The sequence below is a fragment of the Equus asinus genome, chromosome 17, assembly GCF_041296235.1.
Source record: "Equus asinus isolate D_3611 breed Donkey chromosome 17, EquAss-T2T_v2, whole genome shotgun sequence".
NCBI lineage: Eukaryota > Metazoa > Chordata > Mammalia > Perissodactyla > Equidae > Equus > Equus asinus.
In genome coordinates, this window is record NC_091806.1 from 38,408,056 (window position 1) to 38,520,853 (window position 112,798).

At 47.8% G+C, this 112,798-nt stretch overlaps 3 protein-coding genes and 2 long non-coding RNA genes across 6 annotated transcripts; 4 read left to right on the top strand and 1 right to left on the bottom strand.

Moving 5' to 3' along the window:
• Positions 1-21,854: 21,854 nt before the first annotated feature.
• LOC139040794 (uncharacterized) lies at positions 21,855-29,659 on the bottom strand. The gene is made up of 4 exons (XR_011495109.1): positions 29,547-29,659; positions 25,150-25,252; positions 24,795-24,969; positions 21,855-22,379 (listed from the first exon to the last, which is right to left on the bottom strand). It is a non-coding gene; the product is annotated as an uncharacterized lncRNA (long non-coding RNA).
• LOC106844385 (membrane-spanning 4-domains subfamily A member 8-like) lies at positions 29,496-43,238 on the top strand. 2 transcript variants are annotated; one of them, XM_014861787.2, is made up of 7 exons: positions 29,496-29,782; positions 30,554-30,776; positions 32,679-32,801; positions 35,721-35,780; positions 37,275-37,412; positions 42,468-42,581; positions 42,767-43,238. In XM_014861787.2, exons 2-7 carry the CDS (start codon positions 30,558-30,560, stop codon positions 42,869-42,871), a joined length of 759 nt encoding a protein of 252 aa, XP_014717273.1. In that variant the 5' UTR covers positions 29,496-29,782; positions 30,554-30,557; the 3' UTR covers positions 42,872-43,238. The 2 variants fall into 2 exon arrangements, with proteins under 2 accessions (XP_014717273.1, XP_070344015.1); XM_070487914.1 differs by having other exon boundaries at positions 29,653-29,782; positions 30,557-30,776; positions 42,767-43,237.
• An 8,547-nt stretch (positions 43,239-51,785) lies between these two features.
• On the top strand, positions 51,786-52,625 carry MS4A18 (membrane spanning 4-domains A18). The gene is given in 5 exon segments (XM_070487459.1): positions 51,786-51,801; positions 51,869-52,050; positions 52,052-52,299; positions 52,302-52,371; positions 52,373-52,625. Coding segments are annotated over 5 exon segments (630 nt in total). The 3' UTR covers positions 52,487-52,625.
• Positions 52,626-55,170: 2,545 nt separating this feature from the next.
• On the top strand, positions 55,171-70,666 carry LOC106844358 (membrane-spanning 4-domains subfamily A member 15). The gene is given in 8 exon segments (XM_014861759.3): positions 55,171-55,309; positions 61,222-61,474; positions 64,105-64,227; positions 66,929-66,985; positions 68,961-69,053; positions 69,411-69,524; positions 70,554-70,646; positions 70,649-70,666. Coding segments are annotated over 7 exon segments (723 nt in total). The 5' UTR covers positions 55,171-55,309; positions 61,222-61,249.
• Positions 70,667-83,406: 12,740 nt separating this feature from the next.
• Positions 83,407-91,457, top strand: LOC139040795 (uncharacterized). Its single transcript, XR_011495110.1, has 3 exons — positions 83,407-83,744; positions 86,068-88,429; positions 89,295-91,457. It is a non-coding gene; the product is annotated as an uncharacterized lncRNA (long non-coding RNA).
• Positions 91,458-112,798: the final 21,341 nt, after the last annotated feature.

Consider the following 112,798-nt stretch of genomic DNA (forward strand, 5'->3'; position numbering starts at 1 on the left):
CCACTGAGAGGCTGTGTGATTAAGATGATCCAAATAAGTCTTACTGAGAAGGTGGCATTTGAGCAAATCTTGATGGAGAAAGTTAGCCATGCAGATATGAGAGGGAACAGCATTCCAAGCAAAGAGATCAGCCATTGGAAAAGCCATAAAGTGAGAGCCTGTGTGACATGTTCTGGCAAAGAGGCCAGTGTGGTGATGGCAGAGTAGCTCAGGAAAGAGTAGGAGATGAGGTCAGTGTGCTAAGGGGACCAGATCATGTAGGGCCCTTTAGACCAGCTTTTGCCCTAAGGAAAATAGGGAGAGACTGGAGTAGTCTGAGGAATGATACGATGAGGTGTGTGTTTTAAAAGGATCATTCTGGCTGAAATTCTCTGACAATCACCTGTAAGGGGGGCAAGGTTAGAAGCAGGAAGGCCAGTTACAGGGCTATTATTGTCAGCCAAGTGAAAGACAATGATGGTTTGCACCAGGGTAATGAAGCAGAGGGGATGATGAGCACTTGGATTGTGGATGTATTTGAAGGTATTGCCAACAGGGCTTCCTAATGGGCATAAAATGCAAGAGAAAGAGAGGAATCAGGGATTAAAATTTTAGAAGGGTTAAATTGGTAATCTCAGACTTGAAGATTATGTTTAAAGCAATCAGATTTGTCAAGGTCTCCAAAGGAGAGGGAATAGCAAAGAAGAAAGGAGAAAAAAGACCTGAGCCCTAGGGCACTCCAACATGAAGAATAGGAAGAAGAGGAAAAAATAATAATTTTTTTAGTTGAAAAGGTTTTGGTTCAACATCATGTCCTAAAGAGTACAATGTTATTTATGTTTATGTGTAAGTTTTCCAATTAAAGCAGAAAATGAATGTAGGGTATATGTCTTTTGCACTAAAATCTTTTAAATTATATTTTAAAAATAATATGCATTAGGTGGCCCCCTTAATTGGATGCAGATATTTGAGTTCCCCAACTTTTATTTTCTGAAAACATACCTATTTATTTTCATTTTAACCTGGAAAAGTCTTTAGCCGCCTAGGTAAATATTTACTGTCTTCTTTGATTCTGGTTTAAGTGTACAATTCAATGATTTTTAGTATTTTCACAGATATGTGCAACTATCTGACCACAGTCCATTTTAGACCATTTTCAATACCTCAAAAAGCAACCTTGTACCACTTAGCCCTCACCCCTCATACTACCACTCCCCATTCTCCCCAGCCCTAGGAAACCACTAATCTATTTTCTGTCTCTACACATTTGCCTATTCTGGACATTTCATAAAAAGAAATCATATAATATGTAACTTTTCATGAATGACTTCACTTAGCATAAGGTTTTCAAGGTCCATCCATGTTGTAGCATGTATCAGTACTTCATCCTTTCTATGACTAAATATTGTGCAGCTATACTACATTTTGCTTATCCATTCATCAAGTGCTGAACATTTGGGTTGACCCCACCTTTGGAGTGGAGTCGACTATTATGAATAGTGCTGCTGTAAACATTAGTGTATAATTTTTTATTTGAACATATGTTTTCAGTTCTTTGGGGTATATAACTAGGAGTGGAATTGCTGAGTCATGTGATAAGTCTGTTTAACCATTGGAGGAAATGACAGACTATTTTTCCAAAATGACTGTACCATTTTATGTTCCCACCAATAGTATGTGAGGGTTCCTATTTCTCCATATCCTCGTCAACACTTGTTATTATCTGACCTTTGACTGTAGCCATCCTAGTGCAATTGAATTGGCATTTCATTGTGGTGTGGATATGCAAATCCTTGATGACTAGTGATGGTTTTTCATAGCATCTTTTCATACGTTTATTGGCCATTTGTATTTCTTCTTTGGAGAAATGTCTATTCAAGTCCTTGGCCTGTTTTTTAATTGGTTATTTGCCTTTTTGTTATTCAGTTATAAGAGTTTTTAGATATTCTAGATACAGATTTTCAAGGATTTGCAAATATTTTCCCATTCTGTGGATTGTATTTTCACTTTCTTGATAGTGTCCTTTGAAGCATAGAAGTTTTAACTTTGTTAGAGTCCAACTTACCTATTTTTCTTTTGATGTTTTTGCTTTTGATGTCATATTTAAGAATCTATTGCCAAAACTGAGGACAAGAATATTTAGGCCTGTCTTCTTATAGGCATTTTATAGTTTTAGCTCTTATATTTAAGTCTTTGATCCATTTTGTTGATGGTATGATGTAAGGGCCCAATTTCATTTTTTTGCATGTTAATATCCAGTTGTGCCAGCATCATTTGTTGAAAAGACTACTCTTTCCCCCGCTGAATTGTCTTGGCTTCCTCATGAGTTTATTTCTGAACTTCGAATTTTATTCCATCAATCTGTATGTCTATCCTTATGCCAGTATCACAAAGCCTTGATTACTGTTGCTTTGTAATAAGTTTTGAAATCAGGAAATATGAGTCCTTCAATTTTGCTCTTCTTTTTCAAGATTTTTTTTTTTTTTTTTACTATTTGAGTCTCCTTTAACGCTGTGTGACTTTTAGGATCAGCTTGTCAATTTCTGTAAGAAAAAACAGCTGAGGTTTTGATAGGGATTGCACTGAACTGTCGGTCAATTTGGAGAGTATTGCCTTTGACGATATTAAGTATTCACATCCACATGAATGTGGATGTTTTTTAGTTTTCAAAGAACAAGTTTTACACTTCGTTTCTTAAATTGATTCCTAAATATTTTATTATTTTTGATGCTATTGTGAATGGAATTATTTTCTCAGTTTTATTTTCAGTTGGTTCATTTTAAGTATATAGAAATACAGTTGGTTTTTGTATATTGATCTTGTATCCTCTTATCTCGCTGAACTCATTTATTAGTTCTAAGAGTTTTTAGTATATTCCTTAGGATATTCTATTACAAAAACATGAATAGATGCCTTTTGTTACTTTTAATTGCCTAAGTGGCCTGGCTCAAACTTCTAATACAATGTTGAATAGAAATTGTGAGAGCAGACATTCTTGTCTTGTCCCTGATCTTAGGAGGAAAGCATCTGGTCTTTCACCAATAATTACATTAACTGTAGCTTTTTCATAGATGCCCTTATCAGGTTGAGGAAGATCTCATCTGTTCCTAGTTTGTTGGGTGTTTGCGTCATGAAGGGTCTTGGATTTTTGTCAAATGCTTTTTCTGCATCTATTGAGAAGATTATGTGGTTTTTTGTTTAGTATTTTACTGATATGGTGTATTACATTAATTGAGTCTTGGAAATTAAACTGACCTTGCATTCACAGAATAAATCCCATTTGATCATGATGTATAATTCTTTTTCTGTGTTGCTGGCTCAGGTTTGTTAGCACGTTATTGCAGACTTTTGCATCCATGTTCATAGGACATATTGGTTTGTAGATTTTTTGTTGTGATGCCTCAGTCTGGTTATGATGTCAGGGTAACACTGGCCTCATAGGATGAGTCAGGACATGGCCACTCCTTTTCTATTTTTGCAAGAGTTTGTGAAGAGTTGATGTGAATTCTTCTTCAAATGTTTGGTAGAAGTCCCCATTGAGATGACGTGGGACTGGCTTTTGCTTTAGGGAAGGTTTTTGATTATTAATTCAAATCTCTTAATTTATTATAGATCTATTCATATTTTCTGGTTCTTCTGGAGTCAGTTTCGATAGTTTGTGTGGTTTCTAGGAGTTTGTCCATTTCATGTAGATTATCTAATTTTTTGCTGTGTAATTGTTCATAGTCAACATTGTCAACAAACTTTCCTTTACTTCTTCAATAGTGGTTTACTCTAGTTCTCTGACTGTCTTTACAATGACTACTTTGAAATTTTTGTCTAGTAAATCTGACACGTGGTCACTCTCACAGAGGGTTTCTGTTGCCTGCTTTTTTTCTGGTGTATGGTTCAAACTTTCCTGTTTCTTTGCCTGTTTCACAAATTTTTTTGTTGGAAACTAGGCATTTTAGATAATATATTGTAGCAATTCTGGGTACTAGTGCTCCATCCGAGGGCTTGTTATTGTTATTTGCTTGATTTTTTTTTTTTGAGGAAGATTAACCCTGAGCTAACTACTGCCAGTCCTCCTCTTTTTGCTAAGGAAGCCTGGCCCTCAGCTAACATCCGTGCCCATCTTCCTCTACTTTATGTGTGGGACACCTACCACAGCATGGCATGCCAAGCAGTGCCATGTCCGCACCCGGGGTCCGAACCAGGGAACCCTGGGCCGCCGAAAAGTGGAACATGCAAACTTAACCGCTGTGCCACCTGGCCTGCCCCGCTTGATTTTTTTTTTTTTATGACTGGCTGAAATATTTTAGTGAAGTCTATTTCTCCCTCTCAGTGTTATGTTGCTCTTGGGCCCTGGGGGCCGTGGGTGGTCTGCAGCTTTGGGGATACCCATGGACACCCTAGGATGAGATTTATTTTGGAGGGGTGACTATAACCTCCTGTTAAGCTCCACTAATTTCCTGCTGATTCTGCTATTGTTTTCAACAATACCTGGGGCATAAATTGCTTCATAGATTAATCCAATCAAATTTGGACTCCTTTAAAGGAATAGTCCCCAAAATCAGTATTTGAGATTTGTTCTGACCCCAAGAGGGCTCCTTCTAGCTGTTTCCTTCCCCATCTCTCTGACAAACTAGCTCGCCTACCGTTAAGACTGTGTCCGAAATGAGTCTATCAATCCCTCCCAACTGCATTTCTCAACTTCTACCGTTTTCGAAAGTACCCTTAGGTCTAAACTTCTGCACACTCTGTTGCAAATGAAGCCATTTCCTTTGGGGAGATTGGAGCTCTCTGTTTTAAAGCCTACTTCTCCCCTGGACAAAATCTCTGAGCCAAGGCTCTGGTGCTGGGATGTGAGGGGACAGGGACAATGGAGTGCTTCTCTCTGAGTGACACCCCCACTTTAACAGCTGAGGGCTTGGTGAATGGAGGCAGCAGCCCCACATCTCCCCCAAATCAACTCTCATGATGTGGAGTCCCTTCCCCATAAGCCAGAGTAGGGGTGATCAGGGCCTGATACCTCACTGGCCCCACACCCAAGGTACAGTCTCCATCCCACAAGTGGAGGCTGGGCAGAAGAAAACAGCCCCCTCTCTCTTGGCTGCACTCACTGGGACTTAGCCTCAGCAACAGGTGGTGGGGAGCAGGATTCAAATTCTAAGAAGATGAACTGCCCCTCGAGAGGAGAGCACTTGATAGCACTTAACTGGGGATCCACGGGAAAAGACAGCCCTGTGTTCTTAGCTGCACCAACCTCGAGTGGTCTTGCTAAGCCTTGGTGGGGGGCGGCAGGCAAGAGGGTGCAGGTCTTGGTTCAGATACCACATACGCCTAGAGTTTTTATGAGTTTTAGTATATTTTCTTGACTAAATGTTTCTGCATTTGTTGTATACCCTTAGGATTATTTCTAGAGATTTTAAATGATTGGGGGTTTATTTAGTAATTTCACAAGTTTGGCTGGAGAATTGATCCATGGAGTGCCTCACACTCTCATGCTGGAAGTGCAACTCTTCAAAAGTAATAATGTTGTATATTTAATTCAAGTACTTATGGAATTTTTTGGAACATAAATGTCTTTCTATAGGTGGTCCTGGTTCATAAGCCTCTCTGACCTCATAAAAGGACATAGGGTAGGTGTGCAGAGGCATTAGAAGCGTGCATTTTCTGGAGCATACCATAACCTGGCTTTGTACCAAGGAAGAGTATTTCTAGCTGACACTCTGGCATTATAGCTCTACATATCCATAAAGATAAAATTGAAAATCCTTAGCACGGCATACTAGATTCTTCATAATCTGTCTCTTGACCCCTTCTCTAGCCATATTTTATCCTACAGTGCTCCACGTTCCAGCCACACCAAATGCCAGGTATTTTCCTGAAGATCTGCTTTCTTGTGCTTCTAAAATTTTCTTTCTTCCATAATATACTTTCTTAATTTTGCCCACCACTGTGAACTGAATCTGGCTATATCAAAGAAAGACAGGATCCACCGGGAAAATGCCAGGCTTATAGCATCCACTGGAGGTGAAAGACCAAGCCTAGAAAACAAATAGGATCTGAGGAAGTTTCCGAGAGCCAGAAACAGAAAGCACAGAGGTAAAATAGCTTCTTTGAGAAGGAGAATCTGGCCGGGTTCTTACTATCACTACACATGATAGCTTCCCTGTAGGACCCAAGACTCTCACTGTCCCCACTGCATAACATCACTGCTGCCTCTGCTGGGAATGAATGCCAATCTTTCATTCATCTTTAAGCTGCTTGCTCAAAATCCACAATCCTTAGGAGGAGTGTTTCACTGGCCATGTCCTGGCCCTGGCTCTTGGAGATTGAAGAGAGGGAAGACCTCATAGTTGAAGTTTGATAAACTTCTTTATACAGACTAAACCAATGAGGAGAGCCCCTAAAATAGGAAGGGGGCTGCCTGCTGGACAACCAAACATTCATACGTCCACTTAAGTCCTTTCCTTTGGCTGACCAGCACCAAATCACATCCTTCTTCTCATTATTAAAAAAAAAAATCCTCTTTAAAATGTAGCTATCCATCACACATACATGCAAAATACCTGCAGCTCCTTCTCAAAGGGCACAGCCTCCCTTCACACCTCATGCAATGCCCTCAAAGGCATTCAAAAGAGTTTGGATGCAGTCTTGAGGGAAGTTAGGAACTGTGGAAAGGTTTTAAGCAGTAAAGTGACCTTAGTGGAATAGGAAGGACACTGACAAATCCTAGACCTGAAACTTATCCATATCATGACACTTATCCAATTTTATTAAATGAACTTAAGTGTTTGTCATGTTTCCCCTATTAGATTGCATGATTATTGATTAGAAGCCTAAGCCTCTCCCTAGCACAAAGTTAGCATGTTGTAGGCACTGCATCATTATTTGTTGAATGAATAGATAACTACCGCATCTGAAAAAAAATTTTCATCCTATTGGGTTCCAGACACATTTGAGGCAGAGTCTTGCTATCAACCACAGTAAGATTCTAAAAAATCAGATTAAAAATTTCAACTTGAATGTTGTAGCCAGTATAGCAGACTGATTGCTTCATCAAAATCTATTTATGCTGCCTGTGACCAGTGTTTTTTGTTTATCTATTACAGTGTGTTTCTGGCATTGTTATGAATATCTTAAGTGCCTGCTTTGCTGCACTTGGTGCAGTTGCCTTAATCATTGCGTGTGCAAGTTTTCAGTCAGAAGAAGATTACACTTGGACACAGGTAAGTGCTAAGTTTAACAATACCTGGATCAAAATTTTAGATATAAATGAAAAAACTAGGGTGAATGATGTATGTTGCAGTGAGCAAGGTATGGAAAAGGACACCAAACTTGTCAACCATCTTTGACATAGAAAAAGAAAAACAAACTGTATTTCCTCCAAATCTTTGCCATGGGAATATTTTAAAAAATCAATTTTCTTCCAAAATGTAGAAACACTAGAAACCTCAGAGAAAGATCAAAATTATCATTATTTGAAGATAAAGTGATAAGATACCTAGAAAACCCCAAAGACTCACCTGAAAAACTACTGAAACAAGTAAAACAGTTTAGTAAAGTGACTGGATAAAAGAAAAGCTTACAAAAAATTAACGAATTTTCTTTACACTAGAAATAACCACTTAGATATCGAAGTGGGAAAAATAATGACTCAATCACAATAACAGCAAAACTATAAAAACATAATGAGAGGCATAAAAAAAAAGAACTGACTACTTTGAGAAACTATATTCTTGAATGCAGATTCACAATATCATAAAATTGCAAGATTCTGAAAATTAATACATAAATGTGATGCAATTCCATTTAGAATCTCAACAAAGTTTTGAGAGGGAATACAACAAAATTACTCTAAAATGCATAAGGATGGAAGAAAAATTGTGTAAAAATTGCCAAAAAAGTCTAGATGGGGGATGGCCAGACAACTTGCTGCATCAGATATTAAAACGTTATTAGGCTATTATGATAAAAATAGTATAGTATTTATACATTAAAAGAAAAATTGATCAAAGAACAGAATAGAGAGTTGAGTGATGAATCCAAGTATAGGCAGAAACATTATTCTATGGAAGATAACTTTACCAGCCAATATGGAAAAGATGAAACTTAAATAAATAGTATTAAATCAATGAGTAGATTAAATGAGTGAGCATAGAAACTTTAAAAAAATAGCCTTAGTACAGAATTAGTATAGAATTATATAGAATTATAGAATAGATCTTAATATAGAATTATAACTAAGTTATAAAAGCAAGAGAGAAAAACGAGAATAAAAGAGGAAAAAGAGACAGATTTCATATCTCAAGTATTTGCCTTTTTGATATAGTACAGACTGAGACAACAGTGGCTGAAAGAGTGAGGCCTCTGCCCCAGTGGGCTGAGACGGTAGGGCCACCACCCACATGAGCCTAAAAATCAGGGCCACCTCCTCAGCAGGCTCAGAGGACAGACCATTGAGCCACAGAGAATTATTCTCAGACCTTGAAATCTAAAGAAATTTACCCTGCTGGGTTTTGGACTTGCTTGGATTTCATGACCCCTTTTTCCTTTCTTATTTCTTCCTTTCGGAATGGGAGTATCTATCTTATGCCTGTCCCACCATTATATCTTAGAAGTAGATAACTCATTTTCTGGTTTCATAGGCCCACACATGGAAAGGAATTTTGCCCCAGGATAGACCACATTATGAGTCTCATCCATAACTGATTTAGATCATTTAGATGATGAGATTTGGGGCTTTTTGATTTAATGATATTTAGATCAGATTTTAGACTTAGAGTTCATGTTGGAATGGGTGAAAAGTTTTGGAGTTGTTGGGATCAGGTGAATATATTTTGTACATGGGAAAGACATGAATTTGGGGGGTTGGGGGCGGAGACAGACTGATACGGGTTGAACTGTATACCCCAAAATGATATGTTGAAGTCTTAACCCCCAGTACTTCAGAATGTGACGTTATTTGAGAACGGGGTCTTTGCAGATGTAATTAAGTTAAGATGAGGTCATACTGCAGTGGGGTGGACCGTTAATTCAATATAACTAGTGTTTTTATAAGAAGAGAGAAATTTGGACACAGACACAGAAGGAAGATGGCCATGTAAACATGGAGGCAGAGATTGGAGTTAAGCTTCTACAAGCCAAGGAGCACCTGGGCTACCAGAAGCAGGAAGAGGCAAGGAAGAATCGTCCCCTAGAGGCTTTGGAAGGAGCACTGTCTTGCCAATACATTCCTTTTGGACTTTTGCCCTCCAGAACTGTGAAACAATAAGTTTCAGTTGTGTTAAGCCACTCAGTTGTGATACTTTATTACAGAAGCCCAAGGAAAGTAGTCTAGGAGACCAATAAATAGCCATCCATTCTCCTCCTCTCATGTTCTGAACCAACTGAGATAAGACACAAGAATCAAGCAGATGTAGATAAAACTATCAGCTTTATTGTTGATTATTATAGTTGGAGAACAAGTTTTAACTCTTTGGACAAATGAGTTTGCTGATAGCTCCCTTCATGAATTAGACTCATGCACCTAGGTACAGGTAGACCACAGGCCCCCCTATGCTGGGGCCAGACAATTGTCAGATGCTGAGGAGAAGAACTTGTGGTCATAAAAACAAACCATTCTGAGAAAAGAGAGCCCTGAAGGATATGGGTTCCTTCTCTGGAAATCACCAATTACATAAATCTCTGCTTCTCACATGGGGAATTGTAAGTCAAGAGCATTGAGAAGCACCGGAAGCCATTCTTCACCTATTTCTAAGAGAGCGAAAGCTCCTACTTTGGGTCATGCTAGGAATGTAGAAAGAGAGAGAGAACAGTTCCCCCTAAGATGTGTAATAATGCTCATGATACATAAGTTAAAAGAAAATAAAACATGCAGATTATATGTGCACTGAATGGAAAAGCAAAAAACACAGATTATACTATCAGACTCACCAAAAGAGAGAGTATAAAGAGAGAAAAAAGAAAAAGTTCCAACAGCTCAGGGTACTATATATTCTCTCTCTACTTTTCAGTCTCATCATGTGTAAAATAGAAAAAAAATTATCCAATCTGTAGGATTGTTGCTAGAATTAAAGTGTTTGACATAAAGCATGAGATATACATATATATATATATACTTGATAAATTTAAAATATATTTTGTTGTTATGCAAAATAGCCAAAAATAATCATAGTTGTGTGAGACTGATATGATGAATGATATTTATGCTCTGTTTTCTAAATGTTGTTCTCCTATCATTTTTAAATGGTTAATTAACGTGAGAAATATTTCTTTTGTTTTGAACTCAGTTGGCTGGTACTATGCTTTTACACTATTTACTCTTCATTGCTGTCTCAGAACTGATCATTGCAAGTATAACTATCCACTGGATTGTGCAAGCATTGCAGTATCAAGAATACGGCGACGAGAGTGAGTAGTTTTGTTTCTGGCTGGCAGCTCAGGATAACACAGCTTCAGTTAAGACCCTCTCTGAGGGACTAAAGTTTAGCTGGAATTGGGGAACAGAAGTGTTGCTTCTAAACGAAGGTCAAGGGCAGCTGAAAATATGCTGACATATCTCTTGCTTGATACTGTGTAAAACTGAAGTTAACTTGTCAGGCAAAACTATGTGGGAGAATTGTCTTTTAGACTTGCATCTCCCAGGAGATTAATAGAGGAAATATACAGACTGAAGTGCTTTCACAGGTCATACCAGTAATTTGGGGACACTGAATGCTATAGACTGAAATTCAAATTTAGTTATGAAATGTAGGTTTCCAAAATTTGAGATCTTCAAATGCCTTCAGAAAACAAAGATTTTAGAGGACTGTAGAGGAAGAAGGCAATTCCTCTACGCTTTAGGTCCTTCTGGCTGGGCTACAAGTTAAATTGACATGACAGAATAATAGGAGAAAATCAAACAAAACTTTATAACATGTATACATGTAAGAAACCCAGGAAAACTGAGCAACTGGCTAAATGGCTGATGTCACCACGTTAAACACTATCTTCAGCTAAGGACAAAGGAGGATGTTGGGGGTAGGGGAGTCAGTTATGGGAGATTACCAGAAAAAGCACAGTAAACAAGAATAAGGTTATGATGCAGATTTAAGTACTTGCCTTCCACATTGATCAGAGTTACTAGAGATAAGGTCATCCCCCTCTTCCTGGTACAGAGAGGGAGATATCTTTACAAATGAAGATTTCCCTTACAAATGTAAATGTCTCTTATGAAAGGTAAATTCTGCTCAGTTTTCAGAGCTTTTCCCATGTCTGCAGTTTTTAAAAAAAAAATAACCAGCCCAAAATAATCCTCCTGCCAAAGAGACATCTTGAGGTGGCAAATTCTGATCCCCCACAGGATACTGAAGAGAGTACTTCTGGAATAGAATAATAAGGACCTCTAAAAATCCCTTCCTCCATAACATAAATGAGAACAGTGCAAAAGTTGTCAAAAGCAACGTTTTCATAACTCTAGAAATTGGTGAAAGACTTGCAGTGATCCAAGGAACACTTATTCGAGAAAAGTGGTTGAATCTTCGTAAGAACAGTGAGTTTTACAGTATTGTAACTTGCCCCATTCTTATCCCACTTGCCCCATCTGAAAAGCAGCCTTTAAATGCAATAACTTTGCAACCACAGTATCTGTGAAAAACACCAGCCTAACAACCACAAGAGGGGGAAAAATGGGATTGGAGTTCCGGAAAAAGCCCCATTTCCAGAAAATTGTTACTGATTTGTCCTGCAGCTCCCTGGAAATCCCCACTGGCAAGCCTCTTCGTAATTTGACCTCATTCAGAGCTCCATCACTGTGAGCAGCTTTTTCTCTGGGATGTTTGTCAGAACAATCAGTAGCATTTAACATCACACCTGCCTAAAACAAGGATAACAGTTGGGGAGAACAAGAGGCTGACCAAAAAACTTAAAAGAAAAAACTGGAGAGTAAGATGTCCATAGAGGACTTTGGAACTATGACAATACCTGGAAATAAGGAAGACCATGTGCACGTGCAGGGATGTGGACATGCCAAGAAAAGACCTGAGAATCCCCTAATTTCCCACCGCTGGCTGGCCTGAGGCTGTCTGCAGGCAGGAAGTGATGGCTAAAGCAGAGTTGCAACTTGTCTCCTAGAGCTTTGAAGACTTACCCCAAACACACACACACAGCTTCTCAGGAAAGACTGGGAAATTTATTCATTCAATATAGTTCAGGAAATCTATGTCCAATCATTTAATGACCACTAAGCTAACAGAGCAAAGACATCAATGTCCACACATGACAAATATGAAGACTTTACACAATTAGCTCAGGAAAGCCACTAAACAGAATAAGAAAAACAACAACAAAACCAACTCCTAGGAGGATCTGATTTTCCACATTGCACATTATATTATTTTAAATATGCAGATTTTAACAAAAGGACTTAGGAGATAAGCAAAGAAACAGAAAAGTATGGCCTAAACACAGGGAATAAAGCAATCAATAGAAATTGTATCTGAGGAAGCTTAGGTGTTGTACTTATTGAAAAAAAAACTTTGTCAGCTATTATAAGTATGCTCACAGAACTAAAGAAACCATGTCTAAAAAATCTAAAGGGAAGTGTGAAAGCAACATCTCACAAAAAAGAGAATATCAATAAAGACAAAGAAACTATTTAAAAGAATCAAATAGAAATTCTGGAGCAGACTTGGATTGGAAGAGTTAACATCGTTAAAATGTCCAGACTTCCTAAAGCAATTTATAGATTCAACGCAATCCCTATCAAAGTTCCAACAATATTTTTCACAGAAATAGAACAAAGAATCCTGAAATTTATATGGAACAACAAAAGACCCCAAATAGCCAAAGGATTCCTGAGAAAAAAGAACAAAGCTGGAGGTATCACACTCCCTGATTTCAAAATATACTACAAAGCCATAGTAATCAAAACAGCATGGTACTGGCACAAAAACAGACACACAGATCAATGGAACAGAATCGAGAGCCCAGAAGTAAACCCACACATTTATGGACAGCTAATATTCAATGAGGGAGCCAAGAGCATACGATGGAGAAAGGAGAGTCTCTTCAATAAATGGTGTTGGGAAAACTGGACAGCCACGTGCAGAAGAATGAAAGTAGACCATTCCCTTACACCATGCACAAAATCAACTCAATGGATTAAAGACTTGAATGTAAGACCCGAAACCATGAAACTTCTAGAAGAAAACATAGGCAGTGCGCTCTTTAACATCGGTCTTAGCAGCATATTTTCAAGTCCCATGTCTGACTGGGCAATGGAAACTAAAGAAACAATGAACAAATGGGACTACATCAAACTACAAAGCTTCTGCACAGCAAAGGAAACCATCAACAAAACGAAAAGACAACCTGACAATTGGGAGAAGATATTTGCAAACCATATATCACATAAGGGGTTAATATCCAAATTACACAAAGAACTCATACAGCTCAACAACAAAAAACCAACAATCCAATTAAAAAATGGGCAAAAGATCTGAACAGAGATTTCTCCAAAGAAGATATACAGATGGCCAATAGGCATATGAAAAGATGCTCAACATCATTGGCTATCAAGGAAATTCAAATCAAAACTACAATAAGTTATCACCTCACTCTGGTCAGAATGGCTATAATTAACAAGACAGGAAACAACAAATGTTGGAGAGGATGTAGAGAGATGGGAACCCTTGTACACTGCTTGTGGGAGTGCAAACTGGTGCAGCCACTATGGAAAGCAGTATGGAGTATCCTCAGAAAATTAAGAATAGATCTACCATATGCTCCAGCTATCCCACTGCTGGGTATTTATCCAAAGAACTTGAAAACGCAAAGGCATAAAGATACATGCACCCCTATGTTCATTGCAGCATTATACACAATAGCCAAGACTTGGAAGCAACCTAGATGCCCATCAAGGGACAAATGGATAAAGAAGGTGTGGTATTTATACACCATGGAATACTACTCAGCCATAAGAAATGATGAAATCCAGCCATTTGTGGCAACATGGAGGGAACTTGAGGGTATTATGCTGAATGAAATAAGTCAGAGGGAGAAAGTCAAATACCGTATGATCTCGCTCATAAGTAGAAAATAAAAACAGCGACAAACACATAGCAATGGAGAATGGATTGGTGGTTACCATGGGGGAAGCAGGGTAGGGCAAAAGGGGTGATTAAGCTCACATGTGAGGGGATGGACTATAATTAGTTTTTGGGTGGTGAGCATGATGTAATCTACACAGAATTCGAAATATATTACGATGTCCATCCGAAAGCTATATAATGTTGTAACCCAATGTTACTGCAATTAAAAAATAATAATAATAAAATTAAATTAAAATAAATAAATAAAAAGAATTTGAAAAAAAGAAATTCTGGAGCAGAAAAGTACACTAAGTAAAATGAAAAGTTAACTCAAGGGGCTCAATAGAATATTTGATCTGACAGAAAAAGTAATCCAGAAATTTAAAGATAGGTCAATTGAAATTATCTAGTTTGTGAAATAGAATGAAGACAAATGATGAAAAAAGGACAGAGCTTCAGATGACTTTGAAACAGCACCAATCACACCAAAGTGTGCATAATGAGAATCACATGAGGAGAGGGGAGAGAGAAAGGGAAAAGCAACACAAAGAGTTTTTGAAAATATATTGGATGGAAACTTCAAAAATTTATTGAAAAAACCTTCATCTATACATCCAAGCAGCTCAACAAACTCCAAATAGGATAAATTAAGACACCCAAACTTAGACACGTAATAAACAAAATGCCAAAGGAAAAATACAAAGAGAAAATCTTGAAATCAGCAAGAGACAAGGAATTCATCTTGTAGAAGGAATCTTCAATGAAATTGGCAGCTTATTTCTCAGCAGAAATGAAGCAGAAACTGACAGATTTGATACGAGAAACACAAAATTTAAAAAGTCGAATTTTGAAACTTCAATACCCCACGTTCAATAATTTATAGAATAACTTATGCAGAAGAAAAAAAAACATATAGGAGAATTGAACAACACTATTAACCAACTAGACCTAACAGACATCTGTAGAAGACTTCAGCCAACAACAGCTATAAAACAAATCTCAACAAATTTAAAAGGATGGAAATCACACAAAATATGCCTTCTGATCACATGGAATTAAATGACAAATCAATAAAAGAAGGAAATTTGAAAATATCACAAATATATGGAAATAAAACAACACATTCCTAAATTACCAAAAGGTCAAAGGAAAACTCAAAAGGAAAATTAGAAAACATCTTGAGATAAATGAAAACAAACACACAACATACCAAGACTTATTGGATGCATCTAGAGTAGTGCTTAGAGAGAAACTCATAGCTGTAAATACCATATTAAAAAGAAGAAGAAATGTCTCAAATCAAAAGCCTAACTTCCCATCTTAAGAAACTAGATGAGAGGAGAAAACTAAACCCAAAGTGAGAAGAAGAATAGAAATGATAAAGACTAGAGTGGGAAAAAATGAAATAAAAAAAAAACAGAGAAAAACAGTTAAACGAAAAGTTGATTCTTTTAAAAGAACCAGAAAAAAAGAAGACAAATCTTAAGCTACACTGACCAAGAAAAAAAGAGAGAAGACTTAAATTACTAAAATCATGAATGAGAAAGGGGACATTACCAACATCTTTACAGAAATAAAAAAGATTAAAAGGATATACTATGAATAGTAAAATGCCAACAAATTAGATAACTTACATGAAATGGACAAATTCCGAGAATCACATAAACTACTGAAACTGACTCAAGAATAATAAAAATCTGAATAGACTCATCACAAGCTGAGACTGAATTAAAAATTTAAAAAAAAAAAATCGGTAAAGAATAGCCCAGTCCCAGATGGCTATATTGTGAGTTCTACCAAACATTTAGAGAATTAACACTAATCTTTTGCAAATTCTCCAAAAAAATAGAAGAGGAAAGAATTCTTCCTACTTATTCTGTGAGGCTAATATTACACTGATATCAAAACCAGACGATGACATCACAACAAAAGAAAACTATAAATCAATATCCATTATGAATATAGATGTGTAAACCTCCAAAAAATTCTGGAAAATGGAATCTAGCAACATAAAAAAAATATTATACATCAGGACAGTTAGGATTTACCCTAGGAATTCAGAGTTGGTTTAACATATGAAAATCAATCAATGTAATACACCATTTTAATAAAATTAAAGACAAAATCACATGATCATCTCAATAGACATAGGAAAAGCATTTAACAAAATCTTATACACTTTCATGATAAAAACACTCAACAAACTAGGAATAGAAGTGAATTTACTCAAGCCAAAGAGGGGCATTTAGTTGTGGAAAAATCCACGATTAGCATCATACTTGATGGAGAGATACTGAATCCTTTTACTCTAAGATCTAGAATAAAATAAAAATATTTGCTCTTCTGCTTTCTATTCAACATTGTTCTGAAGGTTTTAGCCAGGTAAATTAGGCAATAAAAAGTATCCAGGTCAGTAAAACTAATTCTTTTTTGTAAGTGATATGATGTTATGTATGTAAAATGCTAAGACATCCACAAAAAAAATCTGTTAGAACTAATAAACGAGTCCAACAAGTTGGCAGAATACAAGATCAAAATACAAAAATCAGTTGTATTTCTATACACGGGAACACAATTATGATAACATCAAAAAGAATAAAATACGTACCTTATATTCAGAAATAAACTTAACAAAAGAAGTGCAAGGCTTCACCACAAACTAAAAACCATTATTGAAAGAAATTAAGGAAGATTTAAACAAATGGAAAGACATCCCATGTTCATGGACCAGAAGACTTAATATTAAGATGGTAAAATGCGCCAAACTAACCTGGAATTCAACACAATCCCTACCAAAATCTCAGCTGATTTTTTTACAAGCTTATCCTAATACTTATGTAAAAATGGAAGGGACACAAAATAGCCAAACCAATCTTAAAAAACAGGGAAACAAACCACTACACACATATTAGAAAAGCCAAAATCTGGGATGCTGACAACACCGAATGCTGATGAGGATGTGGAGCAACAGAAACTCTCATGTACTGCTGATGGGAATGCAAAATGGTACAATCACTTTGGAAGAAGACAGTTTTGACAGTTTCTTACCAAACTAAATATACTCTTGTCATACAATCTAGCAATCGTGCTCCTTGGTATTTACCCAAAGGAGTTGAAAATTTGTGTCCACAGAAAAACCTGCATATGGATGTTTATAGCAGCTTTATTCGTAATTGCCAAAAGTTGGAAGCAACTAAGATGCCCTTCAGTAGGTTAATGGATAAATAAACTGTGTTACATCCAGACAATGGACTATTATTCAGGGCTAAAAATAAATCAGCTATCAAGCCATGAAAAAGCATGGAGAAACCTTAAACGCATGTTCCTAAGTGAAAGATGCCAATTTGAACAGGATACATACTGTATGATTCCAAATGTGTGACATCTGAAGAAGGCAACGCTATGGAGACTTGTACTTTTTATGGAGTAGAAAGATCAGTGGTTTCCAAGGGGAGAGGGAGATAAATAAGCAGAGCATAGACAATTTTTAGGGCAATGAAAATACTCTGTATGATATTATATTGTTGGATATATGTCATTATACATTCGTCCAAACCCATAGAATGTACAACACCAAGAGTGAACCCTAAGGTAAACCATGGACTTTGGGTGATTATATATGCCAATGTCGGTTAATCCTTGGTAACAAATCTACCATTCTGGTGAGTGATGCAAATAATAGAGAGGCTATGCATATGTAGAGGCAAGGGGTATATGAGAAATCTCTGTTCCTTCCCTTTTTTGCAAACCTAAACCTGCTCCAAAAACAAATAGCCTTTTTTAAAAAAAAGGAAAATAAAGTTGGAGGATTCATGCTTTCCAATTTTAAAAGTTACTACAGAGCTACAGTAGTCAAGACGTTGTGGTACTGGCACAAGGAAAGATGTAAAAATCAGTGTGCTAAGATCAAGAGTCCAGAGATAAATCCTGAATAAATCTGAAAAGAAAATTACAAAAACAATTCCATGTATACTAGCATCAAAAAAGAATAAAATACTTAAGAATTAACCAAATAAGTGAAAGACTTGTACAATGAAAACTACAAAACATTGCTGCAAGAATTAACAAAGGTGTAAATAAATGGAAACATATCCCATGTTCATAATTGGAAGACAATATTGTAAAGATGTGAATACTGTCCAAAGCAATCTACAGATCCAGCGCTATCCCTACCAAAATCACAATGACTTTTGCGCAGAGATAGAAAAACTCATCCTAAAATTCATATGGAATTTCAGCGATCCCAAACAGCCAAAACAATCTTGAAAATAAAGAGCAAAGCTGGAGAACCCACACTTTCTGATTTCAAAACTTACTACAATGATACAGTAATCAAAATAGTGTAGCACTGGCATAAGGACAGACATATAGACCAATGGAATAGAATAGAGAGTCCAGAAATAAACCTTCACATATATGGTCAAGTGATTTTTGACAAAGGTGCCACCATTCAATGGGGAAAGGACAGTCTTTTCAAAAAATGGTGCTGGTAAAGGTGGATATTCTCATGCAAAAGAATGCAATTGGACTCTTACCTTACACTTATACAAAAATTAACTAAAAATGGATCAAAGACCTAAATGTAAGACCTGAAACAATCAAATTCTTAGAAGAAAACATAGGGCAAAACTTTCACGACATTGGATTTGGCAGCGATTTCTTGGATATGACACCAAAGGCAACAACAAAAGCAAAAATAGATAAATTAGACTTCATGAAAATTAAAAATTTTGTGCATCGCAAGACAATATCAACAGAGTAAAAAAAACCCACAGAATGGGAGAAATATTTGCAAATCATATATCTGATAAGGGATTAATATCCAGAATATATAAAAAACTTCTAAAACTCAACAAGAAAAAAACAAACAACCTGGGGCTGGCCTGGTGGCATAGAGATTAAGTTTGCATGTTCTACTTCGGTGGCCTGGGGTTCACTGGTTCAGATCCCAGGTGTGGACCTACATACTGCTCATCAAACCATGCTGTAGCAGGTGTCCTACATATAAAGTAGAGGAAGATGGGCACAAATATTAGCTCAGGGCCAATCTTCCTCATCAAAAAGAGGAGGAATAGAGAACAAAGAGAAGAGGATAAATTTGAAAGATATGTAGGGAGTTTACTAAGGTTTCATATATTAGTTTTACACTTGATGTTGCTAGATAACTAGGGTCTTAGTTTAACTAAAATTAGTTTCATAAACTGCTTCTCCTTTATTTCTAACTCCTATACTGCTCAGTTACTATTGAGCTTAGCTTTAAATATTGATCTGTATTTCACGCGATTACAAAACTGTTCAAAATGCTCATGTATTTTCCGTTTTTTCGTCTGTGCTAATACCATACAATATTCTGCTGGGAACTTAAAAACAAAACAAAAAAGCAAAAACACAAGAGTTTTACTCAGCAAAATAAATGATGCTGTTCCCATTAGGATGCCTTCTGCAATGACTCCCCAAAATCCCGTAGTTTGAGCCAGCTAGCTCTCCAGGCCATGGGTTGTCCAGATGTTTCTCTTTCTGACCTAGAACACAGAGTAGAGGACCCAAGAGGAAACGTGGAACCCACCAGAATCCAGTCAAAGGTTAAAGTCATTTTGTGAAGAATAATATTCTGGTTTAATATGGTTGTTGTAATTCATTGAAACTTCTGGTTTCCAATGGGCTGCAGGTCTGATGTGCCTTTGATTCTCCCCCAGGACAGAGTAGGAGCTATCTTCTCAGTACGGTTTCAACATTCATGTTCTAGGTTTATGTGATTGTCAGTTTGTTGTTGCTATTGTTTTGTCTTGTTTTGACTCAATAGCTCAAGACAAGGCTCTTATTTTGGGATATAATAATGATCAACTTGCTATCACTCAACTCACCTCAGGTTCCTCACTATCAGAATTCTCCATCTCTTCATAATTTGCAAAGAACCGGTGTGACTCTAGTCAAGAGCAAAAGATGAATCGTGAATTAGTGAAGAACTCCGTAATTTTTTTCAAGAGGCCTGATGGAGAATGCATTTTAATGAAGTCCTTTCTAGTACTCCTTTTTCCTACTTCTTCAATAAAGGATGCAATTTGATCACAAGTTGACTCTTCCTTTTTTAAAAGCCAATCCGAGTTGACGTGGATAAATATAGCTGGTCCGGGAGATATAGGAAAGTAAAGTTGAATTCCCACTTCATCTCAAGTTGGAGGATAGTGGCCTGAGTGAAAGGTCTCCTTCATCTGAAAGGAGGAGATACTCTGACTTTGGAAGCAGGCATAGTGTCTGGGTAGTAATAGCAAGACTCCTGATCGCTCTGTTTTTATTTCCTCATCTGTAAAACAGAAATAATAGTCCCTAGCCCACAGAGTAGATGCAAGGGTTAAATGACAAGACATCACTAAGAAGATTTAGAACAGCTCCTAACTTATGGTGATCTCCCAATAAATTATTATTCTTTACCACTTCTTAGCTCTTATCATTATATCTGTAGCATGATGATATAGGAGGCTAGATGGAATTTTTCCTATTTTTCAAGAATTGGTGACCAAAGTCCACCTCTGAAAGCAGGTGTTCTCAACATCCTAAGTCCGAAAAACCAATTGAGAGCTTACTGAGAGGTGCTGTTACGGGTCAAATTGCGTCCCCTAAAAAAGATATATGAGAGTCTTAAACCCCAGTACCTCAGAATGTGCCCTTATATGGAAATGGGATTTTTATAGAGGTAATAAAGATAAAATGAGATCCTTTGGGTGGGCCCTATTCTGATATGACTGGTGGTGTCCTTACTAAAAGGGGAAATTTAGGCACAGAAGCAGATGTACACACAGGGAAGCCTATGTGAAGACACATAAGGAGAACATTATGTGAAGACGGAGTAGTGGGGTGATACATCTACTATCTAAGGAATGCCAAAGATTGCTGGAAAATCACCAGAAGCTAGGAAGAGGCCAGAAAGGGATCCTGGTTGTTCTGGAGCAGTCTTGCCTAGGTCTCAAAGACTATCGGTGGGCAATGGGGTTCTATCTGTAGACACTCACAAACTTCACAGCGGCTTGTCCTCTCCCTCACCTTGAGAGAGTAGAACGATTCAAATGCCACACTCTCACCGTGGGATGAGAACCCTCTTCTACAGGTTTCAGAGGGAACCTGACCCTGTCAAAGCCTTGACTTTGGACTTCTGGCCTCCAGAACAGTGAAAAAATAAATTTCTGTCGTTCTAAGTCACCCAGTCACACCCAGTCACGCAGTTCTAAGTCACACCACCAGTGTGTGGTGCTTTGTTACAGCAGCTCTAGAAAATGAATGAAAGTGGCTTTTCATTATAATGAGCACCATCCTCCCCCCATTCCCTCGAGGGTGTTAGGTTTATGAAGGGAGGCTATCCTCGCACCTCAGCATCCCACAGTCAGGAATTTATGAGCATGTTATCGGTTGTCACTGTGAGTAGAGGAGGTGACGGGTCACTGAAAACATTCAGAGAATAGAGCCAGGGATGCTAGACTTTCTGCAATGTTCAGGGCAGTCCTAAATAATGAATTGTCTCTCATGAGTTTTGAATGTCCCACCAGACGTTCATCAAGAAGATAAACCTATTTATAGTTGTCTCATTCCAGAACTTAATGAATAATATTCAGTCTTTATTCCATATCCGTGTTTCCAGGAATGTAGCTGCCATAGACTTTGTTTTACTTGGGATTTCACCAAGAATGATTCACCATGCAAAATAATAGGAAAAAAGACAATGCTTCTGTGGCATTTAAATCACCAGCACAACACAAACATATCAGTCTACATTTGTAACTATCTCATGCAAACATGTAAAAGAAGAAATTTAAGACACCTTTAACATAAAATCAATTATTATTAAATTGGAATAAACACATGAAATACACAGAGCTCATTTCATGTCATTTTAAAAAACAGTAACAAAAATTGTGTTAAAAATGGTTCATATTATTGCCATCTGTGATGGTTAATTTTATGTGTCAACATGAGTGGACCACAGGATGCCCAGATGTCTGGTGAAACATTATTGCTGGGTGTGTCTGAGAGGGTGTTTCCAGAAGAGATTGGCACTTGAATTGGTGAACTGAGTAAAGCCGATGGCTGTCCCCAGTGTGAGTGGGCATCATCCAGTCCACTGAGGCTTGAATAAAACACAAAGGCAGAGGAAGGTTGAGTTTGCTCTCTGCCTGACTGATGGAGCTGGGACATCGTACCTCTGCCCTCGGCGCGCTGGTTCTCAGTTCTTCAGACAACTATCCCACCAGCTTTCCTGGGTCTTCAGCTGGCAGACAGCAGGTCTAGAGCTTATTAGCCTCCACAATCATGTGAGCTAATACTTCATAATCAATCTCTTTATACATATGCCTGAAATATACAGACATATTGTGTTTCTCCAGAGAACTCTGAGTAATACCTCATCCTATATGCATATTTTAATATTTCATAACACAAGATAAAATATCTCTATTGTGTCATTAGTATTGAAGTTATATATTTGGGGGTTTCCCTACTGTTTTTCAGTTTTACTCTGATGCTATCTCCAAGGGTCCACCATACAACTTCTGCAAAGCCTCTTTTATAACCATTTCTTCTTCCAATCCCTCCTTGATACCCCATTGCCTTTTGAAGATCATGGCACCCAAGATCACGTTAAGACCATCATATGAACGTGTGTCTCAACCTATGGTGGGATCTCTCATAGCACATACATTTTCTGGAATATTTTTCACTTCCCCATTCCATGTCATTAACACAGGGACTTAACACTGTATTTGCCCTGGTTAATTATAAAAATAGTCTTCAATTTCTGTGTTTCAAAATTCTGTAATTGGCCTTGCCCTGGTCTGCCTACATAGATTAACATTTTATCCTTCTTTCTCCTATCTTATACCAATAAGTCTGTTTTTTTATTACTTTATTCTGTTCTTTATTCTTACAGCAGTGATACTCACTTATGCCTACGTTCTTTCTTTGGTTTTTTTTTTGTTTGCATTTCTTGTACAGACTGCCTCTGATTTTCTTGCTTTCTTTAAATCCAACTTCTTATTATAAAAATGTACAGGCATCTAATTATTATATCTTCTAATACACTGAGGCCTGAAATTTTACACAATGAAATAGATACTTTATTATAAATATTTTTCTTTTTTTGCCCTTTTTTATTACAGTGAAAGCATTACCCTGGGCTAGAAGATAGCAGGACCGTCCTGGTTCTGCCACGAACTAGCTGGAGGTGGCAAGCAAGTCACTGCCTTCTCTGGGTATCGGTTACTTCATATGGAAAGCAAGAGGGCTAGACCAAATAATTTCTAGATTTTCTCCCAAATATTTCACTCAAAATCTAATATAGGCTAACACAATGGATACAGGAGTCCACTTTCTAATTTCATGCTATCCTTTTGACCTTTTTAGGATTGTTTTTTTAAGTTTTATGTACAGTGCTTGATCTTCTGTGGCCTTATCTAACCTCATTTTCTGACCAGTATTCCTAATACACAGTGCTGGTGAGCAGTCCTTGACTTTCAAAGAAGAGTTGTTCATCACATGGCTTATGCAGTGATTTTCCCCTCCGTAATGTAAACACAGCGTTTCCTGGCTATGAGGGAATCATTCCAGAAATGTCAGCTTATGAAGAATTCGATAAATATAGACAGAACTGTTAAGAGCCACAGAAGCATCTGGATTCCCCAGAGACCACTGAACACTTAGTTGAAGTTTCTTGTGTATATGTGCAAAGAAGGAATTGACCTACAGGAAGGAAAGCATTCTAAAGGAAGAACATCTTTGGGAATTAACAGGGCAAGAGGAAGCCCACTGTTGTTTTCAAGAATATGAAAAATTGAATTAGCTGTATAATAAGCAAATATTGAGATTTAATTTCATGTCATAAAACTGCATTCAATTAAAAAAAAAGAGTATGCTGCAGTCACTTGTATGTGTTTGTCTTCTTTTTTTATTCTCATTTTTATGACTAAAAATTGTTAGCCTGTTGTCAATTTGCAAACTTTTGTTCTTTATCTTATAAGAAGGCAGAGAACTGGAGGCCATGACAGTGTTCGACTGTCTCTTATTCTCATAAAAAAATAAAGTTTGGCAAAGAAAGTTCTTAAGCTTTTAAAAACTGAATCTTGTTTAAACTTTTTATTCCGTATGGTATTTACACATTATTTCATTGTACGATTTCCAAGTGTAATCTTTACTTTTATTATTCATTTAGTTATTTAATTTTTCACTTGGGAAGTTCCTTTTTCAAGTAGAAAATCATTATAAGATTCAGTCATCTGACAACTACGTTTTTAACCTATTTAATATATTTGTACAAATTACAGAGTGTAATTCACTATTTGGCTCTCTTTGTAAACAGTGACTACAGGGCCTATATTTTAGTTTTTTCCCAGCATGGAAAGGTTTTTGTATATAATTTCTTATTATTTTTCTTCTTAGGAGTTTTTGAAAGCCTTTACCTTATATTTGCATATAAGGGCTAAATAGTTTCTTGAAACCAATCAACATGGAGCTCTGCTCACTGTTTTGAGAGGCTTTGCAGCCTTTATTCTTTCATGCCCTCCAAGGATGGACTATGAATCCAGTTCAAGCGAAACCTTCTAAAGGAAAGGTTTCCTTCTTCATCCTTCATAAACCTATCTTAATCTTGAAGAACAGGCATCTTCTGCAACTGCATTGCTTCAGCATTAGAAATCCTTGTATTTATTTGGGGACAGGAGAATCTAGGCCTTTAAATGTGAAAATTCTAGAAATCTATAAACTTAACTGACTTACCTCTGTATACCTTGGTTCTCTTCAATGTTCTTTTCTTGGAAAATATGTAGGTCCTGTAGATATGATGGTTTGAATCAAAAAGACCAAAGTCTCTACTGGCATTCTAGCATCCTCATGGATTCCCCACTCTCCACTCTCAATTCACGAGAACTTTTATAAGAGGGAAAAGAATTTGCTGTAACAGTGAGAAACAATTTTTAATTATGGGATGAATTGGAGATTACATAAACTCCTTTCTATCCAAAGAGAAAGTAGAAAAAAATGTATCAAATGGATGGAAATGTGGATGGATCCACATGGATACAAATGGATCCAAATGTTTCAAATGGGAAAAAAATGATATTCATACACTTACCCTGAGCTTTACATGAGCCAGGCCTTCTCCAGGGGAAGACCGGTGGTAATGTATTTATTGGGAGTCCTGCGTTAATTTCCATGAGTAAGACTCCAAGTTCATCCTTTAAATAGAAAATAGAGTCATAGGTATCATGTTTTCCTCCATCTGGGGCAAGGTGGGGGAGAACAAAGAGGGAGACAAAAGGCCACTTTGGTAGGCATTGTGACCTTTGGTCAAGGAGCTTGCCAGCCCTTGGCAACACCCCAGGGAGGAAAGTGAAAGAATAAATAATTTGCCCTTTCGCTCCTCCAGTCTCCTAGTAGGGTCTCGTGTTGTTTGAAACCAATTGGAAGCCAGCCAGCAAGGGTCACTGTGGATGAAATCCATATAAAGATTAGTCCCCAGGGACGCAATAGAATGGAGAAGGATGGAGAGGAGATCTGGAGAGCCAGGTGAAAGAGCCAGCACAGCCCTTCTCTGCCCTGCTCACGCTCCCCTTTTCTGGTCACAATTTCAACAGTAGCTGAATTCCTCTATCTAAGGCCTCAGCTCATATTACACAGCTCATGTCCTTAGCTACAGCTCTTGCTGATACAGGAACATGGTTCCTGCCCCTTGCCCCTTAAGGCTGAGGGGAAATAACAGCTTCCATCTGTTATTGGTTACCAACTGTGTCAACATCCCTTTTGGTTCCCATGACCCTGCTCACATTTCTATAAATAATTCCTTCATTAATCTTCCTTCAATTAAGCACTTTAAGACTGCCTTCTGTTTTCTTCTGGGACCCCAAGTGATACCATAATGCAAAAAAGTATGCCTAAGCCATCAGCATGCCCAGAATGGGTGGGATCACTGTAAAGAGACTGAATCTTTTAGGGATACTCTGTTCTCTTTAGGTCAATAGATAAGGGGAAGATAATCCATTCACTACCTTTCCCTAAAAAGAGAACTTAGAGTAGCAATGAGTTCTCCACTCCTAAAAGTGTTTAGCACTGGCAGAAATGCCATAGAAGGGACATGGGCATCACTTGGGGGGTGGGGAAGGTTAAACTACACCAACAGCCTCCATAACCTATCTCAATCTTTAGAGTCTCACATGCTCTTACACTTGGCAGTTATTTCAGAAACTAAGTCAGTGGGTGTCGTATTTTGGGTTCCCCCAAAAGCAGATGCTGACATAACGATTTAGAGATTGTGAGAAAATGGAAAAGTGATACAGGAAGGGAGGAAAGCCAATAAAGTATGCATTAATGAATGGGGGTTCTGTTCCAGAGAATGAGGGCTCAATCTTTTTTTTTTTTTTTAAGGTTATGATAGTTAACAACCTTGTGAAATTACAGTTGTACATCACTATTAGTCATGTTGTAGGTACACCACTTCACCCATAGTGCCCTCCCTCCACTCCCCTTTCCCCTGGTAACTACCAATCAGTTCTCTTTGTCCATATGTTAACTACCACCTATGAGTGGAGTCATACAGAGTTCGTCTTTCTCTGTCTAGCTTGTTTCACTCAACATAATACCCTCAAGGTCTATCCATGTTGTTGTGAATGGGACCACTTTGTCCTTTTTTATGGCTGAGTAGTATTCCATTGTGTATATATATATATATATATAGCATATCTTCTTTATCCAATCATCAGTTGCTGGGCACTTAGGTTGGTTCCATGACTTGGCTATTGTGAATAATGCTGCAATGAACATAGGGGTGCATGGGACTTTTGGAATTGCTGATTTCAGGTTCTTAGGATAGATACCCAGAGGCTCAATCTTTATGAGGACTTTCTAAGAGACAGATGGAACACACTTCAGGATTATCCCTTGGGGTGTGAGCAGTAAAGAGCTAGAATAATTATCCAGGAATACCCACCTTTCATTTGTTAAGAAAAATTCCTGGAGTATTAACTTCCCAGCACTTTTGGTCTGCCCACACCCAACCATCCTTAGGAAGAGAGAGGCAAGAGTTATCTGTAGGCACAGAAACTAAAGATGACTTCCAGAGCAGGACAAGGCATTATGGATGGGGCAATCAACAGCATTTCTACAGTAGATTTGGACAACAATCTTCTCTCCTGTATGTCTCTTCCTTCTAGGAAGTTGATGTCATTTCTGAGAAATCAATAAAAACATGGACAAGTCTGTCCTCTACAATAGCTGCTTAAGGCTGGTCCCAAAAAGAACTCGGGCTTAGTCACCTACATGTCTCCATTCAAATGCCTCTTATTACTTCCCTCAATATAAGTTGATTCATGTCATTCATCTTTTCAAAAACTTGTCAAGCTGTTTTATGGAGGTATACAATTAACACTAAAGTTCATACGGAAAAAGAAACATGCAAGAATAGCCAGAAAAATAATGAAAACGAAAAACTGAGGAGAGGATAGCCCTATCAGACATTGAAACATACTAAAAAGCCTCCATAATTAAAACATTGTTGAATTAACACATAGGTAAATAAATAGACCAGTGGAATAGAAGAAAAAGATCAGAACTAGGCCCAAACACATATGGAAATTTAACATGTGACAAAAACGTCATTTCAAATCGCTGGAGTAAAGAGAGACAGTTTCACAAGTGGTGCTGGGACAACCAAATAGCCTTTTGGAAAAATATAAAATTAGATCCATATCTCATATCATACAGGAGAATAAACCCTAAATGTATTAGGAATCAAAATGTAAAAAGTAAAATCACATACTGCATTATTCAGTAAAACAAAATTAACAGTTTGGAGAAAGAAAGCATTGTGGTAGGAAAAATGTACCTTGACACCAAACACCTACTGTCAGAGGAGAAAATAAAGGCTATTTGGACTACCTACAAAATGGTTAAAAAAACAAACCATACAAGTACTAGAAGAAACTCCAGGTGAATTCCTATTTAATCTTAGTTTTAGGAAGTCTTTCTAACAATGACTCAAACTCCATGAGTAATTATCTTAGTCCATTTGGGGTGCCGTAACAAAAAGACCATAGACTAGGTGGTTTAAACAACAAACGTTTGTTTCCCACAGTTCTGGAGACTGAGAAGCCCAAGATTAAGGCATCTGCAGATTCAGGGTCTGGTGAGAACCCACTTCCTGGTTCATAGACAGATGTCTTCTCCTTGTGTCCTCACGTGGCAGAAGGGGCCAGAGAGCTCTCTGAGGTTATAAAGGTAGTAATCCTACTCATGACAGGAACAGGAAGTACTTACTAATCCAATTCATGACAGGAACAGGAAGTACCAATCCCTCTCATGACAGGAACAGGAAGTAATAATCCCACTCATGAGGGGTCCACTCTAATCACCTCCCAAAGGCCCCATCTCTAAATACCATCACATTGGAGATTAGGTTTCAACATGTGAATTGGGGGTGGGGGCCAGGGACACACAAACATTCAGTCTATAGCAGTGATAAAAGAAAAGATTGATAAATTTTACCACATAAATTTTTTTCAATTTGTATGATTTTAAAAACCACCATAAACAAAGTCAAAAGACACTTGTCAAATTTGGAGAAAAGATATCACAGATAAAAGGCTAATATTCCCAATATGTAAAGAACTCTTAAAAATTGAGAAACAAAGGTCCAGAAATCTGATAGAAAAACGAGTTAAAGACATGAGGTTTGCCTCCATCTATCTTTTCATCCTTATTGCTTTCAATGCCCTTCACCCACAAAATGCTTCAACCACCATTAGCCATACCCAAAATGTGTCCTACACCTTCTCTCCTCCATGCCTTTGCCCTCCTCCATACCCTCTGCCTGTAATAATGTTCTTTCTCTTGACATTTTACAAAGTTCTAGCCAACCTATCAGCTTCACTTCTTCATCCAGTGAGCATTCGTTGGTTGCCTATTATATGCCAGTAGGAATACAAAGGTGAATGTGTCATGGACCATTCCATCCAGAGACTCATTGCCTATTACAGCAGTTCTTGTACATTTTGCCTGTGCAGTCACGTGACGTACATCATGCTTACGTTGGCTGTGCACCTGTGGGCGTTTTCTGATTTTCTTTAGGCTCTGACTTACATAAAAATAGACTTGTAACATAGAGCATGACCCAATTTATATTTTTAAAAACTCACATACAAATAAAAATAATAGAAAGATTTTAAAAAATAGACTTAAGTTGATTGCAATTTTCATTTCACATGTTGGGACTCCCCTTTTCTCATGTAATTCACTGATTTCAAAACTCCACCATCTGTTTGAAGTCTTCCCTATTCTCTTCAAACCCAGTAAATCAGCTTCTCCTCTGTTCTCTTGCGGGGGACTCTTGTTTCTCTACTGTGGCATTTATGTAGTTCTGTCTTGCATTACAGCCACACACACTACACCTGAGTGCCCAGTTCATTCCCCGGTCTCCCCCAGAGCACCAAGCACAGCACTTTCACTTTCTTCTCCACACAGATATCATTAAACACTTACCCAACTGAATTGCATTTAATTGTCTCCTTGGCCAGAACAGGAAGTAAATATGGGTGGGGGAGCTGAGCTCTAAGCAACTGGTCTGCACCTAGGAGAAAAGTGGAGAGGACTTTGGATCTTTCTAAACATATCCAACTGAACTCAGTGCACTCAGTCTCTCGAGGGGAAAACAAGAGTTGCCTGCAGTAAAGCGTTGGGAACAGGATCAAGAGGAACTTAGCCACTGGCACAGCAAAGTGAGTATGCTTAAACGAATGGTTTCTATGGATAATAGAGGGATGGTTATAAGGTTTATCTGCCACATGAGATTTACAGTGAATCTGGGTGTGGGTTGGAGCACGTGGTAGGGTTTATTGTACCAGTTTTTTTGGCGTCTGATCCAAAAAAGACAGAGGAAAAGAAAAGAAAGGAAAGTTTTTAAACCAGACCAGAACTTACAAGTAGCCTAGAAAATTGAGCAGCATGAGACATCCAATTAATATACACTACACTGGCAACAGGGCTTCCTTGAGAAGAATGATCTCCATTGAACTAATACTTATATGACTGGGACGTTGGGGAATTCATATCCACTCTCCCAGCCTCAGTTTCCTTTTCGAGAAGTTGAAAGAATTGGACTCAACGTTCTCCGAGAGACTTTTCAGCTCTGAAATTTTGTAACCAGATAGTATTGCTATTGCAAAATACCACGTGAAGCACTATGAGAGACACAAACATGAAAAACACACAGCCCTCACCCTCCATAGTGCCTAACCTCTTTGGGTCTTAGTTTTCTCATCTGTATAACCGAGCAGCTGTGAGGATTAAAGGAGATGTCTTTGTAAAACACTGACTGCCCGGCACTTCATAAATGCCCTGTACTGGTACCTAACATTATCTCTAAAACAGGATTAGTAAACTCATAGGGGTGTTGAGATGCTCACATGAGCTAATGGAGGCAAACGTCCTTTTTCAATGTTGACATTAGTGCATACATGAAGGATAACTCTATCACATTTATTTTTTAGCAGCATGAATTCGATGACTTCAGCAGGCCCCACGGCCAATTCTGTGTTTGTGGTAACAGCCCAAAACGGGTATCCTGTGATCCCAGGGGGCATGCCTCAGGTGTCCCTTTATCCAAGCAACCAGCCCCAAGTCCACGTAATTTCCAGGAGCCCACCTGGTTTGGAGCCATCTGTGAGTGTGCAACCTGCCCAGAGAGCCTTGAAAGAAGGCAAAGCCTTAGGGGTAAGTGCTGTTTCCCTCTGCAGGCCAGTAGTCACAAACGGCTGGAGCTGGAGGAGTGACGAGGTTTGGAAATACAGAAACTCCAAATCTAGGAGTAGGGTTGGAGTTGACCCGGCCTTGCCAAACTCAGGTCTATTAGAAAGCTCAGCTGTGCAACATCACCAGGGCCTCTGTATGGGGCCTTGTATTTTCTGATTTAGGCATTTTAAGAAAGAAGAAGAAAAGCAACAAAAAAGCAGTAAGCTTGAACACTGGTCCTGTTGCCAACATCCATGTAGCCTGTGGAAGAAAGTGGGTCTAGCGAGCCAGAGGGTGGTATCTAAACCCAATGTGATCGAATGGAATTTTTGCCCAATAGACAGCCAACAAAACAAGAGGTCACAACAGTTGGCCCCCTGAAAGGCTGTCCTTGGTAGGGGAGGCCAGTTTCATTATGCAGCTGAATGATGACAAGCGTGGATTCTGATCCAGATGCCCAAGCTTAAATCCTAGCTCCACTCCAGTACATTGCTCATGGGAGTGTCAATCGATGCATCCCATGTGGATGGCAATTTGTATCTAGCAAATTTGCAAAATACCTAGTAAGTCCCTTTCTGAGACATCATCCTCCAGATATGCTTGTGCACATGAGAGATGTGATATGTATGAGCTTATTCCTTGCAGCAAGTTGGTGATAACAAAGGATGGAAACAACCAAAATATTCATTAATATAATACTGGTTAAATCAATGTACATATCGTGCATCAAAAGAAGGAAATGGAGTGGAGCTATAAAAAGAACAAGGAAGCTCCTTATGTAATAATACGGACATAGTCCAAGATATATCATTAATGGAAGAAAATAAGGGGCAGATATTGCATATAATTTGCCACCATTTGTACAAATTTCAGGAAATAAAATATTTGTGTATATATATACTACAAACATATGTATGTTTATACATATATGCATATGTATGTATATACACCCTTTGTGCAAGACAATATCTATATTTGTTTCCCATGGCTGCACTAACAAAGTACCACGAATTGAGTGGCTTAGAACAACAGGAATGTATTGTCTCAGTTCTGGAGGCCACAAGTTCATAATCAAGGGTCCACAGGGCCATGCTCCCTCTGAAGGCTTTAGGAAAGAATCGATTCCAGATCTCCTAGCTTCTGGTGGTTCCTCAGCTTATGGCAACATAACTTCAATCTTGGCACACATGGCTTTCTCCTGTGTGCATGTGTGTCTCTTCACATGGCATTCTCTTTAAAAGGACAACAGTCATAGGATTAGGGGCCCGCCCTACTCCGGCATACTTCCTATTACTTAATTACATCCACAGCAACCCCATTTCCAAACAAGATCACGTTCTGAGGTACTGGGGCTTGGAATTTCAACGTATTAATTTGGCAGGGGAGAGGCAGACACAAGTCAATCCATAACCATATCCTAAAGAAATAAGAGATGAGCACAAAGGTTTATCCACAAAGATGTTCATCACAGTGTTATTTATAATATGAAAAAATAGAAACAATTTTACCTGTCCAACATTTCTGTCCCAATTACTCCACGGAATATTTACATGATGGAATCTTGGCAGCCCTTAAAAAATATGTTTGAAGAAAACTTAATACCCTAGGGATGTGTTGATGATGAAATATTAAGCTAATTATACAGAGCCATTTGTATTATCAATGTATATATTTGAAAAGAACAGAAAATTATACACCAAAATGTAAGCTGTTGTTTCCTCTGAGTGGGGAGAAATTATGGGAAGTTTTTATTTGACTTTTATGTTTTACATATGACTTTGTAGACTAGGGAAACAACAGGTTTATTCATATAAAAAGGAGGCACAAAGGGGACGCAGGATCCAGCTTCAAAAACAAAGTTTTCGGTTTGTATCTCTCCTGCAGACCGTCCAGATCCTGATCGGCCTGATACACATCGGCCTCGGCTTCATCATGCTGACTGTCCTTTATGGGTACTATGTAGCTATCTCATTCTACGGAGGCTTTCCCTTCTGGGGAGGCGTCTTGGTGAGTAAGGAGAGTCACCAAGCAAGTGAGCTCCCAGAAGTGTCAGCAGACTCAGGGCACCTTGTCAAGTTGAGCAGCTTTTGGCCTCCCGAAATCTCCCCTCCAAGACAGCACGTGTGTGAATCCAGCTCAGGTCTTGTTCACCAAGCGTATTTGTCTGCTTGGGCTGCCATGACAAATATCACAGACTGAGTGGCTTAAACCACAGAAATTGATGTCCTCACCGTTCTGGAGACTGGAAGTCCAAGATCAAGGTGTCAGCAGAGTTGGTTTCTTCTGAGGCCTCTCTCCTTGGCTTGTGGATGGCCGTCTTCTCTCTGTGTCCTCACATGGTCTCTGTGTGTCTGTGTCCTCATCTCCTCTTCTTATAAGAACTCTGATCATATTGAATTAGGACCCACCTTAATGATCTCGTTTAAACTTGGTCATCTCTTTAAGGCCCTATCTCAAAATACATTCACATGCTGAGGTACTGGGGGTTAGGACCTCAAAAGATGAATTTTGAGGGGACACAATTGAGCCCATAACACCAAGTGACAGCCCTGCAAGGCTCCATCCACCCAGACGGGGTGCTTTTTCTAATTGGCCCACCCCAGAGGTCAGGGAGCCTTCTTCTAGTTCATCAACCCAAAGGGGGCATCTTTTTCCAATTCACACAAAAACACCCATCTGGACAAAAGACGTTTGGGGAATAACCCTCAACTGTTCAAAGTAAGCCCACAGCCTGAGCTCCAGGAGAAAAATATTTCCCCCAATGGTCAAGAGTGACTGCCCAGCCACAGAGCAGTCATTAAGCTCTGAGGACTCAACCTAGAGTCCACAGATGGGCTTCAGAGTCCCTGTTTTAATAAAATATTTGCTATGTTAGATTTTTTTTTTCTAGAAAAGTCCATAGCTTTCAGCAGATTCTCAGGGTGATCTGTGACTCCATAAAAGGTTAAGAACCAAAAGTGCTTTCTCCCCTCCAATCTCTTGCCTTTATGATTCTTTTGCATTCCCCCAGTGTCCTCTCCCCTACACACACCTCCACACTCCGCCCCCCACCCCAACACACACAGTCCCTCCTTCTCCCTCTCCACCCACCCATTTCCTTTTTCTTCCTGCTGTTACACAGACTGTCCCTTGACTCACACATCTATCCGTGACTCAAATGCAATTTTTCCCACAAATAGCATAACTCTGGAGTAACCTAGATATCAGCCAAAGTCACCCTATCCCATGAGACTTAAATAAAATAGCCTAGAGATATCCTCCACCCTCGCACTCACGCAACATCTGCAAAATGGCAGGGCTTACGTTCTTGGGAGCCTCCTTCTGAGCATCCTCCACTAAGGCTGTGGTCTTCTCTCTTCTCGACTCAGACTCAGACTTGGAACTCAGTCCCTATTCCTCACCCAGACCCCTTACCTGTGTGCATATGGCCAACTTTCATGGAGTTTGGGGCAATGGAAAGGACTGACACCACAGCTACATTGCTAATGAGTGTTAGATTCTAGTGAGTATTCTTAAGTGTCCAGTGGCTGCCCTGACATCTCAAACGCCTTGCTAGCCATCTCCCCTTCTGCCAGGTGGCTCAGCTCCCTCCAGCCCTGAGGGCCCTCCTCCCTTTTTTCTGCAGGGCATTTTTGTTCTCTGTTACCTTCTTGACTCCTGAACTATCCATTTCCTAAAGATCATTAATGTCTTCTTCCAGAATAAAGGCCCATCTCCCTTGGCACCTCAAAAGGACTGGCGGGGACAACAGAAGTCCAGCCTTCTGTTCCCTTCCTTCCTCATCCAGTCTCTATAAACAGAAGGGTGTAAGATCGAGATTTATTTTTCCACTTATAGGAAAAATGGCATTCCCCTTAGAAGGCATAAGCAGCTAGAGTAAGTTTTCATTGTAAAACCATCTGCAATCCACAGCACATGCATCCACCCTGAGTGGGAGGGGGTATAGGGTGAGGGTTAAGAACACGGGGTCTGGAGTCAACTGCCTAGATTTGATTCCCAGCTCTGCTATTGAAATGGTCTTGGGTGAGTTATTTAAAAAATCTCTAAGCTTCAGTCTGCCCTTCTGTAAAGTAGGGATGATAATAGTGCTTGATGGGCCATCACACAGTTAAATAAGGCAAGGTGAAAAAGACACTTCATGTGGCAGTGCTCAGCAAAGCTTTTATCAGACCATAGCTGATGCCCTCACAGACCACTGCAGTGACCCACCATCCACGAGGCCTGAGGAATACCAGTGTTGAAATAAATTCCCACGATCTACCTCATCATCCTCTTATTGATGCTCAGCATCCTAGAGACGTAACTTTTTTTGAGTGACTGAGGTATATAGGCAGGCAAGGACTAATGTTGGCCTTATATCTAAAAGCAGTGGGGAGGCTGGTAACCCTTTCCCTCCCCTCTCCAGAGCCCCCATGCCTGACTGCATCCTTAGATAAAGATGGGCAACCAACAAGATGTGCATGTGGGAAAATAAAAGACAAGGAGGGAAGTAACCTTTATTGACCACCTACTATGTATAGGGTCTACTAGGTGCAAGATATACCAAATGCTAGATGCAAGGCATCAATTATCTCATGACAATGACATTTAGGAAGACATGCAGCTTTTTGAATTTTTCAAGTGAGGAAACAAAGACTTAGAGAAATTAATAACTTACCCAAGATCACATGAGTTTCAAGCCAGGATTTAAAACCAGGTCTGCTGGGTCCTAAAATCTTGGTTTATCCCACTTCACTACCCTGTCTTGTGGTGCAAAACAGCTCACTCATGCATTCGTTCATTCATTCTTTTCCTCGTGTTGAGCTGGAGGTCCCAGCAGAGGAACCTAGTGTGTGCGAGAGAATATGTGTGGGACCAGAATCATGGAAGCCTGAAGATGGGTCCTAACCTTTGACCTCTTTCTAAACCCCCTCTCTCCTGTGCCAGTTCATCATTTCAGGATCCCTCTCAGTGTCAGCAGAAAATTATCCAAAATCTTCCTGCCTGGTAAGTCATATCTGGAGACTGGCCCTCCCAGCTGGGGACCCATAGGAGAGAGACACAAGGCAGGGAAGAAGGTTAACATGCAATCCCTTCCTCATCCTTGTGCTTACTTATAACTAGACACAGGCACAGACACACAGGCTCGCCCCTACTCACACCCAGGACCATGTGAACCCAGCCAGAGTCACAAGGAGGAAAGAGTCCAGAGGATTTGGAGGAGGGAAGGGCAACACAGCCACCTTACTTAAAGCTTCAGAGTGTGGAGACACAGAGACAGGGAATAGCTTCCCTAACTGGGCCTTAGAGGAGGGGGTACAAAGCTCCCAGGGGCTCAGGGCACCCCTCCAGCAGAGCAGAGCACAGAGTAGGCCTCCAGCCATCTCTGCAGGGAAATCAGGGGAACCCAGGCACCTGCCTGCTTCCTTCCCTAAGGAATCCAGCCAAGTGAGCTCAGAAAATCAACACGGACAAGGCTTTGTGGTCCCCTAGCAATGGATCAAGAAAGTACCTCTGGGAGCCGGCCCGGTGGGGTAGTGGTTGAATTCACGTGCTCAGCTTTGGAGGCCCAGGGTTTGTGGGTTCACATCCCAGGTCCGGACCTACATATTGCTCATCAAGCCATGCTGTGGCAGCATCCCACATACGAAATAGAGGAAGATTGGCACAGATGTTAGCTTGGGGACAATCTTCCTCACCAAAAAAAAGGAAAAAAATAGAAAGTACCTTTGTTTCTCTCATGAGCAGGTGTTCTAGGGTAACAAGCCTCAAAGCGGCCAGGTCCCTAGGACCAGATGAAATCCATCTGAAAATCTCCAAAATGAAGCTCAAAATTCTGGGCATTATCTTTACACACATGGCCCAGAATCATGGAGCGTCAGAGCCTGTCACCTCCCAGGACACTGGGGGTGAGCCTCCTGCCTATCTTCTATGGGATAAATGGGTTGAGTGCTTCCCAAAGATTATTCTTGGGGACACTTGTCCCACAAGATGCTCTGTGACGATGGTTAGGTAGAGTTGGAAAATCTCTATTTTGTATTCCCCTCTGGAAGATCCATAATCCTTGTTAAAGGCTCTGAGAAGTCCTGCAGCAAAGACCTTTTTAACTTTGTTCAAGCCAGCTTTTTTCAAAATTAATTTACCCAAAAATTTTTTTGCACAGAACACTTCTTTACTTGCTGCAGAACTAGGTTTCGGGGAAGCCACATTAAGAAACACTCGTTGAGGCCGGCCCCGTGGTGTAGTGGTTAAGTTTGGTGCACTCCACTTTGGCGGCCTAAGTTCATGGGTTCAGATCCTGGGCACGGATCTACACCTCTTGTCAGGAATGCTGTGGCGGCAACCCACATACAAAACAGAGGAATATTGGCACAGGTGTTAGCTCAGGGCTAATCTTCCTCAGCAAAAAAAAAAAAGAAAGAAAGAAACATTTGTTGAGTCTCTGCTCATCTCAGCTATGATCATTTTCTCTCCCACCCTGACCCTCTGTGTATTCTTCAGCTGAACGGCAGCTTGGGCCTGAACATCGTCAGTGCAATCTGTTCTGTGATTGGAATCATACTCTTCATCACAGATTTGAGTCTCATCCCCACCTATGCCTACACTGACCATTTTCCTTACCCAGACACCTGGGGTGTGGTGAGTATGCCCCTCAACCCATGCTCCTCTGGGTTCCGACTTAGCTATATTTAGGAAATTGTTGGACAGGGCCCAACAACCAAGCTTCTTCACTGAGCACTGTAGGAAAAGGAGGTGCTGTCAGACTCAGAACAGAGTCTAAAGTCCCTGACCTGTAGCTTTGTTTCTGGGTTACTTTAAGCACGTGACTTTTTTTAGTCTTAGTTTCTGTCTTTGGAAAACCACACCTATCCATGACGTTGCTAGGAGAATTAAAGGCAATTACACATATGACGCATATGTACCCACCAACCTGTGCCCCTCCTCCATTCTTGCCTTTCTGCCCATTACTATGGAGAGGAGGTCAGCAAACATTTTCTGTAAAGGGTCAGATGGTAAATATCTAAGACTTTCAGGCCATCCAGGCTCAGTGGCAACTACTCAACCCTATCCTATAGCACAAAAGCAGCCATGGAAAATACACAAACGAATGAGCAGGGCTGTGTTCTGATAAAACTTTATTGAGAAAAGTAGGCAGCAGGCACAATTTTACCCATGGACCGTAATTCATCAAACTGTGCTATAGACTGATGCTGTCCAGTGGAAATAGCACGTGAGTTGCATAGCGTGATTTTAAATTTTCTAGTTGCCACCTTTAAAAAGAAGAAAAAAAATTTGCGACAACATGGATGGTCCTTTAGGGTATGATGCTGAGTGAAATAAGTCAGAGGGAGAAAGTCAAATACCGTATGATCTCACTCATAAGTAGAAAATAAAAACAACGACAAACAAACACATAGCAATGGGAATGGATTGGTGGTTACCATAGGGGAAGGGAGTAGGGGGGAGGGCAAAAGGGGAGATTAGGCTCACATGTGTGGTGATGGATTATAATTAGTCCTTGGGTGATGAATGATGTAATCTACAGAGAATTTGAAAAATATTATGATGTACATCCGAAAGCTTTATATTGTTATAATCCAATGTGACTGCAATCAAAAAAAAATTTAATTTTAAAAAAAAGAAGAAAAAAAGAAATGGGTGAACTTAATCTTAATAACATTTTATTGAACCCAATACATCTGAAGTGTTGTCATTTCCACATGTAATCCGTGTAAAAAAATTATTAATTCGGTATTTTGCGTTTCGGGCCCCAAGTCTTTGAAATCCAGTGTGTATTTCGCACTTACAGCGCATCTCAGTTTGGGACTAGCCACATCTCAAGTGCTCAACAGCCAGACGGGACTCACGGGTACCGGGAGGAACAGGGCAGCCACAGATGAGTCCCATGTAAACGCAGTCTCTCCATCTGCACACAGAGGGCGTCCGCTCCCAGTCACTCAACGTTATCACTCCACCTTCTCTCCCCTCTCCCTCGCCCCGCCTCTCTTCTACATCATCGACTGTCCCCCTTTACTAGAGCTTTTCCATCTGCATACAAACATGCTTTTGTTTCTTCCATCTTGAGAAACAATCCAACCAACCTTCTACTTTCCTACTTTCCTGCCAGCTACCACTCTATTTCTCTAGTCCTCCTTTCAGAGAAATCCTTAAAAAAATTGTCTACACTCATTGTCTCCCATTCTCTCCTCTCCTATTCTCTCTTGAACTCACTCTAATCAGACTTTCAGCCTCATTTCTCCAAACACCAAGTCTGCTCAAGGTCCCCACTCGTTTCTCCTGTTTGGTGGACTTCGTGTGGCTTCCAGGCTCCACCCTGGGGCTGGTTCTCCTCCACCCTTGCTGGTCGCTCTCTTCTCTGTCTCCTTTGCTGGTTCTTCTCTCTTCCCCAGTCTCTTAGGCCCAGTCCCAGGTCCTCTTCTGTTTTCTCTGTATGCTCACTGCCTTGGCGTTCTCACAGAGAAACAACTTCTCTAGGACAATGACTCCAAAGGCAGAGCTCCAGCCAAAACCTCGCTCCCAAACTCCAGTCTCTTGTATCCAACTGTCCACTCAACATCTTGAAATTAACACATCCAGATCTGATCTCCAGATTTTCCTTCCCAAACTTTGTTTCCTTGTTTCAGCTAATGGCAACTCCGTCCTTCCAGTTGCTCGGGACAAAACCTTGGCGTAATCGTTGACCCCCCTTCTTTCTGTCACACCTCCCAGCCAATTCTTCAGGGAATCCTGGTGGTTCTACCTTTAAAATACATCCAGAATCCAGCCATTTTTCACCAGTCCCTCCATTATCACGCTGGCCCGAGCCACCACCACCTCTCAGCTCAGCCACTGCAGCAGCCACCAAAATGCTCCTCCTGCTCCCACCCTAGTCTCCTTGCAGCTGTTGTTAGCACAGCAGCCAGAGTGACCCTTTTTGAAATGTAAGGTCACATCACTTATCTGCTCAAAACCTTCCGCTTCTCCTATTTTACTCAAAAAAAAAAAAAGCCAACATCCTTACAGTGGCCTAAAGATGCTGGTCCTCTGGTGCCCTCTGCTCCCAGGCTCTATACCGACTTCTGGCTCTCCACACTTGAGCCACACCAAGCTCCTTGATGTTTCCTCGAAAACCCTAGGCATGTTTCCATCTTCAGACCTGGAATGTTCCCTCAGCTACCCGCAGAGCTCCCTCCCTCCCTCGCCACCTTCAGGCCATGGCTCAGGATTCACCTTCTCAATGAGGCCTGCCCAAATGACCCAACACCGTACCTAAAGTCTCAAGCATCGACATGCACTATCCCAGAATACCAACTCCCCTTCCCCTAATCCACTTTTCCCATAGCTTTAAACATCTAACAAACTCTACAATTGACTTGTCTGTTTCGTTTCATGCTTACTGTCTGTCTCCTCCCACTAGAATATAAGCTTCCTAAGGGCGGAGATGTTTTTCTGTTTCATTCACTGCCATATCTCAAATTCCTAGAACTGTGCCTGGCACATATCTGACACTTCATAGACATTTGTCAAATGAATATATGAACGCACCAGGTATGGCTTGTACTGCATACATGGTAGCTGTTAACTGTTACCTATATTTGATCAGACTGTCCTTCCCAGGACTTTTCTCTCCAAGATTCCTAAGAAAAGCCTCTCCCCAGAGAACCTATGGACCAACTTCATGTCATTTATCAAAAGTACCTTGAGTTCCTCCCCTCCTGGAAACATTTTATGGCTTCCAGTTGCTTTAGGATTAAAGTCCACATTCCTCAGCCAGGTGTTCATTGCTCCCCAGAGATTTGGTTCCAACTCCCTGTGCCCTACAGCTCACTTCTCTTCTAACCCTTTACTCACCCTGACCTCCAGCTACTCCCCTCCAGTGAGAGAAGCAAGCACTGAAGAACACTCCGGTCTTTTCCTACTGGGAAAGCACGGACCAAGGAGGCATGAATTGCCCAGTGTAAGAAATGAGGGAGCTCCTCCTGGTTGAGGAGCTAAGGAGGGAGAAGTGGGGGAGAGATTTAGGAAAGATTAATTTCAGCAGGCCAGCCAGTGCCCTGAAGTATAAAGATCAGTAACTTTTGAGTCGGAAAACTTGGCTTCTAATCTCAGTTATGGCAATGTCTGATCTTAGAGAGACAACTTTCCCCATCCTGGCTGCCCCCGACCTGACCAAGGAGGACTGGGCTTCATCAGAACTTTGCAAATGATGACCCAAGAGATGGGGCACTCCAGGAGCTCAACGAGCATGAATCATTGCCCATCGAATTATAAATACCAAAGCTCTTGGGGGAACCCTTTTTCTTGGAAGGTCTTATTGATGAAAGAATTTTATTGTTAAAAATATATTTGGAAAGGACCAGTAGAATGAGTAAAGGCCCTTCTCCCCTAAGCTTCTGAGATTCATTGACTAAGAAGACATCCTCATCCTGCCTTTCCCTTTGCCTTGGACACCCTCTCCCTCCTCTATCCTCTCTAAGTCTTCCAGTAAAAATTAACCTCCCTCCTCGGTGCCCCTAAGGCACTCTGTGGGGCTCTTTTATAGCTCTCATATGCTAGAAGTGAATATAATGATCTACATCTGTATCTGTCTCCCTCGCTAGATTGTGCCTCTCACGATGCTCTTCTTGGCCACTTGTACCAAACAGATGTTTAATAAATGCTTGCTAAAGCGGGAGGGAGGAGAAGGAAATGTACTAAGGAGAGGTCTCTCCAAAAAGGAGAATTCTTTGAGCAGTGGACTGTCTCCAATGCCATTTTAAAAATTATAATTCACAAACATTTATTTGGTACCTATTCTGTTCTGAGTGCTTTTACACTCATATTTATTATCTCAGGTAATTGGAATCCACATGGCTATTTGGGTCATTCATCCCTTGTCCTTTAAGATTAAAATGGGTTCTACTCAAGCTCTCTCCCCAGATGCAGTGTGAGGCCCCATTCTCCTGGGCATTTTTGCAGAATAGCAAGGTGACAGCGTAGATTTCTCCTGGTCCTTAGGTGGCATCTACTACTGCTGAACTAGTTCAATGTCAGAGTCCTATCACTAACTCTTTTTCCCAAGCTAAAGACAGCCCCAATTACTTCCCTCCACAAAACGCCACTGTCATAAGCCAAGAAGGTTGTCTCAGTGGCCGACTTTCTCTAAAGATTCAGAGAGATGGAGGGTTATATTAGAGCCTAGGAAACTACTGATGACTGAAGATTTGACGTCCCTATCACGTAAACTCTTAATTGCTCTCAGGACGCCTGTTTCTGCAGGGTCCACCTTCCCATCATGTTGTTCAGTCACATCTTTCTCCTCTAACCATCTCACTTTTCCCTCTGTGGCTTGTCCGTGCTCCCAACTTTCTATTTGCTTCCTACACAGAACAGTTTTACTGTTTCAGTGTCGACTCCAGAGCACACCCTCAGGCCTCATCCCCTTACCTGAAGCAAGGTATTGTGATGTTTTCCTAAACAGTGACTCCTTTTTCTCTTGGAGGGGCACTGGTAGTAAATGCTAAAATAACAATTCTTTTACAAACACACTTGACCCTCACAAAAACCCAGTGAGATAATTTCCTGATGAGGCTGAGATGAGGTTGGGGGAGTTCCTCAAAGCCATGGTGATGATCCATTGCAGTGCCAGACTTCAAGCCAGACCTGGAACTCCCTGGCCAGCACTCATGTCCTCCCCACCCGTTCTGGTTCCAGACCCCTGGATCAGCTATTTCTGCTGTGCTGCTCATCTTCTGCATTCTGGAATTCTGCGTTGCAAGCACCTCCTCCCACTTTGGCTGCCAACTGGTCTGCTGTCAACACAACAACGTGAGTCCTGGGGGCTCCTCAGCAGGTGGAAAATGCCCCAAAGGGGGTGGAGACTAGAGGGGTTTTCATGCTTCCCTTTCCTGCCCAGGAGTAGGAGGAGTCCCGCAGTGTCTAGAGGCCTCCACACATGCCTGGTCCTCCTTACACCCTTATTCATGGACCTACTGTGTGCCTGTGTTTTCTAGGTGGGCGTCGTCTACCCAACTGTTTGTGTGTCAAACCCAGTGGTCATCTCAGAACCAGTGAACCCCCCATCAGCTTATTCCAACGAGGTCCAGGTCTCCAAATAAGCAAAGCCAAAGGTTCTAGAAGCATCTTTCACTGGAACCAAATGAAGATGTCCCCTTTCTGGGCTACTGAATCCCAAGTTCTTCTTTCCCTTACATTCTAAGGGATATGTCTTTCCAACTGCATGCATCTGGACTTCATTCAGTTCAGCATGGTAAATCGTGCTGTTCCTCTATTAAAAAGGAGACAGGAATTTAAAGTGGATTTTAGCGAAGAGGTCTTCCCTAGGGGGAACATGGGGTCTTTGTGTGTACATATTCCTGTGCTTACCTGTGTGAGCTTGTGGGCTAGAGGAACAAAAGTCTATACAACCCAAGCTTCATCCTTCTAATCATTCATTCGTTTAATAAATATGTACTAAGCATTTGATATGTTCAAGACTCTACTCATGGCAGGAGGAGGGTGAACACAACAAAGTCCTTGACCTCGAGGAACTTCTGGCCTCACAAGAAAGGACAACATGCAAGTAATTTTCTCTAACACAGGGCAGATGTGGGGATGTGCAGAGAGAGAACAGAGATGGATATTATTTATTCTGGCAGGGATGTGACAAGGAACAGCGGAAGCAGGGAACAAGCCTGGTTAAGGAAGCAACATTTGAGTGGGGCATTAAAGGAGAACAAGGGGTTTTTTTAGGGCAATTAGGAACAACACTGTTGGGAAGACCATTGGGGAGGGTGAGTCATCCACTAAAATGATCGATCCTTTTGTCCTGTTACCACTGATGCAATAGTACTCGTGAATATACACTATTCTCACCAAAGTCACCAATGCGCTCCAAGTTGCCAAGTTCAATGGTTCTGCTTCCATCCTTATCTTTCTTGACCTCTGCAGGATTTGACCCCACAAACCACTCTCTCCTTAAAACACTATCGTGGTTCTGTTCCAGCTTCTCCACATGCTCTCCTAATTTTCCTACATAAGCCCATCTCTCTCCTCTTGCCCCTAAAGTGTTGCTCTCCAATATGGCACTGCCCTTGGCCCTCTTTGCAGTCTCTGTGCTCAAGCTCCTCTTTTGGGAGTTTGAGATTCAAATCTCAAGTGAGATTGTGAGATTCAAATGTACAGTCAGTGCAAAAAACCACTGCAAAGTGATTATACCTCTTTTCATCAGGCCCTGGGTCCCAGGACTCATCACCCTTGAATTTGAGATTTCTCGTAAAATCCTGGTTGGTATGCCTGCCCTCATCTTCTCCACTTGGCAAGTTCAAGTTCCACTTCCACAGGGAAGCTGTCTTAGGTTCCCAGCCAGAAGCATCCAAGTGAAAAGCAGTCTTGTGGAGGGAGAAGGGAGGGTGCAAAATGTGACCTGGCAGTGATGACATTCAGAGTTTAACTTTGAGGATTTCTTTTTCATCTTGACTGAAAAAAGTTCTGATTTTTGTATGGTGGCTAAAAAATAATAGAACTGTGACTTTATGTTTCATAGTAGTTTATTCACACTTGCAATATTTACAGCTCCTCCATAAAAACATTGGGACAATACATTGGGAAAGTATGTTCAGTCTTTAGAAGGGGCATTATGATGTGAGGGGTTATGTCACATCAAGGAAAGACACATGCTTCCCAGGACCCCCCACCCCAATGCCATGCTATGACCCACACCACCCTGACTTTTCCTTCCCAGAAATCTTACCGCCCACAGTTTGTACCATTTGTATAGATTTGGTCTCCCTGAGTGTAGACACAATGTCTTCCTTAGCTCCTAGCCCTCCTGCCTGGCTCAGGATAAGCCTTGGTAGATAGCAGCTGTTCACTGAATATTTCCTAGAATGAAAAGTATCCTCTTATTTCCAGGAAAGAATCCCTTCCATATCCATTCATTCAGTCATTCAGCAACATAAAGTACCTACTGTATGCCAGGCTCTGGGTACACAGTGGCAAATGAAGCAGATACAGTCCCTGCCCTTCTGGCAATTACATACCAGAGTGTGAAACAGGCAAGTCATGTGATGAGTTAAGCAACGAAAAGTGATGGGGAAAACACATAGGATGCTCATATAGACATTACTAGGGAAGGGGAAGAGGGGCAGAGTTTTTGAAAGGAAGTCTTCTCTAAAGAGGAGATGCGAAGGAAAAGAAGTACCTAGCCACACAGAAAGTACAGTAAAAACTACTCCAGGAAGAGAGAACAACCTGCGCAAAGTTGCTCAATCAGGAAAGAGCTTCAAGTGTTCAGGGAACTGAAGAGAAAGGCCCTGCAGATGGAACGTAGTGGAGGAGACAGTGAATGTCTCACGAAGGGACTGGAAACTCAGGCAGCAGCCACATAACAGATGCAGATTTTATTCTAGAGCTAAAAGCCATTGGGTGGCTTTAGCAGGAGAGTGAGGTAATCCGGTTTATGGTTGTGAAAGATCACTCTGCCTGCTTTGTAGGGAAAAGATTGGAGGAGAGTGAAGGCAAGAAGCGGGGAACCCAGGAGGAGATTTAGTGATAGTCCAGGACAGGGGCTGACAAACTAAGGTCTGTGGACCAAATCTGGCCCACTACCTGTTTTTGTAAGTAAAGTTTTATTAGAACACAGCCATGCCCACTTGTTCACAAATGGTCCCTGGCTGCTTTGGTGCTATAACAGCAGAGTTCAGTGGCATGACAGAGACTATAAGGGCTGCCAAGCCTAAAAAATTTACTATCTGGCCCTTTACAGAAAAGTGTATCAACCCTGGAGATCGATGGTGATGATGATGATAAAATCATTGTCCTTTGTCTACCAGAATCTTGATGGTGCATGATCCTCACGGTGGGAAAGAATTGACTGTGATCCGCCCACCCTCTCTTGCCCTTGGTAATCAGAGACTCCCCATGTGAAACTAGTTAAAATGGGAGCTGTAAGCACACAACCATGGTTAGGGGAAGCGGAACAGGATATAGGTGCCCAATAACTACTTGTTGAATGCCTGGACTAGGTAGTGACAATGGAGACAGAGAGGCAGGTTTGGGACATGATTCAGAGGTGAGACTCTAGGGCTCATGGACGGTGTGGGGGAGCAGAGGAAGAGGGGGAAATTGAGGGTAATGCCAAGGTTTCTGGCTCAAGTAACTGAGTGAACAGCCATTTCCTTAGACGGAGAAGGCTGGAGTAGGAAACGGTTTCAGTAGAAAAACCAAGATTCCAGTAATATTGCCCTCAAGAACTTATAGGAGCATAGCATGTCAGAGGTGGCCAAGAAATTAAAGGTAGCTTTCATTTGATGCTTCAATATCCTCTGTAATTGCCCCATCTTTACAATATCAGCATCACCTGGGATCTTGTTAAACATGCAAATTCTTTGGCCCCACCCCAGACCTACTAATTAGAAACTCGGAGGGTCAGGTTCAGCAATCTGTGCTTTACCAAGTATCCTGGGTGATTCTGATGCTCATGCAAGTTTGAGAACCTCTGCTCAACCGTATCTTCTCAAATGATTGTTCCTTCCAGTTTTGAGCACCTTATATGGCAGTGTATATTATGGTGGTGTGTCCAAAGACAGCCCACTCCATCCTTAGACAACTCTACTGAGAAGCTCTTCCAAAGAATGAACTACATCTAAGTGGAAATCCACATGAGATGCTCCCCAAGTTATCACCTAGGAGATAAAAAGATGACTTTAGACTTGGGCAATCAACTTACCGGCTAAGACTCAGTCCCAGCCCATCCACTTCCTACCAAAGCTTTTCAGAGGCCCAAGACCCTCACCCTCCCTTTGATCATCTGTTCTCTCCAATTCCCATCCAGGTGAGGCTACTGTCAAATACACTTTGTATGCCTCATAAAGTTAAATCAGCAACCAGGAGTCGATAGAAAGAGGCTGTACACATGTCGAGGCCAATGAAGGCAGGACCAGCAAGATTAGACTTTGCCCAGGTAAAAGACCAATAAAACAACATACAGGACTACTGCCCGAGCCAGTCCAAAGCCTGCCAGAAGTCATCCTGCTGTCAAAGAATAGCCCCCACCTTCCACTATTGAGCACCACACAAGGATGCAGGTGCTCAATAAGTATCGTTGAATGGACTCAATCTTCTGAAAAAAGAATTAACATTTATTGAGTCCATAATATCTACTAAGTTATTCTGCCCAATGCCATTTCATCTGCATTATCTCATTTCCTATTCAAACAATACAGAGTGGCATTATCTATGTTTTAAGAACAAGAAATATGAAAATCTGGGGCTCAGAAAGGGTAGATAATTTGCCCAAGTCCACACCACTAGTAATTGGTGGAGCTAGATTCGAATCCAGGTCCTCTGCCTCCAAAGCCCATGCTCACTGGCCACCTCATCCTCTCATGTCCGCAGTGCTGGTCCCAGGACAGAAAGAAAGCATGGGATGATGGTAATAATGATAAAGTCACTGTCCTTTGTGTTCAGTACTAGGATCCTGATGTTCCAATCTACTCACTCATGGTGGGAATGAATTGGCTGGGATCCACCCACCCTCTCTTGCCCTTGATAATCAGAGGCTCCCCTGGAGATGGGAGCTACAAGTGTATGACCATGGTTAGGGGAAGGGCTCTATTCACACAAATAGGGCTTGACAGGCAATAAAAAGGGTAGAATAAATAAACATGAACCATGGTGCACCCACCCATCTCTATTGGGACTGGGTTATAGGCTTCAATGAATATTATTCAACAAAACACAAACACAAACCAGCCAGGAAATAAACCAGATGGTCAATGAACAGTCAGGCAATAAGGAGTGTTTCCTCCAGCAGTCATCAGCCCCACACAGCGAAGGGCAAACACCAATAGGGCAGAGGAAGGTGAGGCAAAGAAATATGCCTGCAATGGTTAACTCTGTGACCTCCTTTTTCACTGAATATCCCTCTGCCTCAATGATCCCGTCTTCCACCTCATCTGCATCACTCTGCCATGGTTACACATTAACCTGGTCATTTTCACAACAGAACCTCCTCCATAAGCTCAGTTTCAATGTTCCTCTCTCCAACCCCCACTTCCTATCTTTCCAGCTCACCAACTCAAGTCCTATAGTCCTCAATTCCAACAGGACCTACAACCCATCAATCTCCCACGTTTTCAGTGTCTCCTACTCCCTCTGGCCATCACTCAGCTTCATGGTTCACTGTTACAATCACTCTCAACATTTTTGTCACCTTCTCACCTCAGTGTACGAATCCCAAACTTTGCTTAACTCAACCAACTGCCTATCTAGTGCCTGACACAACTGTCTAGACGTTCTGCTTCCTTTCCCTAATCTATGCTCTCTCCAAACCTCCAGACAACTATTTCATATCTTATCTTCTCTCTGCAAACCCCAATACCTCCTCCCCAATTCTCACCTAATGAGCTTGCTTCCTGTTTCCCCAAGTGCACTCAGAAGAGAAGTACAAGCCCTGACCAAAGACGAGATCTTTCTGTACCCATAGCCTGCCTTCCCTCCAATTACTACAGAGGAAACATCCAGGCTCCTTCCACCTGGCACCAGATTCCACCCCTCTCATCTACTCACTCTCTCCCACATCATAGTTTTTCACAATCTGTTGAATTATACCCAACAGCATACAAACCTGTTGTCATTTCTCCCCTCTGAAAATGAAACCCTCTTCGGACCCCAGAACCACCTAGAGATGCTGCCCTGTTTCTCTACTTCCCTTTACAGAAAAGATCTCCTCAAAATAATTTCTGCTTCTATCTTGAATTCCAAACCACGCTTGATCTTGGATTTAAATTTCTGTTGTTGATAAGCTACCCAGTCTACGGCATTTATGCTAAGACAGTCATCAGCACAAGGATGAGATTTAAAGCCAGGAGACTGGATAACATCATCAAGGGAGTGAGACTCAAGTCCTGAGTCCTGGGAAATTCCAATGTTTAGAGGTCAGGGAAAATAAAAGGATTCTGAGAAGGAACAGATAGCCATGTAGGGGAAACCCAGAAGATTCTGTGAATATGGGATCCTGCACAAAAATGAAAAAAGGTTTAAAGGGAGGGGCATGACCAAGTGAATTAAGTGCTGTTGATAAATGAAGTAGATTGAGGACTGAGAACTGGCTATTGGACTTAGCAATGTAGGGTCATGAGACTTTGACAAGAGTGGTTTTGGTGAACAGATGTAAAAACCTCACTAGAGTGAGCTCAAGAGAGAGGGGAAGAGAGGAATTGAAACATCTCCCAACTACGGCATCACTGATAGTCTGGCTATTTGTCTGTCCCCAGCCATAACTTGTACTATAAATATCCAACAATGGTTATATTCTGTCTTGCCAACTCATTGTCAACTTCTAGAGAACTTTGTATCACAGCATCTAGCGGACCATCTGGCCCACAGCAGACACTCATTAAACATGTGTCAACTGCTTACTCAATGTAATTTATTGGTTTATAAGACCTTAATGGCCCACTTCTGGATCTGCTAATCTCTCAAAGAAAGACTTTGAAAGGAGTTCCCATGGAATCCCGTTCCATCCAAGGCCGTAAATACTCTGAGGAGCAAATGAACTCAACTTGGAAGCCAGAGAATTAATCATTGTTTGGCTCTTAAACGAACCTGCAAAGAGGACTTTGTTGCTTCAAAGAGAAACTGAATTTTCCCCCTTCATCAGGAGTTTTCAGACCACATTTCAGAGGCCCACAGAACCTGAAGAAGGAACATTCAAAGGCCCACCAGGACTACAAGGTAAGACTTCTATGAATTCTTCTGCATGTCTCTCACCGAACCTGGATCACACCAGGAGAGACCTGGAACCCAGACAGCCCTTGGAACTGTCTCTGGGGAGCAGCGATGAGGCAGGGGTCCACACATTGCCTTTTTATAAAAGCATTTGAGGTAGACTAGTGTACTCCAACAAGACAGAGCTTACAGCAACCTAACCTTGGAGATATAGAGTTTGGCCAGGTGGGAGATAAGTGAGGAGTCAGGACGGGTTCTCAAATCTAGTTTTTACCTCTGCAGGGACACAGCAATCTTAAGATAGACAGCTGGGAACCCTGCAAGGCATCTTCTGGCTCACCCTCTCCCACCTTCATCAAGTCCAGCCGCAGGCACCTCATGATTGGGTTTATTTAGGACCTCAATCTAGAACTGATAGCAAGGCTTCTGATAGAACCACCTCCCTTTGTTCTTACAGTAGGTGGAACTGAAGGGCTCTCAAGAGTGTCCATCACAGGACTCAGCTGCCGTGCCAATCGCCAGGTCTACAGTTGTGTTGTTTTTCACATGTATGAGAAGGAAGGGTGCTCTGAAAAGAGAAGGCAGAAATATCCCATATTTTTTCTATCATGAAGCAGAGTATAACATTTAGCACAGTATTCATTGTGAAAATTGAGGGCGGACAGACCTGGGTTCAAATCTCACGTCAACGTGTCCTAACTGTGTGACTGCGACCAAGTTACTTAAGCTCTCTTAGCCTTAGTTATGTGAAATGCGAAACAAAAAGGAGTCACTGACATCTAAGGTCTTTAAAATGGCTTTTAATGGGAAGCCATTAAGGAGACGGGTCTCCTGTATATTGTCATTGGGCCAGAACTTTTATACTAGGTCAAGAGAAAAATATTTTAAGAATCCTGCAGGAAACCTGCAGTTCATCACAGTGAAGGATTTGGCCTCACTCTAGCCAGACTTAGCAATCAATTATGGTTAGCCAAGAAAAGTTTCTGCTGCCAAGCCCAATTAACATTCTTTGCAATACAAATCTCCCTCTTTTGCCTTTATAAGCTCCCTATCACATACTCCCTAGCGGGACAGTATTTGATTTGCTACCCAAATCTGTCTACCCCAAATTGCAGTTCTTTGATCTCAAATTAAACACCTCTCTGCCTCTCACTTTGGTTCTTTATTTTTAGGTTAACAGTTATTTCGTCTGCAAAATGATCACAGCAATAATCTATCGCTGGAGGAATTGCCTGATATCTACAGGACTTTGAGTCATAAACACCTATGGTTGCTGTAACTGTTACTGAAAACCACCCCCACGGAAAACCTGCTCTTCCTTTGAGAAAGCAAGGAATGAGCTCAAGGTTCAAGGCAGAAGTGGCCCACGCTGCCTGCCACGATCTCAGTTTACACTGCCAAACATCCCATGGTTCATGTCTCCTGGTCGATAGAGCATTCTCTCTGAGAAATGAAAATATAGTGAAATGAAGATAGCAGGCAGAAAAAAAATAAATTTGAGTCTCAGATCCACTACCATGAGTTGCTCTGCATAGCCTCCCATTCCACAACAGTCCTTGGGTCCAATCCAAAATTCCCAGGAGAGAGAAGCTACCAGCACAGTTGAGGATAGTTGTCCATCCCCAGGCCAACTAGCTGCGGCCAGGGCAGGGGGCAGGTTGTATAGTGGCTCAACACAAGCTTGACATAAGAGAAGCCATTTTTGTAGAAAGGGAGCCATGTTGTAACTATGGATAACCTCTAAGTAATTAACCCAGCTGGACATACTCTGGCTTGCGTGTAGGCTAGATAGTAAATAACTAAACTACACTGGCCTACCTCATCAATGACAGCTGAAATGTCTGGTGTGGCATACCCCCAGTGTACAGCACCAGATGGTGTGGAGACCCCCCCGCCCCATCTGCAGCAACAGATGGTCAACATTCTGGACCCCATCCTCTATAGCCCATTAGCCCTATATAACTGCTTCAAGATTCTGTATTCTCTTTAAGATGGTTCTTTAGAGAAAAGTCCACCATCTTCTGATTAGCTGGCTTTTCACTTAATAAAAGTCTTTTCTCTACCACTGTCTTGCCTCTTGACGGATTGGCTTTCATCTGGTGGTGAGCATGGCAACAGACAGAGAGGTAGCCTCTGCTCACTCAGAAAACTAAAGCAGGCCAGTCGAAATATCAACCTCAGGGACCTAAACAAAACCACTACCCAGATTGTAAACAAAGGGCCTACAAGGACTAGGTAGCCCCATGAAACCTAGTTTTGCAAACCCAAACTCACAAAAAGAAAACAGCAGATCCCAAGAATATGGACTACAAGGAAGGCAAGAAGCTTATTTTGTATAACATGCTGGTGATTTTTATTTTAATGAATACAGAACTAAAGATAAGAATGGGATACACTGCATTATTCATTTTATCAGAGGAGGAAAATTTTATCTTCTAAAGTGTTTGGTGGCAGTTGTAACATCACGATCAAGCAGAAGATTGGACCCGACCATGTACCAGGCATTATCGACCCAGGTAACATCCACATCATCCAGCCCAGGAGTTCTGTGGCTTCTGGAAGCCATGGACAGGCAGCCTTTGAGGATGACCACTTACTCAACCTCAGCAAGAACGACCAAGGGTGACGTAGAAAGAGTGAACTTACGGAAGCCACTCATGCAGAATCCAGTGGGAGTGAAAGATGCACAGAGTCAACCCACTGTGCTCCAATATCCAGCAGGAATGGCCAGTTTGCAGCCCCCACCTGGAGCATCCACTACTCACTGGCAGCTACGGATCTCCAGGCTCTGCTTAGGGACCCTCAGAATCTTCTGAAACTTATCCCTGGGCCAACATACACCTTGAACCAGTCACAATGGAACGTGTCATTTGGATCATTTCCTCCTATTTGATCCAAAGAAATTCATAAATGAGGAGGACAGAACATTACAGGTGAGCATGATTTCTTTTTCTCCCCAGTTTGGGTCACTTCATAAGCCCACCTTGACTGCACTTGGCTGAGGAAGGGAATGGATGTAGAGAGCAAAGGACAAAGGGTAGGTGGCAGTTTCTGGAGGCTGGACCCAGGACCACCCCACAGAGGCCAGCCCCTCTCTTGCCTCCCTCCTTCTCCCCAGTCACATCTGTGGTCTTTGGGGGAGAATATAAAATTGATAAAACCTCCCGTCTAGCTATCAGGGGCAGGCGCATCAAAAGTTTCATTGAAACAACCATTGGCCAGAAGTCAGTCTGTTGAGGTTTCAAGGCCAGGTGGATTTTCTGTGTTGCCTCAGGCATACCCCATTCCCTCCCTGGGCCTCCACTGCCTCATCTTTCAGAGAAGGTCTAGCCAGCTGCTCTCTTAAATTTCTTCTAGCTCCAATGTTTTGCGATTTCCTCTTCTTCCCAGGGAGGTTCCTGCCTCTTTCCTGCCTCTTCCATTTTCATTTGGTACTTTGAAAAGCTCAATTCAATTCCATTTATGAGTCATAAAACAGATTGTCCTGCACCCCACTGGACACTTGGCCAACTCCTAGCATGGGGCCTGGCATGGGTTCAATCTGTATGCATTCAACATGGCAGGACTCTGCGAGGAGCTGGAGATTCAGAGATGGGCGAGACACCTGGAGGCAGCTGGGATAACATAGCACCAAACCGTGGGTGCTTAGTGCTGGTCTCAGAATCTGCACATTTCCATCCTTCCTGCTGTGCCTCATTCTTAAAGGGTCAGCATAGCTAGTTAGGTCCCCTACCTAGAGGGTTGCTGATGTGAGAGATGAAAAGGCCACCATAAAGAAACTGATTGCTTCAGTAGCTATCGCCACAACAGGAAAACATAACAACTATGAACCCTCAGTGGCACATGATGAGAAGCATTTATTTTTGCAGAGCAGGTCTCCCGATCTGATCTTGATGAGGATTATTTTGGGCTGGTTACTTTTGAAAGCTGCAGACAGGAAGGAAACTCTGAAGGGTGGAATTTGCTTGCCCTTTGATGAGAGACATTTGCATTTATGAAGGAAGTCTCCATCTGTGGGGGTGTCTCCCTCTCTGCACCAGGAGGAAGCGGGGATGACCTGATCTCTAGAAATTCTTAATGGGGATGGCAAGGACTTAAGTCTGCATAATAATCTTACTCTTGTTTACTGCACTTGTCTGGTAACCTCACATGACTGATCCCCCCCACCACCAACATCCTCCTTTGTCTTTAACTGAAGATGATATTTAAGGAGATGGCTTCAGCCATTTACTTAATCCGATCTGATTCTTATCTAAAGTTATAGGACCACCCAATAACCAGACCCCACCTGCACTAACACCATTTTAGCGACTTTTTTTTACATATTCTTTCCTTTGTCTTGTAAAGAGATAACTCACATACCTATGCCTTAAATTTAGCTCTAACCCTCAACACATTGCAGCTCTTACTGCCCGTGTGTCCTGTCCCCATGCAGCCGCAGCTCTTTACTGCCCATGGTTCTGTCCCCATGCTATTCCACACTATTCTCTGAATAAAAGAGCACTACTGCCAGACCTTGAGAGTCCAAGAAATCTTTCTTTCAACTCCTCAGCTCGCCAAGCCCACATCAATCTGGGTGTGGCAGGACTTGCCAGTGTGTTTGGGTTCTGCTGAGGATGAGGTAGATAATCTTGGCCACCGTCTCCCTCACATGTAGGGGACTTCAGCAGTGACAACTGGGCTGACTCGGCTTTGCTCCCTGTGTCTCAGCCTCCAGCAAACTGGCCCGGACATGCTCCACGGCAGTTGCAGGTTTTCAAGAGAGAACAGCAGCAGGCGATGTCTCCTGGGGCCTCAGGTCAGAACTGGCACACGACCACATCAGCTGTATTTTACTGGCAAAGTAAATCCCAAGGCAGCCCGGATTCAAGGGTTTGGGAAATAGACTCCAGCTCTAGCTGCGAGAGGTGTGGGTACATGGAGGGGTCAAGAACGAGGGCCGTTTTTGCAATCAACCGTCCACACTCTTCCATCCCTGGTTAAGCTAAGAGCTGGCGCAGGCTGTGCCCTTCCCAACCACATCCACGCCATTTTGAGCCCACGGGTCACGTGTCATCTCCTGACTTTGCACGGAAGCCTCAGGGGATATTTTGATGAGAACTTGAATCCAGAAACTGATGCCCAAATTCTCTGTGCATGTGCCCCTCGAATACCACTCCGTGGGCGTACACACTCACACTCACACATGCTGACACACTCAAGTATACTCACACATGTCCACACCCACACACGCATTCTCTCACTGACACACCCTCACACGCACGTTCTCACACAAGCACCTGCACACACTCCCTCCTACACCCACACACCCTGCCCCGCCCCTGGGAAGCTGTGGACTAACCCCCGGCCCCTCTTATCTAACGTCAGACCAGTTCAAGTGGAAGAAATTCGGGCAGCCTCCTGGTGACTCCGAGGCTCCCGTCCTCGGCTGCAGGAGAGTGAAGGCCCGTGTGGACCCCGCTCCCAGTTCTGACACCAACAGGGGGACCCCGGCAGGCGACTTGCTTCTCTGGGCCTCAGTTTCCCATTCTGTAGATTGAAGGACGGGACTAGACCCTCGCAGGGGCCCCTTGTGGCTGGAGGCCAACAATTCCACCAGCAGCCTCTTCGGCCCCATCAGTCAGTCCAGATGGGTGGAGGCCTCGGAGCCGGGAGGAACTTAAGAACTTCCCAGAGGCAGCAGCTCACAGGAGGAGTGGATTTCCAAGCCCCACACAAATAGCAAGCCTTTCACACGAATATGTGTGAACTCAGGAGAGGCAGCTGCAAGAGAGCAGAGGCAGCAGGGAGCGAGCGGCAGTGGGCACAGCAGTGGTGGCAGCCCGGTGAGTACCTGCTGCCCTTCCAGGAGCAGTGGCCCAGGCAGCCCGGTCCCTGGGGTGTAACAGGGAGGCAGGGCAGGGGAACATCAGATCCCAGGCGAGGAGGGAGGAAGAGACCACGGGGCAGAGAAGGTTGCCACCCGTGGGTCTCCCCCCACCTGTCACTAAGAGGGGGCAGGACAACTCCCAGGGCCATCCCCACTACTGGCCTCCCACTGACAGGGACCGGCCAGCTCAGACCCCACCGGCCCCACCGCACAGGTGGTTGGAGTAAGGGAGCGGCGTCTGTCTTCTGTCCTCAGAGCCAGTCACTCAGATGACTCAGATTTCCCGTAGAGACCCCAGGACCCTAACCATCCTCCCAGAAAATGGAGTCTTCCTCTCCACCCACTCCCATCCGACCCCAGGTGGGGCAGAAAGGTGACTGCAGCCCAGAAGCAGGTGCCCCGGCCCTTCCCTTCTCCAAGGGAAACAGAAGGATCTGTCAGGGATTCTGAGCTTGAAAGGGGTTTAGGGGCAAATACTGGCTCACCGCTCATTTATAGGTGGGGAAACGGAGGCCCAGAGAAGAGAAGGGGCTGTCCCCAGCCCAGGTCCTCAGTGGGGGTGGGCACCAGAGCAGAGTGGAGCCCCGCTGAGGGGCCAGGCGGTGGACAAGGTCCAGTCTAGTGGCTTTTGGGACGGGAGAGGCCTGCCCTCCTCCATCATGTGTTTGCATCTGTTGGCGTCCTTTCCAGGTCCACAGGGCAGGTCTGGGCCATCCTGGAAGGGCTGGGATGGGAGGAACCCAGACGGCCTCCTGTCAGCCTGATGCCACAGGGTCAGATCTAGATAGAGGGGCGAATTCCTGCCTGACTGGCAATGTGGGGGAGGGGGGAGCCAGGAAGCAAGGCTGCAGACAGGGGAGGTACACAGAGCATCTTTGGAAGCCTAGAGCACCTCACCTCCCACCAACATCACAGCCACCCCTTTGACGGATGGGGAAACTGAGACCCAGAGAGGTGAAGCAACTTGCCCGAGGTCGTGCAGCTGATTAAGCTCTCAGGGTGATGGGGTGGGTTCTCCCCAGGCTAACCCCGGAGCCTACGACCTTAACCACTAAGCAAAGCTGCCTCCTCCCAGAGGTGCAGGCCCCCCTCCCAATATGCTCCTGTGCATTTCATCCAAGACCCCCCCCTTGGAGCCTCTCTCCTCCAGCTGGGAACACCTCACCACGCTGCTCCACTGTGAGTGAACAAAGCCGCTTCTGGCTCCTCAAGAATAAAGAGAATGCCCAGAGATGCTCAAAAGACGAGTCCCAGCTGATTAGGGCCGGCTCGGCCAAGACAGGGCTCCACCCAGCCAAAGGCAGTGATGTTCCTAAGTCAGTGCAGGACAAGGGGACCTTGGATCAGTTGAGGGAGCCAAGTGGAGTCGGCGTCCTGGGGCTCACCGAGGCCATCCTGGTGCAGCCCCTGTGTCCCCACGGTGTGGCCCCTACATCAGAGGGGCTGCAGGGAGGTGGGAAACAGCAGAGGTAGAATCAGAGGACCTGGGTTTGTCTCCCGGTTCCATCCCTGATCCTGACCTTGCGACCCTAGGAGAGTCACCTCGCTCATCTTCCAAACGACAGGAAATGAGCCTTCTCTCCTGGATGGAGTGTGCAGAGCCACTGGGCCTCTGGCTGCCCAGGAGGGTCCTGGAGAGAGGTTCCCAGGAAGAGCACAGGTCACCTGTCCTCCAGTTCTAGAGGAGCAAGGTCCGACGACTGGGACCCACTGGGGCCATCTGCCTGCCCCATTTTACAGATGGGGAAACTGAGGCTCATGAAGACTAAATGACTGGCCGAAGGTCATACATCTCACTTAACATCTCTGAGCTCAATTTCCTCACCAGCAAAATATTAACAGCACCTACCTCATAAGGTTGTCAACAACAACAACAGAAGCTAAAAGGCATTGAATGGCTCCTGCGTGCCAGGCACTCTCCTGGGCACTAGATGGGCATTATCTTTTTTAAAATTCACAGCGAGGGGCCAGCCCGGTGGTGTAGTGGTTAAGTTCGCACGCTCTGCTTTGGTGGCCTGGGGCTCACGGGTTCAGATCTCAGATGTGGACCTACACACCACTCAAGCCATGCTGTGGCAGCATCCCACATAAAATAGAGGAAGATTGGCACAGATGTTAGCTCATGGCCAATCTTCTTCAAGCAAATAAAAGAGGAGGGTTGGCAACAGATGTTAGCTCAGGGCCAATCTTCCTCACCAAAAAAAAAACTCACAACGACTATGTAAGAGTGACCTTGGGGCAGTCCCAGGGCTTTGCTGCTCTCAGGTGAGACAGACAGCCCTGATTTAGTCATTGGAGTGTCCAGTCTTGTCTTATGTAACAGCTTGATTAGGACACCGGGGCCCTTGGCCAGGTAAGAAGGGGATGTGGTGGCCTCTCCTCCTCTGCCTGCTTTCCCTCCTCCTCCGCCTGCTTTCCCTTCTCCTCCCCGGCTGACCTGTGCGGTTGCTGCCCTCTCCGGGGGGGAGCAGATAATGGGAAGGAGGAGATGGAGGGGCAGGAAGCCTGCACTTGCCTGCTACTCTTGTAAGCTGGCATCCTCCTCCCTGAGGTGGGCCATGCTTAAGCAGACTTCTCTGCAGAGATGTTTCACTGGGTCTATGGAGACAGTTCCCGTCACTGGGGGGTCTCTCTCCTGTGTGCCTCCCCCAAGAACTCCTCTCTCAGCTCAGGAGTCGGGCAGGTCCAAAATGCAGGGCATGCCTGTCAATTTCCCCAAGTCTCCTCACCGCCAGCCTCTCCATCTCACCTTAAGGTCAATGGTGATGCGTTCCCCTCCCCTCCACACACTTGGGGCTCAGCTCTCCCTAAACGTCCTCTTCCAGAATCCTCTCTCCATCTCCACCCCCCAGCTCTGCAGATGAGCGTGTCAAGTCACGCAGCAGGTTCTCGGCCACCTGCTTTTTGCAAGTCCCTCTGGGCCGCCTGGGACACAGCTCACTCGCATGTCTGGTCGCAGCTGAAACTTCCGTTTTAACATCGCTGACAAAGATGTTCCACTTCAAGGCCCACGGCCTGTCATATTCTACGCCGCTGCAATTTCTGACCCTCAGTTTACTGATCTGCAAGGTGGGCTGAGTAACCCCTACCTCACAGGGCTGTGGTAAGGATCTGCGGTCCTCATACAGATGACAACTCTTCACAAACTGTGAAGGCGGTGCCTGTGAGGGGCCAGGACTACCACGGCTCGTTCAGCTGTTGATAACACACCTCCTGTTGATGGCTGGGTGTTTCCTGGGTCTCTGTCACAGGTAGCCATGCCCCTGAGGGTATCTCGCCAGCTCCTGGAGGCAGGGGACCATGACTTTCCCTCTCTTCCACTTGTCTGTCCCTGGATACATATGCATTAGTGTCCAGGGCGCACTGGCTGATTGGCTAGTAAAGAAAAAAAGAGTTCTCTCTCAGGGTGACACGTAGCCGAGGGCATGGGCCAGGTGGCCTCTGGAATTCAACAGAGGGGTGGTCCCCAGCCTCAGGGTGCAGCAGTGCTGGTGGTGGCCACAGGGGTGATGGGTAGAGAGAGGAGATGGCAAGTCTCACGAACTATGTGACACTTTCATGCTCCCAATTGCCACTTAACCCACCCGACCAGCAGACAGCCTATTTTTGTAGGTGTTTTCTCTTCTCCTAAGGAGGGCGAGGTCTCGGTTTTAGCACATTTCTCACCATCTGCCCAGGAGAGATGTTGTTAATTCCACACGTGCTCCCTTCTGGGGCTGCTCAGGTCCCATCGCAGAGCCCAGGAAGCGTCCAGCTGACCGGTTGAGTCACTGACCCTTCGGAATCCCAGAGAATGTCCACAAACATGCCAGCAATTGCCATGGGTCTCGGGCACAGTTTTCGCCTGTCCCTAGTGAAATGATGACTCCACAGTCAGAGCAACAAGGTTTTCACCAAGTTAAATTTGTTCCACTTAAAGGTTCTGTCCTTTTATCCTGAAATTATGTCCTTCCTCCCTCTCAGGTATGAAATATTCTTTCTAGATGATGGCGAGAATGTGGATGATTTCTTTAAATGAACTGATTGAGGAAGCGGAGAGTTGGCAGACCCCTTCAGTGCCCATTTGTTTTTAATTGACTCATCTGTGAACTTTGAGCATTTTCGCACTATTGCTTTACCCAGTGGAGGACAAGCATTGGTCCCCTCATTCCGACAAAGGCAGGATTCAGACCCAGGAGTGGATGAATCCCACAAAGTCAGCATCCTTCTACTGGGAGACGGGAGTCCAGGATCTATCCCAGTTTTTCCACTGAGGTGCTGTGCGACCGTGGGAGACACCCTCACCGTCTCTGAACCTGTTTCCTCATCTCTAAGCACGACTAACAGTCCATGCCTGTCTCTCTCTCAGAATGAGATGAGGGCTCCCATGGTCACTATTCACACTCAAAAAGCAAAGAGCCCGGGGGCCAGGTGGGTCCTCCTCAGCCCAGACTCACGTTCTCTCCGCCCTCTCACCCTCTTGTCCCATTTTCTTGGACTCTCAGACCAGGCGATCTTTAGTAGTGACCTCAGCAACTGTCCGTTCTTCCCAAATATGTCTGGCAGGGAGGGAAGAGGTCAATGGGTGGGGAAGGAGACAGGGACTAAAGGAGAAAGAGAAAAGCAGAGGAGCACGGGGTGAGAGAGGCGACAGAGAGGAGCGGCCGCCTCTGAGGAGCCTCGTCTTAGGTCCATGTCTTCCGTGAAGACACCCCTGAGTTCCACATTCGGGGTCAAATCAGGGCCCCCTCCCTCCACCCTCCTCTCCTCTGGCAGTGGCCCTGCTCTACCTCGGGAGCCGCTGTGAAGCAGGACATCTGGTCATCATCCATCCTTGTGCTCCCAGCCCCTTAGCTTGCTGCTTGGGAAAGACTCAAGAATGGTCTGTTGGACTGAACTGCCAACTTCTCTTGCTCCTCCAACTAAACTTTAGGCTCCTGGAGGGCAGGGACTCTGTGTTTAGAGTCACACCTAAAGGATGGCTTTTATCAGGTTTGTGGGTGTTATTTCAACCTAATTCACACGAAACCCCATGAGATTTTACTGGTGTTATCATCTCCATCTTACAGGTAAGGAAACTGAGGCTGGGAGGTGGCCATCTTGCCCCATGTCTCACAGTAACCAGAGGGGCCAGGATTCAGATCCCAGCTTCTAGCTCCACAGCCAGGTGCTGCACCAATTAACACTGATGAGAAGGATGACTGTTTTAATTTCACCGTATAATCTCGCAGATTCACCACTCCGCCGTTTCCTACTAAATTCATCTCCCAACAGCTGGGGGATTTTCAGCAAAGTGTTTCCTCTGGGCCAGCCACACGTGAACTTTGCATAATCTGTGCATATTGGCTGCATTAATGGTGATGGCTTGGGTCGCCAAAGAAAGCCTCCCACAGCAGGAAATTACCCACGGTGGGTAATTTACACAAGCTCGTGAGTGCAGGCTGAGGGACAGGAAATGGGGCGTGAGTTCTGGACACCAGGGGAGAGATACCTGCTGGCTTAGCTCTGCCTCTCGCTGGCTGTGTGTTCTTAAGCAAGTCACTTGCCCTCTCTGGGGAAAGCAGGTTTAAATATGTGCTCCTCTTGCAGGTCCTTTTATGTAACCCAGCATAGAGGTTAAGAACATAGCTTCTAGGGTCCGAGAGAGGAGAAGTCAAGTCTTGACCTTGCCTCTCCTAGAGGCCCTTGACCTTGACATCCCTTCATGTCTCTGAGTAAAGCTTCCCCATAGGCAGTCAGAGATCTTGGTGCTATCTCTGGGGGCTGCAGTGAGCAGGGGTAGGTAGGCCTGTAGTTTATAAACTAAAAAGCTCTATGCAAATATATGCATAGAGCTCTATTTGCATAGAGCTCTATGTAACCATCACCTTATCATTATTATCTCCCAAGCCTCTGTGTCCCAGGTTCTCTAAGCACAATGTCTGCAGCTCCCGCCAGCAATGGCGTGATTGTCGTCATCCCGCCCAGCAACTCCAGCGGCCTCCGCCCACCTCCAGCCATTCTGCCCACCTCCATGTGCCAGCCTCCCGGGGTGGTGCAGTTCGAGGAGCCACCGCTGGGGGCGCAGACGCCAAGGGCCACCCAGCCGCCAGACCTGCGGCCTATGGAAACATTCCTGACCGGAGAGCCCAAAGCTCTAGGGGTAAGAACAGCCCCTGGGACAACGGATCCGAGGCGCAGGTGCTGGGCAAGGAGGGGACACCCCAGCCCTGGATCATCTGTGCATGCTTTGGAGAGGAGGCAGTTGATAAATACTTAGGATTCAGTCATGCACCAGTCATGCTTCCCCACTGGAGCTCAGAGAAAAATCCAGTAAACAAATGACTAAGAGAACTCCAAATAGGGTAATGAGGTCGAAAATGACAGATGGGGGAGGGCCAACACCAGCAGGAGTGGAAAGAGAGGTCTCTCTGGGGAGATGACATTTAAGCTAAAACTCAGATGCTGGGCTGAAGCCAGCCAAGGGAAGGCCTGGGGACAAGGGCTCACCAGGTAATAGGAACAGCAAGTGCAAAGGCCTTGGGGTGGGAGTGAGTGTGGCTTGTTCAAAGACAAAATGGAACATGGACATGACTAGAATGCAATGAGCAAAGGAAGGAGGGAGATGAGGTGAAGATGAGGTGGTAGGCCAGGGCCAGCTCCCGTGGGGCTAAAAGTCCATGGAAGTTGGCCTGTAAGATCTCCAATCTCAGATGGCCTGGAGATATTGGTCTCTGGGAGGGAATAAAATATTAGACAATTGATAGATAGATGCACATATTCATCTATAAATACTTATAGAGTGTCTTCAGTTTGTCCCTTGGCCTCAGTTTTCTCCAAGTAGAAGATGAAAACATAGCTTACGCAGTGGTGATGGTGATGATGGTGATGATAAAGGTAATGGTGATGACCATGAGAGTGAAAGTAATGATAGTGATGGTGATGATGATAGAGATGATCATGATGGTGATGGTGACAATGGGGATGATGAAGGTGATGGTCATGACCATGATAGTGAAAGTTATGATAGTGATGATGATGATGGTGATGATGATGGTGATAGTGATGATGATGACAGCTCTCATTTATTGAGTTGCCCCTGAGAGGTGCACAAGAAATTTGCGTGCATCATCTCCTTCAATTCCCATCACCACCTTGTGAGACAAGGGATCCCAGTTCCCATTGGACAGATTAGGAAACAAACTTGTCAAGGCTGAGTCACTGGCCCAAGGCCACACAGCTGGTAAGTGGCATCCTGCACCCTAGGACAGCCTGACTGTAAAGTTCTACTTTCAACACCACTGCTCTGTAGCATCCAGGAGTTTTGGTTTGAACATTCTGGAATTTAGGATTCTATACACTGGAGGCTGCACCAAGTCCACGGGTGCATGAAGAGACTAGAGACAGTGAACAAAGATGGAGTTATGAATTGCTGGAATCCTGAAACCTCAGAGCGGACTCTGGGAACCGATGACCTCCAAAAGAATTTGACAAGACCTATACAAATTGTTGAAAACCATAAAAAGTGGAAACTATAAGCAGGTGTTAGGGATAGTCACCCAGGGAGAAGAATACCAGCTTTAGAGTTCGCTGGCCTGCCACTTCATAGCTGGGAGATCTCAGGCAAGTTACTGAATATCTCTGAGCCTTGGTTTCCTCATCTCCAAAATTAGGATGATAATACCTACCTCATCATGCCGGGGTTAAATGAGATAATGTCCGTAATACACCCAGCACATTGCTTAGTGTAGACAGGCACTCCGTAATCAGCAGCTTGTGTTTTATGAGGACTGACGGCCATGGCAGTGGCGGTCTAGGAGCAGAAGAAGGACCTACAGAGAAGGAGCGGCATTGGCAGCTGGGACACCACGCCCCATAAGGAAGCTGAAAAGAAGAAAGACTTGCAGCCAAAGAGAGAACGAAAGAGAGAAGATTCAAGAGGTCATGCCTATAAATGTCCAAATTCTTGGCACCCATGTTAGAAAGACATTCATATTCCGCATGCCCCCAGAACACGATTCTAGTTGTTTACAGTCAGAACTGCCCATCAGCAGACCGCGCTGGTTTGGGTGGTGAGCTGCTCGTCACTGGAGGAGTCCATTTAGAAGTCAGGAGCTGGAAAGGGCTCCTGGTTCAGGCAGAGTTTGAATTCTGGGGCTTTCCATGTCTTTTTCCACTCACTTCTAGAGTCCAATTGTTACCAAAAACGTTTGGAAGAAACGTGACAGGGTTTACCAGAAGCCCACATATCCTCATCCTTGGGAAAACCATCCCACTTCCAAGAATGAATGAGTGGGGTGCTAGGAAACCACCTCTGGAAAAAAAAAAAGTCCGGATTTCAGTTGGGTGGGAGGCAGCTGGAGCACACGGCTGGGATGGGTCAATGATAGACGCTCAAATGAGAAAGATGCTCAAGGAGATCTTCCGTGCAGGCTGCAGGGGGATGGGGAAGGAAAAGGTGGGGCATTCAGCGCAGAGAATGTTGTGTCATTGAAATGAGGGCGAAGAAAACCAGAGAGCAACGCAGAGCGATGCTTGAGATCTGTGGTCAGAGCACAGAGCAGGATGCAAACTCGTAGAGACGTGGAAACAGAAGGGTGGGTCCCGCAGGCTGTGGGACACTGGCTTTCCTTCTTAAAACTGTCTTTTTTGGTGGTTGTAACGACGTCTCTCAAAAGAAGGGAATCTGGGGTTATTTCCGAGTCGCTGACCGTTCGCGTCCTCGGCTGCCGGCAGGGGGCGGTGTGGAGGCGGCCCCGCCTGCCTGGCTGAGCCGCTGCCCGCTGCCCACAGACGGTGCAGATCCTCATCGGCCTCATTCACCTGGGCTTCGGCAGTGTGCTGCTCATGGTCCGGCGCGGCCACGTGGGGATGCTCTTCATCGAAGGCGGCGTCCCCTTCTGGGGAGGAGCCTGCGTGAGTGCCGGGGCCACCTGGGAGCCTTGCCCAGGCTCACCTCTCCCCACTGCGGCCAACCCCCGACCACATTCTCCTGGGCACAGCCGTCCCTAGGCGGGGGCTGAGCGGGGGCCTGAACCGAAATCCAGCTCCTACCCGCAAACCCTCAATCGTAAGCCTGAGCCAGACCCCCCTCCAATGTATGAAAAGCTCCCAGCAAAAAGCCTGGCGCAGAGAAGGCTCCCATGAAGGATGGGATGAAGGGGATGGGGGCAGGGGATAAGGACACAAACCACCCGTGTTACCTGGGTCCTAAGCCTCACCCACATCCAGACCCAGGCTTGCAGAATCCCGTCAGCGCCCCTCTGGGTCCCAGCCGACCGTTGAGCTCCGTGTCCTGGGAGTCTGACCAGCTCTGAAGCCCCCAAGCCCATTCCTCTGCCCACACCCCCGCCACCCTGGCTGCCCACCCCTGCTGGAGAGTCAAGAGAGGCGTTGTCATCAGCTCAGTGAAGAGAGCACTTTAGCGTTTACAACGTCCCTGTCTGCACCTGAGCCTCCCAGCTGGACCGCCCGTTAGCACAGAGTCCCTTAGGCAAGTCATTCAGTCTCAAGCCTCAGTTTCCTCATCAAAAAGTCAGGTCCATAGTTCTGGCCCTGCCTGCCCCATAGTTTGAGGAAATCAAGAGCTAATGCATGTGGGAGCCAATTGCCAGCCCTTGATTCTGCACCAAATGGTGACTATTACTTGCAACAATTCCCCCTTTAGAGAGAGTCTGAGGCTTGCCTGAGGGGGACCTCCCTCGAGTGAATGGTGGTTCCTGAACCCAGGGCACAGTGACTTCTTCCCCTGTGCCAGGTGCCTCCAGCAAGAGCTCAGAATCTCCAAAAGTGGGGCCAAGGGAGGCCAAAGGAGCTGACACACAGCTGGAGAAAGATGGCCGCCCGGCCATGATATGAGGACAGGCCTGGCCCTTCAAATAGTCCGTAGTGACCGAAGCTGGGGGAAAATGTCGGCCAATAGGAAGATCTAAGGGAGAAATTGCAACAGGGAGAAACAAAGGTGTTGCTTTCTTCTCTGAGCTCCCTCCTGCCAGGCTGTGACGGGAAATACATAGACACCCGTAAAGATTTCAAAAATGGCGGAAGAGGGAAAAAAAAACCCTGCTTTTCAATCATAGAAGACATCAGCATCAGGAGACCCTGGCAGCACGGGGGGAGCTCCAACGTTTAATCCTTCGGCTGGGTCTCCACGTGGCTGATCTCTGGGGACCCCTGAAAGGACACGTGGATTATGCACACTTTTCTAGAGAGAAGGCTCATAGCTTTTGTCAGATGATCCAAGGGGTTCTTAGTTGAAAAATCCCAAAATCCCAGGAAGGAAGCATAAGAAGGAAAAAGGAATGTCGTCCCAGCCGGACCTCCTCTGTGTGACCTGGGGCAGGTCACTGCCTCTCTCTGGGGCTCAGCTTCTTTGTCTGTGCAACATAGAGTCTGTCTCCAGCCCTGAGGGCAGGACTCCAAATCCAACGTCCATCTTGACATCGCCTCTTGATGTCAAAGAGACAACTCTTCATATATCAAAATTAGACTCCTGATTCCTACCCTGATTCCAACCCTGTTTCTCCACCCCCCACCAATCTCCTCATCTCAGCAAATGGCACCTCCCTCCATCCATCCAGTTGCTAAGACATCCCGAGTCAGCCTAGACTCTTCTCTTGCCCACTCCACATCCACGCCACCAGCAGGTCCCATCAGCTGCCCTCCCAAGCAGAGCCTGGAATTGGTCACATCTCCCCACCTACACTGCCACCTGGTCCACACCACCTGGACAGCTGTAGCAGCTCCTTCCCCGTCCTCTCTGTGTCCATGTAACCCCAGGACTGCCCCTGCAAACTCCCACTGGCCTCTCCATGAGGTCTGTCCCCATGGTGTCTCCAGCAGGGCAGCTGAGTGCAAAGATGGAAGCTGCCAGGGCTTCTAAACATCAGGGCCAGAACTGGTGCCACTCCCCCTGCATTCTCTCAGCTAAGCCAGTCACGGGGCCAGCCCAGGTTCATTACACGAGGCAAGTGCCAAGTGCATGGGTGCAATGATGCGGGGTTCATTGGGAGCCATCTTTGGCGGCCAGCCTCTGAGCCAGCACTCTCACGCCCTCCAGCCCCAAATAATCACATGCCCTGCATCCTCTCCTTTGCATCTCAGCTGGGAGAGGCCTTCCCTGATGGCTCAACTTCAAGTAGCCCCAGTGATTGCTTATCACATCATTACAGCCCTTGTCTCTACCACCCGTACTTCTTAATATTTATTTGCTAAGTGTCAGTCTTCCCCAGTTAGGACGGAAGCCCCATGAGAGCAAGATCTTGTCTGTCTTACTCAGCTTTCTTATGTTCTTGGCACATACCTGCTGCCCAGTGAATGTTTCATGAGTGAATGTTTGAAGGAACAAAGCCTTCCCTATGAGGCTCTGACAATAAGATGTCAATGGACACGTTCATCTTCAAGCTGTGGCCCTAGTTCCCTGGACAGCAGCCCCTGGTAACCAGGGGATACCCTGACAGAGAGATCCCAAGGTGCCTGGCCAGGAGGCATCGAAGGTAGCAGCCAAGAGGTTACTGTCGTCTCCCTGATACCCATGGCCCCTACGCAGCCCAGGAGTGGTGTGCCCTGCCCAGTGTCCCAGCCAAAGCCTCACTGGGGTCCCCTCTTCCCCACGTAGTTCATCATCTCTGGGTCCCTCTCAGTGGCAGCCGAGAAGAACCACACCAGCTGCCTGGTAAGTCTGAACAGGGGCCAGGGGAGGGGGCGGGGCCGCAGCTGCATTCCACTCACCTCTGCCTCCAAATACGCTCACTCCTTCGGCTCCTTCAACAAGCATTGCCTGGGGGCCTGCTGAGTGCCAGGAGCAGGACGACACCAGGCAGCCCTGCCCTACATACGGAGGAACCGAGATACACTTTCGAAATACACTCCAGGGCAGAAAGTGAGGGTCCACCGATGAAGTGCTGATGGTCGTCCAGAGAAAGGGCAGATGCAAGAGGCCCTCCTGGAAGAGGAGACGGCTCAGCGGGGCCCTGGTGGGCAGGCAGGATCCAGAAATACAGGAGAGGCATGGGAATGCAAGGAGGGCTCATGGGCAGGGTCGCTATGGAAACCATGTGTGGTTTCTGTTGGCCAGAGCAAGGGTCTGGGGAGGGAAGAAACTCAGATGGACAGATGCGCTAGGTGCAGGCTGTGGAAGGCTCCCACGCCTTCTGCAGGTACTGGGGAGACGAGGCAGGCTCTGAACAGGAGCGTTGAGGGTCACCCAGGGCCAAGACCTTCCTTCATGGAGTTTATATTCTGGTGTCTGGTAAGACAGCCAAAAACCAAACCAACAAATAAGCTAATGACAGAGAATGAAAAATCTAAAAGGGATGGTGGGATAATGCGAGTGATTCTGCTCAGCTCGGACAGTCAGGGCTCCGTGAGCAGCTGTCATGGAGCTCACTGTTCCAAGAGCGACCGCCACAGAGGAGCCCGGGGACCAGCATCCCAGGGCGGAAGGTGCCCTGGGGAAGAGCGCATGCATCACAGGACACAGAAGGGGCCAGGACACTGGGTTACAGCAGGCAAAAAGCCAGGTGGAAGGAGATGAGCTGGGAGGGAGATGCGGGGGTGACTCTGGCCTGGCAGCTGAGCTCAGAACTGATTGTAAGGGCAACAGGAGGCCACAGAGGGTTTAAGCAGGGGCATCGTTGCCCCATGTACATTCTGGAGAGCTATCCAGGTGCTGGGAGGAGAATGGATTATAGGGGGGCAGGACTGGCCGCGGGGGACCCTCAGGACCAAAGCCAGTGTCCCCTCAGGCTGTACAGTCAGGAGGGCAGGGGCCTGACATTCTCTCCCCCGTGCTCACAGTGCCTCCAACAGTGCCTGGTGGGCAGCAGGGGCTCCAGAGAAGTTTGTTGGGTTAATTAATCAATCAATTGATTTCCTGAGAGGCTGCTCTGGTCTCAATGACCTCCTTGTTGTCATCAAAAATAAAAAAAGAGGAGTCAGGGGTCTTTGAACCTGAGTAGGTCCTGCAGTGGTGCCCCCTTCAAGGCCAGGGCAGTTTAACCAGAAGGCATCAGCTACTGGGTCAAAAGAGCATCAGGTTGTGGCTGCATGGGCAGGGTGACCCCTGGGTGGTCACCTGGACCACCCAGGGATCCACCTGCCCTGAAGCCTTGAGCTTCCCGGTGAGGGTTTGGCCCACCCCGACCTCAGGCCCCCAGCACCTGCCTCTCATTTCTGCCCTGCCTGGTGCCCCGCCAGGGTCTGCAGTGCCTTGCTCTGCTGGCCGCTGCCTGGGACCTCATGGAAATGACCCCAACACCTCTCCCAACTGGGCCTCGGTGTCCACAGCAGGGGGCTTCCCCTGACCCCTGCCCTGGGGCAGCTGCCCCTGCAGGGTGCTCAGCCTCGGGGTGGGGGCACAATGTGGGTGGGTGAAGAGCCTGCTGCAAACCCCACCCAGAGAGACCATGAAGGAAATGGGCCCCTCTCCCTAACAGCCTCCAAGAAGATGACAGAAGGTAAGAGAGGCCATTCTCCTGAGGTCCAGGGAAGGAGAGGGGTCATCAAGAACACAGCCATGCACATCCATATGGCCACTGCCCCCCGGCCACAGAGGGCTGGGTGTGGGAGACTCAGGCAGAGAGGGCTGTTGCCTCTTGTGCTTTCTCCTTCCCTCTGCTCCTCTCTCTCCTTCCCTCTGCCTCCCGCAGGTAAGAAGCAGCCTGGGGACGAACATCCTCAGTGCCACGGCGGCCTTTGCTGGGACGGCCATTCTGCTCATGGATTTTGGTGTCACTAACTGGGTGTGTGTCAGACGCCCCCAGGAAGGGGAAAGCTTGGAGAAGGGCAGAGCCATATCCAGGAGGCGGGCAGAGGCGAGAGTTTGTAGCACCAGGAGGCCTGGGCGTTCGCGGGGCCTCACGGTCCCAATAGACCCCATGAGTGTATTGACCCTAGGGCCCTACCCCAGGGAGGGATGGAGAGGCAGCCTGGTAGAGCAAAGGGGAGGGCACGGGATGGGCAGCAGGAAGCCTGGCTCCAGCTCCAGCTCTGCCACCAGTGGGCTGTGTGACCTTGGGTGAGTTCTTCCCATCTGGGCCCCTTTCCTCCTCTGTTCTAGAATTCTCATCTTGCCTTGACTGTGGGTTTTTGGTCTCCAGGATGTGGGCAGGGGCTATCTGGCCGTGCTTACCATCTTCACCATCCTGGAGTTCTTCATTGCAGTCATTGTCACCCACTTTGGGTGCCAAGCCACCCGCGCCCAAGCCAACATGGTGAGTACTTCTACGGCACACCCACCCCCAATTGGGCCTCTCAGGGAGGCTGTTGGCTGGGAAAGCTCTCTGCTTCCAGCCCCTCCATTCTTCCCTCTGGGAAGCAATCTGGAGGGACTAGGCTGCAATGAGACTAGGACCCAAAAAAAGTCTGCTTTATTAGGAAAGTAGATGGGACTGTTTTCCTCATGGCCACAGAGGGGCACCAGCACCAAGGGACCAGCGGCTCTGTGAGCCTTGATGCAAAGCAGCGAAGGCCCGGGCGCGGGGCACCAGGGAGAGGGCTGTACCTGGATGAGTAGGACCCTCCAGAAGTTCAGGGGCCGCGAGGGAGACAGGGGGCATCAGAAAGGGGCAGCATGACTCAGGTAGAAATTGAGCTTAGTGTCCAAAAAGCTGGAGGACCGTGAAGATGGGAAGGGGATGGGGGAGGGCATTCGTGGCAGGGGAACCAGTTGGAGCAAAGGCTGCCTCGGGCGGGAAAATGCAGCCTGTGGTGTGGGGGTGCTGCCTGGGAGGTGGCTTCGTGCAAAATGGGAGGTGAGGTTATCAAAAGTCTTTGAGCAGAGAAGTATCTGCTCAAAGGGGAGGGTGAGTAGAGCTGGCTTCAGGGAAATCAGTCAAGAGGGTTGTCCAGTGGAGGGGTGGAGGGGTGGAGGGGTGGAGGGGCGGAGGGGCGGGGCTGGAGGCAAGGAGGCCACAAGGGGGCCAGTGCAATGGTATGGAAGTCTTGAACCAGTGGGGGACCGACCAGAAAGAACTCCAGAACTTTAGTTCCTAGAGAAATGAGACTTTTGTGTGTTTTCTCCACTGCTGTGCTCCCAACGCCTGGATCAGAGTTGGCCCCCGTAAAAATTTCTTGAAATATCAGTCGAACGGATGACAGTTCTGAGCCGGCTAGTTCAGACCTGCAGAATTCATGACGAGGACGCTGTTCTCAGAATCCCCGCAAGGGGGCACTATTGCCACCCCTCCCCGAAGGCGCGAGCTCCTGGTAGGACCTTCATGGGGTTTTCTTTTTCTTTGCAGCCCGTCATTTTCCTGCCAAACGCCTTCAGCGCAGACTTCAACATCCACAGCCCGGCAGCCTCTCCGCCCCCCGCCTATGACAATGTGGCGTACATGCCCAAGGAGTCGTCTGAGTAGATGATCCCTCGGCCCGTTGGAGTCCAGCCTTTCCCCACCCCTACGTTGATAATGGGGGGAGCCCGCCGCCTCCCACCCTCACGTCTTGTGGTGTCCGAGTGAAGTGTTTCCCGGGGACGTCTGTCCCACACATTTCCCGAAGTGGTTTCTGTCCTAAAAGAGCTAGCGTTGATGTCAGGAGTGTGTGTCTCTCAGCTCCCCGGGCCCCATCACCCTTTCGGAAATGCCCCCGTGTGCTACTCTGCATTTCTCTCTGCTCATCTGGGGAAACCCTGGATCAGTGGGAGTCGGGGTCGAAGGCTACCCTGACTCTCAGGCTTTGGGGAGGTCTTTAAGCTCAGAAAGCCCAGAATCTTCCAGAAGATTCCAGAAGGGAGTGCTGAGTCCAGCTGCCGAGGCCACGCAGTCAGCAGTTGCCTGACCTTGTGTCTTCAGGCCCCAGGACCAGCTCTCTCCTTTGTAATCTGCTGCCACGTCGCTGGGCCCGATTTCCCACCTGGAAACTGAGGCGTTGAACCAGATGACATATAAGGGCCCTCCAGCTCCCCTGGCCTCCCTGAAGTCCCGGTTCCGGTTCCGAGTCAGGCATTGTCCCCGCACCGCCTCCAGAAACGCTCATTTTCCTTCTCTGTAGGATGGAGTCGGTATTGACTCCAGCCCTGCCCATCTCCCAGGGTGAGGGAGGGTGCAGAGGAGGGCTGAAGCCAGCCCAGTGAGCCCAGTCAGCACCCACAGGTGCACAGTGATGGAGGGAGCCTCCCCCAGGAGGCTCAGGCCCCCCCTGCGCCTTTCAGCACCCCTCCCTCTCCCGCCAGCCTGAGGAGCGAGGCTGCCCGTGAAGGTCCCCGTGAGCTGGCCGGTTCTCCGGGTGGAGGAGGCCTCTCCCCCTGTATTCGGAGGCCCTGGTGGGTGGCTCGTCTGGACCACACCTCAGAGGCAAATAAACAGTATGGCTTACATTTTGAGCTGGTCTCATTGCAACGACTTTTTCTTTTTAACTTCAGAGGGTTGTCCCGAATTTCTCAGAAGACCTGGGCAGCCGTCCCATCGTCACAGCAGAGGGCATCTCTGGGTGTTGGGCTCTGTGTGCTGGATCGTTACACTTGTTCTGTCCCCACTTGGGCCCCCATAAGCAGGCATTCATATCCCCACTCTCTACGGCTGAGGACACGGAAGCTCGGAGAGGCTAAATCATGTGCCCAAGGCCACCGAGTTAGTAAGAGGCAGTGCCAGAATTGGAACCTGGCTTCATCTGATGTCAGAGTCCGTGCTCTGACCACATGGCTCTCAGGTCCAAACCCAAGTGACCTCTTACCCTCTTTCCTCCTGTTTCTTCATCCCAAAGACTGGGCTAAGACTGCGTGGCTCGGCACCTCCGTGTATTCATTTAACAAACTCCTGCTCCTCCTTCAAAACCCCATCTTAATATTGCCCCTTCTGTGAGGTCTTCCCAAAGGAGGGTAGCTGGCTAGGTGGCTAAGTGTCATTCAGCTACAGGGCTGGGAGGAGCGTGGGGCTAGCGAGGCCCCCTTTAAGGAGGCACTTGCTCCCAGGGTCATGCAAGTGCAGAGTTGGGGTGGGGGATGCAACAAGTTTTGGCTTTCAAAGTCAAGAGGAATCTTGAGGACTTAGAGCTGAGGGTTTAAGACCACGGAGTACAGAGTTGGGGGGAAATGCATTTGCGGGTTTAAGACCAGTTTCCCTGCCACATGTAGAGGAGATCTGAGATGTTTCTGAACGGAGGGGAGACTTCGGAGAGAGGGAGGGAGGGAGGGTGTGAGGGAGGGAGGGAGGGAGGACAAGGAGGAAAAGAGGGCATAGCTTCAGGCTGGGATTGCCACCATCTGTCTCCGGTTGACTCAGTCCCTCCGGAGCTGTGGGGCCGAAAACCACAGATCAATTAGGAGGAATTAAGGGCTGGATGCTTCTTCGAATCCCAGGCTGGAACCTGAGAGACTGCAAGACATGTCCCTAGAGATACCCCGTGTCCAGACCGCATGGAGCCAGAATGTGGGTTAGACAGGGCTCAGGGCTGTGCCCGGTCACGCAACACGGAGTCCTACACGCCCATGTGGATGTAAGTAAAAGCATCAGAAAGCTTTCTGTGTCCCCAAGAGGGAACGGCAAGAGCCTGAGCAGGTTGATGTTAGCTGTGGAGGGCACGAGGCTGCAGCCTTGGAGCAAATAAGAGTGGAGACAGGGCCCACCAGGGAGAGACCAGCAGGGATGAGCTGCACGTCCACAGAGGCCAGCAAGGACAGATCGTGGCTTGTGGATTAGAAGTCACAGGAAGGGACCAAGTTATCCTGAAACGGCAAAGTTAAATTTTCCACCACTGAGAGGAAATGGGAGCTGGAGAAGTAATTACCATGAAGAAGAAAGAGAATTCTGAAAACTACAAAACATTACTAAGAGACATTAATGAAGATCTAAATAAATGGAGAGATATACCATTTTGTTAAAATTTTGCTCAAAGTTTTGTTAAAATGTCCTTTATGTCCAAAATGTATCTATAGATTTAGTAGGATCCCATTCAAAATTCCAACAGTTTGTTTTGCGGGAAATTGCAAGCTAATTCTAATTTTTACATCTAAGTTCCAAGCGTCTAAAATATTCAAGAAAATCTTAAAAGAAAAACCAAGTTATAGGACTTAAACTACCAGGTTGCAAAACTTGGTATAAAGCAGTAACAATAACAACTAAGACGGCACAGTTTCAGTGCAAAAATAGACAATTAGATCAACAGAGAGTCCAGAAACAGGCCCTCGCATATATAGTTCACTTGATTTATGACAAAGGCTCCACCGAATTGAATGGAGAAAAGATGTTCTTTTCAATAAATGCTCCTGGAACAAGTGGATATCCGTAGAGAAAAAAAATCAACCTTAATTCTTACCTCACGCTATACGTAAAAATTAATTAATTCAAGATATTTGAAAACTAAAACAAGCTTCTAAAGAAATTAGGAAAATATCTTTATTACTTTGGGATAAGCAAAGATTTCTCAAACTGGACATAAAAAACACGAATTATAAAAGAATAGATTGAGTGGCCGGCTCAGTGGCATAGTGGTTAAGTTTGTGCACTCTCCTTCGGTGGCCCAGGGTTTGTAGGTTCGCATCCCGGGCATGGACCTATGCACCGCTTATCATGCCATGCTGTGGCAGGCATCCCACATATAAAGTAGATGGGCACAGATGTTAGCTCAGGGTCAGTCTTCCTCAGTAAAAACAGGAATACTGCCAGTGGATATTAGCTCAGGGCTAATCTTCCTCACCAAAAAAAAGAAAGAAAGAAAATAAAAGATTGACAAATTAGAGTTCCTTAAAATTAAGAAATTCTGCTTATCAAAAAACACCATCATAAGTGTGAAAATGCTCACCAGACTGGGAGAAGATTTTCAAACACATAATATCTGACAGAGGACTCATATGCAAAATATAGAAATAACTCCTGAAAATAAATAAAGATAAGAGAGACCGCTCAATTGAAAATGGGCAAAGAACTTGAACAGACACTTCACAGAAAAGGATGTCAAAATGGCCAATAAGTGTGTCATTTGACACACATCATTAGGCAGTAGAGAAATGCAAATTAAAACCACAATGAGATACATAGCATGCCAAAATGGCCAAAATTTAAAAGACTGACTATACAAGTCTTGATGAGTTTTGGGAGCTCATCTTCCACATTGCTGGTGGGAGTATAATTTGAAATAACCACGTTGTAAAAGATGTTTGGTGAGAACTGGAAGAGCCCACAATAGAATCCAACAATTCTATTCCTGGATATATACCCAACAGAAATGAGTGAATGCGTCCACCAAAACACACGTACAAGAGTTTTTAATGACATCTCTACTCATAATAGGCAAAAACTCAAAACATCTCAAATGTTCATCAACAATAAAACGGGTAAATAAATTGTGGCATATTCACAAAAAATGAATAAATAGAAAAGAATTACTGACACATCTAACACAGGGATGAATCTCTGAGTGAAAGAAGGACACATGTATTATTCCATTGATAAGACTTTCAAGAACAGGCAACATCAACTGATGGTGATAGGGGCCGGCACAGTGGTTTTGCCCCAGAGGCTGGCTGTACTGACTGAGCGGGGCATGAGGCAGCCTTCTGGAGCGTGGGAAATGCTCTAGATCTTGGTATGGGTGATGATTACATGGGTGTATACATAGATAAAAATTCATCAGGCTGTACATATTTATGCATCTTATGTAATTATCTCCATTTTTTAGAAGCTGGAAACAAAGAAACAAAAAATGTTACTGTGTGAGTTATCTATTTTTATGTAACAAGTTACCACAAATTTAATGGCTCAAAGCACCACGCATTTATTGTCTCATAGTTTCTGGGGTCAGGATCCAGGTACAGCTTAGTCCTTTGCTTAGGGTCTCACAAGGCTGCAATCAAGGTGGCAGCTGGGCTGCATTCTCATCTGGGGCTCGACTGCGGAAGAGCCCACTTTCAAGCTCACACAGTTGATGGCAGAACTCATTTCCCCACAGCTATGAGACTGAGGGCTCCAGCCTCTTTCTGTCAGCTGTCAGCTTCCTTCAGGCCACCTCAGCTCCTTGCCACGTGGGCCCCAGCCCATGGCCATTTGCTTCTTCAGGGCCAGCCAGGGAGAGAGTCTCTAGAGCAAGTCCACTAGCCAGATGAAGCCTCATGTAACAACATCATTATGGAAGTGACCTGGCATCGCCTTTGTGACAGTCTATCAGTTAGAAGCACATCACAGGTCCCACCCACAGTCGAGGGGGAGGGATGGGGGCCACCTTGGAGTCCGTCCACCACAGTTACACTTTTGCCCATTTAAATTTCATGAATGTGAAAATGCAATGTGTTTCTTTCCCTCCCAGCTTAAATAGCCCTGTCTTGACCCCCTAAGCCCCTTTGGCTGTGGGTTTATTTTTCTCCTCTCCTTAATAGAGTCTACTTCCTCACCTCTCACTCACACCGCTGAAATTGCTCTCTCCAGCGTTGTTGTCCTTGGCCTCCTCGTCACCAAAACCAATGGGCTTTGTTAAATCCTTGTTTTGATAATCGCTCCATCCATTGCTTCAGTATTGCATACCCTGGACTCTCTCTGCACTCTGCTTGTTCCCTAGGTGATCTCATCTGCTGCCTTGGTTTCATTTAATGTTTTATTCAACAGCTGCTTATCGAGTGCCTCCTCAGGCTAAAGTCCCTGCTTTCATGGAACCATCTGTCACTATCCTGACAATTCCCAAATCTCTCCCTCCCGCCCAGATCTATTCTCTGAGCCAGCTTCAGCATCTCCTTTCATCCCACTGAAAAGACATCTACGTCTTCTCTTCCAACACATCCGTTTGTCAGTCAGGGTCACTACAGACTTGGCTGCTGCCATAGCAGAATCTGAACATCATTCTTGGTTCCTCCCCTCCCTCCGCCCCGGATATAATCACCCTCCACTGACTCTCTTCGCTCTAGGTTTCTCAACTCAGTTCATTCTTCCCGTCTTCCTTCCTAGCACTTGTGGACCACCATTATCTTTCACCTGCATCATGACATCAGCCTCCCAACCTCTTAACCTGTGTCCCCAGCTCCAAGCTGGCCCAACCCACCTCTGGGCTGGATGACAGCCAGAGGGACTTTTCCAAAGTACAAAAGCAAGAGTGTTATTGTTCAGCCTATCGCCATTTGGGGCTCCCCTCTGGCCTCAGGCTAAAGTCCAAATGTTCTGGCAAGTTTACAAAGCACTGGAGACGTGGCCCACTCACCTCTCCAGGCTTGTCCCTCCTCGTCCACCTCTTACACTTGACCCTAGAGCCACACGGAGCCTGTGACACCCCTCTGCCTGGAGTACTGTCCCCACCTGCCCCCCCACTCTCCTGTTTGTCCCTCTTAACTCCCAACCCTCCTCAGACCGCAGTGTGGATACCACTTCCTCCAGGAAGTCTCACCTGGTCTCATGCTTCTCTCCTCCTTCTACGTGAGCTGGCTGCTGCTGGGCTCTCAGCACACAGCACGTCCAAGGTCACCTCAACCACTGCAGGTCCAGGGTCATCTCACTTCCCCGCACATCCAGAGTCACCTCACTTCCCCATGTGTCAAGGGTTACCTCACTTCCCTACAGGTCCAGTGTCACCTCACTTCCCTGCACATCAGGGTCACCTCACTCCCCCGCGTGTCCCGGGTCACCTCATCGACCACACGTCCAGGGTCACCTCACTTCCCCAGACAGTCGCCCGTCTCCCTGATCGTCTTCCCCTTTGGACTCTCTATCATGCTCCTGTTGCTGCTGTAACCAATTCCTACAAACTTCGGGGCTTAAAACAGCACGTTTATTGTCTTCCGGTTCTGGAGGTCGGAAGTCTCGAATGAAGCTGTGAGGAAGGCCGAGCTCCTTGGGAGGCTCCAGCGGAGAATCCAGTTGCCTGCCTTTTCTGGCTTCTAGGGCCTGCGACCACATCCTCGTTCTTCAAAGCTGCAGCGTAGCCCCGTCCGGTCCCTCACTGACTCTGATCTCCTGCCTCCCTCCCACAAGGACCCTGGTGGTTATGTGGGGCCCACCAGGGAAGCCAGGGCCTTCTCCCCTCCTCAAGGTCCTTAATCACATCTGCAAAGTCCTCTGACTGTGTAAGGAAATGTCACAGGTTCCACGGACCCGGACACCCAGAGGACATCGGGGGCCGTTATTCCGCCTACCTCAGCCCCCGAGCTCCTCCAAGGCAGGGCTGGCCTCTCCTTCACTCCTGGACCTCCAGCACAGAGCAGCGTGCCCAGCCTGTCACGGGAGCTCGTTAAGGGTTTTGTGAACGAGTGGGTCAGTTAATGAACAAGGGTGTGGGGTGTGCGTGTGCGCGCGTGTGTGTATGTTATATGTCGTATGTGACTAAGAACTGTGAAGCGGAGGCCTCTAACCCAGTGCAAAGCCACAGGTCCCAGAAAAACTCTCATTTCATGTTTGAGGAACCAAAGGTATGGATGATGAACGGGTACAAATTGCCTTATGACAGGTGGGCACCACACCACGGGAGGCCCCAGGGCACGTGTGTGACCACAGCTGTGGGTGGGTGGTGCCTTCAGGAGAAATGAACCTTCCAGAGCCACTAACTGCCCAGCCTCACCCCTCACGGGAGGGCCACCAGGTCCAGCATGGCCGAGAGAAGGGGAGTGACCTCCACTGGGCGTGACAGCTAAGTGAGTGTGCGGGAGGTTGCACTCTCTGGTTGTGTGTGTGACATGGAACGTGCATGACAGCTGAGCAGAGGTGACCCCTGAGAGTGACTGTAATCCTTAAACACAGTGCCTAATACATGCCAGGCTCTGCTTTAAGCATTTTACATATTCCAACTCATTTAACCTTCTAGCAGCCCCATAGGTATTATCCCCACTTTGCAGAGGGGAAAGCTGAGGCCCAGAGAGGTCAAATAATTTGCCCTAGTTCTCACAGCTATGAAGCAGCAGAACCAAGGTTTGAACTCAGGCAGCCCGGACCCAGAGTTGGCTCTGAAGGGCTATGCTGTGCCCAACAAGCTGAAAAGTCCTGGCAAGGTGGGGGGTCTCCGGCATGGCCGCTGGGCTCTCCCTCCTGCTTCCCTCCCCACCCTCAGCAGAACAATGTGCAGAGAGAGAAGCCAGATGGAAAGACAGGGGCCCAGGATGAGAGCCGAGGGTGATCAGAGCCCACCTTCACCTCCTCCCCTGGCACTGCCTCATCAAGGATCTGCACACCTCCCAGAGCGGGGCAGGGTGCCAGGCGAGTAAGACAGCTCCACTGATCAGCCTGGTGCCATTTGCCTGCTGTGGCTGGCTCCTGATGGGAGCAAGTCAAAGGTCACAAGATGCTTGTGAGACAATCAGAGAAATTTGCACACTGCCTAGATATGTGATATCGATTAAGTGGCAAGAACTGGGTGAGAAGAAGTTCTTCTGACTCATAGTGTCGAACTTTCCTCGACAAGACCCGTTATCTGACATGCAGCACAGAGCTCTGCAGGGCTGTAGGGTCACTGAATCAGACACAAATACGCCTCCATGAGCACCGGGACTTAACTAGTTTTAATTTTTCAGTTGTGGCACGTGGTCATACTTTTCTTAAAGAGTGCTCATCTTTTAGAAATAAATACTAAAATGCTTACAAATAAAATGACAGGATGTCTGAGTTTTGCTGTCTGATGCGGGAGACGGAGTGGAAACAGATGAATAAGATCGGCCGAGAGCTGGGGACCGCGGTACCTGGGGACGGTACGTGGGAGCTCACTGGACCATTCTCCCTACTTTTGTGAATGTTTGAAATTTTCCAAAATTAAAAAGATCTTTTAAGAGGCTCAACCTCTAACTCCATGAAGATTTACCATCATCTTCACTCCCTCTGTCCCTTACTGTAAATAGGTGAAATCGTCAACTTTCGACTTGCCAAAGGAAATGCACAACTAGCAAGGAGGGTGCTAAGATTCTCACTGCCTGGGTTGGGGGCTGGGGAAGACTTTGACAGCTCACGTGCAACCGGAGCATGAAGCAGGAGGTGCGGCCAGGAGGAAAAGATCCAAAGCCTGATGTAAAGATGTTTTGGTGCTTCCTCCGTGGGGCTGAGGTGGATCCAGAGGGCCAATAATGGCTGGAAGCTCAGAGTGAAGGTCCTGGCGCCAGGTGAGTGGCTCCCCATGGCAGAAACAAGCAGGGGAATGTCTTTAGTCAATTTATCTAGAAGCAGAGCCTGAGACAAGGATTTGGTGCAACTGGTTTATGAAGGAGTGCTCTCAGGAGAAGAAGAGTGAGGGAAGCAGGACAGGGCAGGTGAAACAAGCCAAGGACAGATGTGATCTGAGCTGCCCACCTGCCTCAACCTGATTCCACATGAGGGGTTGCTGACAAGCACAGACTCGGTCCCACCTTGAGATACTCTATGCCAGTCACTGGCTGCAGGGTTGGGGACAAGGGTGTAACCTAAATTCCCAGAAGGGAGCAACTGTGAGCCCAACAATTACAGCAGCTGGAAATGGGTACCCCACTCCCCAGTGAATGGGAAGTGAGGGGCCCCAACAGTATCTACCCGAGGGAGGAATTTGCTACCTAGAGCCCCAGGCTGCTGCTCATCACTGACTGTTAGAGCTCGGAGGGGCCTCAGCCATCTCCATTCCAACCCCAGAAACGCATCCACACAGAGACAACTTTAAGGAAACAGAGTCCCAGAGAGAGGAAGGAGTTGCCCAGGACCACTCAGAGCCACAACTGGCATCCAGGCCTCCTGACCCATCCCTGAGCAGAAGCCTTCATTTCCCACCAAGGCCCCTGGCTCCTTACAAATGAACCTCTCTTTACACCAGCACTCTGTCGGGAAGCACTGGGGGGAGGCTGGCTGTTTACTAACTGGCATACACTGAGCCCCGGTCCTCTAAGGGGGCCCCCAGCCCCCAGCAGCCCCTCTGTCACATGAGGTGATTCGATACCTCTCAACTCTTGCCCTTTTCTGCTTGACATACATGCACACGCATGCACACACATGCATGCACACCTGTGCACACACACGCAGGCACACACCCCTCAGAAGCCCTCCCTGGCCTCCTGGCCTCCACAGCACAGTCCTATTGGGGTCACAGGTTTTCTCTGCCTGCTTGACCACAAACCCCAAGAGTGGGCAGGTCTTACTCCTTGCTGCCTGGGCCCCTGCGGCATTCAGCTCAGAGCTCCACAGATGCATCTCAGACCTCTAGTTCAATACACTCCCTGCTCTCCTTCCCTCTCCACATCCTTCCCCCACCCCCCTTGCCCAGAAGCCCAGAGCTCTCATGCCCCTCTTCTCATGGGATCATCTCTCCAGATGAAGAGGAAGGATGTGTTAGATCTTAACCAAGAACCAGACGAGGACCAAATGGAGCCTGGTGGTGGGGTTGCAGAAGGTACAGGCTGGTGGCACTGCTGGCTGTTTATTGAGCGTTTGCTGTGCCAGGCCCTGCACGTTGCAGACAGTGTCTCATTGAATCCCCACAGCCTTTCCCCGACCCAGGATAGGCACGCCCCCTGTGACAAGTGAGGAGAGGAAGATGCTGAGCTGTAATCAGCCTGCTCCAGGGAGTGGAGCCAGGGTGCGGCCCAGGCTTGTCCAATTCCAGCACTCAAGATCTGGTCCGCTCTGCTGGGGGCTGGAGGGTCCTGGCCAGCTCTGTCCCTCCCAACCCCACCCACCTGGAGACGAAGGAACAAAAAGAATATGTGTGAGACCCAGGGAGTGCAAGGCCTCCAGCTGGTTTCCCTGGGGATGCGAGGCTACAGGCCCTGTGGGTCCTAAGCTGGCTGAGGGGCCTGGGGAGGGGTATTCCTCCCACTGCCCCCAAGGGTCCCCTGCTCCCTCCCCTCCACCAGCCCACTTCTGCCTCCCAGCGGCCCTGCACGGGGGTTCTGGGGGTGTGGTGGGCGGGGACACTAGGCTGAGCTTTCCAAGGCCTCAGAGCTCACGTCCTTCATTCAGGAAGTGGGAACTTCACGACAGACTCTCCCTCTGCTTTTCTGAGTCCCACCTCAGCATCTCCTTCCTCCCCACTCCCCCGCCAGTTGTTTAAAGTTCACTGCACCAGCTGTCAGTCCCATGAGAAAATTATTTAGAGCTGGAAGTGACCCCAGAGGTCACAGTCCAATCCCCCCCACACCGTGATATGTGCATGAGAAAACCAAAAGGAGGGCAAAGAAGGCCAGAAAAAAAATACAGAACTTAAAGTTTGTAAGTTTAAGGCCACTTTGCCTAAAAGCGTTTCCCACAAGAATCTTAAGTGTGGAGAATCACTGGGCTATGAGAACCAAGGTCCCACAGACAGTGAAGTTTGGGAAGTGTCCTGAATATTAAAATAGAGTGCTCCACTGCAGGAACTCTCAGGGCTTTCAATATGCTAAAGATAAAGGAAGAGGATATCCAGGATTTCCCAAACTTATTTCACCGTGGAACCCTTTTGCTGCTGATCTTTTGGGACCAGCGTTCTGTGGAACATACTTTGAGAAAGATCAGTCTGGCTTCGTGAATCCAAGCCTTTATTGGCTGTTTGAAGCACTCCCGTCACCTCCACTCTGGAAAGCGAATGCCTGGGTGGAGGCACACCTCCAGTGCCCAGACATTCAGTCTCCCTGGACAGCCCATTCCGTCTGAGACCCCTCTGCTAAGAAGTCGTCCTTCTTTTGTGCTTCCCGGTGGCTAATTGGTACAGGCCTCTGCCACCAATCACATCCCTCAGTCCAGCTAGGACTGTGTCAGAAGGGCCCTGAAGTACTGGGAACTGAGAGCAGGATGAATTCCCAAGCATAGCTGGGCCAGCTCACAGATGAGAGTTAAGCATCAGTGTGTCTCTGGGCTCAGCTCCTGGAGCCCAGCCGCCCGCCCACCCCACCCTCCCCACTAAATCAGGTGCTGCCACTGCAGGCCAAGGGGCAGATTGATCAGAGGTCCCAGCACTGGCGTCTGACCACACACCGTTGCCATTCCAGGCGCTTCCTTGCTGTGTGACCTTGGCCAAGGCCCTTGGCCTCCCTGAACCTCAGTTTCCTCTTCTATGGAATGGAGCCAACTTCCTGGGGCTTGAGAGACGTCAGCATGCAAAAATACCTCCTGCACAGTGCCCAGTGCCGAGCTGGCGCTCAGCAACTCTGTGGCCCCGTCTGGTCCTTCAGGTCTCGGACACTGTCCCTCCCTTTCCTCCCTGTCCAGGACTTGTCACCTGAGCTATCTGTCCGTCACAGCCTCCCAAGGCTTTCCCCCTCCCACTGTCACCACCTCCATGGCAGGAAAATTGTAAAATGTGAATGCTCAAACATGGCCTCCTGAATTTACACGGTAGGAATTAAAATCCAGGGGAATGTGGCCCCCGCTTTCTTTTTACTAGAAAGAGGGAAAACAACCCACTGCCTCTAAGGGATTTATTCATTAGCCCCATCCCCATGGAGAACTGTCACCTACCAAGAGCCTCACGGCCGACCCCTGTCCTCCCCGCCGAGCTCTCCCTCGCCCCTGACCTTTAAAACACCCAGACCATTCATTTTCATTCATCGGGGCAACAGTACAAGGATTTCAGCCCACAAGCTCTGGAGCCACGCTGCCAGGCTTTGAGTCCCAGCCCAGTCATTTACTGGTTGTGTGACCTTGGGCAAGTGGCTTCCTATCTCTGAGCCTCGTCTGCAAAATGGGAGCAAAGAGAGCTATTTACTTCCTGGGGTTGAGATAAGGCTAAAATCAGATAATGCATATAAAATGCTTATCCCACTGCCAGGAACAGAGGAAATAGTCATAAAGGTTGATTTATTGTTAAACATTGACTTCCTGGCTCAGTGTTGGCTCATAGCAGGCCCTCAGCAGAAATTTCCTTCTTCTCTCTTCCCCATCACCCCAAGCCCAGGAGGTACCGCTATGGCCACAGGTGGCAGGACAATTATTTGATTCCCACTTGCCCACCTTTGGCTCATCCTGGGCCAGTGGATGGGGACTGTTTATAAATTCCCACCACCTGCCCAGCGCCACCACCCGCACGGCACTACTGGCTTTTGCCAAAACTGCAATCAGCCAGCTTGGGTGTGGTCTGTCTTGCAGTTGTTGGAAAGTTTGTCCGGTCCTTGTTTTTCTGTCCCGGAAGGAGCTGTGTCCCCCTGCACCCCACAGAGGCTGCGAGTGGCAGTTTCTCCCCATCCCCGGGGGCCAGGTTATTCCAGGTCAAATCAAGTTCAGAGGCTGCTGGGCAGGGCAGCCCCTGTTCTGGAAGGCCCCGGCCCAGAGGGCAGAGGTGACAGGCGCTGAGTCACCCAGGCACAAGCCCCATACCTGAGATGGGTTCTGACTCATCTTCTCTCCTAGCCTGCACCTGGGGTCCTCAGCCCAAGTCCTGGCAGCAGGAGCCCTGGGAGCAGCTGCAGTTATTCCCAGACCTGAAGCTAGGGGCCTCCCACCAAGGCAGACCCTCAGCCCAACCCAGCCCAGCCAGACCAGCCTACTCCAGAGGGTGACCCGGCCGGGCCTCCTGCCTCCAGACTGGCTCCAGGAGAAGCCCAGGATGAAGAGCAGCCTTCTCAAGGAGCCGGGCGTGAGCATCCATTTCCCGGAGTGCTGGGGGTAAGAGGGGGAGCATGGGGAGGATGCTGGGGAGGCTTGAGGATGCAGGGAGATGAGAAAGCCTCCAGCTGCCCTGCTTAACACTCATCCTACAACTGAAGAGGCCATGAGGGATGGGAGAGGCTGTCCACACCTACACCAACACTGCTGCGTGCCGGCCCCCAGGACATGCTCAGCAGGCAAAGTTCCCTGCCCTTCCCCATCCCGCAAACCCGGAGGCACTGGCACGGCCACAGGTGGTGGCACAATTATTTGACTCCCACCTGCCTTCCCAAGGACTGGTCCTTCCTCGCAGACCCGCCAGGATCCCTTAGAAGGTGAGGAGCGGACTCACTTCGGCTGGTTGGTCAAAAGTACCAACAACCTTTTCCAGGGCCGGTCCTCTACCAGTGGCTCCCTGGTCCCTGCCCAGGCCTTCCACGTGGTCATCGCTCTGCTGCTCTTGTCCCCTTGGGGGTTACCTGGTCTCTGCAGTTAAGAGCCTTCACCTGGTGGTGCTGAACTCTTGGTATCCATTCTAGGGGGCTGCCTCTGAGTAGGTCCCAATACATGGGCCAGGTGGGGGGTCAGGAGGCAGGTCTGGGGGACCCTTCATTTGGGATAGGCGGTAGGGTGAGGTGCAGTGGGCTAAGAGGAGCGGAACATTGGCCGGCCCTTCTCCAGTCTCCTCTCTCTGTTTCTGTTCTCTCAGTCACACTGGAAATGGGTCCTTCCCAGGGCGCCCTGCCCCCCCGCCCCCCCCACAGGAGAGCCTGCATCCCAGGAATGCTCTCCTCACACTCCCCTAATTTGACACACGCATCCAGCAGGGAGCAGGGCGGGCAGAGCTGGGGCGGCTCCATCTTCCTCAGGCTTCCGAGCAGCCAGGCTGCCTTGGGATCCAGCAACGCATCGCTGGTGCCCTGAGTCTCTGTCAGGGTCGGTCTAGGAGAGCACACAGGTGTAAGGTGTGGCTCCTTCCCTCCGGAGGCCATCAGCCCGGATGGGAGATGAGAGGAGACCAGGGCACATGCCGTTTCCTGCACGCTTCCCTGTGCGCTCTCCTCGTCCCCAGCCCCTGGTGGAGTCCTGCTTACACACCAAGTCCCAGCTCCGGGGCGGCCTCTCAAGCAGGTGTCCCCACACCCCACTGTCACTTCAGTCCTCTGTCCTGACTGCCCCCAGCTTCCAGCTTTCAGTGCACAGTGATGGGACTGTCCCCACAGGCAGTGCCCATTCATCCTGGTAACTGCCACACAGTAGTCGCTCAGTGAACATTTGAAGGAAGAATTGCAGAAATATACCAGAGGCCTTAGAACCAAGAGCTAACATCCTCCAAACTACAGGATCCAGGAACAGAAAAAGAGTTGGAGAGGATGGGACGGTGCAGGGATCCAAGAGGGATGGTTTGAGTAGTAAAATGGGGGAAGCGGGAGCACAGCTTGATCCTAAGTGTGCTCCAGGGAAGACCAGCCTGGCTGGAGCGGGGCCTGGGATGGGCCACGCGGCAGGCGGGGTGAACTCCTTTGTCAGAGGAATGGTGTTCTCTGCACCGCCGGCCCCCAGACATTGGTTTTCTTAGAGAATAGCAGGACAGGAAGCAATTTGTGGGTTTCAAGGAACCCCAACTTCTCTCTTATGACTGTTTCAAATCTGGCCTACGGTTCCTTGTCTCAGGGATCTCGGCGATAACAATGGATTCGTTTTCTAAACCGCATCTGGTAAGTCAGAGCGTTGAGACCATTCCTCTCCACCCCAGGCCTGGGGTAACTGTGGGAAGGGCGTCTGTGCCTGGAGGACATTCCGGAGCTGCTCTCCGGGATTTGCTGGAAGCAGGCTCCAGCCTTTCGGACAGCAGAGGGCGCCCAAGCTCCCCACATCCCGGAGCTCGGCCCCTCACATCCCTGCCTCTGCGCCCTTCCCTCCACCCTCTGCCCTGGCCCCCGTGGGGTCCAGCCTGGAGGTGTCATGCAGCCTGCTCCGCACACGGCAGCCTGAGTAATTGTTCTCCTGGGCAAGTCTGACTGTCACTCCACTGCCGTCAACCCCTCCTGCGTTCCATGGTGCCCTCGGCTTGCCTCCAACATCAGCAAGTCCGTAAGGGCTGCAGCCCCGGCCCACAGCCGGGCGTCCATCTGTTCTCATCTCTAAGTGCCAGCCAGACACAGCCATTGTCGTCCCCTGTGCTGTGCCGTCCCCTGTCCCAGCACCTCGCCGTCTCCCTGCTGCGCACTCTCTCCTGGCCTTGACTGATTCCTCATGGTTCTTCAAGACTCAGCTTACACGTCTCATCCTCCTGGCAGTCTTCTCCAACCCACCACGGCCGGCTTCTGTGTCCCCACAGCTCCCAGGACGTACCTGTGTCCTTGTCCCTCTCGCCCATGCACTAAGCTGGGTGGGCAGCAGGTGCCGGAGCATCTTTCTTGCCTGGGGTGGCCCAGGGAGGCACGGAGGAGACACCCGCACGAGAATGGATGGATGGAGGTGGGTGGAGGATGGAAGGACCGTCCCTACCCATCCCATTTCATGCCCTCAGCCCACCCTCTGCCCCAGAAGCCGTAGCCAGGTCCCACAGTTGTGCCCCTCAGGCTGGGCTGGGCTGTGGCTGTCCCTTGCCCTCTCAGAGGGTGTAGAGAATGGAAGGGTGTTGTACAGGTTACCCAGCAGAGGCAGGAGATGCGTGGTCAGCCCATTCCTCCTGGGCAGGACCCCTTTCAGAACTGTAAGTCTCTCCCTTCCTACAGAGAAACCCGTTCTCATGTAAGGGGCTGGATATGCTCGTGCTCTTTCCCCATCACCAGGGTCCACATTTGGTAAGAGGCTCCTGGAACGATGCTAAGCCCAAGACAATGATGCGTGTAGGCAATGCAGGGACCAGGGTGGGTAAGGACGGAGGCAGACCTGGAGTGTGTGAGGATGGGGACCTCCAGGGGTCCTCCTGCCCTTTCCGGTGGGGAAGGGGCTGGGTGAGGGGCCATCTGGGTGTTGAGTCCCTGCTCCACCGGCGTATCTGATGCCAGGACGGTCAGGGCTGGCTTTGAGGGGGAGACGGCAGTGGGAACATCCTTCCTTATCACAAAGCCTGTGGATCCGGAGGCAGCCCTGGGTTCCCCCAACCTGCTCTGTTGCAGGTGAGGGCCGGCTGGGGCCTCCTCAGTGGTCAGCTAGCTCAGCAAGCCGTGTTTGGCTGAAGATCCTCAGGCCCAGAGTTGGGCAGAGTCTTTCCTGAGGTCACAGAGCAAGCTCCTGGCAGGCCTGGACGGAGGACCTAGATTTGGACAATGGCTGTTACTTTTGTTGCTTGTAGAAGGCATTGTGTCTGACTACAAACATCATCAGCTTCCTCTGCGCGCTGGCTGCCTCTTCGTCATGGCCGAGGATCTCTTTCTGGAGAGTCTGGTTGAGTTCCTGAGCTGGAAACCGTACCCCACCGGCATAGTGAGCGCCCAGGCCCCCAGGCTCCTCCGACTCAGGAAGGTGCTGCCTCCGGCTTGGCCGAGAGGATGTTTCCAGCTCTCAGAAACCGTCTTCTGAAGCCCAGGGGCAGGAGGTGGCACCCTCAGCTGATCTGTCCCCCTCCATCCCACCGGAGGTGTGATGCAAAGGGGGAAGTCAGCATTCTCGCTGGTCAGCATCATGGGCTGGACAGGACCTCGAGTCACTGAGTCCAATCCCACTTTTATAGTTGGGGAAACCGAGGCCTGGAAAGGGAGAGGGGACAATCTGAGGTTGAGCAGCAAATTCAGGCCCACAGCCTAGAACTGCTGATGGCCCTGTTCAAGGCTCTTTAAATATCGTAGCCCCTGGGGCCCCATTATCTCTGGGCCTCACAGCAGCCTTGCAGAGCTGGCCGAGTCCACTTGGTTACCCCCATTTTAGGAGAATGAACGCTGCCGTCCAGAGAGGCTAAGTTGGTGGACCAAAGCCACACAGCAAATCAGAGTGTGATGAGGACTCAAAGCCGGGTCTATAACTCCAAGCCCAGCACTCTTTTGCCCCATGACGGCCGCCTCTGAAGCGGAAGTGAACCAGCCATTCCACGTGGGCGGCTGCGGCCCCTGAGCCAGGTTCCCATGGTTCTGACCTCGGTGGCTCGCTATTCCTCATCGCCGGCCACCATGCACACACAAGTGCACACACACATTACACACTTCCCGCCAAATGCTCGTGGCCCTGAGAGATGTCTCAGCTGCATGGCAGTCATCAACCCAGCTCTTCTCCTCCAGAGCTGTAAGAGACGCCCCTTCTCTGAGCCTCAGTATCCACATCTAAGTGGGGTTGGATGAGAGGACGCTAGGGCCACCTGCAGTTCTACTGGGACCCGCAAGATTCTCCACCCTCAAGTACTCACCAAGAACCCATGGACGCCAGGCGTTGGGCATAGAGCAATGACTGCGACAGCCCTCCCCGTGCACACCTGGGAGTTGAAGCACCCATGGCCCCCTGCCAGCTGGGTCTGACCCCTGCCTGTGCCCACGTGGTGGGTGCAGGCGCCCAGCAAGGCCTCGCCCCGTCTCTCCCCCCCCTGCTCCCTCCTAGGTCCACATCCAGAGGCTGGAGCTGGCCTTGCTGGGGGCCGCGGCCGTCATAGCTGGTAGGAATGAGCGCCTGTCTGCAGAGGAACTCCCTTCCTAGAGTGACAAGCCCTCAAGAGATGGGGACACAAGGCAACAGAGGGCTCAGAGAGGGGAGTCGGCAGGCAGCAGGTACGGTACCTAAGGGGCACATCTCCCACTCATTCATTTGTCACGTTGCCGAGCATTTGCTAAGTGGGACCACAAAGAAGGCAGCCCACAGTCCAGCAGGGGAGACAGAGCGCAGGGGAGACAATGCCAGTTCAAGGCAAAAAATGCGGGGCCACCAAAGAGAAAACACCGTGGGCACTCAGAGCCACAGGCCACCGCACTCTAAGATTCCCCTGGGGACTTCCGAGCTTTTCAGGGGCCATCCTTCCTCCTACCCTACCGGCTCAGACCTCCTGGAACCTCGCAGCCACTGTGGGAGGCAGGGTCTGCTTTCCCATTTTAAAGAGGAGGAATGTGGCTCAGAAGGGTTAAGCGACTTTCCATGGTCAGGCAGCAGTAAGTGGCAGAGCTGGGCCACTGCAAAGACCCCTGTGCCCTCCTGCCTCTGAGAGGACAGTGCCAGGGACGGGTTCTGAGGCCCATCACAGATCAGGGATGAGGACGCAGCAGTCACTGGGGACGCTGTGGGCATCACACTTGCTCCCAGGAGGTATTCCGGCTGGGAGGGACCTTGGCTAGTGCCTGGCCCAGCCGCATTGGGGAAGCCATCCCAGTGAGTGACTTTCCCGTGGTCACCAGCACACTGGTAGCAGGTCCCAGCCTGCTGACTCCCACGTGGGCCGCTCCCCAGCTCCCCTCTCAAGAACAGGGAGGTGGAGAAAGTCAGGCGCAGCCCTCACGGAAGCCCTCTGTCTCTCCAGCCTCAGTGTCCCCAACTTCCTGGGGACCTCGAGACTTCAACAAGTGAGCCAGCAGGGAAGCACTTTGTAAATGGCCACTCACTCCACGTATGGGATTGGTAGGGACTGTGGCTTCTCTTTTGCAGAAGGATGATTTGTCCCTTGTTCCCAACACACCGTTGGAGCTCAGAGGGCAGTGGGTGAGGCCTCCACCATCCCACGAGGACGTGACTCGAGGCGGCACATGGGGAGCAAAAGCAGCACCGTCAGAATTCACCCCGAGGGCCCTTCTCCCTGGCGCAGAGATGAACCGACTCCCCAGGGGGCAGTTACCTTCTAAAGGGGCAAAGCATGCTGTTGCTAGAACTGTCTGCCCCGTACTGGTGGCCAAGGCGGGGCTGCCCTGTCTCCATTCCCTCAGGCACAAGAGGAGCCTCCAGACGCCCCACCGTAATGTCCCCCATAACCCCGCAGCACCTGACTGGGTGGCCAGAGCTGCCTCAGTTGGACCAGGTCCTACCCACCCACCCTGCCGGCTCCGGAGGAGGCCCCTGGGCTGGCACTCTCACCCCCTCCTCCCTCCTTTGTCTGCTTTCTCCAGTCAATGGTGGATGCTCAGGGAGCCTGTCCATGTGGGCTGTGAGGGGAGCCAGAGGAGGGGTCCTCAGGGCCGGGGGGTGGGGGGAGGCGTGGCCTTCCCCGGCCTCCACCCCCAAGAGGTCGCTGGGGAAACCTGTGCATCTGATGCCCTGGAGTCCAGATGGGGGGCAGCAGGTGCGTGAGTCAGACGGACGCTGTGACCAGTTCTTCCCTCCTAACCGTCAATGTCTGTCTCTGCCTCCCCGGGCCTCAGTGTCCCCATCTGTACAATGAGGGAGGCGAGTGGATGCAGGGATCCTGGGGTCTCCCCACTGGAAAGATCTGGATCAGGAACAATTCAGGATTCTGGCTGCGACGGCTGGGGCCGGCAGTGAAACTTCAGCCTCGGGATTCCACACCCACCGGTGCTGAGTCAAAGGGGCGGGTGGGGGGCGGGGGTGGACCCGCCTCCCTTATTCCCAGACCTCAGTGGTCCCGGGACAGCCCTCGTGATTTTGGTTGGTTTGTGGCCTGTGCTATAGCCCCTTTATATTTCCTTAAATTGATTTTTTCTTGCGTGATATTATTTTAGAGGGGTGCTTTGGAACAGCAACAAACAGGAAGCCAATATCTTTCCATAAAAAGAAGCGAAGCACCAAAATCATGGAAATAAAACAAAACTGACTCGCCGCCCCACCTCTGCAATCTCACCTACAACATTTCTGCCCCTTGCTCGCTCTGCTCCTGCCACCACGCCCTCCTCGAGGCTCCACAGACACCCTGGGCACACTGCTGCCTCTGAGCCATCCCCTTGCCCTTCCTCTGCCTGGATGCTCTTCCCCCAGCTATTTGCAGAGCTGGCTCTTTGAATCTTCCCTGGGCCACTGACTCTGAGCCAAGGCTGATGTCATTCAACCCTCCCTGTGGTGTAGGTTCTGTTACCGTCCCCGTTTCACGCAGGCTCAGAGAAGTTAAGCAAGTTGCCCAAGGGCACACAGCTAGTAAGTGGTAGAGCTGGGATGTGGAGCCAGACAATCTGGCTCCAAACCGAAGTGCTGCCTCCTGACGACGCCCAAATGTGGCTGTAGCATGGCCCCTGTCCTCCCGGCCAAGAACAGGAACCCCGTCCTCCCACCTGAGCTGTTTCCCATGTGGTCTCACAGGTTTCTGATGGTCTGGGGTAGCAGCCCCCTCTGCATTGTCTTATAAACTCCCTTGTGGGCAGATGCTCTCAGGACCATTTGTCCTCGTTCGGAGCATCCCTGGGGTTCGAGGGTCTTTGAATTCCCCAATCTGCTTTGTCACCTGCCTTGCTGCCACTTTGCACGGTCCCCTCTGGCTTCAGTCGCGGGCCTGCCCAGCCCACCTCTTTTCTCCACCTGTGACCTGCTTCTTCCATGGGTCTCAGGCGGCTTCAGAACAGAGAGTAAGGCAGAATCACCGGGCTCCGAGGAAGCAGCAGCGAGAGCCGAGAGCCACGCACGTGTTTAGGACAAAGACAGTCTTCCCAGAGATGACAGGGCCTGACGGACAGACCCCTGGAGGCCAATTCGGGCTCTGCGGTAGCTCACTCTCCATCTTGACTCAGCCCCTTCCTCTCGCTGGGCCTCAGTTTCCTCATTTGTAAAATAGAACTTTGTTCCAGATTGCTGGTTTGCTTCTGTAAAGGTAGACGTGGCACCTGTTCATATTTTTTTAAAAATCAATAAATAAGGCCAGCCTGGTGGCATAGGTGGTTAAGTTTGTGCACGCTCCACTTTGACAGCCTAGGGTTCGTGGGTTCAGATCTCAGGCATAGACCTACACACCACTCATCAAGCCATGCTATGGCGGCATCCCACATACAAAATAGAGGAAGATTGGCACAGATGTTAGCTCAGGGCCAATCTTCCTCACCAAAAAAGAAAAAGAAAAGACTATCATGGACACACTAATGCAAAAGAAGTTGCAGACAGAGGGGTAGATAGGAGTAGCAAGTATAGAATTATCTTTGGCAGGCGTGGAGGGAGATAGTCCACAGACGTCATCGTATTAATGAATTTTATTCCTCTCCAGGAGCTAGCACTGATTGAGTGCTTACTCTCTACCAGCCACCATTCTAAGCACTTTTGTAAGAAGCCACAAAAACAAGTTATTGTTGAAGAAACTCAGGCACAGAGAGGTGAAGTAATTTGCATAATGTCACACAGCAAGAGAGGGGTCGAACCGGGAGTTTCATTTTTTCCGAGGCAGAGCCTGAACTCATTACCAGTCTGCAATCCCGCCTCCATTTGTTGATTCCTTTACGTCGGAAGTGACAGAGTGGTTTGTCACCATCATGTCTTCGTCCTCCCAGATCTGAGGAGGAAAGGGCTGTGGTGGTCTCTATTTTACAGGGAAAGATGCGGAGGCCGAGCGAGGTTATGTGTGGCAGAAACAGGACTCAAGCCATCACATGACCGACTGCCAAGCCCCACCCCTCCCCCTCCTCGACACAGAGCTGAGAAAGGCCTTCCTCAGGGGGCGCTGCGGAGTGAAGGAAACACGGGACAACACAGTAAAATTGGGACCAACCGGGCAGATGTCGTGGGGTCACAGGAGGTGCCAGAACTAGCCTGGACAGGGCGGCCAGGGATGTGCTGGAAGTTGGATGCCTGCACTGAGCCTCAAAGGGCGGAACAGTGTTCCAGGCAGAGGGAACAGCATGGACAAAGGCATAGAAGGAGAGAAGCAGGAAGCAATTATACCTCCAAATACAGGAAGCCCCCTTTACAAAGAACTTCACATCAACAGCCAATGGGTAAGGGGCTGGCCTGGTGGCATAGTGGTTAAGTTCACATGCCCCACTTCAGCGGCCCAGGGTTCACAAGTTGGGATCCCGGGTGTGGACCTGCACACTGTTTATCAAGCCATACTGTGGTGGCATCCCATGTACAAAGTAGAGGAAGATGATTGGCAACAGATATAGCTCAGGACCAATCTTCCTCACCACAAAAAAAAAAAAGTCAATGGGTGAGATAAAAATCATTGCTATGGACTGAATGTTGGTGTCCCCTCAAAATTCATATGTTGAAGCCCGAATTCCCTACGTGATGGTGTTGGGAGATGGGGTCTTGGGAGGTAATTCTGTCACAAGAGTGGGGTCCTCATGCCGGGATTAGTGCCCTCGGAAGAGGCTGGGGAGAGCCTGCTTCTCTCTTTGCTCTGGCCCCTGGGGAGATGCAACGAGAAGGCCGCCATCTGCAGCCAGGAGAGGGCCCTCCCCGGACCTGACCATGCCGGACCATGCTCTCGGCCTTCCAGACTCTGGAGCTGGGAGAAGGAAACGTTTACTGTTTAAACCCCAGTCCACGGTACTTTTGAGGGCAGCCTGAGCAGCCTGAGGCAATCATGGACGGTCAGCGTCATGGAGGGACTCGTCCTTGAAAAGCCCATAAATTACCCCAAAAGTTCAATCATATGGAACAGACCAACAGAGGCAGCCACGCATGGCTCCCACTCCGAGCATCAGTCCCCAAAGGGGAAGGTGATGGGGGTCCCCTGGCTACTTCGATACTGACTTTTCTCTCCCCGACCAGGAGCAGGGTAGGGGGTGAGGGGGCAGAGGTGAAGAGCTGGACCTCGGGAGGTTAAAGGTCACGTTGGGGGTCCGCTCTGGGTTGGTGTGATGGGCCTGAAGCTCAGGGCAGAGACTGGCAGGAAGTGGCACCTGGCAGCGGCTCAGAGTCTGACTTGGACCAGAGTCACCTGGGGGATATTTAAAATCTACCGACCGGGGCTGGCCCAGTGGCGCAGTAGTTAAGTTCCCACGTTCCACTTCTTGGCGGCCCAGGGTTCGCCAGTTCGGATCCCGGGTGCAGACACAGCACCACTTGGCACACCATGCTGTGGTAGGCGTCCCACGTATAAAGTAGAGGAAGATGGGCACAGATGTGAGCTCAGGGCCAGTCTTCCTCAGCAAAAAGAGGAGGATTGGCAGTAGTTAGCTCAGGGCTAATCTTCCTCAAAAAAAAAATCTACCAACCTCCCCCGAGGCCCTACCTCCAGCAGCTCTCAGTGAATCGGTCCAGAGCAGTGGTCCTCAGTGGCAATGTCTGGAGGCATTTTTGTTGTCACAACATGGGGGGAGGGTGCTGCTGGCATCTGGTGGGTAGAGGCCAGAGACGCTGCTAAACACCCCACAGTGCACAGGACAGTCCTTCCCAACAAAGAATCATCCAGCCCCTTGGGCCAAGTTTGGGAAACTCTGTGCTAGGATCAGGCCTGGGCTTCCATAGTGAGCCGGAGGCCCTAGGGAGCCATCGATTTCTGTTCTGGAAAGATCTCTCTGGGACCATGGTATACAAAGTCCATAGAATTTCCCACCTACATGGGATCCAGCAATTCCTCCGCTGGCTCATCAGCTCGGGTGCAAACCCCTGTGCCTGGCATTCCAGACTCAGGTCATTGGGAGCGTCTTACCTGTTTCATCCCACCAAACAGCAGGGAAAGACCCCTCCCCACCATCAGTACCCCCCACCCCGGCTCTGGCCAGCAGGTCTCACCCTCAGAGAGGTTAAGTGACATGCCCAAGGTGTCACAGCAGGTGGGTGGCAGAGATGGGTCAGGGCTGCGTGTGGCCCTGCTGAGGGTGAGGGACACTGGGCAGGGCCTCTGTGCCCTGGAGCATCACTGGCCAGCAAGGCCAGAGCCAGCCCACTGAACAGGAGCACAGGAAGATGAAGGACGGAGTGGAGAGAGCGGACGTAAGAAGTGATGGAGGAGGGGTACCGTGGGAAGGAAGGGGCTGCGGGGTGAAGACAGAATTATGGAATTTCCAAATTCATGCCTTCATGCTCCTTGAAACTCTCTGCTCCAGGCCTTGCCTTCCTCGACACAGTTCCTTCAGAACACTCCAGCCATCCTGCTGGCTTCTCTGCTCCCTGGGCATCTCCAGCTAAATGAGCACCGGGCACCTTAAACCGGACGTGGAGTGAAAGTTTACTCTTCTCTGTTTTCACGGTAGCATGGGCCAGAGGCGTGCTTGGCTCTTTAAAGGTGTGCACGGAATTCACAGAAATTGAAAGAATAGGGGAAGCAGTGAAAAAAGATTGGAGAGCAATGAATGAGGCTGGGGGGAGGAAACTCTGACGGCGAAGCTGCTGGAACAGACTGTATTGGTGGGTCCCAACTGGAACAGATGGCCCGCTCAACATGGGGAATGGGAGGAGGGTTTAAGAAAAGGACTTAGAAAGATGAAGGCAGTGTTTAGAAAAGGTGACGAAGATGGGGCAGTACCCCAGGCCACCAATGCCACGGAGCTGTCACCACCCCAGGCCAGAAGGATCAAGGGGACAGAGCAGTTACCAGAACCCAGAGTGGGTCGCCCGCCAGGAGCTGTAGCCTTGGGAGGAGGTGTAGCCAATCCTCAGTGACCTGGCAGGAAGGGAATAAATACCCCAGCCTCGCTCTCCTGCTCCCTGGAGAACCCCTTCCAGCGTCTCTCATTGGCTGAAGCCGATAGGAAGCCGGCCAATAGGGAGCCTGCATTTGCAGTTCATCTGCATCACCCACCTCCAGTTCCTGGGCATAGAGCAGGATGGAGACAGTGGGAGAGTGATCCTGGGGGGACACATGGAGAATGTGCAGCACAGACCCTACCACGGTCACCCGGATGTCAGTACGCTGGCTGCCCAAGGGGCCTGCAGATCTCTTCCCTTTGCCTCTGTGAAAACCAGCCTCCCCACTCCTGCTCCATTCAGTTCTCTCCTGTCCTCAGATGCCTGCACAGCTCTACCATCACCCTATGTCTTAATCCTTGAGCCTTAACCCAAAGAATCCAGGAATGTCCAAGCCAGCAGGGACTTCAGACATCAGCTAGTCTAGCTCCTCTTTATGCAGCAGAGGAAACTGAGGCCAATGGAAATGACCTGTCTGGGGATTAGAAGGTGACTAAAAGAAAGAATTGGAACTAGCCCTCAGGCTGCACGCATGCCACCATAGGCATCTGTAGGTGCATAGTGACCAAGAAGCAATGTCAGCACCTGGCGAGGCAGGAAAAAGTAGACAAGAGTTTTTAAGGTTTTAGTAGCAGAACTTTTTAAAAGGAAAATGTTTATGTAGATAAAACAGATAAAGGTGGTATTTTATGGTTATAAGTGTATTATACAAGTTCAATTTTATAGCATTTATCTATTACAAAGGGAGTCAATGAGAGCAATGAGAAATTTCAATGAGCACAAAATTTGAAACCAAGGAGTATGGGTAACATCTGTATCCACATTATTTCTGAATTCGATTTGATTACACAGTGTCAAGAAAGGCCTGACGCAAACAGACAAGTAATTGCAAATGACAATGGTTTTTACCAGCTTGCCTGACAATCTCAGGACACCATTCAATGAAACGGAGTTGGCAGGAGAAATGTGAAGTCAAAGTCAGCACAGAAATGGGATAAACTAGCAGCCCAAGTAAACACATTAGTGGATTCCAACTGCCAAAATCTGGGATAAAATGTATTCTTGAGTGTACCTAATTTCATCACAGTTTTTTAAAAATAGTTACAATCTACATTTTTAAAAAATGAAAATCTAATCAAATGTTGTCAGAGCCTCAACTAAACGTCAGCACTCCCTTTTTAAAAAACTCTAGAGTAGGAGGGAAAAGACAGAATTTTCTTTGCTCTGCAATTAGCCTGATGTGTGACCTTTTCCTGGATGGGGGGCCTTCTCCCCTAGCTACAATTTCCCCAACTGTATAATGAATATACTAAATGAAGTTAAAAATGAAGCATAGCAAAAAAAAAAAAAAAAAAAAAAATCTGTGGGATGCAGCTAAAGCAGTGCTTAGAGGGAAATGTATAGCCTTAGATGTTTATATTAGGAAAAAAGAGCAGTCTCAAATCTATAAAACGAGTAACTCTCCAGCTTCTCCACTCTGATGACCAGAATAGTCACAGCATCACACAGTCATAGCTCCTGACAGTACCAATCATTCTAGCCCATCACTCTTATCTTACAGATGGGGAAACTGAGACCAGGGAAGGGAGTAACTGGCCTGACATCACGCAGAATGTTAGCAGCAGAGTCAAGACACCAGACCCATTATTGTTTCCCTAAAAAGATCTTGGAGATCAGACACTAGGGCTTCTCTCTCTGTTTCTTCCTAGGATGACAAAGGGAGGAACCCCCCAACAACTCCTTATTCTTTGTGGACCTTTGTCAGCATCCCTTTAGGTGTCCCAAACACTCCACCTTTGTCCATTTCCTCATGATGGACATGTGGCACTCACATGGTGGGAGACATGAGGCTGGCAAGCGATTAGCAGACACCCATAGAAACTCACAGGCTTTTGTAGGGAAGGCAGCCATTTCCACAGATGGCAGGTGGGCATCTGGGAAGGGAGGCCATTTGAGACAAGTCTACAGGACCCAAGGGGTGAGTAGAGTTTCAAGGCTCAGGAGGGCCCTGTCCATCATTCCTGCAACTGGTTTGCATATGGCAGCAAATAAGAAGCTCACATGTTTGCAGCCAGGAGCCATGCTGGCACTTTGCAGGTAGCATCCCATTTAATCCCACAAGATCCCCTGGGATAGATATTTCTCCCCTTTTTTTTGTGAGGAAGATTCACCCTGAGCTATCTGTGCCAATCTTCCTCTACTTTGTATGTGAGATGCCTCCACAGCATGGCTGACGAGTGGAGCAGGTCCATGCCCAGGATCCGAACCTGCGACCCCGGGCCTCAAGAGCAGTGTACACAGAACTTTAACCACTTGGCCAACGGAGCCAGCCCCGCCTCTATTTTTAAGATGAAGAAACAGAGGCTTACAGGGGTGAACTGACTTGCTCCAATGTGGGAGTTGAGACGTCAGTGCAGAGGGCTGACCGTCAGGAGACCTCATCGGTACCTCAGAAACACAGCAGGAGCTGAAGGACCAAAGGGTCGGATGAGCCAGTGTTCTGCAAACGGGCCTCATCAGAAGGGTCACTTGGGGGGATCTTCGAGGCAGAAATTCCCAGGCCTCTCCCCGGAGAGTCTGACTCAGAAAAGCAGAGGGAGGCCTGAGAGTCCGTATTTTTACCAGGCACCCAGCTGATTCTTCTGATCAAGCAAGACACCAGATGGAGAAAGGGGAAAGGGCATGGGTTGAAGATGCAGCTTGTGCGAAGGCTCAGCAGTGGGACCAAACGAGGCGTGTTGGGGACAGTGAGAGGCTGCAGGTTGGGGCTGAGAAGAAGCGATGTTGGGAGAGGTGAGGAGGCCTGGACGGCTGCTAGATGGAGGGTTCCATGGTCAAGGGAAAGCTCAAAGGACCTGGGATCAAAGTGCTTGGATCCTAGGAGCCTCCCAGCTCTCTTTTCCTGGATTCACTTATAATTTGAGGTGTTTTGAGGTTTTGTTGTGTTTTTTTTTAATCTGTCCCATTTTTGCTTAGGGAGGCAAGCCGAGGCAGTGGACTCAACACTGGCTATGGGGTTGGAAGGTGTGGCTTCAAATGTACACCCACCTATTTGCATCTGTCTGACCTGAGCAAACTAGGAGGTGATGCTCCCAGGCCCACACGCCTCAAGGGATGTCTAGTAATTAACCAGGGGAACGTCCTTGCAGGCACTAGGGAGGTGCTAACAAGCTGGACAGACAGGTGTGAGCTGTGGAGCTGGTGGCATTGTTAACTAGCCCGGCAGAGCAGGAAGATAAGAGGAGGGGCTGGAAGGGGGCGTCTTAAAGCAGGACAAACCAGGTTTTGTAGCCAGCTGTCCTGGATTCAGGTCCCAACTGCACTCTTTATTTAAGCAGGCAAGCTACTTAATCTCTTGGGTCCTCAGTTTCCCCGTGGGTGAAATTATTGGTAAGCATCAGCCTTGGGCAGTCGTCACCCAGTCCAAACCCCTCCCCCTACCTGCTCCATTCATTCCCTTTTGCCTGCATTCCCCTCCGTCATCTTCCTAGCCCCAGGCCGAGACTTTAGACGGTTTTAATGTGCATGGTTTTATTCATGAATTGTTTAGTGTGCAAATATTTAATTTACACAAATGGCTCTGTGAGGTCTCCTTCCGTTTCTTGCTCTTCTTTCCCACGCAGTCCGTGTTTAAGATCGATACATGTTGCTCTCTGTGGACATCCTGTCCTTTGCTTTAATTGCTACAAATTAAACACACATGCACAAATCCGCGTTTTACCAACTACCTCTGCTGGTGATGAAGCTTTACTTTTCAAATGGGAAGACAGAGCCCCGGGACGTGGGGCCTGCCTGTGAATGCTCCACGTCATCCTTGGATCACACGTGTCTGTGCCCGGGTATTCCACGCAGAGGGTGTCTGAGATGGCAGGAGCCAGGACCCCAACTCCATCTCCCTCCGGCAAGCTTGAGGCAGCCCAGCCTACAGCCCAGCTGTCCTCAGAAGCCAGCTCATCAGTGATGACAACCCAGAATCAGCAACCAGTGATGGTCGTTCCGCCTGAAATGCCAGGGACACCATGGCAGAGCCCAGAGACGCCACTCTTACAGCCCAAGAACCTGGAGAATGCCCTCCGCAGCAAGAAGGAGCAATTCTTCCAGGGACAGCCAGCCGCCTTGAGACTACATAGGCCCCCTGGTCTCCACAGACCCCCTCCTTTCCAAGGTAGACAGGAAACAGATGCCAATCTCAGCATCCACGTAGTCAGCAGGATTTACGGGGCCAAGGGTATAAGCCAGCAGGACGGTTAGAGGAGCATGGAGGTGAGACAGATCTGCTGGCTTTCCCTGCGTAGTCTCCAGCTCGGGAAAATTACAGGAAAGGCTGCGGCTGCCACCACATCCTGGAGGCGCCGGCTTGAACCCGGAGTGAGTGGGTGACATCCTCCTAGGGCCACTCTGGGGCAAGGGGTGAGCTTCCCTCTGGTTCCCCTCATCTTTCCTTTGCTATACGTGGCTCTCCCCGTGCACCTGAGAGGGTCGTGGTCAGTGGGGAGGTCAGCGAGCGTGGGCAGAGGGCGCCTGTCTGGCTCTGATGTCGGCATAGCAGCTGAGCCAGACGTCTGAATCCCAGGTCCTCTGTTCACGTGCTGGGGGCTCTGAGTTTCCAAAACATGGCTCCCTTACCTTGCAGGTGAGCACTGAATGATACAAGAGTGGAGAGAGCCTGGGAGAAGCTACTCCTCTTGGGTGACACTCAGAGAAGCAGCGTATGGAAGGCAAGGTCACAGTGCCTCTCTCAGATCAGAGAAGCCTAGGAGGAAGCTGGTCACCCCTTGGGACAAGTGACCACAAACTCAGCCCAGGCTGAGTCAACCCAGTGTTCTGGAAGAAGAGGTTGAAACAACCAGGATGCTTGAAGATGCCGAACAGAGAGGGTAAGGAGCACAGGCGCTGTGCTTGGGCACAGACGAGCTAAGGTGCAGGTTGGAGACCTCAGGCAAGCGACTTATGCTGCTGAGGCTCACGTCCCGTCTGAATCATGGTGATGAGGGTGTCTGCCTCCCGGTCTTCTGATGGCAAGACGATTCGATGCACAGAGAGGGCTTGGCACCCTCAGAGCCTGGCACCTTGGAGGTACCCAACATTACTAATTAATAAGAACATCTCAAGAAGGAAGACTAGGCTCCATGCCCGAGACGGCCCTAACCCAAGATTTCTAGGGTTCTACAAACCCCTGGTGCCCAGCTGCAAATGGGGAGGCCTGGGTCTGCACCTACTGGCTGGATGAGTTTGGCAAGATGCTCATTCGCTCCAGGCTTTTGCCTCCTTCACTGCCAAGTGAAGGGGTGGATCGGGAGTCTAAGATCCCATTGGGCAGTGATGTCTAGACAAAGATTTGCTCAGCTCAGCCCTTTAAGTTCTTGGGAGACAGACCCCCCTTCCGGGACCACCAGGGCATTATCTCACCCCCATCCCCACGCACCAGGCCCTGCAGATCGCTATTGGCTGTCTTCATGTCAGCTGTGGGGGTATCCTGGCTGCTGCCCTGAACTTCATGGAGTTTCCCACCTCTTACTGGTACCCACAGGCCAGCAGAGTGCTTCTGAGCACCCTGGAGCCCGCCCCCCATGGTGGCCCAGAGATGGGCTTTTGATGAAGCCAGGGGGGGCTGGTGGACGTGAGGCCTCTGCTCTCTCCCTGGGCCCTGGGGGGAGAGTTTGGGTCTGGAAAAAGAGGGTGAAGGTGCAGGATGTAGACCTGTTCCGAGCTCCAGGGGAAGATCTTTGTGCACCCCGCCTCACACAGGCACGCAGGATGGGAAGGGCCCTGGGAGGGAGCTGGCTGGTGGGCAGTCAGCCAGAAGCTACAGCTGCTTCTCTGGACGTGGGGTGGGGAGAAGGGGAGTGGTGGAGAAGGGCCCGCACCCCAGTAGGTATAGCCAAAGGAAGAAGAAAGGTGAGGCTCCCGGGGCGGGGAGGGGGACCCCACATGGTGGCACTCAAGGCACGAAATATAGCCCCCACAGTGGAAAAGGCCCCAGGACTTGGAGTCACAGCCTTGGTTTCCAGACCCAGATCTATCACTTACCAGCCCTGTGATTGGATTCCCTTGTCTCGGCCTTAGTTTCTTCATCTTCGTCTTCAAATTAAGAGACTGGTCCCTCACTCCTCATGCGTGGTCCACAGACCAGCAGCATCACCTGGGAGCTTGTTAGAAACGCAGAGTCTCATGGGGGCCAGCCCCTTGGCTAGGTGGTTAGGTTCCCACACTCAGTTTCGGTGGCCTGGGGTTTGTCAGTTCAGATCCTGGGCACGGACCTACACACAGCTCATCAAGCCATGCTGTGGCAGCATCCCACATAGAAGATGACCTACAACTATGATAGACAACTGTGTACTTGGGCTTTGGGGAGAAAAAAAAAAAAGAAGAGGAAGATTGGCAACAGATGTTCACTCAGGGCCAATCTTCCTCACCAAAAAACAAAAGGAAAAGAAAAGAAATGCAGAGTCGGAGCCCCATCCAGACTGGTGGAATCAATCTGCGCTTTAACAAGGGCTCCAGGCTACCTGTGTGCTCAACAAGTTTGAGGCAAACTGGACCACGTACCCAGGAGTCACTAGTAGTCATCTTCTGGAATTCTGTCCTACCAAGCTCGGGAGAGCCTCATGCCCTTCTCTGCTGCCCTGGCCCGTTCCTCCCTGTTATGTGACCACATCGTGATGAGCCCCAGATGTCTACCCTTGGGGTAAGTCCTTCCCAGATGGCGAACTTTCCAGCACACGGGTCTTACTGGGAGGTGGAGCGGCCCCTGGGTTGTCCGGGCCCGTAAATGCTCCTGCCCCTCTGCACAGTTCTTCACCCCAGGAGCAGCCACCTCGATTGTGGCAGCAAATTGCACAATTCTGGGGCGAGTTTCTCAGCCGTCGCCTCTGCCAGCAGGCACAGCGCTTCCTGGAAAACCTCACAGGAAGGTGGGTCCTCATGGGAGCCTTTGCACAGGATGGTGCCGAGGGGGAGGAGGGATCTTTGCCCTCAAACCTACCTACGTGGGCTCTGGGCTCCTGCCCACCCTCCTCCCCTGGGGGAGCCTCCAAACCTCTGCTAGTCAGACAAACACGCCAGTCCTCCACGCCTTCGATGCCGCCTAGACCTCACCATGGACACCAAGTTGCCCCTGACGGAATAGGCTGCATGCAGAGCCGTATGGCATTCACCTTCCTGGGCCTCCTGGGTCAGAGCTTCGGAGGCTCTGATCACATCTGCAAAGACTCTATTTCCCAATAGGCCCCATTCGCATGTACCAGGGTTAGGACTTCAGCAAATCTTTTGTGGGGGACACAATTCAACCCACAACAGAGGGCAAATCGCTTTTATCTCATTGCCAACTCCGGTGGATTGTGAGGATCAATTAGTGCTGTCTGCCATGGGCACAGGAGGAAGAAGGGGTCACGTGTGCTGCCTGTGCCTGTGCCACCGGCACTGAGCCGTCCTCTGGCTGGTAAGGCTGACAGCTTCCACGGGCCAGCAGCAGCTCTTGGCCTCTGTGGCCCTTGGGATCCAGCAGTCGGAGGAGAGATGTCTTTCTCACCTCCGGTAATTGGTTCCTAGCCCCCCAGGGCAGGTCATCGGTTTTCTCGGATCAAAAGCCCATGAAGGAAGCCTGTGACTCCCACAGCGTGTGAGGCCAGCACCCTCCCCTACTGGCTGGGTAATGATGGGTGCTCTGGTCGCCTTGGCTGATGAAGGTCAGCACAGGGCTGAACCTGGTCAGCTCGGCCTTGGGATGTGTGCCTTCGTGGTGGAGCTGGTGCCAGCAGCCGGTACACCCAGGTGGGTGCCTCGGGCCCAAAGGATGGAGAAAGTCAAGGGCTGGAGAACCAGCACCTGCCCTTTAGCACCATTTAACCCTGGTGACAACTCCCCAGAGATGTCTTATTCCCCCAGTTACCAAAGCGGAAGCCGGGGAACGGGCTTGAGGTACCTTATCCATTAGCTCCAGGTCACCTACCACAGCGTCCTTGTGGCAGAACTCAACCCCAGATCTGAGCTCCAGGCTCTGACCACCAGACTCACTTGTCCCACGCTGCCTGGTATAGAGAACGTTTGCCTGGAGAGTCTCCAAGCTGTCGCCTCGACAGTGGGCAGCCCCACAGAATACAGGGTGAGTGATGTCGGGAAGACTGTGAAGCTGAGATACGGGGCTTCATCAGAGAGTCTTGTCGCTTCCCCACTGGAGTCCAGGTCAGAGCTGTGGGATGACGTCACTCCCGTGACATCACTCCCGGATGTGAATGGGGGTGGGAACACGGTGGGGAGGACAGGACACACGCTGTCCACTGCTGCCCTACAGCCCATGACCCCAGACCTGCCCCCACAGCCTGGGGTCCCTGGACAGCCCCGAGGATCGGCTTCCTGCCCATGACTCCCATGTACCTGAACCTTCACACAGCCCCATCGGTGCTTTCCTTATCAGTAGAGGACACACGGTGCCTCCCAGAGCCCCTCATCGCGACCCTCCTCCACTGCTTCCACCTCCCCAGGCTCTCTCCTCCACCCATCCCCTCCCTCCTCTCTGCTCCACAGATTCAAGGCTCCGAGAGCTGCAGCTCTGACTCTGGTCCTCTCTCTCTCCCCTTTCACAGCCAAGCATCTCTCACCGTCTCCACCTCGTTGCCTTCCACCCTCATCTCAGCCCTCTCGCAGAGGTCACCAGTGACTTACTGCTGAATCCACCAGACGCTTTGCTGTGTATTTTCTAACTTCGCTGTGCTTTTTGCTCTTGGAAGTCAGACTGGCTGAGTGGCTGATCACATGGGACTCGGAACTAGACAGCTGTGTCTGAATCCCGGCTTACACTTGCCAGCTGTGCGTGGTTGGACACGTACCTTAGTTTTTCTGAACCTCAGTTTCATCCTCTGTGAAATGGGGCTAATGATAGTATCTACCTAATAAAACGATGGAGAGTGAAAAGAGCACATAGCAGGCGCCCGGTGGATGACCGATGACTCACCCTCCTCCTAGCCTTCTCCTCTTTTATCTGTCCCCGTTACGGTTTTTAGCCCAGTCCCTGGTGTGTGGCGCGAGCTTTCCCGGTTGGATCTGCTAACTGACTCCCAGGACCTGGGGCGGCCCCTCCCACTCGGAGCTGGGGCGCAGACTGTGGGGCTTCCTCCTGCTGCTTTCCAAGGGCCCCAGAAGAGCCTCTCTGCGCCGCTGCTATTCTTCTCCATCCTGGAGCTGGGCGTTGCCTCTTCGTCCACCTTCCTGGGTTGCTGGCACCTTCTGCTACACGTGGCCAGTGAGTGGTCAGTGAGGTCTCTGTGGGGCAGAACAGGTGCACCCTCACTCTGTCCCCAGGGCCTGGATGGGGTAGGTAAAGGGAGGAGGAACAACGGGAGCAGAGAGGATGGAGATAGGAGACAGAAGCCTGCCCTCCTGCACCCAGTGAGCAGTGGCCCGGGCGAGCCCCACTGCATCCACACTGGGGGGCCCTGTGCAGTGGCCCGGGCGAGCCCCACTGCATCCACACTGGGGGATGCTTCTCTGAGGACACCATGAAAATAGGAGAGAGGGCTGGGGACGAAGATGTTTACAAAAACTTAAAGCTCAGCCCCGATGTAAAGCCCACTGGGGACAACAGCCATGTGGTGACGCCAGACCCAGGAGCGAGCAGCAGTTGCCACAGAGAGGAAGAGCAGGGGGTGCTGCCTCTGGGTCCTGGCCGAAGCCGGCAGCTCAGCACGTGCTGTAGAGGATGGTTACAACAGCTCGCCTTGCAAGGGGCTTCCACCCGCTCGTTCCCCTGACCCTCAGGACAGGCCTGAGAGTGGCAGGGAAGGGATTGTGACCCATGTCACAGGTGAGGAAAGTGAGGCTCGGAATCGAGGTGAGCTGGTCGAGGTCATGGCCAGCTCCAGCATCCAGGCCTGACTCCTGGGCAACCTTCTCCCCAGGGACTACTGTGGCTACAGGAGGGATTCAGCCCAAAACATGTGGTCTGAGGACTCAGCCACCGCTGCCTGGTCTGCTGAGAGGGAAACGGGACACAGGGAAGCAGGAACAGAGGACCCAAAGGATGATGGGATTGCATGGGCTTCCGGGCGATCAGAAGGCAGGTAGCCTGGCTGTTCCTTCCTCCCCCGACCCCAGTGCTGAACCCAGCTGAGGATGTGCCCACGGCTGCAGGAGCCCCTCCTGAAGCCTGCCACAGTAGGGACGGCAGCCCCCAGCCTCCGTCTGGGCCCGAAGCACCTGCTGTTCCTGGGAGCTGAGCTCAACATGGCCTCCGAGGACTCTTCTCCAGCACCCGGCCTCTCCGAGGCTCTGCTGATTCCAAAGGCCAGGCTCCTGGCCGCTCAGAGAAGACCCACTGGGGAGGCCCTTGCACAGCCAGGGATGCGGTGGGAGGTCTGGATTAGGGCAAAGCAGTGGGCGGCCACGCCCCTGCGGCCCCACCCAGGGTGGATGATGCAAAACACAGATACATGGCTCTTTCCTGTCCCAGGCTGTCCCCAAATGTGACCATACATGTCACCATCCCCCGGGTGAGCCAACTGCAGCCCCAGCTTGTTGTAGGAGGCCTCCAGGGCACAGGGACTCCTCATCTCTCAGGAGACCCCCAAAGGGAAGCTGCGGGCACCCCCGAAGTCCTGCCGAGGAGGTGGAGGGCAGCCCTTGCCCTAAATATTCACACCCCAAGTCCTTCAACAAAACACACCCAAAGTTTGTTGGGCTCAGCATTTTGCATTTGAAGAGTCCACTTCACTGTGCGAGTGAAGGAGTGTTTGATGCCAAGAACTTCTGATGGATCCAGTGGTGTCGACGACGTCCTTGATAAGGTCCATGGCATCATGAGCCAGCACTGACTGTGTGCCTGGCCCCGTCAAGGGTCCTGACACGCATACGTCAGTCCATCCTCACAACACACTCGTGACAAAGGTGCCAAGCTTTTCCCCATTTCCCACAAGAGGGAGCGAAGTCGTGGAGAGGTAAAGGAATTACCCTCAATCACACAGCTGGGTCGGGGCAGAGCTGAGACTGCTGGACTCCAGAGCCGGCTGTGCTAACACTGAGCGCATCGCTGAGTCCAGAGCACCCAAGACCAACGGTGAGATGGCATGGGACAAATGCCACACCCTGGAGGGGAAGGAGTCCTGTTGATCTACTGGTGGACGTTCGGAAGAGCATCGCTGTCTGGTACCCACCTCTGTCAGGTGCCAGCAGACTGCAGGATGCACACCCCAGTACTTGGAAGGCTGCAAAAGAGAGCAACCAGATGTCCTTGGCGCAGATCTAGTTTGCACCTGCCATCCTGGCGTCCCGCCTAGACCAAAGCTCTTCTTTGGGAGATAAATTATCTGGTCACTGTAGATGCTGGGAAAGTTGCTCTCTACAGACAGAAAGCCCCAGAGACATATGACGAGAGGCCACCAGGTGGTGGTGTGACATCAAGACTGAACTTGGACACCCACTGAGGTTGCCGATCCCAGTGGGGCCAGCTCTGCCCAAGGCTGCAGCCAGAAAGATATTTCTTTGCAGCGTGAAGCAGAATTGGTCACAGACGACACAGCCAGGAAAGTCACAGGAAAGAGACGCCAAGCTGGTGCCTTGCTGGGCTCTTCCACTGACACCCCCTCTTCCAGTGGTGGTCCCCTGAGGTCCCCTGGCTCAGGCACTAATCATGGCCTCTGGGAGGTTCTAAAATTATTCCACATGCATTATTAGTCTTATCTTACCAACAGGGCTACGTGGCCGGGCAGAAGTCATCCTGCTGTGGGACAGATCAGCAACAAAAAACCCTCCACAGTGATCATCTTACAAGGTTTGAGTAATGTTAACTTAGTGAGGATGCGGAGAAATCCTTTTCCCCTTCATAAAAATTGTATCACTCTTTCTAGATGTTCAAAATGGAGATAGACTACATACACCAAAAAGAACTCTAGTTTATTTGGGATTACTTGCCTCTCCTAGTTCTCCCACTCAACACTGGAGAGCATTACTCACCCTCAGTTACAAACGGCGGAGTGACTTGCTGAGGGAATCGTCAACAAGTCTTGTTCTAAATATATTTACCATTTGTTTTCAGGTCTCTGTGGTTTACACTGCTGTAGTTGTTATTCTCTCTGTCGTTTCTTTTTTGCAACCGAACAGCTCTTTAGGAGACTTTTTTTTTTTTTTTTTTTTGGTGAGGAAGATTGGCCCCGAGCTAACATCTGTTGCCAATCTCCCTCCTTTTGCTTGAGGAAGATTGGCCCTGAGCTCAGACCTGTGCCAGTCTTCCTCTATTTTTTACGTGGGACACTGCCACAGCATAGCTTGATGAACAGTGTGTAGGTCTGCACCCAGGATCCAAACACGTGAACCCCGGACTGTATGAACTTAACCTCTATGCCACTGGGCCCGCCCCTTTAGGAGACATTTTAAAGGCTTGCAGATACGTTCTTGGTAAACAGTCCATTGCTGTGCATTATTTGGCTTCAGAATCTGGGCTGCCCAGCAGTGCCCATTCCAGGGCTGCCAGCTGGCTGGTCTTGGGGCCAGACAGGCCAGAGGACACAGCAACTTGCAATGCAGCATCACAAAAATGTCTGTGCTGAGGAGAAGAGGTTCTTCTTTCTATTTAACGGTGTTATCTACTTAAGTACTTGGTTATTTAATTAAGAGTATTTTGGCAAAAGGGACACTAATTTCCTTTCCACCAGCTATAGGAGCATCTACAGGCAGAAACCTCGGTTAACAAGCACCAGACTCCTGATGAACTCTGTGGTGGTTCAGGGTTCCTCTGAGTCAGTGCCTGGGGAAGCTGCCCGCCTGGACCTGCCTCCTACAGGAAGTCCTCCTGACATTCCCTCACCGTCGGGAGCCGCAGCTGGTGAAACCCTATGGGTTTTGTGCCTGGGCCCAGCTTGCCTTACTGGGCTGGCTGCCTCACGGACTTCAGTCTCGTGTCTCCAGCTGGACTCAACACAGCTGGAGGACAGTATCCCCATCTTATACTTGTTTGCGATCCCCACGATCCCCAGCACATGCCAGGCGACAAGAAAGATTGCTTGAATCAATTCTGATTTGTTGATTGATCCTAAGTCCCTTTAGAGAGTGTCCAGGAGCAGATTCCTCGAAGGAACTCCTAAGCATGGACCTAAAGTACCCTCACCACGCATCATATATTTAGCGATTCTTTTTTTTTTCATTTCAAGAAAAAGTGGGGACTCTTACCTATTCCTAACTACAAACTATTTACTCCTAACTCTTGTAACTATTTCCAACTATTATTCTCTTCTCTGTTCTAGTCTATTCTCTACTATGATTCTCAAAAATTTCCCACCCCAATGTGAGCTTGCCATTGTCCAGAAAACGGTGTCTCATTATTATCATAAGAACTAGAACATGATAATGTTAACAAAATTCTCTTGAGAAATCATAATCAAAACTTGCACCCCCTTGATGTTTTGTCTTCATTCACCCAATAATTATTTACTGAGTAACTACTAAGTACGAAGGACTGGGCTGGGCTCTGGGAAGAGAGTAACAAACAGGGAAAAAAAATCCCGTCCGTGAGAAACAGACAGTCTAGTCAGTGGGAAATAAACAATAAACAAGTAAGCAAGTAAAATATATTAATACATGGTGACTAAAGAACAAGGAAGCTTGCCCACCCAATCTGCCTCTAACAAAGTCCTGGGCTATGATGGGGTGCCCTCCTGCCAATCATGTCGGCCCCAGGAGAGGATGCATAAAAGGCCACAAGACTTTCCCCCTTGAGATAGACACCTGACTATCTGAGCAAATGCCTTCTGTTCCAGTTACTCTTGCTGCATAACAAACAACCCCCAAACTTAGGGGCGTAAAACAACCATTTTATTATGCTCCTGGATTCTGTAGCATAGAAGTTGGACACGGTATAGTGGGGAGAGGTTGTCTCTGCTCCAAGATTTCTGGGACCTCTGCTGGGAAGACTCAAAGTTGGAAGTGACCTGACAGATGGGGGCTAGAATCATCTGGAAGCATCTTTACTAATGCCTGGCAGATGATGTGGGGTTGTCCTCTGGGCCTGGGCTGGGCTGTCAGTGGGAACACCTTCACTGGCCTCTCCACGTGGTTTCCATGTGGGACGACTTGGGCTTCCTCACATCATGGCAGAGTTCCAAGAGTGAGCATCCCATGAGAGCCAGGCGGAAGCACATGGCATTTTTACAATCTAGCCTCAGAAGTCACATAGCAACAGTTCTGCCCTACTCTTCTGGCCAAGGCAGTCACAGAGGCCCATCCAGGTTTAAGGGCGGGGGGACACAAACACGTAGACCCCACTACTCAAGGGACAGGATGTCAGGATCACATCAGAGGAAGAACACGTGGATGGGAGACACTGTTGCAGCCAACTTTAGAAAATGCAATCTCCTACACCTTCCGTGTCTAATTGTCAAAAAAAAAAAAATCGTTATCTAGATCTACTCAGAGTTATCTCACAGGCAGAGAGCTATAATCACTCAAGCAGAAAGTGATCATATCTGAGTGTTATGTAATATTTTATTTCAAACAGATAATAAAAGAGCAGAGGAATAATCCTTTGACTGATCAGCCCTGTACGGAAGGCACTCTTAACCACTTGAAATTTCTGTCTTGTGCCTTATTTTTAAAGAATAGAAAATTAGGCCTAGGCTAAAGAAAGGACTTATTCTTGATTTGGGTCATGTGCCAAATCAAGTTTCTTCATCTCTAAAAACCAGGGTGGCAAGATCAACTTCCTCATGGGGTCACCGTGAAAATTAAATGAGATAATTTATGCTCTCCATGCTTGGTGACCACTCTGGACAGAATGTCTATCATTTAAACTACCAGTAGCATTGGTATATTTTTGTGGTTTTTTCAATCCACTACAATAAAATGTCTTCCCATCAATATTGCTATCATTTTCATGTCGTTGAAATTCACCATAAATGACATGCTTTTGAATCTGTAAACATATGAAGGGTCCTTTCGGGGGAAATGATGGGTTCGCTTCCATAATGGTCCTTCAGTAGAGCAAGTCTTGGGCTTGCAGAGTTCCAGAAGAATGAGCCTGGCTGATCCAGCGGGCTCTGGGAGCAGCTGCTGCATCCTGCACATGGGGAGCTTGAGGTTCTGGAGGCTCCGTGAGAACAGAGAAGCAAGACGGTTGACTCAAGGCCAACCTCCTCTCACCAACCTGGTGTCCTAGCACCCAGCTCAATCAGCTTGGGGCCAGTCTTAGGCCATCACTAGTGTGTGGAGGTGGAAAGAGCCAAGCTCTCGTTGCCACAGGGCCAGCAGATTCCCGCCCTCAAACCAGAGACCTAGTTGATCCGTGCTTCAGGAAAGGGGCCTCATAGTTGCTCCTTGGTCACCAAGGCAAGGTCTCCAGGGGTTGCCATGGAGATGAGGTGCCATATTGGTTGGGGGAGACAACCCTCTCGGGAGCAGATACCACCCTGTGGAAGAGCCAGAGACACAGGGAAACCAAATGTTAGAGGAAATGAGAGGAGAGGGATTCGAAAACGCAGAGGAAGGAAGAGAAAGTGACTCACTGTGAAACTCTGTAGTCATCCGGGTCTTAGGAACTGAGAGTTGTGGGTGTGGGTATGTGTGCATGTCTGTCTATCTTTCTGTCAAGCTCTCCTTCCACACATAAGGATGAAGCCCTCAGCTGTCACCCACCGACATGTGTCCAGGGTCTGTAGCTCCGCCACCTCAACCCAGCCCCATGAAGCTGAGGTGGCTCCCAGGCAGCGATGGTGGCCAGCTTTCGAGTTGAGAAGTCCTGGGTTCAAGTTCTGCCACTTCCCATTTGTGTGACTTACAGCAAGTCCCGTGGCCTCTCTGCAATGCTATTTCCTCGCCTGCAAAATGGGAAACATAATCCCTGTTCAGCCTTCCTCCAAGGACAGTTTTAAGGTTCCAGTGTTTAATATCTGTGCCCTGAGACAACGTAAGTGCCATCGAGGCAGAGACCACAATTGCCCTGTGCCCTGCTGGACTCCTAGTGCCTCTCACAGAGTAAGCATTCAATAACTATTGGGTGAATAAGTAAACGATAGGATGATGGTGAACTCAGCCCCCACCCAGGATGGGACATGAAGCAGGAAAGCTCTTCATGCCTCACTTGTTCCCTTCTGCACGACACTCTCCTCAACGTGTGGTCCACAGACCAGCAACAGCATCACCTGGGAGCTTGTAGAAATGCAGAGCCTCAGGCCCACCCCAGACCCACTGAATCCTAATTTCTGGAGTTGGGACCCAGAAATTTACGTTTTAACGCACTCCTCATGATTCTGATGCTCATCAAAGTTACTGGACACATCAGGGTGAGGGTGACATAGGGTACGAACTTCCACGCCCCCCTTCTTGGGGCATCTACCTCCTACCTGGCACAGGTGTGCCTTCCCCAGCCCACCCCCACCCCTTCCTTGGCCTGCCTGGAGCAGGGGAACATGCAGTGCAGGCTGGCGAGGGCCTGAGGAGGGGAAGAGGCCTTGTCTTCCGGACGGAGAAGGTCTGCCCCCTTCCTGTTTCAGCAAAACCTGCAGATGCTGTGAGGGGATCAGGAGATAAGCTTTGCACGTGCACAAGAGCTTTGCAAAGAGGTCCCTTCCCAACCCAGCCAGCTTCTCTGCACCCCGGCAATGCCCCAGGGGGACAGCCTCACGCCAGGGGTCCCAGGTTCCGCTCCCGTCCATCCCCCTGGCCTCTCTGCTGAAGTCACTGCCGCCGCCTCCTCGAGGGTCTGAACATTACCCTGAGCTGTTGGGAACACAAAGAAAAGATGAACCTCTGAGATAAGTGCTCATGATAAGAAGTGACATGATAACCCTTGTCCTGGTGCATCTTCTCAGGAGGGCCTGACTCGAGGTACCTAGAAGCAGCTGTTCACACACACGAAGGAGGGATGGGGAGCAGTTATTGAAAGAGGAGGGCTGGGTTGCCAGAGATGTCAAAACAAAAGGCAGGAAGGCCAGATGACAAGTCCGTTACTTGTCCAGAAAAGCCAACAGCTCGTGTCCAGGATCGAGGGAACAGCAGCTGGAACCAGGCTGTGGGCTTCAACTAGTGGCTCAGCCTTGGGAAGAAGATGGGGACCTGGCCACACCAATAGGAATGGTGGAGTAGGGGGGTGACAAATCCACTCAGCTCTCTGTAGGGCGGTCAACCCTGGGTGCCTGAGGGAACTCTGGGCACCACATTCTGGAAGGCTTGTAAAGAATCGGTGTCTTTTGCAAAGAGCTATCATGTTGTCGTGGGAAGGACAGCTGGAGAAGCAGATGTCCAGCCTAGATAAAGGACAATTTGGAGGAAGCCACAGGAAAATCGTCTTGAAGTACTTAAGAGACCTTGGAGTGGAAGAGAGGGCAGCCTGGACCGTGTGGCCCAGTGAAGAGCAGCTACACTCAGCCCCAGTCCAGGGACGCCTCCCCCTCATCAGGGTGCTGCCCTCGCTCCGGCCACACTCAGCGACGTCCCAGTTGCCAGATGCACTCCCTAGACTGAGGAAGCCCTTACACATCCGCAGCCCCCATCTTCCAAGCCTGGGCCTGCTGGATGCGAGAGTGAGGGCCTGGGTTTGGAGTCAGGAAGCTTCGAGTTCCCGTCCTGTCCCTGCACCTTCCATCCCCTGCTGGTGTCACCCTGTCTCAAATCACAGCCTCTCCCAGCATCAGATTTCCTTGTCGGTCAACCGGGGATGTTGGTCTCTGCCCTGA

What these genes read in the sequence shown, in the direction of transcription:
- LOC106844385 (XM_014861787.2), top strand. Translation starts at nt 30,558, where the DNA reads ATGAATTCGATGACTTCAGCAGGCCCCACGGCCAATTCTGTGTTTGTG. An exon ending in AAGAAGGCAAAGCCTTAGGG is followed by an intron (nt 30,777 to 32,678) that starts GTAAGTGCTGTT and finishes TCTCTCCTGCAG; the next exon opens with ACCGTCCAGATCCTGATCGG. An exon ending in ACCCAGACACCTGGGGTGTG is followed by an intron (nt 37,413 to 42,467) that starts GTGAGTATGCCC and finishes TTCTGGTTCCAG; the next exon opens with ACCCCTGGATCAGCTATTTC.